We start from the raw sequence: 139,277 nt of genomic DNA, 5'->3' as shown, positions 1-139,277 counted from the left end.
AGGTTCCCAAATTTTGTACTTCCCCTTTTTTTTAGGCTCATTGATACCGACCCCTACCCATATTTCCACGTTTCTTTCACTCCAACAATTAGCTAACCCATGTAGTAGGTGGAGTCAATAATTAATACTTTCATTTTCCTTTTTGTATAACACTATGGAGTATTCTTTATTGATTATTGCTTCCTAAATTTTTTTAAATTTGGTATGGATGTACCCAAAATCAAAAGCTGTGGAATTGGAAAACGGGGATTTGTGAGTGGAGCCTACATGTGCTCCGCTTTCCCACCCTCCTCAAGTAGGTCAGATAAGTGTGTTGGAAAAGAGGCCATGGGTGGAAAATGGGTTACACTCAAATGGGGTAAGGTCATTCATTTTAGTTAGGTCATGGTCCCATCCAACATCCATTAGGTATAGACACATATGACCCATTTGTCTGTTTCTTCTCTTCCTTTCAAATCTCTGTGGCTAATCAACTTTAAATTTAGTTAACCAGAAAGGGCACTCCTCCTCATTAACATGTATTTCCATGGTTTTACATATTTTTCCTTTAAAGTTTGAATTAAAAACTAAACTTACTTTAAAGAACCAACCATGCTAATAAATACTGTTAATCACATGATCAAGTCATGTGTAAGAAAGTAATTTGGACAGTTGCAAACAAGATTTGAACAAGTTAGGACGAGATATGAAAATATTAGGATAGATATAGATTGAACATCGGGATAATTTGCTAAAATTCAAACCCATATATTATTTATTTATATTTGTATCATATATTATTTAAACATGAGTTAGAAATTCTCAATCTGATTAAGTTGGATTAGGTTAGATACATTGGTACATAGGTTTGCTGGTCTAACAAAACTATAGTGTAGTCATGTGAAACATTTTGTGAAGATATTAAACGCCAAAAAACGAAGAGTCAACAAGAATATGGAAAAAGAATTAGAAAAAAGAATTACCATCATTACATATTCCAAAAGAAAGGAAAAAGAAAAACGGAAGCAACCAAGGAATCCAACCCAACACTCCACTAAATTAGAGTCAAATCAAGAATTAGGAGTTAATACAAAAGTTAAAAGAAAAGAGGGTGGTTGGAAGGGAAGGTAATTGCTTAGTAATTAAGTGCTGTTAGGGAGACGTTTTCTCAAAAGCAAGCTCATAGATAGAAAGTTGAAACCACATCGAAAAGAAGAAAAGGAAGATAGGTAGGAAAAAGCTGAATAGGAAGGAATTTTCGCGATGAAGAAACAGCGCTTGGCCCACCACGTGCCCCCATCACGGGCAGCCTTTTGTTTTTGTTTTGCTCTTTGCCTATAGATATGATTCTCATTTCCTTGAAAGCAAAGCAAATCATGCTATAAATGTGAATATTTGAACCCTTGGACAACTCCTTTCTGGAACCTCATCTTATACATATGTCAATCCACCTTCTAATTACCCAAATTCATTTTTCTCCAAAAGAGAGAACCCCATCCCCTCCAATAAGGAATTAGAATCCTTCAATTTTTTTTTCCTATTCACCAAAGTTAAAAAATAAAAATAAAAAGAGTGGAATCATCTAACCATCACTTCCATTCAAAGCGCGTGCTAAACATGGCTCAGTCCATGTTCAATGGACCACACAAATCTGATAAAAGGAAAATTATTTTTTCCAATTTGTAATATGACATGAAAGAAAAGGTATATATTTTTCGACATTGCGGAAAGATTTTGTATGTTGGAAACATTTGACTTGTGGATGAATTATTATTGGTGTTTTGACAAATTATAGGGGAAAAAAAGGGCGAATAAATGAGGGGTGAGTGGAAATAGTACTTCCATGAGATGTGGGGGAAATGTAGAGGAGGGTGCAGGTGCACTCATGCTTTGCACGCATCAGGAATAGAGACGTTGACAAGCACTTGGTTCAAAGGGAATAAAATAAAGGTAAAAGGAGGTCCAATTTTGTGTCCACTAACCACCCAAGTAAAGGTTTGATTAGTCTCCCGAATCTCTTCTTCGTTTTGGATCAGATTTTCCTCACTTCATACTTGTCGGCCCCTCTTTCTCTTTCTTTCCCTTTCTTCTTTTTCCTTTTATATCTTATTTTTCTAATATTCATGTTTCTTTTTGTGGAATTTTTACTGTGATTCTGTCGTCATGTTACAGAAATTTTTAGCCAAAAAAAAAAAATCAGAAAGTGTGTTTTCATGTGTTATTTGGAAAAAATATATATAAATTATGAATCATTTTTTTTTCAAAGTTTGGAAAAAATTAATTCTTTTTTAATGAATTTTAGCTGGTGCAGAAACATTCTCTTACAAGTTACAAGGAGTGAAATTGTTTTCAGAAAATTTATCCAATTTTTTGTTCATTAAAAAAATATATATATATATATTCCAGGCTCCTTCCCAAGCAACACATGGCAACACATGAGAAATGCTTCCAGACTGTATACCGACCCAAGTACTGCCCCCCGGTCAAATGAAACATCTAAAAGTAATAAAATAATACGGAGGTGTCTGAACCCTTGATATTTAAACAGGACCCACGCTCCTCAAACACGAACTTGACACACAAAAGGGAAAGTGGACCGTACAGCAAGGCGTGCAGGTTGCGCGGATCAAAGCTGAAGGGGGCGTGTGATGGAGCCATCTCAACGCCAGACACGTTCCCACCAGCGCCGCTGCAAAGCATCCAACGTGCATTCAAATAAATCCATTTCCTTTTATTTTTTTTGGCTTTTCCTCGGGATACTGCTCGTCGCGCCTCTACCCCTCGCTGTCACTCCCCTATTTTCCCCATCTGTATTCCGATTCATACGCCCATCACATATTCGAATTATTAAATTCAAGATTTTAATTAAATAGAAAGAGGAAATTGGGAAAAGGAAGTGACCCAGACCATGCAGTTGCCCTTCCTCGTGAAACGTGCAAAGCAGGACATAGGTAGACATACCGAAACCATCTCCTGCATCATGTGACTTGCTTCAATACTTTCCGCTTTACACGTGGCCCCACCTTGGCCAGCGTATCCATGGATGGGCCTTTGGCGCTTAAATAGCATTAAAAAAATAATAAAGACAAAAGAAATGACACGTAGAGACGTGGAGAGAAGGGCAGGAAGGGGAGTTTGGAGATCGAGGACGGGGCATAGTTTGACACGTCATCAGATGTGACCGCGGAAACAGCGGCCGAATGGATATGTCTCGCCATTGATTCAATGCGTCGTTGGGTTGTTGCTTGTGCTTCTCGAAAGTAGATAGGCAGATAGGGAGATAGGGTCGGTTGGCTTTGGTTTGCCGTCGGCTTGGGTTTGGGTTTGGGCTTGGCTTATCATGTGAAACGTGGGTGGAGCGGCGGCATTGGTGGGGCCGGCTATCGAGGAATGGTTGTTATGCGAGGAGGCGGATCAGGTTGTCGCCCACTCAGCGGATCTTGTTTTGAGGTAGTCGAGGATTAGACAAGGCTTTTATCGTAATAGTGGAGCACCTCCCATGTGACCAAAGCTGGATGGTGTAGATCATCCGCAGTTAACAAATAATTAAAAAAAGCATCTTCGACAAGTTTCATTGTTTTAGGCCAGTCTCTGTTAATTATTGAACACTTCACAAAATATTCTCATGCCTCGTTCATCTGCTCCCTTTGGAACAATTTTATTAAATTTGTAAAATAATAATTTCGGTCGCACGAACAATTATAAAAGAGTAATAGTATGCCTTCATACTAAATTTAAATAAATTAATAAATTTCGGATTTTTGCTCAGAAGGATCGAGGAAATTTTATCAGACAAAACGATTCCGTGAGGGATGAGATAAGAGGAGTTGAATTGCAGAGAAAAAAGAGCCAACTTTTCCTCGTATTCCAGCAACGGATATGTAACTCTAGTGGAAATGCAACGGCCAAATCTACAAGTCTTACAGGGGCTAAAAAATGCAAAACCTCTTCCCTTCTTACTTTCTACGCCTTCTTCTAGAAATCATTTGACATAGGCAACATGAAAAAGAAGATGGAATACTTGCGCCGCACTTTTCTGAAAAACGGAGTGTAATTGATCAGGTCGGATTGAATGGGTGGGCTGCTGCCTTGGTGGAATACTGGAATCCTTGTCAATTGGGCAAAGGTTTTGGAATTTAGATTTCCAGTCAATAGAAATTTGGTTAAAGAGAAAAACCTCCCTACATTGCGTATGGTGGTCAACTTTAGCACAATGTTATTTCCCACACAAGATTTTCAAATAGAGGCCACCGTGTTGCCATGTTTATTTGGCATAAGCCAGAAAAATACATGTTTAATGAGTAGCAGGAGAGCATAGCTGTACAAATTATTCCCTTAATTTTTATATCAGTGGATTAATAAAAGAATTGCTAATTCTTTAGGTAAAGAGGAAGTAAGAATAATTCCCATAAAAGAAAATTGTATATTGGATCAAATAATGATGAAAGACTCCAAGGCATAAACTTGATAGGGAGGAATAGCATAAAAAATAGGATATTTTGGGGATTGAAAAGTCCAGATGGCCAATCCGTGGAATCCAGATGATACAGTGGAATCCATTCAAAGGAAACAAACCAAGTTGACCAAAACATCCCGCACTTACCGTCCATTAAACAAATGAAAAGCCTAGCCGAGCCAACAAAAAGGCGCCAAAAGCAGGAGGAGGGATTTAACAGGCAAAACCGTGATTGACTAGGTCGGTGGGCCCGCACTGACCGGACTTCAAATTGCTATTCAACCCACTTTTATTTCGGAATACAAAACATACACCACTCAAAAATATATTTTAAAATTAGGAAAAGAAAAGATGATAAAGGCAAGACGTCCGTGATGGCCTAAGTATTCGCTCCCACGCGCCTGCACAACGTCCCATCATTACTCTCCCTCTCCTCGCTTTCTCTCTCTCCTTTGTCTCCCTTATATAAACTTCTTATCCTTCCAACCCTCTCATCGCCACACACCCAATACGTGTTATCTCTGTTTCAACCCCTAGCTCGATTCTTTTTTCTTCTGTACTCATGGAAGATTACGTTTCCAGAAAGCGAGTTCGTGATGACTCGGACGAGTTCGAGTTGGACTCGCCTGAGGTTAAGAGGCTCCGCGACGACCTCCTCTGTATTCTCGATGACTCTGATCCTCTTGCCGACAAGGATCCCGCTACTCATGACCTGGCCTCCGTTATGAAAATATTTGAAGAACAGATATCGGCGTCTCCTCCCCGGCCGGTGCCTGTCGTCGATTTGACGTCGGATTCGGGCGAGTCCCAGCCGGATATAAGTTTCCTTCTAGAAGCTTCAGATGACGAGCTCGGCCTCCCGCCTTCTTGGTCGTCTTCGAGTGAGGAGTTGAAGAGCGAAGATGCTAAGTTTGTGCAAATTTCGACCGAGTCGAGTGGACTCAGTGAGTTTTGGGGTTTCGGTGACGAGATCCCGAGTTATGACTCATTCGAGTTTGGGTTTGGGGAAACTCACACCGTTGCTAATAACTACGGCGAGTACGTTGCGTTGGAAGGACTGTTTGATCATTCGGATATAAGTTTCGGGTCAACCGATTTTTCGGAATTTTCGTGGCGGCACGAAACCCTCCCGGCGCTGTAGTCCGAAACGATGCGTTGCCTTCAAAACAATGGCCAACATGTAAATTTTTTATTTTTTTCAAAAGACTAAAAAATCATAGTTGGTAGGAATAGGATCAGAATGAAATGAAAGAGGCTTTAAGTCAGTGGGAAATTGATTGTTTTTTTTTTCCAGCTCTATCGGGGCATATGCATCTTGATAATACGATGTATTCGCCTGCGACCTGCGAATCCAGAAATGATATTGAAAGTTGAAACGGACAAGAATAAGATCCATATGCTTTGGGGGACGTAAATTAATATTCCCCTCTTAATCTAATAGTTTCTATAAAATTGTGATTATCCCAAATTAATATGTCAGCGTTACGTGTTTGCATTTTCGAGGAAATGAGGGGAAAATGGCTTTTTGGGATGTGTAGGCGCACCCTTCCTTGAGGCTTCTTGTACACTTCCCCTTGGAGAAAAGGGGAAAGGGACTCCATTTGGGTGCATTGGGTGTATGGGATGTATAGGACAAAAAGGTGATTAATAATAATGCAAACGGGCTGCATTTGGAAAGAGAGATAGCGATGTAGAAGGATGGAAATAAATTATAGAACAAGTTACATATTTTGTCTTTATTGGGGAAAATTACACTCACCTCTATGGAAAAAAAATATCGAGATTGCCTTCTTGATTCATAAGGCCTTAATTCAAAGCAATTTTCTCATGATATCTTGGCTTTAAACTTGCAATATACTTGTTCTTATGATTCTAGGCAATGTTTGCTTTTTCAAAAGGAAATAAAGAAAAATTATAATTTTTTTCTTAACACCTGAAATACCAAATTTTCACACATTTACAAATTAGTTTGGTGAAATTATTGAAACCATTTTTCATAAGCAAAGTATGAACTTGTACTAAGTTGTTGGGATTTTATGGTCTTATCTGGCATCCTAAAACGCTAACATTCCAACTAATTGCTTATGGTTTAGTAGATGATGGTAAATCAAGAAAATATCTTGCTACGATGCATGACTACACTCCTAACAATATAACGTATTAAGATAAGACCCAAAATTTAAGTGATGATGTGTAAGTGAACTCCTTCACAAGATAATTAAAAGACTACGACCGTATTAATTGACCCTCTATAGTATGTTCGAATCTTTGGCTCATCCATATACGAGTCAATAAAAAGACATAAAAATCCTTTATATCAAATTTTCACAAATCATTTTTTTTTCTATGAAATTATTGAACTCAAATTTTTGTGATTATATCTTATCGATCAAAATCATATTTTTCTGAACCTATAAAGTGAATAAACTATATCTAAAGTTGTACTATGGTATATCTTAGGATCATAGACATGAAAAATCAAAATATATAGTACTTTCAAAATTAAGAGCACTCTAACAAATTGATCAAATTTAACATTTTAGGATAGCTATTTAGGGGGTATTTGTTTTTTTTTTAATAGAAAAAACCAAAATATTTAGTTTTTTCTAATCAACTAAAAATAATTCATTAACATCAACCAATATAATTGAACCAAATATAATGATTATAAGTTCACTTTAATTATGTCGGTTAATATCAATAAGGTAATTTTAATTGAATAGAAAAAACTAAATATTTTGATTTTTCTATTCAACCAAAAAACAAACATCACTGTAGTCAATAATCCTTATCCAACATAAGTATTAATGCATAAGTTTCGAGTTCGATCACACCTATAATTGAATCAAGTTGTACTATATAGTATAATAACTATTGATTGTGAAAAGAGTTTACATCCTTTTGCAATTGTAGGCTAATTTTTAGTTTGATAGGAAATGGCAATCATGAAATCCTACAAATGCCTAATGTTATGCACCATGGACATTCGCAACTTAAGCTTTAGATACTTTAATACTTTGTTTATGTATTAAAATAAATACAAGCTATGTCAAAGATATGCAATTAAATTTATAATAATATTTTATTAATAAAATAAAATATGAAAAAGTGGCTTTTGGGGCATATAATTTTCACACTATCATTGGAAATGTAATGGTCGCCCATAGGCATTGTCTTAAGAACAATCGATCGTTTTTACAAGACATTGACCTTGACAATGCTTAATATGATATGTCTCTAGGCCGACATGGGTGGCCTAAGTTGAATATCCTTGTGACCATGGAAATCGACCTTGACCGTTCTTAATATGACGTGTCTCTAGTCTGATATGGGTGGCCTGAGTTGAACATCCTTGAAACCATGGAACAACAACCAATGCTTTGGGTGATGTGGGTTTCTTTTATATATGTTGAAGTTTAGGAATTTTGATGTAATGACTTTGTTTGATTGTTTAACTTATGATAAAAAGAAAAGAAGAAAAATTAAATTTTTTTGGAGCTAATAACCTTAAACATAAATATATAATACTTGCATAGAGAATTTTGACATTAAAGTGGCGTAACAACCTTCTTCCACAAAAAATAAAAAATAAAATAATAATAATAGTAATATTAAATAAAAATTATGTAATTAATTGGGGTGAGTAGATATTGATTTATTTTTCATTTAAATTTTTAAATTTTAAATTTCTCTTTAATAGAGAAGGAGAAGAAAAATCAATTTACTAAAAAAACCACCCCCCAAACTTTTTAGAGATCCATGGTTATAGACCATAGAGTACAAATCCACTTTTTGAAGATCCATGGTTTACACCATAGAACAATCCACTATCAAAGTAAAATATACAAATTCACTTTCTACAAATATGTTGTTATAAATTATAGAGTAATTCATTATCAAAATAAAAATTACGCATATTTATCTCGTCATCCAACTGAATATCTCAATACTTAAGGGGATGCAAATCTCTCTTATAATGCGGAAAGACGACTTGAATATAAAACCTTTTGTCAAGCCAAATTTTGATATTATGTTGAATTATTAATTTTCTTAAAAACTTCAATTTATAAGATTTGGGATTAATATCCATGCTTTTCAAAAATAAATAAATAAATAAAATCAATAATTGACATTTAGAAGACATTTGTTTTAAATGCTTGACTATTTTTTTTAATAATTTAATTAAAAACGTAAATCCATTTATGCCATAATTTAAACAAATTAGTATATTTTGGTTAGTTGTATTATTCTTGATTGATCTTACTATAACGATAAGTCTCCAATGGAGGCTAAGTTACAATAATCTAGAAAAGTCTTAATATGGATTAAATGATGCAACTTAAATTAAACATTCTAATGCACCGACATAGATATTTCAAATGTGAATTTGGAAGTATTTGAATGGTTTGGTAGCTATTTGTCCCATGGAATTTTCCTTTTAACTTATTGACAGGGAATGCATGGGTATTTGTGGGTGTGAATGGCTGTTATGCTAAAATCATTGATTTTGATATTTTAAATCCTAAGGCCTGTTTGGTTTCCGACCAACACTTGAAGTTTGATGGTGATTGATAGAATTGTATTTTTATTTTTATTTTTACTTATTAAGAAATGTATGATGATTTGAAGGGGATTAGGTATTAATATGATGAAGCCACAACAGTGGCAATGGCTATGAACCCATTTTGTTATGAGTTTTGAATATAGTAATATATTCTTATAGATAAAATTATAAAAATTAATATTAGATAAACTTAATTAAAATAAAAAATTTAAATTGAAGTTTGATACCCTTGATGTTTTTAAAATAAATAAAAAAGTTAATGATCTTTATAGAAGATTGAAAACTCCTATAAAATATAAAAGTGATTTTGAAAATAGGGGATGATACAAATAGTCCACATTTAGTATATCTTGAGTTTCACCTATCATGTTTTTTTTTTTATTTTAAATAGTATCTATACATTCGTTTGTTAGATCGAGGGCTTGGGCCCTAGTGGACACAGGAACATATATCAAATATAAAACAATCCCGTCCTAGTTGAGTTTGGCCCAACAACACCTCTACAAGCCAGAGCCCAATCTTTGGCCCAACAGTATTTTGTATCCTTCTTACTTCTCTTAACACCAGTGATTCAAGGAGCGGATACAATATTTATGGGCAGATGATGATCAATAAATAAAATAAAATAAAATAAAAAGTTGAAATAAGTTTCAAATAGTATTAAAAAAAAAATCTATTAATTTTAAATCTATTTTTTTAATATATATTTTTTCTCTTTTCTTTCTTTCCCTCCCATTTTCACTCAAATTTCTCCATAACCAAACATGGCCATAGACAAATCAATGAACGAAATCTGCTGCTGAAGACATGCTGGAAAAAGGAGTAAGACATGGTTGAAATGAACTGGCTGCCAAAAAGCTGCATGAAGACTTGGCCAAAGACACCTCCAAAATGCCTTAAAATCAGCTTTTAAGATGTTTTTGGGAACCATGAAAAGATTAGCATCTGGCACTAGCACTGGAGGCCACTTTCCATCAAATAGCTGCCCAGGATGTTCTTTTTCTCTTTATAATTGTCTTTCCTCTACCTAATTGCTTTAATTGCGAAAATGACAAGAAGTATTTTTTTGCCTTCAATCATTAATCTTAATTAGTCGCTATTTAAGATTGATATTAAACATGTTTATTTCTTGAAAATTTGGAAGGAAAAAAAATTTATATAAGGCTTTGTTTGGTAACTGTATTAAAAAACAGTTTTTTTTAATAGTTTTTAAAAATGGTTTTCTTTTTAACATTTTTAAATATGTTTTAAAATTTATTTTTATATCTAATACTTTATTTTTTAAAATCTCACAAAATAAGTGAAAACAATTAAAATGTGTTATCTAAAAACACTTTGATCTGTTTGATAATTGTTTTCAAAAACAATTCTGAAAAATAATTATTGAGAAAAGTTTTTAAAAATTGTTATTCGATTTTTGTAGAACAAAAGTCTATTTCAAAACTTATAATGTTTTTAACTTGTTTTTAATATTTTAAAAATAATTTTTATAGCTTACATTTTATTTTTAATCATTCTACATATTTGTAAAATTATTTATTAAAACAGTCATAAAAAAACAAGTAAAAACAATATAAAACAATTAAAACATGTTATCTGAAAATTGTTGGGATTGAGCCATGTTTGTATAATTATTTATTAAAATAGTCATAAAAAAAAAACAAATAAAAACAATTAAAACATGTTATCTCAAAATTGTTGGAATTGAGCCATATGGGTCCAACATGGCTGACGTCCCTTTTATATAACATAGGGGGCATCCCTAGGAAGATTCGATACTAGGACTAAACCTTATGTCCAACCAACTCCTAGTACCATGAGCTAGGGAGACCCCCTATGTTGTATAAAAGGGACAAATAAACAATTAGTGGATTGAGGGGCCACGGCTCTGAGCCTCTAGCCTTCCCTTCGAATGTATAAAAGCGTTATCCATGTTGGGCCCATATGGCTCAATCCCAACAAAAATACTTTATTTTTTATTCTTATGATCATAAAACATAAACACAACAGTTGGTCGTCAAATGTATTTTTTATATTTTGTGTTCTAGGTAATATAAAATTATTTAAAAAACAGTTATAATCAGATCTCATATTTCTTGTTTTTAAAAACAAAAAACATAAAATGGTCTTTTGGTTGCTAAACATGTTTTTTTTTCTTAACAAACAAAAACTATTATCGTAAACAGTTGACAAACGAGTCACGATGCTTTGATCAAAACATGTTTAAGCATGTGATTTATCCTACAAATTAAATAATACAAACTAGTTTTTGACTTAAAGCAACTTAGCTTAGTTAACCCGAATGTTGCATTTTAAATGTATGCAACCATTCATTTTTATTTCTTAAAAAACATCTAATATTAGTGTATAAAATTATGGCTAAAAAACTTTCTTTCTAAATTTATTAGAAACCTACCTCAACATTTTGTAATTCTTGGAATATCGAGTTTTATCAACTTAGCTAAATAGAGGTTGGCTGAAAGATTTCTAAGTAGATGAAAACCGATTAAATTGTTACTTGACTTAGGTAGTGTTTGTTTTTTGGTTGAATAGAAAAAACCAAAATATTTAGTTTTTTCTATTAAGTTAAAAGTGATCTATTGATATCATCCAATATAACTAAACTGAACCTATTGATAACAAATTCACTTTAGTTATATTGAATGACGTCAACGGATTATTTTTAGCTGAATAAAAAAAAACTAAATATTTTAAATTTTTTTATTCAATAAAAAAATAAACATCGTCTTAGTTAATTACTTAATTTGGTTAATTGTAAGGTGCAGATATTATAACTTTTTTTAAGGAGTGTAACTAAGTTCACATGGGTAACATGGTTGAATTAGTATGATCCGCCATAAAAAAGAATCCATTGTTGAAAAGCTTTGAGAAAGCAAAACCCCATCTTCCTCTTACTTATATTATCAAATTATTTTGCTATTTTTTTTATTATTATATATTGTAATTTTGGTTTATATTCGCCATGTTATTATTATATACAATAATAATAAAAAGTGACTTAATTAGCTTCTCAATAATTACTTTATTAAATTTTTGGATATCTTAAAAATAATTTTGAAAGATTGGGATAACCCATTCTAATGGGGGATTATGTCTAAATGCAGACAAGAGTTTTGAATTTTCTAAAGAAAACTGTAAAATTTGTTATGAAGAGGATTGGACATTGAAAGTTCTAAATTCGATGTTGATGGTGAGCCATGGGGGGATATTGACCAGCTTCAAAGGCTGATTACTAAATTCATTTATTTAGCCGTTGGTTGTCCAGAGTAGTGCTTAAAAAATAAGCCTAGTCAATCAATTCATGCATGATAGCAAAAGCTATTCATATAAATATCATTAATAAAATCCTTTATACTATGTTTGGTTTCCAAAAATAGTAGAAAAAAAAAAGTTAGGAAAAATAATTTTTTCATATTTGATTTTACTATAAAAAAATATAAAATAAAAGCAAATATAATTAAAATTAATTTAAAATTTATATATTTTTAAATTATTTATTTTTGTTATAATAGAGAGAAATAAGTAAAATTAGTTTAAAGAACATATAAAAATAATTTATTAAATTTAAATTTATTTTATATTTTTCTTTACTTTTTATTTCTTTCTGTTTTTCACCTATGTTTTATTCTATTCGTATTTTCCATCAAAATTTTCAAAAGCCAGACATAGTCTTAATGTTTGAGGGTTTTATCTGATTTAGGTATTTTGATGTTGAAAAGTTGCCATATTGGTACCATGGGGCATATAAATTCTACTTTTACCTTTTAAAATGACTTCAATATTTAACAATAATCCCGTCATTTTGAAAAGTAAAAGTATAATTTATTCTTAAATCAAAGAAAGAGTAATATTTCATTTATGAGTATTGTTTGGTAAATCGATTTAATAACTTGAAGTAATTTAATAACTTAATTTAAACCATTAAATAAATTAAGTATGTTTGACAAAATAATTTAATCGTATGATTTAAAATAAAAAGCAATTTTTAGTAATGATAAAAAAACCTATTCTTAAATTTACATATTCATTCTACTTTATATTATTATTTGTTTTAATTACTTTCACAATCTTTTGTTACTTCATGACCTTAGTATTTAAAGTAACAATTAATAAATAAATTTCAAGCTAACAACTTAAATATAATTTAATTTAAAATTAATTTAAACCGTTAAGTAATAAATATTAAGTATTACCAAACACCGCTTATATGCATGTCTATATTAAATTTGAGAAAATATATTTTCATTTCACTAGTGTGAACTACCCATTTACTTTCGGAGATTAATTTTTGAGATATTTATCTTATTTTGATTAATTTTCGAGATGTTAAGTTCATTTTAATTAAACTTCTTCCCACACTATGTAAAAGGATTAATCTTTTAAAATTTCAACTTTATCTTATCTTGATCACTCTTGTTTATGAGTGAAGGTCCATTGAAATTGCACCCTAATCAACCAAATTATAAAAGCTCCAATGGGGACCCTGCCTGGATAAACACAGCCCGGAGTCCTTGTCAGATACAAAAATCTAGCCCCTCTTATTTTTCCCTTTTTCTGCCAGTCCAAATCCACACTCTCATCCTCTCTTCCGTGTCCCGTGAAACACGCGCCTCCCTCAGCAACCGCACCCATTGGTAAAACACTTGGCGCGTTTCCTAAAATCTCCACGTAAAGCGCGTGGAACAGATCTCACCGATCTTTCCTTCGGAAGGAGGGTACTCGGGTGCCCATATATAAAAAGACCCGAATTCGGAACTTCTTTTATGTTTTCTCACTTAGATTGCTTTCTTCTGCGCTGAGGGTTTGCTGCCCAATAAATCGAGATTGCACGGACGGAGATCGTGGAAAGATGAAGATTTTCGTCAAGACTTTGAAAGGAACTCACTTCGAAATCCAAGTGAAACCTGAAGATACAGTCTGTTTTTCTCATCGCCCTTCTTTATTTTTCTCTCTGCTAGGGTTTTTGCGATTTTCATTCCCCAATTTTTTATTTTTGATTAGGGGTTATTCATATTTTTGTAGTTCAATTAGGTTTCAGATTGTTTAACTGTCCTTTGATTTACAATTACTCTTTGTGATTTTTTTTTTCTTTTATGGTTGCGATGACGGTACTTGAATTGAATTGCAATGTTTTGTTTTGTGAATTCAACGTAATTGGATGCTATGATTGGGGTTTTGAAGTTTCACTTTTCGCATTTTGTATTGTGATGAAGTGATTTGCCTGTAGTTTGAATGAATTGTCGAAATTGCGATTAGTTAATGTCTCTCATTGCGGACTAGTTTGGATAGAGCAAGTCCTTGGTATTAAAAATTTTGCTTTCAAGGTGAATTATGTGAATTGGAGATTCATTTGTGTTGGTGTTTGATTTAGTAGCAGGAGTACATGAGTTGAACTCCTCAGTTTGATGGGTATTCCCAAATTCCCGCTGATGAAGTTTGAAATACCACATTACTCTGTATTATATCCACTTGTGGTGTTCCGACAGCTGCACTGGATTGCCTCAGATAACATGAGTAATAAGTTTAATATCATATAATTGCTGCGCACAGCAGATTTGTTGGATTACATGATACACGTGACAATGCTTTACAGGTTTCTGGGTAGTGTGCTTTTTAAATAACTGTTTGTCGACAGCTATGTCCAATTACATTGACAATGCACGTAGCTACAACTTTTAAACATCAATATCGGGGTGTTTTCCTTACACTTACAACATATTATCATGATTGGATAAATATTAACTGCTACACATTAATTTTCATGGAATGATTTGTATAGTTTCCATTATATCTATGCATCTTATATGATAATTGTTTTATACTAAGGTTAAGTAATGTGATTTTGTGATTTCTCTAGGAAATGTTCAGCTTTCTAGAACAATAACTTGTCTGTCTTCTAATTTGGACCCGTAAATGGAGTATTAATGTGATAATCTAACTAACAGTGGATAACACCCGGTTTGCATACTTCTTCCACTTTCATCTTGAATGCCTGATTATTCCATCGTGCCCTATAGTTATACTCCTAACGCATCTGCCAGATTTTGTTGCTCATGTGTTTGGTGTTGCTAAATCGGTTAAGTTTCTCTTTCCATATTATTAAATTCAAAATTTATAGCATATGATACTCATTTCTTGCTTGAGGCATGACAGTGACAAATGATCTCTCTCCCATTCTCTGTGATTAAAACTGTGTATTTAAGTTAATTTAGTGGTTATCCTCTTTTAACAAAATGCATTTGCATTTTTTGTCAAACTTGTCGAATACTGTTGCTGAAGTATATGTGTTGATACCAATCATACTGTTACATATGTATTGAAATCTCATGGAGCAAGCAGCCACATTAATCCTTTTCTGTTCCCTTTCTGGTTAGCATAAACATGCATGTTATTCTCAAGGTCATTTCATGCATCCAACAATTTTTTGCCATTCACATTCACAAATATGTAACTGTAGTTTATTTCATGGTGTACCTGGGTTTTGCACATCTTTTATTTATTGAAATTAGTGATTGTTTTATTCAGGTTGCTGATGTGAAGGCAAATATAGAGGCAGTTCAAGGATCAGATGTTTATCCTGCTTCACAACAGATGCTTATCCATCAAGGAAAGGTTCTTAAGGATGGCACAACATTGGATGAAAACAAAGTTGCTGAAAATAGTTTTGTAGTTGTCATGTTATCAAAGGTATACATTGGGTGTGTTGCTTGTATCTTCTTAAGAACCCTTTTTTTCCACCATATTTCTTTAAGTTTTCTTTATTTATTTTGTAAGCACTTCTATATCATTTATTATGAGCATCAGGAGGACTTGAGGGACACGCATGCTTTTAGATAGGGTGTTTTGTTGAACTTGATTCTTGATAGAGACAATAAGCCGTTTCCAGAAAGTTCTTCTATATATCATGAGTAATTTTTTTATGCTTTTATCCATGCTAATTCATATAATTGGTAATATATTTTTTGGGTGATGGTTTTTTAGTTCTGGTGTATTCTTACAGTGCCACATTATTCCCATGTTAAGCTATAATAGTTATAGATGTACACATATTGCTAATGAACTGCACCTTGTGACTTGGTGGTCTGTCTGTTTTTTTTTTTTCCTTAAATTGTTCTAAACAATGAGAAGCTAGTCCTTCTCAAGAAGCCTGACCAAAAGGGGAATGATAAAGACAGCTTTTGACCCCATCCTCCACCCTGAGAACTTTACCCCTTCTGTAATTCTATAGTATGTCTTTCATCTCCAACTTCACATTAGATGGCAAGTGAAGCTAGCTTTATAGCATATTCCCTTTGCTACTACTGAATGAGAGCACATGAATAGTCTCCCTGAACTAAAAGTCAATGATGTCTAAGGCATCAATGTTCAAATGTCCAATACTTAAGTGGTATACTGCTTTGAATACTGCCGTTTTTGTACATTTTGAATACCTTTATGGACAGCTTTCTTGCTTACATCTTAATGGAATCTTTGGAACCAGTGCATTAGCCAGAGGAACAAGAACCATTCTGTTGTATCCCTGTCTGTTATTTGAGCATTATGTTCTCCTCTCTCTGCTTGTCTCTATTCATCATTGTTTTTTCCCTCCCTGTGATGGAAGGAAAAAAAAAAAAATTTGGATTCAGTTTTGTGTAGTAGTGTTTGTGTTAGCCTGTTAAGGTATGTGATTTGAACCAAGTCCATGAGCAGTAGAATTTATCAATTTTCTAAATCAAATTTCAAACAGGTTGGGCACATGGTTTGATCTTTGATCTTTGCATAACTTGATAGTTATTTTGTGTTTTTGGAGGAACAGTGAGTGCTTATTCAATGGGAATGGTTTATTGTGACGACTTATATAGGACATGGTCATACAAAAGGACAGGAGGTGAGGTAAAGCAACCAAATCACATTATATATCATGACACTAAAAGGTTAGCTCTATTTAATTTGGACTGTTGAAAAAATGACTACTAAAACTTATGGGCTGTGCACTGAGAGAGAACTCTTCAATACAAAATTCAATCTCCTGCTCATTTCCTCAGATATCATTATTGTTGCAAATGTCAGTTAAGCCTTGGGAGGTAGATTGAACGAGAAAACTGTAACCTTGATTTCCTTAGGATGATAGATGGTAAATCTAACTAATCAAGCCCGAAGAATTTTTTAATGTAACAACTCATCCTAGTTCTCTTTAATTTTATTTTTCTCCATAAGATTGTTTCCAGATATGGCTTTGGGCCTAAAGGAGTTGAGATTTTTTTTTTAAAATGTGGATGGTCAATAAATGCCTGAACAATTGGTTCCATGCTCTTTTGTGGTTAATTGTAGTCTAGTTGGAATATGTTTGTCAATGCAAAATTGTAAAGAGGAAAGTTGTTTGTTGTCTAAACAGCATTACATTGAATTTGTTTGGCGTGTTAAGGGGGGAAAATAATCCCATTTGCTTCTGAAATTTTTTAATCACACTACAACTTTTGCTAGTGGGCGGTTTGTATACTTTGTGTGTACTTTGCTACGCCTCCTTTTAGGTGCTTCTAATATATGTTTTCTCTTTTGCCTATCAAAAAAGAAATGACACTATGATTGATCTATAGGATTCCAAGTTGTAGTAGCTAGGCTTGAATGACTGGGTGATAAATCATCTCCACATCTTATTGGCACCAAATTAGAAGTATATCACCTTGTAACTTTATGGTAGATACTCTGTATCCTATTCAGTGTAAGTAATCAACGGGGAAAGATTTATTTCTGTTAAATGAAAAAATCAGCTTGTATGATTGCCTTTAAATCTTGCTCTTGGATTATAGTAGATAATAATATATCAGTATAGAATGATGTGTTAAGGTGTTGACAAAAGGTCTAGGCTCCATTCACTTTTATTAGTTTGTGTTTTTATAGTTCTAGTTTGTTGTAGCCGTTCTCATCTGGTTGCTACTCAGCTTCAATTGCAGTTTTTCCAAAATGTTCCAACCATGTTCCCATGTCACCCAGGATGAATCATCCTTGTAACTGTTCTTTTGGTACTAATTATTTATTTTTTATGCTTAAACTATTTTCAGAATAAGAACTCATCTGAAGGTTCAACCGCATCAACTGCACCTGCACCTGCACCTGCACCTGCACCTACACCTATAGTTAAGGTAAGAACTAAGTTATATTTATGTAATATCTGCCATTGTTGTTGTTGTTGCTTGTTTTTCCATATTGTTGTTACTATTTGTATGAAAATGAAGATAATAAAGCAAATTTTTACTGAACAGTCTCTAGTTCTGTACTTAGAACTAAATTTATCATGCTTTGCTGTTTAATGTTTCAAGCTTGCAATATCCACTTTCAACTAGGCATGAATATTTTTCAAGAAAATTTTGTTATAAGAAAGGAAAATATATTACATGCACCAAAACAGATGGGCTTTTTAAATAAACTGTTAGAACATATTTAATCCAACTTAGACCATTTTTCTTTCTACAAGTTCCTGTGTTTTCTTAATTTGTTTATTTGAGTAAAATTCCATTAAGAACTCAAAAGGGTGCTGAACTAGGTATCTGCATTATGGAAGACAACAGCCACCGAAAACAAAAGAGAGACCAAAATAAAAATTACTAGCTAGCCATTTGAAGAATCTGAGCAATAATGAGCTGTAATGCTTTAGTGGCAAAATTGATTCCATGCATCGAAGACTGTCAATTAATTTGGATGAAACAAACTTCATTCATTTTTATTGCAAATTTTGATTGATCAATTCGAAGCCTAATCTCTAGCTAGATGTTAATTGTTAAATTTTTTTTGTTTCTTACGCTCATAGCATAGTTAATTGAAGAATCATGATTTTTTTTATTTTTTTTTTAATTGTTTACTGGCCTACACCATGGGTGTTCTCTGTTTCAAACCTCAGTGATCCAATATACACATCTTTGATTTTTGCTTGGGGGTTGTGTATATTTTCAAGATATCTTATTGATGCATTTGAAAAACCTGTCTCCCCTGTAGGCTCCATCTGCAAGTGCCCCTCCTCCAACTACAACTTCAACATTAACAGCACCTCAAGCTCCTGTAGTAGCCTTGCCACCGTGAGTTTGGCTGTCCATTGCTTATTTTTTTAGCATATGTATTTATTTATGGTTTTTATTGTGTGATATTTCATTTTTGCATAATGAGTAATCTATGTTCCGTTTGCAATTTCCTCCATTTTATAGGCCTGCAACCGTACCTGCCCCTGCTCCAGCTGCAACTCCAGCATCTACAGTCACTGTTGTGTGAGTATTTCTTTTTCCACCTGACATGCAAGCTGCATGTTTGGAGAGCATGCCTGTCACTCTTGGATTGTCTGCTATTTTCCGACTTTGGGGTGCCCACACTGGCTTTATATCCTAAATGTTCAGTAATGTTGTTGAAGCAGATCTGAGACTGATGCCTATGGCCAAGCAGCTTCAAATCTAGTTGCAGGAAACAATTTTGAGGAAGCTATCCAACAAATTCTTGATATGGGGGGAGGGACTTGGGACAGGGACACTGTTGTCCGTGCTCTTCGTGCTGCATATAATAACCCAGAGCGTGCAGTTGAATATCTATATTCTGTAAGTGTGTTTGCTCCAATCTCCACAGTTGATATAAATCAGATATAAGGCATACAATGGTTTTAATTGTAAACTAGGTGGAGAGGGTGGAGAGAAATTTGTATAAAGAAATTCCTAGGAAAAGGTAAACAAAGATACAGGACATTGATTACATTAAGATAATTGAAGGTTGGGATAAGAATATTCTAGTCCAATCAAAGGAGGGAGGGATAAGTTATTTTCCAATCACAATTAAGGGCTGGCATTGAGTTTCAATCCATTGGTATTGTTTATGGTTGAGCTTCTTAGGCCTATCTTGGAATAGGTATCTTGTGCACTGAAAAAATGAGGGTTTGCAGTGTCGAATAGGTATCTGTTTGAGGTTCTTTGCACTGTCAAATAGTTGGCATCATCTTATCTTGGTATGGTGGTTAAGAGACTCCAGTTCTGGGTTGACTGGCCAAGCTTTTGTTAAGAGGGTTGACATATAATTGTGTGATTTTCACTGATACATTCTGCAAGTTTCATGTTCTTGTGTAACTACTTACACAGTATTAACTGATTATTGATGGATGATTAGTTGGTTATGAATTTGAAGATTGTTCTAATGGGTTACAAATGTTTTGCTTATTTTTTTCTTTAATTTCTTGTTTTTTACTCCCATTGCATGAAAGGTTATAAATTTTTGGAATAATATGCTGAAATGGATTATATTGAATTTCTTATTTTGTGGAACTAGTGAGAAATAAATGAATATCTTTTGTAGTTTTGCTGATTGTCATTTGGGTGTTGTCCATATTTTTGTTCTTCATTCCCCATGAATAAGTGCAAAATAATGAACTCATTTATAGGTTAATTGTTCTTACAAAATGAAATACAGTCACTATGTGTGGCAAACATTCACACATACAGAGAGGGGTGAGGACAACTAATTGTTTACTGTGGTGCATGTAACTTCTTTTACCTCCTACAAAGATAAATTGGGGTTGGCTACCAATTTTTCTGTTGGTATCATTTACAACATAAATTTCCATTATATTAAAGGGTATCCCTGAGCAAGCTGAAGTTCCACCTGTGGCTCGTGCCCCTGCCAGTGGGCAAGCTGCAAATCCTCCAGCCCAATCTCAGCAACCAGTACCTGCTCCTTCAAGTGGGCCCAATGCAAATCCATTAGATCTTTTCCCCCAGGTAGTTAACCTATAGTCATTGTTATTTAACTTCATCTGAGATTCTTTTGAGTTTACTTAAATTTTTTGGAAACAGGGCATTCCCAATGTGGGTTCAAATCCTGCTGGTGCAGGGACCTTGGATTTTCTTCGCAACAGCCAACAAGTACACTCTCTCTTCCCCCTCCTCTCTCTCTCTCTCTCTCTCTCTCACACACACACACACACACACACACATATGTATAACATATGCTTGTTGACTGAAAAGAAAAGCCTCTCTTTCTCACACTCACCCATGCATGGACGTACATCTTATGAGACTCGTGTTATTTTTTTTTTTTTTCAGTTCCAAGCTTTGCGAGCTATGGTGCAAGCTAATCCACAAATCTTGCAGGTTGCTTTTTTAATTTTTTTTTTTTTTTGTAAGGTTATTCTCTTTTTCATAAGGGGCCTCTAACATTCTTATGTTTACAGCCTATGCTTCAAGAGCTTGGAAAACAAAATCCTCAGCTAATGAGGCTTATTCAAGAACATCAGGCTGATTTCCTTCGCCTTATCAATGAACCTGTAGAAGGGGGAGAGGGGTGAGTTATGGGTTCTTATTGGTTGAATACTTGAAATAATGGTTGTCTATCATGCTAATTCTTAACAAATTTTTTCAGGAACATACTAGGGCAGCTTGCTGCAGCAATGCCACAGGCAGTGACAGTGACGCCGGAGGAACGGGAAGCCATAGCTCGTGTAAGTTGTCTCTTCCTTCAATTTCACTTCGAATAGGTATAATAGTCATTTTGTTGTGTAGCTCTTTGAGGTGAATCTGCTAGTTTCCTATCTAATAATTGACATCAGAATTGGGTTATCCTGACAACTAGTTACATCTCAGTTGTGTGGATGATAGTCTCGTGACCTGTGGTGATATATTGAGTTTTTCTTCTATCATATGAAGTATGAGCTTGGATCAGACATGTGATAGATTTGGGTTGTTTTAACAGTTGTGACACTGGTCTTATGGTGAAGATTTTATTGGATCGTTGCAATCATAAATTTGTTACTATTCTTATTTTTGTTTTTTGATACAATTGAAAATTTTGTTCCACAGTATATTTTTGAACATTTTTGTTTGGGTTTTAATAATTTTATTTATTTTCCAGCTTGAAGCAATGGGTTTTGACCGTGCCCTGGTGTTGGAGGTGTTCTTTGCCTGCAACAAGAATGAGGAGCTGGCTGCCAACTATCTTTTAGACCACATGCATGAGTTCGAGGATTGAGAGATTAAAGATGGTCCCCTTTTAGTTAACCAGAAGAAATCCTCCATCCCCCTAGAACCACCACCTGAAAAGAAAGCTCTTTTTCCTTATCAAATATTTTCTTTGCTTCTCTTTGTTATTTTCTCCCTTCTCAATTTCATCACCGATCCTCAGTTTGGAGTTTAAAAATGTGGACTGTCTGGAGTAGGGAAGGCACAGCAAGTTCATACTTTCTTCCTGCTTCAAGACCTGTGCTCAGTTTCACCCCTTTAGGATCTATTACAATATTCTATACATAGTTTTCTTAAACTATTTTAATTTGTGTATACTCTTCTACACCTTCGTCGATTTGCAGGGACATACCTTTGGTGGTCTGTGACTTTGTTCACATATAAGATGTATTGAAATTATCATCTAATCATGAAGAGAAATGGACGTTTGAAGGGGCTATTTCGATGTTAATATTTAGGTATGCTGAGAATCGGTTGGTAATTGGTAGATGAATCTGATTTGAAATTTTACAGTGCTCGTTGGAACAGGTACAGCATGAAAAATCAAAATAAAAAATTGGTACCGTGCATCTATTCTCCTATTACAATTAGAATTAACACCCAATTTCTTCTTTTTACAAGCAAAAGGGGAAAAATACCCCTAATATAAAGCTCAGTCATCTTTCAATCTACTAAATTTGGCGTCATGAAATGACTAGCTCTGTGGGAGCGACCGTCCAGATTTCCATTTAACATAAAAAGCTCATCCAACCTCCACGCCTCAAGATCACAAATCTGGAAAGATCGTGCATTTTTGGCACCGATGAAGTGATCCGACTGTAGTAGTACGACGCCTACCATTAGTTGGCATATCCATTCAAGCTGTTCCACGAATTCACAACGGTTGTTTTCATCGTCAATCATCTAATTGACACACCATGGAATTATCGAGGGCATGACGTGCAGAAAGACAAATTCCCAACTGCAGTTTTTTCAAAGGCGTGCGCGACTCAGAATGAAAATAACTTTGGGGCCCTCCACCCCCTCCATAGTAAGTAGCAGGTACTAAGCCTAGAGTCATTAAACCTCAATAATTGAAGAGATGGTCATAGTCCTTGGGCTGATGCTCATCATCACATCACAATCCCACTGGGTTTCTCTTGGGCCCCACCTTACCGCCCCACCCCACTCCACTTGCATTCTCCATCCCAACACCAGCAGAAAGCATACGTCAGGGGTCTCTTTGGCTGACCAGAAAGTGGACTCGATTCACCCCTCGCTATAGGTAGAGAAACGGAAACAAAAAGTAAAAAAATAGAAAAATAAATAAATAAACAGAAAAAAAAATGGATTACACATATAAATATGAGAATGGAAAGTGGATTGGAAAAAAAAAAGGGGATCTTTGACCTAGATTACGGTAGTTGAAAAAAATAATTTTAAATTTTTCGTAGTTTTGGATGGGTAGAAAAAAGAAAAATACATATACTTTTAAAATTATCTTTTCAGAATGATGATTTATTTTCTTTAAAAAAGAAAATATCAAAAAAATCTTCTGGCTAAAATCCCTTTTTGAAAGGACGACTTCCTAAATAAAATAAGAGGGAAAATTTATCTTAAAAAAAAGTAAAAAATCGTCTTTGAAGATATGATTTTGTTATAATATAAAATAATTGTAAAAAGTAAAAAATCTTCTTTTGAAGATTTATTTAAAAAAAAAAATCAGAAAAAGGTGGGAAATCGATTTAAAAACCAAAATTAAAAAGTAAGAATCTAAAAAAAGGTGAGAATTTAAAAAAAAAAATGTAAAAAGTGAGAAAACCTCTCTTGATGAAAGATTTCTCAAAAAAAAGAAAAACTCAAAACCAAAAAGTGAGAATCTAAAAAAAGTGAGAAATTTTCTCCAAATAGAAAAGAAAAGAAAAAAAAAAAAGTGGGAAATCAATTTTCACTTCAAAAATCATATGATTATTTAATAAATTAATAATAAATTTGTTTTTTGTAAACATTTTAACATAAATTTGATAATAGTTTTTTCTTTTTAATTCCAAAATGAAAAAAAAACAAAAAATAATAGATAAATATTATTTATCTTATAAATAAAAAAATATCAAATTAAATAAATTTTACTAATTATAATTAATTGAATTAATTAAAGAAAAATTTGAAGGTTAAGAAAAAAATATTTTTAATTCAATATCTAATTTAATATAAAAATTTTAAATATGAAATGTTCAACATAATTTATATTTTACAAATATTATTGTTGATAAATATTTTAATAATTATAATTAAGACGATTTTTCATATTTTGATTTTATTTATTTATTTTTTATAAAATTATATTTTTAAAAGATGATTTCTCACTTTTTTTAAAAGGCGATTTTTTTTATATATATAACAAAAAAATATATTTCTCTTTTTTATTTGATCACTATGATAGATTTGAAATTATTAATTTAGGAATTATTTTTTTAAATTACCATAAACTTGTAATAAGAAATCCTGGAAAAAAAGAAAAAAGAAAAAAAGGAGGGGACGTGGAATGGCCATCCACCGCCTACCCCAAATTGGGAAACATGGATAACCATAAAGAGTAGAAAGCTGACGAACAGATTTCCTTATGCCCCTTAAAAACTGCGTCATCTCTGGCGTCAGTAGCATCGGCATTCAGGTTCACGGGGTGCGCATTGCACTTCCCTCTTCCATGCTTATGCACTTTTATTGGCTGTCATTTTCAATTGTTTTAATCCTCTTTCCTTTAACATAAACTGAAAGTAACGTTGATTTTTCTTGTAACAGTAGATCAATTAGCAATTTAGCATCAAGTTATACCAACATTTGGCAAGTCCAAACCTGTTGTCTCATTTATTACCTACTCTACCTGTATGGTAGTTGCTTAAGTAAGATTTTGGTCTACCTTTTCAAATTCGGTCTCCCCTTAGTTGTTTCCCCTTAAAGATTTTGGATTTTGATCGACATAATACATGGTCAAAAATTCAAATGCATTGGAGGAAGGAAAAAAAAAAAAAAAAAAACTCCCTCCGTTATTGATCAGCTGACCCACTGGTAGCTTTAATAATCAGGTTCATATATATGGTTTCAAGTAAGTTGTTGTGAATGATTCAGCTGAAGTAACACGGAATAGAAACACAACCACTTGATGGTATCTTTGATTTAATCGCCAGAATCAGGCCAAGCAAATGACTGTACATACCATCATTGCGAGCACTGAATGACTCTATCAAATATAATCTTTAATCCTTATCAACGACCCACAAGTGAATATCTGACAAACTTCAATTTCATCACGCTAGCTGTCTCTTTGCAGACATTTTACAGCGGGGGAACTCTTGTCACACTGAAATGTAGTATTATTATTTGATGGAATGATGTAAGTTCTTTTCCCCAGCATGTGGGTATTCAAAGGGGTATTCAATGCCGCGTGAGTTGCAACTTGGAACTTGGAAGAATCCCATAGCCCAGATGATTGAAGGCCAAGTGCTCTCTGACTCATGGCGCTGGGAGTAATCAAGAAGCAAAAGGGAAAATTCTATGGTACTGAATTGAAAGCTTATAGTGGGAAACCTTTTCGTTTTGATTTGCTTTTGAGGTCCGCTTTCCAGAAGATTTAGTAGTTGTAAATTTGTAATGTGAATGGAATGTGACGTAAATGGCGTCTAAGAAAGAGCAAACGTACAAGCTGGACCATTTTGCAAGGGTGGTCCATTTATATAACATCACAGTAATTACTAGTCCCCATAGAAGGCTAATTTATGCGTTATGTAACCTTTTTGTCACCTTAGACGGGCCTCTCGCATCGCATCCTCCGATATTGCTTTTGTTTTATATGATATTTTCGAAGAATTTATGTGGAAGAGTCCAATCCACCTCCCTTGGCTTTCAATAAAACTGGATCACATAGCAGCAACACAATTATACAAGCCAGGATAAAGTGAAAACAACAAAACGTCGCTGTCCTTACTTCTTACCTGTCGCCTTGCTTTTACTTATTTCGATATTTTTTTCCCTCAAAACAAAATCTTCTCTACTTTATCAAACACTGAAAACCCCGTACGGCTATATCTGTGGCCATGGATTTAGCGGTGAAGGTTTCCATAAAATTTACAGGCATTGGTAACCATGTAAAAACCTTGATGCAACTGGTCTATAAATTGCGGGTTTGGGGGCTCCCAGCCATTTCAAGAGTCAGAACAAGATGGGAGGTATGGAGAAGAAAGGCAGTCATGGGGGAAGGACTAAGGGTGGATTGATAACAATGCCCTTCATCTTTGGTAAGCTTTCATGCTGTAGCCTGATCAAAGTAATCAAACTTTTCCTTTTCATTTTTGTTTTATTACGATGGTTTTTCTTGCATGTAGCAAATGAGGCCTGTGAGAAGTTGGCCGTGGTGGGTTTCAGTGCAAATATGATCACCTACTTGACACAGCAGCTGCATCTGCCGTTAACTAAAGCTGCAAACACCATCACCAACTTTAGCGGGACTGCAAGCTTGACGCCGTTGCTCGGAGCTTTCATCTCCGATGCATACGCCGGCCGGTTCTGGACTATTACAGTGGCTTCCATCTTATGGCAAATGGTCAAGAAATTCTTCTCTCTTTCTCCCATGAAATATTGAGTTGCTAGCTACATACAATTGCTTACCTCACGGGACAACCTTAACTAGTTTCCTTCAAGATTACCAGAAATCTATGAACTCTTTTTTTCACAACCTGACAAATAAATATAATAGTATGATGCAATACTGGTGGTTCACATTCAACTATTTATAGATAACGTTAAGAACAAGAGATTCTCTTTGGAGGTAATGTCAAAATCAACAGCTCAGAATTTGTTATTAAACTGCAAATTGATCTATGTTCCATTTAAATATATATACATGAATATTTGTTGATACTGTATATTTAATGGTGCATGTGATCAGGGGATGACAAGCTTAACACTCTCAGCAGTGCTTCCACAACTGAGGCCACCTCCATGTAAGGGTGAACATCAAGTCTGCCAAGAGGCTGATGGTGGGCAATTGGCAATCCTCTACGGTTCTCTGCTGCTGACAGCTTTAGGGGCTGGAGGGATTCGACCCTGCGTGGTGGCATTCGGTGCCGACCAGTTTGATGAGACCGATCCAAAGGAGAAGACAAAGACATGGAACTTTTTTAATTGGTACTATTTTGTGATGGGGGCATCCATACTTGTGGCTGTGACTGTGCTTGTTTACATTCAAGATAATGTTGGATGGGGGTGGGGACTTGGAATCCCAACCACGGCCATGTTTCTTTCAATTATTACCTTTGTTGTGGGGTATCCGCTTTACAGGAATCTGGATCCTGTTGGGAGTCCATTTACTCGCTTGTTACAAGTGTGTGTGGCTGCTTCCAAGAAGAGAAATCTACGTATGGTTTCTGATCCAAATTTACTCTATGAGAACGACGAACTTGATGCCTCCATTTCTGCAGCTGGGAAGCTTCTTCATACTAATGAATTGAAGTAAGTCTCTATCTCTCATGCACATCTTTTATGTAGTGTGTAGCTAGAGAATTGAAGTTATTCTATAATAAAAATCATGATAAACTTTGGCAGTATGAGAAAAAAGTATTCAATAATTCCAAGCTTTAATAAATTATTGTAGATAGAGATGGCCAGCCCATATAAAATTATTTTGACAATATGTTAGGCTATCCACGAGGAGTGTTCCTAGCCAAGATTCTACCTAACAGAACTGTTCTTCAAGAACAATATAATACTGCAATCCTGCAATTATTAGGAATCAAATCGACCGGCCAACCTTGAAATGTAAATCCTCATTAGAAACTTTTCCTTATTTTCCTCCAAAAAGGCTTAGCCAAAGGAAGAGTCAACCTACTTCTCAATAATGTTTTGATCACAATATTATCGTATTCAACATTGGAAGACCATTGATGAGTTAATCATGTGCCCATAAAAATGTGTTGGGGCACGAGGACCACCAACTTGATGATGTTGCGACCCGGCCACCACATACTTTGTCTATGATCGTGTATATATATATAAAGCTTTTGAGTAAACAACAAAAGCTTGCGCGTCAGTATAGTCCTCTTACCCTGTCATTTCCGCATCATTCCATCAGGGCCCGGTCAGGCTTTTGAGTTTCCAACAGCTTTTGGCAGTGAACCTCCTCCTTTATGTATATGATATTTATTTTACTTAGTTATTTGTTTTGTTTATATTTTTCTTGAGTTTTTCTTTCAACAGTTACCAGATTGAAAAAGAAGCCGCCACATGATGGAATGGGCAAAATTCATGGGTTTTTTTTGGCACTATATTGACCTTTCCCTCCTGTGAATAATACTAACAACCGTTACGAAAAGAAACGTGCAGATCATACCTGATGTTTAATTTGTTTGTTTGATGTGAAAAAGTAAGAAAAATATATGATAGTGAGTGCTTAAGGCAAAATAATGATGTCCAAAAATACATGTTACTTAACTAGAAGATCCCCACTAATGTATCTATTGTGAAATTAATGCAGATTTCTTGACAAGGCGGCCATTGTGACCGAAGAAGATGACATCAAATCTTCGCAAGCACCAAATCTGTGGAGATTGAATACCGTTCACAGAGTTGAAGAACTAAAATCTGTGATCCGAATGGGGCCTATATGGGCATCCGGAATCCTCCTCATCACAGCCTATGCTCAACAGGGCACTTTCTCCCTCCAACAAGCCCGTACCATGGACAGACGCCTCATAAATTCCTTCCAAATTCCTCCTGGCTCCATGACTGTCTTCTCCATGTCCTCCATGCTCATAACAATTGCACTCTACGACCGGTTACTCATTCGTGTAGCCCGCCGGTTCACCGGCCTTGACCGGGGCATCACCTTCCTGCAGAGGATGTGGATTGGGTTCGTAATCTCTATCGTAGCCACTCTAGTCGCCGGGTTCGTGGAAGTGAAGCGGAAACAGGCAGCCTCGGCTTATGGGCTCGTCAATAGCCCTAAGTCCACCATCCCCATTTCGGTTCTCTGGCTGGTGCCGCAGTATAGCCTTCATGGGATTGCGGAAGCTTTCATGTCCATAGGACACCTTGAGTTTTTCTATGACCAAGCACCAGAAAGCATGAAGAGCACAGGCAGTGCATTGTTTTGGACGGCGATCGCGTTTGGGAATTTTGTCAGCACATTTCTTGTTTCTCTGGTGCACAAGTACAGTGCTGGCCCGGACGGATCAAATTGGCTTCCGGATGATAATTTGAATAAGGGGAAGTTGGAGAAGTTTTACTGGCTGCTCACATTGCTGCAAGTTGTGAATCTCATCTATTACTCATTCTGCGCCAAATTCTACACGTTCAAGCCCATCCAAATCCGTATGAAAGAAGTTGACACATCTGAAGAAGATGGAATACAGCTCACGAGTAGGGTTTAGTTGCATTTTAACCATACTGCTCCTCTTTCTCTAGGGATGTTGTAGCTGACTTCTTCACTAGTAGTAGTCAAACTAGTCGCCACTGAACGGAACAGTGCGAAGGTTGTGTACAGTAGGCATGTGAAATAATTAATAAAATGAAGCCTTTTTAGTATCACCCTGCAGTACAACCCATCTCTCACATATTTACTTCAGGCCACATGTTTTTTGTTTTGTTTTGTTTTCTCATCTCTGTAGCATATTCCAAAAATATTGACAAGGAGGGATAGCAGCCTTTTGTCTTATAGTATTTGGCCGAACGAGAGGTGCTAGAAGTTGAGAATTGCAGCCTCCTTGCATGTGAACTTAGTTCTACGGTTCTACCACATGGGGCTTTTTAACTTTTACACTAGTTTAAAAAAATTCGTAATTACAAAACTATTGATAAATTTATGACTATTTTTGTCATGTTGAAAGGTATCTTTTGAGAATACACCTTCTATATTTTTTTATATATAAATTATAAATATTAAATAAAAATTAAATTTACACTAAAAATATCTCTTAAAAAAATATTTTTTTTATAATTTCATAAAATTGAATTTATATTAAAATTATTTCTTTAAAAGATACTTTTCCACATATTTTTTAGTAGTCTCTACATTAAAAAAATTAAATTTATATTAAATGTATCTTTTTGAGAGACTTTTTCACAATACCACAAAATTGAATTTACAATAAAGATGCCTCTTGAAATACATTTTTCAAAATTTTCATATCAACTATACAATGAAAAAAATAAATTGAATTTACATTGAAAATGTTTCCATAATTTTATAAAATTGAATTTATATTAAATATGTTTTTTGAAGAAATATCTTCCACAATTTTTATATTAGGCACTAAAAAAAAATTGAATTTATACTAAAGGTGTATTTTGAAGAGACATCTTTAGTATAAATTCATTTTTTTTAATGGATAATTGATATAAAAATTGTAGAAGGTATCTCTTGAATAGACATTTTTAGTATAAATTTAATTTTATGGAATTATGGAAGATATTTCTTGATTTGAAAAGACATTTTTAGTATAAGTTCAATTTTTACTGTATGACTTATATGGAAATTATGAAAAGTATTTTTTGAGGAGACGCCTTTCAATGTGACAAAAAGTATCGTAAATTTATAAATATTTTTCAATGTATTGCATTTTAAAAAATTATTTTTAAATTCACCGTGCTTTTATAAAAAAGAAGAAGAAAAAACTCTTACCATAAGCAAAAGGTATTTGTGTTTTTCTTGCTTCTTGTCAAATAAAATATAAGTTTTAGGTTTTTTTTTTTTTTTAAATTTAACTTGAAATTATATTTTGAAAATACTTGTTATATAAAAATGAAAAAAAAATGTAATTTTAAAATGTGGTCTATTGAGTTTGTACTAAGTGATTTTTTTGAATTTGTATTAAAAATGTAGTTTTTAAATTTGGTTTCAAGTTAATTTTCCATTAAACAATTCAAAAGATAATTATGTGACCAAACTAGATATTAAATTTATGTTGGTAATTAAACTCTTGAATTTTAGTGGTACATTTTGGAGTGATGAAAGGAAAACGGGTCATCTCAAAATATTATTCTTATGAATAAAACTTTTCAATGGAAAAACATTTAAAAAAAAAAACAAAACAAAAAAAGAAGCTAATAATCACGAAATAATATTTTTGTGTACAAAAAAGGAGACCATCCAATAATGAACTTAAAATGTTGTTAGTTATGATTTGTTTTAGAAATATTGTAGATTGTTGTTGAAAAATTCACGACAACAAAATAATTTAATGTTTTTTTTTGTCAAATTTAATTAGTGAGTGTTATGTTTTTGTTACGGCTCAAACGTAGGAAATGAAGACGAAAGATGAATGGGATGACGTGAAACTAGTGTGACGAGAGCTTTGACTCAAAATTGTATATTGAAAAAAAAAATCCATAAAATAAATTTATTTTTAAAATAATATTCAATCTAGTGTTTCTATACCACATAAGTTATCATATCATAAAATCGTAGTAGATATTTACAATTTTATTTTTCTAAAATTATTAGAAACCATAGTCACCAACTACGATATGTTTTGAATTCTTTTAAAAACCGTAGTTACCAATTGCAACTTTAACTTTAATTAATTAATTATATATATATATATATATATATATATATATATATAATTTAACTTTAATTTTTTTTAAATAAAATATTATATTATTTTGATTTTAAATAAATTTATCTCATTATTTAAAAAATAATAATATATGAATATAAAAATATTTTTAAAATTTTATTAAAACAATTGACATTATATTTAATATAAATATAATTAGTTAATTAAAATTAAATATAAATAATATATAATAAATTATATTTATTTAAAACAAATAATATAAATTATTATATTAATTATCCAGGACAAACAACAGTTCATGCACACAATAATTAATTATGTCTAATGAATTCCAAGAATAAAAACTGAAATAATTACCGTCTAATTCTTTCTAATCTGTTACAGAAATTTAAAATAAAAACAGAGATATTTGAATCTGAAGATATTGTTTATTGAAAATATACCTTGATTATAGAGAGTTGTTGAATACAAGTTTGTTTGACAGTAGAGGAATGACTCAAAGTGATGAATACAAATGACTAGATTTTTTAAAGAGGAAATTACAAAAGAGAGAAATTTTTAGAACATTCTTGAACTCTTTTTCACTTTCCCAAGCTCTCCAACTCTGCCTGATGAAGAAAGTTGAAGCTCTATTTATAGGCGAAAATTCGGACTTGAAACGAAGTTTTGAGTCTTCAATTTTGAGAAATTTTGAATCCACTTCCACGTGTATGAAGCATGAATGAAGTCTACATAAGGTAAATTTTATTTTCCTTGTCTTCTTCCTTTCTTTTTCCATCACGTTCCTTTTGAGTCATGGTGAAAGACAAAAAAAAACACTATTCATCATTTTTTTAAACATGGCTCTGATACCATTTGCACGTATGACATACCATAGTTCATGCACATAATAATTAATTTTGTCTAATGAACTCCAGACACAAATAATTACTGTCTAATTCTTTCTAATTTATTACAGAAATTTAAACATAAAAACACAAATATTTGAATCTGAAAATATTATTTATTGAAAATATACCTTGATTACAGAGAGTTATTGAATACAAGCTTGTTGACAGTAGAAGGATGACTCAAAAAGAGAGAAATTTTTAGAACACTCTTGAACTATTTTTCCCTTTCCCAAGCTCTCCAACTCTACCCTATGAAGAAAATTGAAGCTCTATTTATAGGTGAGAATTTGGACTTGTAACGAAGTTTTGAGTCTTCAATTTTGAGAATTTTTGAATCCACTTCCATGTGTATGGAGCATGAATGAAGTCTGCATATAAATAATATGTAATAAATTATATTTATTTAAAACAAATAATATAAATTATTATATTAATTAATAATTTTGTATATATTGTATATAAGTGGTATATAATTACATATATATATATATATGTGATATTATATACCACTTATATATAGTTGTGGACCCCGTATTTCGACTCATGCATTTTCCACTCGAAGGCGAGCTCGATTTTGATTTTGAAAAATGATTTTATTGATTAAGAAAAATTGATTTGGAGTCGTTACTTATTTTTGTTTTATTTTTAAAAGGTAACAAAATAAGAAAGAAAACCCTAAGTGCGACTCCTTATTTTTGAAAATGTGATCTACGAAAAACCGGATCAGGCTCAAGGATCAGGTTGCTTATCGGGAAGGTACGATAAAGACCGTAGCACCCCTCTAAGTTCTTAAAGTCGGGTCTCTACTAATAAAATGAAGCTGATATGGCAATCAATAAAAAAATCAATGGATACTCAAATCAATTAGGCGCATATGGGAATCAAAGCATGCAATAGAGAGTGACCAGAATAGGTGCGGATGCGTACCTGGGCCACGAACGAACAATGCGCTATCATAGAAATGGAGTCAGTGCACAATATAGAGTACGAAACATATCACATGCATCACTAAGTAGGGATTAAAATTGTTCAAAGGAAAACTGGATTTTTGAAATTCATTCGAGAGTCGGAATCTTAGCGATTATTTGAAAATTGGAGTTTTGGAGATTATTTGAAAATTGGATTCTTAGGAATTAAATGTAAGAATGAGAATTTTAGAAATTAAATTTGAAAGAAAATTGGGATTTTTAAGAAAAATTGAGTTCACAAAAATTGGGACTTTGGGAGTTGAATTTTGAAAGGGATCAGAGTGGTAAGTTATTTGAGAAGTAGAAATTATAAAAGTTGATTTATAAAAATTGGAAATCTTGAAAATCATTTGAAGGCGGACGTTTTAGAAACGAATGAATAAAATGATAATAATAAGTGATAACAATAAGTGAGTAACCGGATAAATACGATAATTGGAATATTGAGAAGTGAAAATTAAAAATTAAGTTCGAAAATAGGACGAAATTTTAGATAGCTAAATTTAGAAATTGGAATTTTTAAAGAATTAAACTTTAATGGTTGAGATCTTTAAGGGGAATAAATAGGTAAGTATGGAATAATGTTGCTAATTAACGGGAGCAACATTTTTAAACGAATAGAAAATGAATAGTGGAATTTTTAAAATTGAAAATCAAATTAGGACGTTGGATTTTTTAAGAACTGGACTTTAAATAAATAGATAAGTGGGGGGATAATAATTCTAATTGATGAAAATAAGATATAGATGAATAGTGTAATTTTGAGGATTGAGAAATTAAACTAAGACATAGGATTTTTGAAGGATTAGACTTTGGAATACTAGATAAATATGGGATAATGATTCTAATTGATGAAAATAAGATTTAAACGGATTATTAAAAGATTAAATTGAGGCATGAGATTTTTGATAGATTATACTAGATAAATATGGGATGATGATTCTATTTAAGGAAAATAAGATTTATACGAATATTTGAAAGATTGAATTAAGGCAGGGGATTTTTGGAGGATTAGACTTTAAATAACTAAGTAAGTATGGGATTACAATTCCAATTGATGAAAGTAAGATCTAAACGTGTCGTTGAAAAATTAATTTAAGATATTGGATTTTTGAAGGATTTAGACTTTAAATAACTAGATATATATGGGATAATGATTCTATTTGATGAAAATAAGATTTAAACGAACTATTGAAAAATTAAATCTGAGACACGGGATTTTTGAAGGATTTAGACTTTAAATAACTAGGTAAGTATGAGATTATAATTATAATTAATGAAAATAAGATATAGATGAATTGTAGAATTAAATAAGATATAGATGAATTGTAGAATTTTTAGGATTGAGAAATTAAATTAAAACATGGAATTTTTGAATGATTAGACTTTAAATAACTAAATGAATATGAGATACTAATTCTAATTAAAGAAAATAACATTTAGACAAATAGTAGAATTTTAGGATTGAAAATTAAATTATGACATTGGATCTTTTTAAAGGATTGGATTTTGGATAAATAAACTAATATAGGATGATAATACTAATTAATGAAAATAATCATTTAAACCGAATAAAAAGAATAGTGGAATTTTTAGGGGTTTGAAAATTAAGTTAGGACATCGGGCTTCTGAAGGATTGGGTTTTAAATTAGTAAACTTGTATAGGATGATAATACTAATCAACGAAAATAACATTTAAACGGAATAAAAATAATAGTGGAATTTTTAGGGGTTTGAAAATTAAGTTAGGACATCGGATTTTAAATTAGTAAACTCGTATAGGATGAAAAAATTGAAGAATTAAATCAAAACACATGATTTCTTTGAAAGCTTTAGACTTTAGATAGCTGGATAACATATGATAATAATTCTTAATTGATGAAAATGAGATTTAAACGGATTATTGAAAGATTAGATTAGGATATGGGATTTTTCAAAGATTATAATTTAACTTTGATGAATGAGATTTTTAAAAGATGACAAATAGATACATGCGAAATGATAATAATAATAATTGACAAACATAATATTTAAACGGACGAATTTGAATAGTATAAATTTCGAGATTGAAAATTAAATTTGGGATGTTGGATTTTTGAAGAATTAGAATTAGGCTTTAACGAATGAAATTTTAAAAGACGATAAATAGATACATACGAAATAATAATTAACAATCATAATGTTTAAGCTAGTGAAATTGAATAGTATAAATTTCAAGATAAAAATATAATTAACAATAATAATTTGTCTTTTAATTGCCTTTAAGTTTGAGCTAACCAATTTAAAAAAAAAAGAAAAAAAAGTAAAATGAAAATGCATGAATAAGTTAATAGTTTACTAAGATTAAAGATTTAAAACTTGTTAGGACATGAAGTAGCTAAATGGGCTCACTCATCATGGACTTGGGCCATGAGAGTGGCTAGCATAAGGAGCAATGGGGCCTTCCATCAGCAAACTTGGGCCTGGGCTCCAACTTAAGCCCAAAACCAAAGCCATGGGCAAGCCCAAGGCATCCATCCTCAGCATCAACTTGGGCCGGGGCTCCAACTTAAGCCCAAGGCACCATCACCATCACAGCTTGGGCCTGGGCTCCAACTTAAGCCCAAGTTCAAGGCCAACATGGGCAAACCCAAGAGCTCCAAACTTCCTCACAGTCCACCTCTCCAGCCGAGCACCATCAGCCCCACCAGCAGCCTCCTTGGCAGCTACCTTCAAGCTCTTTTTCTTCACTCTCCCAGGGCGACCGCCTCCAAGAGGGCTCGTGAGGGAGGAGTCGTCACGCTTCCGGGAGTCCATCCTCACCAAGAATGAGAGCTTTGGCTGATGGCAGGAATGGGAAGATGGTAAGTGAGAGATGCCCACGGGTATGGGAAAGACGGGCATGAAAGTTGGTGTAGAGGATGGGTATTGTAATGGGTATGATTTTTGAGGGGAATGGGCAGCCAGCAGTGGGTGCAATGAGCATGAAAGAAGACGTGATGGGTATAGATGAGGACCATGCGTGCATGAGGATTGATGGATGGGTATGGAGGTTGGAATGGATGTGGCTAACAGATTCGGTTGGGTATGAGGCATGAGAAAATGGACGTGATGATGGAAATGAGGAGTAGTTATGGAAATGGAGATTCAAAGGTATCACTCAAGCACACAAAGGAGAGCAAAAGAAGAATTAGTTCATTCTATATCAAATTTCACATGAAGAACAAGCAGCGGATATATTATAGCATAATAACCTCAACCCAAAAGATTTCAATGGCAATAAAAAAAATATGGCTTAGCAGACGTACCTTAGAACGCTCCCCTTCTTTTTTCTGTTTTTTTGCTTCCCCTGGCCTTTCCTCTCAAGCCAACTTCCATCACCCCGGGTTGCTGTTCATGCATCAGCAAGTATGGTGCCTTCAACCACCAGCATGGTTTGGCCATCTCCCTGCCATGCCCATCAGCTGGTCCCATGCGTAGGGAAAAGGGGGCCCCCATATCTCAGGTGTTGCCTAGCTCCTCCAATGCTATGAAAAATCCCTAAAAAAAAACTAATAGCGTTTGGCTCTTCAAAGGGTATATACAAATTTATTAATTAATATATTAATTTATATTATTTGTTTTTTTAAATAGACTTTTATAATTTATTTGTTTTAAATAAATATAAATTATTATATTTTATTTATATTTAAATATAATTAACTAATTATGTTTATATTAAATATGATGTTGATTGTTTTAATAAAATTTAAAAAAATATTTTTATATCAAATAAAAAATATCAATTATTTAATTTTATATATTATTATTATTTAAATAATGAGATAAATTTATTTAAAATCAAAATAATATTATATTTTTATTTTAAAAAATTAAAATTAAATATTTTAAATGAAATAACATAATATATATATATAATTAAAGTTAAAGTAGAAGTGGGTAACTATGATCTTGATCATTTAAAAAAAAAATAGAATTGTAATTACCAACTACGTAGTTTAACTTAAAGTTAAAGACAAACGCATCAACTATAATTTCATGACAGCAGTACAAACGCATTAGATTGAACGTGGAAAAAAAAAAATTCAATGTACTATTTTGGGTCAAAAATGGTGGGATGAAGGCGAGGGAATGAGTGCGGTGCGGGCGTGAGGAAGGGCGCATGAATAGCCAACCCAGAAATCCACAACCACAACACACGCTTTGGCCTTTCCGCAACACCTGGCATCTCCTTGTAATTAAAAGAAAATCTAGGACCGACTTATGAGCGGCCTCTATTATTCCAACCCACCTTTGTTTTATTCCGTTTCCCCATTCAAATTCCAACCTTTTTGGGGAAACAATTATAATTTTAATAAAAGTCTTAGACCAATTTTAAATAAATAAAAAACAAATCAAAACACAAGGGATGACCAAGGAGGGGAAGTAAAGCGATGGGGAACATGGCTCAGGAAGAAGAGAGCGTTAAAGCAACGCCTCTGGCAGCCATGGCGGAGGCTTTCGAGGAGCTATCGAAGTTGGTGAAGACATGCCCCTCATACCACCTTCGCTTGATAACCTTCTGTGACGCCTGCTCTCTCGTCTCGGTTCTCTTTGGCTGCCTTGGCATCGCTTTCAAATTCGCTGAGTTGGAGTACGTCTCCAAGGTTTTGTTTTTTCATCTCAATCGTTCTCTCTCTCTCTCTCTCTCTCTCTCTCTATGGGTGTTTTAGGAGTCTATTATCTTTAACCAACAAAAACTTGTTCGTTTCAATTTTGCATATTGCTATTTTCACTATACTGTTTCTGGATTGAAATGGACCCATTTTCTCCTTTTAATAGGAAGCCCGTTTTGTTCCTCAAGGTTCAATAATCAAAATAAAACTGTGGGTCCGTTGGGGTTTGAATGGAGACGCAAGGAGTGAAGAGGGGTCCCTCTGTAAATGGGGCATGTTGATGGAGTTTATCTTTTTAAAAAATGTACAATCATATAAATACACATGGCTCTTTCATGTTCACTATCTCTTTGTCCATGAAGAATCGGAGGGCATCAATAGAGGCTTGGCAAACAAGTTCAGTTGTGCATTTGATGCCATATTTGAAACTTTCCAGCATTGAAACGTTTGAAATCAACTTGGTATATTTTGGGAAGAAAAGATGGAAAGAAATTAAGGGTATCTTTGAGGATTGATTGTCACTGAAGATAACAGACATTTCTGCTACAACTGTATGTGCACAAATTTAATGATGGAATAAGGCAGTTCTGCTATAGTGTTTTAGTAAATAATAGAAATAGTTTTGATGAATCGCCTCCAATACGAGCCCCAAATATCAATTGGTGAAGCATGATACACCAGGGGTCTTTATAATGCTGTGTGATTGTGCAACATGATCATCTTACCTAAAGGGGAGGAGGCAGGAAAAGCAAATGATAGAATTGCTTCGTCAGGGAAGGAGGCAGAGATGTTAAGACTTAGATTGACCACACTAGCCAACAGTGGAAGATACAAACCAAGATTAAGCGAACAAGGATACTAGATTTTGAAGTTCAATATCTTTCCAATTTCAATAAAAGAGAAAAAAAATCATTATTTTTAAGTTAGACAAGAGTGACAATGAGAGTTATATGAAGTCTCAGGGGAAAATGATCAGAGAGATTTCCTGCTGTTGCTCTGGATGTTATCTGAGTTGTCATGCTGACAAATTTTGAAGGCAACATAAGTTGATGTATCATGATATATTTCAATTTCTTATTTCCTATAGTTTCTTTAAACCAGGGGGTTGAGACTCCTTAATGATACTTGGATGATGAACAATGTGGTATTGTTACCACTTCACCAGCTAGAAAGGAGTTTCAACAGTGAGGTAATATGGGTTATTGATCTTCAGTCCCTTTTCCACTTTGGTGTCAATTTCTTGGCGGTGGAATATATGGGTTTTTATATTTTTATGGACGGCCTTTTTCCTCCTTCCATTGATACTCACTGGGGTTTTTGCATCAAACCTGCCTTCTGAAGTTAAACTGTGCTTCTATGTAGGGTCCTAAGAATAGTAGTACTCAATATATTGTGCACTTCTGTGACTTATCCATGTGTTATTTAACTTATTTCTGGTCTCTCCCGGATCTAATGCTTTGAATGAAACATTCAGATACGTGATCTTTTGGAAGCATCAAAAACATATGACACTTTAGAAGATATAATCGACCGTGATATAGAAAATAACACTGTGAGATCAGCAGGAAGCCATTCCCGAAATTTACGCCGAGTTAGGCAGGGTCTTGACCTCATCAGAGCTTTATTTGAACAATTTTTGTTATCCGAGTATGTTTCTCCTTTACAATAGCATCTTTCTTTCTTTATACTTTTGGTCACATCTGATATATTTTATTGGCACTGGCATGGCTGCAATATGGATGCGATGCTGATTGGATCGTTTGGCCAATGTTTATGTTGTGTTGCTTTCAGTGATTTCTCTTTAAGGGAAGCAGCTTCCGCAGCTTATTCACAAGTTTGTGCACCATATCATACATGGGCTGTCAGGACGGCTGTTTCTGCTGGGATGTATGCTCTTCCAGTTAGGGAACAACTTCTGGTGAGGCTAAATGAAAATGGTGAGTTCATGATCCCTTTTTACACAAAATAAGTAGGTTTTCATGGGTTTATTGATGTATCATCCCTTAGACCTCACCTGTGATCATTTCATATATATATATATATGGTTGCAGGTCAATCAGCAGAGAAGCAGATGAGAAGGTACATTAATGCCTCACTTCCAGTTATAGCGTACATTGATGAACTGTACATGGCGAGGAATATCAGCTTGGATTGGTGATTTTAACCTGTTGTGGGAGGTGTCAGAGACTCCGATACTACAAAAAGACCTCTTATTTGGGCGGTATACTTGTTCTGCTGCTCCAGAATGCTATAAGAGGGAAGACAACCATGACGCATCTCAACAGCATTTTGTAGTGCTTCTCTGTTCCTTTTTGTTTCTAATTTCGGATTTGTTTTGCATTCATTGGTTCTATACTAGTTCTAAATTCATTGAACTTGGGTATTTTCCGCTGGTTGTGGCCGGGCATACTCAAGATAGGTAGCATACAAGTAGATGTATATGCATAGAACATGGATTTGGCTCCCACAGTGTTTATCCAACCATATGATTACATCAATCCTTTAAAGAATTGTTTGTCTATTGTCTGATTTTTTATTTTTGTCAATCCGAAAATTTGTTGCCTCGACATCTTAATCGTGGTTGACGGCCACTCCCAGACATTACCTCAAGGTCCAAAAGATATGAAGGCCCACTCCTAGGCCTTACCTTAGCAATAGAATGAAACAGACTTCAGGTCGTCTTGTTTTAGTGACTTAAAACAAGAAAACCCAACCAACCTCCAATGAGTCCAACCCCACTATAAGCATGCACGTGGCTATATGACATCTGTTCTGTTAAACATGGAAATGAGAACAAACTCCATGGATGAGTGAATGCCCATGGCAAATCCCAAGAAATCTCTAAATAAGGGAGCCAGCCGTTCAACCCACAAGGGTGAGGGCTGTGAGTGCAATCTATAGTTCGGAAGAGTCACTCGAGACTGCAGTTTCATGTCGTTATTTCTGTGCCAGTTAAGCAAATGTTTAGTACCATATATGCGAGTTGGATCAAACTCAGTGCCTAATCCGAGAACACAGAGGAAATGAATTTATCAAAATGCCTTACAAGGTCCACTACCTAACAGGTCAATCACTTTCAATCAACAACTTTCAGGTGGTTATTCCGTGTTTCAAAAAACGCTCAGCAGTGTGTGAAGCACTGAAACACTTAAACAAAACTAAAGAGAAATACAACATAAGAATAGCATCTCAAGGGATTACTAAGGTTGCAGATGCAAAACCATGTTCCTTGGCCTCACTCCGTTCTCCTACAGTCTCGTCATCCCCAAAAGAATAGAAGCTCAATATCAACTAATTTCCGCCCAAACCTGAATCATCATCTACAATGTCAAGCTTTCTGGGTTCTCAACGATCTTTGCAAAGGTCTGAAGGAAGGCTGCCAAGTCAGCACCATAGATAATTCGGTGATCAGCTGTAACATTTACCTGAAAAAGGATTCATAATTCAGTTCAGTGTTTTGCTACAAAAAAAAAATTCCTAGGAAGAATTTGGTGTCTCCTCCCCAGAAAAGAAGACAAGTTAGACAAAATCATTTGCATTGGCGCGACAAAAGGCTGGAGTTAGAAAACATGAATTATCAAGGGTTTTAATTCTTCTTCTCAGGGCACCTCTGGAATAGGATTTAGTTTATTTAACATTTAAAAATAGGGCTTTCCAATACTATAAGCAGAATTTGACAGATAAACAAATTCACAAGTCAAGGACTTCAACTAATAAACAACCATCTCATAAATGCACATCATCAACCAAGAACAGGTAGAATCATGTACTCCAACAAGATCTGTTGTCCCTAACGAGATCTGAATGCTAAGAGACATGCAAGCCAATGATGCATGATGTTATAAGTTATACTAGCCAAGATATTTTCTGCAGAATGAGGGATTCCCAGTTACTTCCATCTTTTACTTGATTAATTTAATCAGGATGTTAGCATATTAGATTCTATGTTGTATTTCAGAATAGCACAACCACTGACACTGCCCTCATCAGTTTCAGAAACCAAGGTAGTGTTTTTTTGCAGGTTTATACATGCAACAAAAATGTGGGTTTAACAGTAGACCAAGTTGCTATTCCATATTCCATGAGAGGACTAAAAAACAAAGAAGGCATTCCACCTTCAAATTGGGTTTACTGCACTCCTCCTCTCACCATTGCCTAACACAATCAAAACTCATGTCAAGCATGTTACAAATCCCAAGTAATGTTATTGAGACCTAGCTAATCAAGTGATAAGATTTCCTTAACTATGACTGGGAAAAACTTAAGACCATGACCACAGCACAACCCACTTGCCAAGCAGAACTCAAAAGATCAGTTGGCCATAACTTAGTTTCCTATTGGGGGGGGGGGGCGCAGAGAGAGAGAGAGAGAGAGAGAGAGAGAGAGAGAGAATCAGTTGGCCAGAACTGTTGTACCAATTGGTGCAAATACCCACAGCAGTAATGAGATCTTAAAGGAGTACACAATCCTCTTAACAAAGGTATTAGATGAAATAGAGAGCAGTATAACAAAGGGTGCATTCACATTCAACTTAACCAAGAGAGTGGTATAACAGATTGAAAAACATTCATGCTCAGTCAAGAAAAGTTTTTCTTTAAGACATTCTCATAGGTCTTTACACTATTCTAAAAGAACAAAATGGATGACATTTAAATGGATCAGGGCAGATACATGCTCCTTTTCTGATGTTGGCAATAAGCAGAGCAAACTGGCAGCTATTTCGCCACACGCAATGAATCAAGTCCTCCTTTGTGAAATTTATAAACTTAAGTTAAAGGTATAGAACTTTAATTAATACTGTATGAAAATGTGGCTCTCTATGATGAAGGCACCTTGTTCAGTGTCATGCAACATAGCTCAATGAAATAGTCAAATTTAATTCATTCCAATGCGAAAGGGAAACAGTTCCATTGAAAGAGAATAAACACATGAAATGGTTATTGATAGGATTTGGATCTTCAATGTCACATCTAACAGCTAGTCAACATTGAAAGCATCATTTGAGCATCAAAATACAGAAATAAACTCACCAGCATTTTACTTTTAACACTGAAGAATCCATCTTTATCAGTGACAACAGTAGGCTTTGAAGCTCCAACGGCCATGATAGCCCCCTGACATCATTCCAAATTTTGAGAAAAAGCTCACACATGCCCAAAAGGGCAGAAGAATCTTATGAACTAATAGAGGTGAAAGTCCTGGCTTTGCAACTCACCTGACCAGGAGGCAGAATAGCATCAAACCTGTCTACACCAAACATGCCCAAATTGGACAGAGTGAAGGTCCCTGGATGAATGAGAAGTACAACTTAATTTTGTTTGCTCCAAAAGAAGAAAGAACAACCCACATTTTAAGTGCCCCAAAACCGTATAGAGAGGAGAAGACACAGAAAAATTAAACAATGAAAACCTGAATTGTACTCATGGGGCTGAAGTTGTTTTGCCCTAGCTTTCTCTACAAGCTCTTTCCACTTTTGAGATAACAGATAGAGATCCAACTACACCATCAAAAACAAATTATTAACTAAACTAATTTCGAAATTAAAAATCAAAACATCATTCATAACTTGACAGGATACAAGAATTTTTTCACGAATTTCCACAGAAAATGCATGTCATTTACCTTATCAGCATCCTGAAGAACAGGGGTTATCAACCCACCATTGATTGCCACTGCTACCGCAATGTTTATACTGCTGTTATATGTAAAAGTCTTCCCATCTTTACAACTTGCATTAACAACTGGGTGCTGAGCAAGTGCCATAGCTGCTGCCTTTGCTAACAAAGCAGTCATGGTTACACCCTTTGGTTTCACCTGAAATGTAGGAAGCAATTGAGTTCAATAAGCCTAGTTTCTCCACAGAAATCAGACCCAATAGACTTACATTCCTCACAAACTAATTCAATAAAAGAGTGCAGTAAATGTACCTTCTCATATAGAGCATCCAGCTTATCAGTTAACACTGGATACCCAACGCGAAAAGTGGGAACAGAAAGGCTTTCCACCATATTTTTTGACACTGCAGCTTGCATAGTAGTGAAAGGAACAACCGTCGACCCCGGAATGGGAGGAGGAGCCGGAGAAGCAGCAGCTTTTGGTGCGGCAGCAGCCACCGGAGCAGGAGCAGGAGCAGCAGCAACGGATGAAACCACATTGACGCCAGTGCTCTTGGAAGGTGAAATTCCGGCGGCTGCCTCCACATCCGCCGGCGTTATCCGCCCGAATGGTCCCGTCCCAACCACCGAACCAATATCCACCTTATGCTGCTTCGCAAGCTTCTTCGCAAAAGGCGTCGCAACAATCTTCTTCGGTCCATCAGGTACCGCCGCCGAAGCAGCCGACTTAGGCGGGGCAACAGCTGGAGCAGCCGGTGAAGCCGAAGCGGCAGCCGGAGCTGGAGGAGGCGGAGGCGCGGAAGAACCAGATTTTGAAGCTTTAGCTTTGGCTTCCGCGATTTCCTCTTCGGTTTCCGCCAAAAGCCCGATCGGAGCACCGACCGGAGCAACTTCTCCATCGCCAACAACAATTGCCGCGAGAATTCCATCGTAGAAGGTCTCGACATCCATGTCGGCCTTATCGGACTCAACAACGACGACGCTCTCACCTTTGGAGAGGACGTCGCCTTCGGATTTGATCCAGGACACGATCTTGCCCTCGGTCATGGTGGAGCTAAGAGCGGGCATGAAAATTTCCCTGATCTTGGCTTGAACAGTAGAGACCTTCCGGCTAGATTTATCGGGAAATGCAATGGATCGCCGCCACAAAAGGCCATTGGAGACTGAAGATGAGAAGGAAATGGTGTTACCAGCGGTGGCGTTGGAGATGGAAACCCTAGAGAGAAGAGGTGAAGCCATGGCTGCTTTGGGATTGTTTGTGTGTGTGTATTGGTGCGTATGGTGCAGAGACAGAGAAATAAGGTGGAAGAAAGGGCGGAGAAGACGAGGTGAAGTTGGTTGGAGGCGTTAAGCTCCCCCACTGTTAACATCGCCCCTACCATGCTCTAGATTTTGTTAATACCCCATTCTATTTTATTAAAAAAAGAAAAAATGAAAAAATTGTTCTGCTAATGGGCTGGGCTCAGATGGCCAAGAGGAAGCGAAGTCTCAGATTACTCCAGTGTTCGTGGGCTAAGCTAAATCCAAGCCCAAAGACTGGTACTGAGAAGTGAAGTTTGGGTTGGGCTGGGTACCCAACCGAAGACTTAAAACGACTAGGTTGGAACAGATGACCAAATGATTTTTCCCAGCCTGGGATGGGCTAAGCTCTTTTTTGAAGGCTTAAAAAGACTTATTTTTGTGGGTACAAGGCTTTTTTTTTAATTAATATTTAAATGCCGAAAAATATTAAGTAGTTTGTTTTTATTAATGTTTTAATAATTTTAAATATTAAATTTATTTATTTTTGCATGTTATGAATATCTATAAAATTAATTATTATATTTTTAAAAATGGTAACATAAAACATTTTCAACTTTTCCAAAAATATTATAATTTATTATAATAATAGAATTTGTTAATGATCAATTATATTATTAATTAGTAAATTGGTAATTGGATACAATGAGGCTTTTAATTATGCTTGATTGCTAAAATAAATGTTAAAAAAAATTAAGTTAACATTTGTTTTTATATTGTTTATCATCGAGCTTGTGTGTTATGATTTAAATACGTATGTGTTGTGTTATTTATATCAATTTATTAATTTTTAAATTTTAAATTTAGGAAAAAGTATCAAATTCTAACTTTTTTATTTTAAAAATTAATTAGAATTTTTAATTTTAATGGATAATTAGATTAGTATAAATTATATTTTCAAGTTCTAATTACAAAAAGGGGATTAATGATGGATTATTTTGGTTGTTGTTGGTCACTTTTGAAAATTTGTAATAAAATTATTTTTAAAATTAATTTTATGATTTTATTGTTATTATTTTTATTTTTGAATGAGGAATTTACAAAATATATAAAATTTAAAGTTTGTTTGACAATGAATCTAAGAAGCGTTTTTAACATTTCTAATACTTGAAAGATAAAAATTTTCGATGTATTAAAAATACTAAAAACATTTCTTAAAATCACTACTAAATGTACTCAAAATTTTTTATCATTCAAGTATTAAAAATGCTAAAAATATTTCCAATAATCACTACCAAATACACTCTTAAAAATATTAAAAGTGTTCCTTGAAATTATTACCAAATGGACTTTTAATTGGGTTGATAATTACATGAATTACAAGACACAATAGTAGTGCATATAGTAGAATTTTAGTTTTGTTTTTAAAATGTTGTGAATTTATTTTAAATTAATTTTCTTATTAAAATTAAGTGATTTTTCCATTAAAATAAAATCTTCATTTTCTATTAAGACAAAATTGTCTTTAAAAAGGGTGATGAGTTAAAAAATAAATAATTCTATTTTTTTTTTTTTGCTTTGAAAGTTGAAACAACTTATTTTAAGATTAATATCTAATATAATAAACAACATCTTAATATTGTTAAATATTGAGGTGGTGTTTGTATTTTGTTCGAAAGTTTAATAGGTTTAAATTTAAATTAAATCTAAATAAGGTTGAATATCATTAAATGTCTAGATGATATTTTTTTATTAATGTATAAATGTTGTTAAGTGTTAAGTTATTTGTTAGGATTGAATTAGGTTAAGATTATATTTTATTAGTTTTTAAGCACCATATTACTTTGAATCATTTATAAATTTATCAAAGATTGGATAAAAAATCATTTTAAAGAAAACCTAACCTAAAAACAATAAAATTCATCTTGAAAAGGTTTTCTAAGTTTGGTAGGAGTTGTATAGTTAGTCGCTTTCCAATACATTTGAGCTAAGTGACAAATTTTTTAAAAATTAAATATCATAGGGTAATCAACTAGTAATCAAGTTGCAATTGTCGGTAGTTAAGGTGAAAACCTCAACCAATTGATTAGTAGTTCAAGTGGTTATGGTTGTTGCTCTCCCAAAGATTATTTGTTGTATTTTGTACCTCCAACAATGAGTTGAGTGGTCAATTGTTTGGTTGACCAATACAATACAAAAAGTATCTAACGACTATTTCCTTATCGAATCTCTTACAAAAATACTCCTATGGCTCATTTATTGCTAAAAGAGTTGTTGAAAATCACCATTAATCAATACTTAAGCCTTTGAAAAGCAGTTTTTGAGTACCTTTGTTTAAAAACTTACATATTTCTCTTAATGCATCACATTAATCCTAGTTTTCTTGGTATTTCTTAAGCATAACTTGCAACTACAATCTTATTGTTAAAATTCTCTTATCATAAACCTTGTGAGGATGAGTTCAAGTGTGAGATATCACTTAACAAATGATGTTAAAGGTCCATTAGAATCAATAATCCAAGTGTACTCATTTTTTTGGTGATAGTGAAACCCTCAATTTGGGATTGATGATTGAGAAAAGTAGACATGGGTCAAGTTATATTAAACAACTATAAATCGTTTGCATTATATTTTCTTTATTTACTTCTATTTGTATTTATCATCGTTTGCATTCATTTTAGTAAAAACTATATAAATTTAACCAACACTCAATTCACTACCCTCTCTGGTTAAACCTAGGTTAGACTAATATAAACTTCATAAAGGTTCAATACGACAATGGTGATGTGGAAAAGATAAGAAGAATAATTTCACCTTACTTAGAAAGTAGGAGGAAAGACAATGATGGCACAAGCATAGGGTGGTGGCATTAAGTGTGTTTATAGTCTCCCTTGATCACTATAAGCATGGTTAGTACGGGGTAACAAATGGAGATGGTGCAAAAACGAGCCAACTTTGAGACTTATAGTGAGTTAAACACCATATCATAGAAAAGTAGTTGAAAACTCTTCAAACTCCATTTGAGAAATAGTAAGAAGAATACCAAAAGTAACACAAAGCATTCACTTGAGCATTAGACCGACTTCAAAATGAGAATGACATTTTGAAGACATGGGTAGAAAAATATCTCACGGGGACCCCCCTCTATGCCATGAGTACTAAAACATATCGACCATCACTATCAAAACCGTTCCCATAGGAAACCTTTATTGAGCTCATATTGATCAGGGGCATTATTTGACACATGAACCATAGACCACATCTATCATCGAATATATTGACTCATCAATCAACTAGCAACAAATAGTTTTTCTCGAGGATAAAGGCTTCTATCCACCTAGTATCCATCATGCTTTAAATAATAATTTATACCATGTTTACTCAATAGACATTGTCTAAAGCACCCATAGAGGATTTACTATTCCTTGGTTCAATCTTTATAATGGAAACTTGAACCCACCCTTATGACCACTTTACGCATTATCAAAGTAGAAAACAATGCACTCCTATGCAAAGTATTCTCTTTTATCCTCTAAAGCATGACTTCTTGGTTTTACTACTTGCCTTTTAACTCAATTAGAACATTTAGAACCCTTTCATAACACGTGTGGGATAAGATAAATAATCGACTCAACATAAAGCATGAGGAGCCTCATTTAACATACATATTAAAGTAGGCAAGACTATCCAACAATTTGTGAAAAGATTCAATTAATACCAACTAAAGATTGCAATAAGTAATGAGATGGATGCCATCACAACATTTCAACAAGCTTTAGTGCCTAAGTAAGATCTTCAAAAGGTAGTTTCCAAAAAAAAATTTGAAATCCTTGAAGATCATTTTAGGAAAATGGGCAAATATGCACTACTCAAAGGAAACAAGATATCCCACAATTTAGATCACATCACATATATCAAGTAGCATGAAAAAAAAAAGGAGACCCAGAAGAAACAATGTAGGGACAACAAGAGAGTGCAATAGAAACAATAACCTAAATAACTATGAAATCTATGCTAGAGTAGTGTGATTTATGGTCTCTTATCTCACTCAATACAATATTTCAAAGATTCTTCAAGAAAATCAATAAGTAAACAAGTTTAAATGGTTGATACCCAACTTAAAGATACATCTAAGAAAATCAAAGCTCATATTGTTGTTTTCATCATGAAAGAGGAATAATACTTTAAAAAAATTAAAATTAAAATAAAAAAATCTAGTAGAAAAATAAGCCAAATGGGAACCAATCCCATAATTTTTTTACAACTAGCCAATACCTAGAAATAAGCACTTAGGATCCTCAATTTCCAAGTCACAAAGAAAATATACCACCAAAACCTTTCATTCACATGATCAACAAGGAATCGATAGATATAGAGTGGTTCACCAAGAACAATACAAGGAATAAACTTCGTAAACAAATTTCCAATTTATCATCATTGATAAGCTTACACCTAATTAACAAAACAATTACACTCTTTGGATAGAATCACTCACCCTCATCATAATGCACTAGTTCTAACATTGCCAATCAATGGATTAAATGTGTGCAATACATGTTGAATCAAGAAGCTCTATAGATATCTTTCACATCTCAACGTTTCATAAAATGAGATTCTCTATCCATTTGCTTCTTATCCCAAGGCATCCACTTATCACTTTCAATGACATTAACACATCTTTCCTCTAAGAAATTGAATTGTTTGTTGTGGTAAGCTTGATAACACTGATGATTATTTTTATCATTATTGATAATCCCACACCATATAATATTTTTTTTGAGCATGACATGGACACATACTCTCAAACTGAGCCATATACTTATCATTAGATGTTTTGCTATCTTACCAATAATGGGTAAGTCAAAATGTATGGAGATCAATTAGCATCTCAAATTTCTTATCATGTCACACTATCTAAACAAGTCAACCATGAAGTATAGGGCCTTAAAACTGAAATGGTAATTGCAAAAAGGGCTTTATTTAAAACTTATCCCAAATTGTTAAACCATTAAAAGATATCTACCTAAACCAAATGACAACAATTGAGTTGTTTAACTAGGAAGCCTGCTTAGCACATCCAAGAAGCAACAAAAATGTGTTTTTTTGGGAACACCCTAACATAAAAAGGCAAAATCCTTCCATCACTTACCATATTTGTTATAAAGTCATCAACTTGAAATAATAAGATAGTAAAAATTTCATAATTAAATGAAAAAAAATTAAAAACATCATTTTTATGTGTTTGCCTTTTGATTCCAAGTATGCCCTTTGTACTAGGGAGTGGGAAAACCATCATCAGTGGATAAATAAGAAATATGTGTCTAACTGATAAGTAATCACTATAGGCCAACTATCGAAGAGCATGATAAGAGGATTGCACTTCTCATTCACTAAGCAAATGCAATGCATGGATCATCTTCAAAGACAAGATATATGAGTACTTCGATGGTTCAACACAATTCATCAAATAGGCATCAGCCATGGCTAGTGATGCTTGGGTGAACTATGGGCTCTCCCTTTAATTTTCGCTTGTTCTTTCACTAACTCTTTAGTTAAAAGGAAGCTTATTTTTTTCATTTTCTTCTACCTCATTAACATCATTATTTTTTACAAAGTTCATCAAGATGGCTATTGCTTGACTTTTGGTTTTCATCTCAGAGCAAAACCATATCAAACCCTTGTACATGTCTTTCTCGAGATCCAAGTTTTTTTTTAGAGATTCTTCTCCTAGCTCAACATGAAGCTCTAAAACACATTTTTCTCAGTCAAATTCCAAATAGGAAACTTTAATGATAAGTATAGAAGGCATTAAAGGGACAAAACATCCCAAGTGAAAAGACAAAGCATCCTAAATAACCAAGGGCCACTATGTTGAGGAATGAGAGATCTCAATTCAACATCTTTCTACCATCATAATAACTACTATAAATTAGTGTTTTAGTAAATCTTAGCATACTTTTTATCATATGTTTGTGAATAGAAATATTGTGCTATGACTTCTTTATCATCTAACATTATTTCATATAGTTCAATTAATTCTATTTCTCAAGTTAGTTAATCCTATACAAAGTGTTTCTTAGCAAGTATGAAATATTGATTAGATAAAAATACACTTCACTAAAATAAGTTTTACCTTAAAAGATATCATCCCTATAATGTGTACAGTAAATAATATAAGATAAATAAAATTTATTATTTTAAATAAAAAATACTTATATATTTTATTATTTTTTATATCATTCAATATATTCAAACTGATTCTTTTTAAATTAGGCATATATATTTATACTTTAATAAAACAATTTCAATATATATTGTTACTTATTTTATCATTTATGCAGTTTTTTAATATTTTTATTTGTTTTAATTCATTTTATTTTTATCGATATTTTGTTACAAAATATTCCTCCATATTTTTTTTTATATATCTTTAAAATCAACTTATCGAATATATTCATCAAAACTAATATTTTCTTAGTTATTTCTATGAATATATTTTATTAGCTCTTTTCATATAAAATAAAATTTATTTTATGCCTTTAATTGTAACGGAATATATTTATTCATTATTTATTTTTTATTTAGATCTACATGTTTCCCAAAAATAAATCTAAAAAATAGTGCCTACATTCAAAACTTTCCTTTCTCTTTTTGGTAGACACGTTTTTAAAGTTTGGAATTAGCCTTTTTTTTTCCTAAAATAAACAACTCGTATAATTTTGGTCGAATTGGAGTAGTCGCCAGGCACTAAAGCTAGACATGTGGTGAATTTAAGGAAGACGAGGCTTGTTTACATTTGCACGGTTCAATGTATCCATCCACAAGAAAAAAACTAATATAAAATACAATAAATCGGCATTTAAAAATTTTAAACATATTAAAATACACGTGCAGAGGCCCAAGTCACACATAAAGTTGTTGAATTGGGTCACATCTGCCACGTCACCTTGTTATTCAAAAGGACAGACCCGGCTCTTCAATGCTTTAAAGATCTTGAATTTCAAACACAACGTCCACGTATTATAAACAAAATGTTAATGTACAGATTTTCAATAAATACTTAACATAATTCATAAAATTTATTGAAATAGTGTTTAATAAAACTAAACATTTAAGTAGAAAAAAATACTTATAATTTTAAACAAAGTGTCAAAGGCCTCTAGTATGGAATTATAATTTGTTGTATTTATATAAGTAGAAAAAAATACTGGATTCTCCTATAAGTAAAAAAAAAAAAAAAAAAAAGCGTATGATGTCATTTCAAAATTTAAGTAATTAAAATTAATTAATTATTTAAATATTTCTTTATTTGATAATATTAAATAAAATTATCAAAAAATTAATTTATTATTTTAATTTGATAAAAATATATTACAAATAAATATATTATAAAATTTTTATTATATCATATAAGATGAAATCATTTTGAAAAGTCTTTTTAAATTATAAATAAAATATTTTAATAATTATTTGTATTATCTAAACCCATTCATCTTCTTAACTTTTTTTTTTTTTATAAAATTAAATAAAATTTTGTTAATTGACGTCAACAATAAAATAATAAATTTAAAAATTAAAAATACAATAAAAATTAAATATGAATAAAATAAAAAAAACTTAAAAATTAAATAAACAAAATATTGACATGTATTTTCACTCATTTTTAATATCTATATTTTCTATTAATATGTGTTTAATGAAGTGAAAGTTTATATTTTATTTTTATATTTTTCAGTTTTAAAGTTTTCTTAGTTTTGATTATATTTTTACTTTTTATATATATTAAATTAGTTTGCACATTAAAAAAATTATCGATTCGATGTTGTTAATGTGATAAATAAAAGCATTATTTTATAACAAAAATAAAACTGATTTATACAAATTAAGATTATTTTTTAAGTCAATTACTCTAAATCCACTTTTCCTAAAAAAATATAATATTAAGAAGTAAATTAATAAAAATAAATTTCAAAAGAAAAATGACAATAAGAAGACCCCAAAAGATCCCATGGACAGAGTAGATTCAAAATCTCCGTCACCCACAAATATATTAAATAAAGTTTATATCAAGAAATTAACAATAAATTTTTTTGTCTAAAATAAACAAAATAAATGAATTAAAATTAACTTAATTTTATAAATTTTATTTAAAAAAAAAAAAAGACTGATGGGATAAAAATATAACAGATAGTTTAAAATTTATTAAACGTATTTTGTTATAAGTGCTTAATGAAGTTTTCTCTTTTATTAATCAAATATACGTTAGCAAAGTTCCAATCACCATTTTTTTTTTTTTTTTTCAATTTTCTAGTACGATTGGTTTTAATAATTTTTTATTTAAATCCGTTTCAATAAAATAGGCGTTTTAATAACGGATCGTTTCCCTTGCAATGGTGGGGCTGATAAATTTAAAAGTGAGGAAAAGGAAAAGACGATTATAGGTAATAGCTGTAACCGGTGAAAACCGGGGGAAGTTGAGGTTAGATTTGAACGAGCCAACCGGAGAGATTTGGGCAGAGGAGAAATAATAATAATAAAAAAAAAAGATTCCGTGGAGCACTCTCCCGCCCTCAGAAAAGAGGCCCCATTTGGGGCCGGCTTAGCTGTCTTTTGGATCCGTTTCCTATGGATTACGTCACCCTCTCTCACCTTTATTCTCGATGCTTCCGTTTCCTTTTTCTGTTTTTTGTTTTTTTTTTAATTCGATTTAATAAATATTTTATTATTTTTTTACGGAGAGGCTACCCTGCTTTGACGCTGTCAAATTTGTGATGCAGGTGCAGCTCAGTTTCACACGTGGCATCTTTGTCTGACCCTATGAACCTTTTTCCCTTCATTATTGCGTTGCGGATCCAAAAATGCCAACACTGGACCAGCCACTGTCCCGTTCTATCATGGATCAACTCCAATGGGAATTTTTTTCAAATAAAGAAATAAAAATATTTGACGTTATGAAATATTTTAAATATGTTAAAATATTAAGAATAATATATTAAAAATAGAAATATCTGGACGAAAGGATTCGGAGATCAAAGGCAAGAAAATTGAAATATGAGATGTAAACTAAGGTGCCCAGTTATGGGAAGATTTATCAAATCATTTAAAGAATTTTTTTCGATTAAATTATCTTTATGATATGATCAAATTTAATTAAAAGATAAGCTATAATCATGTGATAAGTACTAATGGGCTAGCCGTTAAAATTTGACTAGGGCTGAAAAATCCTTCGTTTCTCCACACTTTGGAAAATATGTCGATAGATGCCCAATTCAACTAAACTTATTGTTTAAAGTCAAAGTTTGGCCAACTAGGGAGCAGTCAAAAATACATATAAGAAATACTGAATCTTGGCTCGATGACTCTTTAATAATTTTTAATCAAGGTTAATTAAAATCTTAGTAAAGTTTGGATTCTACCAAATTTTCGTGAAATACATGTTCTATAGACCAAACCATCACGGAATGAAAATCCTTTCATATGACTTAAATTACAGGATTTTGGAATTAATCTGTACTCATTGTGATTAATTCCAAAATTTTCAAAAAGCAAAACGGGAAAACAAACAGAGCGGGGAGAGGAGTAGCATAAATGCGGTCGTAGTCAAAAGAAGAAAAGGAGAAGATTGGGAAAAAATTTTAACGATGACAGCTGGCGAGGAGAGGAAGCGAGTGTTCTGCATTTTGAACACCGGAAATTACGGGGTCCACTTGTCGCGCAACTTGTTGATCGTCGTTTACAAAAACGTTATACGACATGTGATGGATAAGCGATCAGTAATTCACGCAAATTGCAGGGGTATTTCCGGTAAAACAAAACCGCCTTAGTAATTCCCGCAATTTCCTACGACTTTCCTTCGTGTTATCTCCACCAACGTAATCACGGCCGTTGATCTGTATCTCGCCATCTCGAAACCCTAGCTTTCCTGAATTTCAAAAAGCCATTCAAAACTCCCTTTCCCTCATTCTCATTGTGGAGAGAGAAAGAGAGAGGAGACAGGGAGGTAAGGCGTCTGGAGAGAAAGAGGAGGGAGATTCTAGGGCTTGTGATTTCTCTGCGATTGAGGTTGAATTAGCGGTTCCTCAGAGGAGATGGAGAGGCCGGCGGCGACATCGCCGTCGTCGACGAATTCTTCTGCGTTCGTGAGGTGGGAGGAGGTATTCGTGTCCAGCGACAGAGGAAGAAGAGAAGTTCATTATTATTTGAAGAGAAAGGACGGCTCTTCGGATCTGGCTGTGATAGGCAAAGAAAAGAGTTTGAGGCACATGTCCTATCATTACGCGATTCGAAATCGATCTCTTATTTCGATTGCGCCATCTTCCTCTTTGGTGAAGCTGCGGTCTCGAAGAGAGGTGATTGATTGGTTGAACTCCCTAGTTCAAGGTGTGTGCACCGTTTTGCTTGAAGAAATTTTGCTCTTTAAATTTTTTTTTTTTTTTAAAAAAAAAAATTCTGACGCGAAGGGGAATTTTTGTTATTTGTTCTACAACATTTTGGGATTGTATTTTGAGGAAGGCGTTTCTCTGAATAAGAGTTTTTGGTAGATCTGAGTGGTCTTAATGAAGTTTATCTACAGAGGCTGGTGTTATCTCCTAAATTTTAATGAGTTGTTGCAAATTTTTTTCATTTCCCTTTGGAACTTCCGTTGGTATTTACAAGATCTACGCTTCTCAATTAAACAAACCGGAGGTTTGATAAATCCTGCGTTTCTTTCATGCTCTTCAATCGAGCTATTCAGCGATCCTAATCCTTGTTTACGGAGTAAATCTCGTTTATGATAATTAGGGTTTACAGATCCGGACAGGCTATTGGGCATTGTTAATACCATCTTTGAAGGGCAGGGCAGTGGTTCTTTATGGTTCGCCGTGTAGACGTACAGTTTTCGTGGTTCATCCTTTTGTAGATTTTACTCCTAGGAAGATGGATTTGTTTTCCCATTGGGCCAGAAGCAATACTTTCTGTCTGTTTTTTCTTCTCCTTTGCGGCTCCCCTGGCCCTCCTGTTTGATATTGAGGAAAACAGATTAACATGTTTCATTTTATAAATTTTCAATCTTCTGTTCTTTTTCTGGTTTCAAAGGATACAACTCTCAATTTTTTATATTTGCGGCATTTATTCGTTATGTTTTTCTTATGATACAAAATTCTATGCTTTTGTTTGAATTTTGATTTAATTGCTTGAAATCCCTAAAAATAAGATTGCTTCAGATTTTTTGGTCATCTAATGATAAAAACGAGTTTCCTCTGGTCTCTGTCTTTTGGGCCAGCCCCTTTTTCCCTAATAAGCTGGAAGGAAGGATTTGAGTCTCTTTCCTTCACTTTTGCAATTCTTAGCCTTCCAACCTTCTTCCAACATTATGAGTTATTCTTCATTGTATATCTGGTGTTCATGTTATTGAGAACTGACAATGGTCTGGGCTGCAGGAATATTAATTCAATTTTAAAGAGCTGGTTGAGAGCATCGGAATCCATATGCCCTCAATTCTAGGTTAAGATCTATATGTCCTATATTCCATGGCCAATTTTCGTTTTCATTCCTTGAATATATCTTCTTTTGATTCTTTTTTCTTAAAAGTGTTTTCCAACCTGCATCTTAAACTCCCTGTTTGTCTTTGTGCATTCCTCATCTATGTATGTATGTATTTATTTATTTATTTTTAAAAATTCTTTGGTGTTGTTGGATTTCTTTTGGTGAAGTATTTACATATTTCTCTCCTGGTTTTATGTATATGTAGATCTACTATTTTTTTTTTTTTATTATATTCTGATGCTGCACTGTTTATTTTGTTTCTATTCTGTGATAACTCAATCCATTTGTTAAAATTTCAGATTTATCTCTTCCCAAGACACCCCAACCAACTGGTCCATCACAAAATAATAAAGATGCATATATTGACAGCCTTAAGGTGTGAATAATAGAACTTACTGCTTCTTACCTTTACTGTCTTATTCAAGTTTTGGCAAAAACTGTTTATTGATATAATTGAGATTTATATCTTTATTCATGTTTTTATCTATTCCTTTCAGGACATTCAGTTACAAAGGTTGGGTCATTTTACCAAAGAATTTTTGTGGTTGGGATCTCCATGGACGTGCAGGAAAAGACGGAACCATTATCAGTCCTTTCGCCGTAATGGAATTAAAATCTCAGTGAGTTCCTTTTCTGATTATTTTTCTGATATAATCTCTTTAGTGCTTCTAATCTAATACAACTTTAGTAGCATATGTATGTTCTGTTTTTGCCCCTTATGTTCCTATCGTGACTGAACTCTTTTCTTGATGTGTGCCACCATTTGTTTATATCCTTTCAGGTTCATGACTTTGTGTATGTACTGGCTGAAGAGGATAAGCGTCTTGTTGCTTACTTGGAAGATATGTATGAGGACTCTAGAGGCAACAGGATGGTTGTGGTACGATGGTTTCATAAAATTGATGAGGTTGGTATTGTTTTGCCTCTCAATTTTAATGACAGAGAGATTTTCTTTTCTCTTTGTCATCAAGATCTCAGCATTGAATGCATAGATGGATTGGCAACTGTCCTTGGTCCCCAGCATTTTGAGAAATTTCTGAATGAGGCTACACATACTCAGTTGGAACCATTTGTTTGCCACAAACAGTTTGATAATGATGAGGTCAAGCCCTTTGACATAACACAGGTGAAAGGTTACTGGAAACAGGAGATACTCAGATATATGTACACTTCTACTCTAATGCCTGATGTAAGATCTCAGTCATCAGATGATGTTGGCGTTGAAGGAAACCTCAATGACGCTTCAGGGAGCAGACCCAACAAGAGGCATTGCCGGTCAGAAGATGCTGATGCATGCTTGCAATTGACTAACAAAGAAGAGTCAGTTGATACATCTCGTGCAAATTTTCAAAATATCAGTAACAGTTTGATTGATTACAGAAATGAACCTGAAACATGCGCTCTAAAAGATGGCTCCGCTGTCCCTTTTATACATAGAAAAGAGGCTATTATACAAAAGCTTCCGCAGTTTTTGGCAATAGGCTCACAAGTTGAAGTGCTCTCTCAGGACAGTGGCATTAGAGGCTGTTGGCTTAGAGCTTTGATCATCAAGAAGCACAGATGTAAAGTGAAGGTTCGGTATCAAGATATTATGGATGCGGCTGATGAAACTAGCAATCTAGAGGTAATCATCAAGTGTTATTATAATCTTCTATTTATAAAATAAATGAAACTGTCTCTTTTCTAATATTGTTGTTATATCAGCATAGTCCACTTCCTTTCTATATCTTATTAAATATTTTATTCTGTTTTTAGGAATGGATTTTAGCATCTAGGGTCGCAGTTCCTGATGAATCGGGTCTTCGGATTTGTGGGAGGACAACTATTCGCCCACCACCCCCTGGTTCTAACAAAGGCAGAGTGTCATGGGCTTTTGATGTTGGCTCTGTTGTGGATGCATGGTGGCATGATGGTTGGTGGGAAGGAATTGTAGTTCAGAAAGAATCTGAAGACAGGATCCATGTTTATTTCCCAGGTTTGAAAAGATATCCCTTTCAAATATTAAATGCCATGTTAATGCAGAATGGAAATCAACGAGTTGTGCATATCTTGAAACTTCTATATTTTTTTGCAGGAGAAAAGCAAGAATTAGTCTTTGGTCGCAGTGACTTGAGACATTCTGAGGAATGGTATGAAAACAGTTGGAAGCATATGAAGGAGAGGCCAGATCTTGTGACCTCAATATTATCTGGGAGAGAATCAAAGCATGTTGTTAGTAAGTCTTCCGATGGCAAACTAGCACAAACTGCAATATGTGATATTGGATGGTCAAAGAAGGATGAAGGTGGATGTGTAAACTCTCAGTTGGACTCAGGAAATGATAAATTAAAAGGCTTGGGATTCGTTCCAGATCTTTTGAAGGATGATACGCTATCCCAGTTGAAGTGGAAGACATCAAGGAAGAGAAGACGGGTGAGTGGAGGCTCTGTTCAGAAGCTACACGTCAATGTTAATACCAGTAAAAGCGCCTCAGAAATTATGGGATCTCATGCTTGTGATAGATTTTTTATTCCCAAATCCTTGAAAGTTGATTGTGAGAACTGCAAGTATGTGGGGGATTCCCTGTTTAGTTCTTCCGTTGTGCCGCCTCTAACAAACTTGGTTATGTCTAGGTGACAAGTTGCAGATATGGAGTAATTGCCCTCAATTAGTTATGGAAAATTAATGTTCATTCTTATATAGTGGCATTTTCCCTTTTTTTAAGTGCATCAACTTGATGCGGCTTTGTTCATGGTTCAGCACCTGACTAATCTTGTCCACGAGGGGAACGATCATTTGAGGAGTAATGGCATCAGCATCCCAGTGCTTTTCCCCCTTGTATCAATATATAACACTAGCCTGAGCGTCCGATGGTGCCATTTCAATCATTGGCGGCAGTTTTGAGTGCAGTAGAATAACCTTCTAGAGCTCTAATTTTCTTTTCCCTGTTATAGGAGTCACAGGCCAGTTTCTCTCACATTGAGTGCTTGCAGGAATATTGCTGCTCTATGTAATCTGTATATCTTTCTCTTATGTTAATAAGGAATTTGACTTGGGCCAAATTTTTTTATGTTGTGGATTAATTTTTAATTGTTTGTCTTCGCACTTCATGTTTAGGATATTCGTTTGTCTCTTCTACGGGGGGAGGATTGGACCAGCCAGAAAGAGTTGGTGGGGATGCACGCTACAATTTTAATTAATTAATTTATTTTTAATTTTCATTTCAAATATGTATAATAAGCAATACTAAGGAATACAAGTTCGGTTTCCTTGTCATTATACATCTCCAATGTTTACAATATGTAACACTTAGACCATAAAGACAAATATTATAATCACTCGATTCCTACGATAAGCATGACCCAGAAAACTTTATTGATTCGTGGGTAAATCTTATGCTATGCTATACAGGTGGTTTGCCGTGTTGATCTCAATCTCCAATTGCAATTTGACTCGGTGGTTTCTCTGGATAAGACGTATAGACTAACAGTGTGGATCTATATTATAATATTATACACCAAGTCTATACAAATGGCAACTGTAAAGCAGTGAAGCATTAGATAATTAATTAATTGAAAGTCGTTGAGGTAAGAGATAGGCCTAGGCTTCTTAGCCGTCACATAGGACTTAGAGCTTGGGTACACCTAACCAGAGCCGGAGTGTTGAATTTTCAATTTTCTATCCCCATCTTCCACCAAGTAGAAGTGAACCTACTTGAGAGCTTTCATACTAGCTAGCAGCCACTTGCAAAGACCACAAAATTTGAGAAGTGCTTTTTTACATGAGCTAAGCTTGGGTTGGCTGTTTGGGCAGCTGCTGCCCAAGCTCTCAGGGTAAAATGATTGATTATTGGAACTAGTAAGCAGTAAGAAGAGTTTGGTCTTCTACGGAACCCATAAGCAATAATTTTGTATAATGAAAAAATGGAACAGAAATTATGTGGGGCTGCCCGGGTGAATAAAGCATCTCTGTCAACTCAGCCCGCGGCCTTTTTCACTATGCTATGCTGTTTTATTGTTTTAACATGTTCCATGTATCTTGCATCTTGTTGTTTTCCAACAACTCCAGACATCTCTAAAAGAGATGGGATTGCTCTGTCAGTTCAGTAGGAGCTGCTCTTAGATCCTTTTCTTCCTCCATCCTTCTCTCTCAAACACGGATCCACCTTGTATCCTTTATAAAGCCCCCCTGTTGCTTATGTCTGAATGATCACAAAGCAAAGCCATGGCGGTTGTGAATGGGGTCAAGAAGGAGCTTCCTATAATTGGGTTCAAAAGGTCAAGGAGCTCACAGATTCATCGAACTACCCTTGCCTCTGTTGAATCCTTAACTATGCCTCTTGTTAGTATACTCTTTCTCTCTCTCTCATGTCTGATGTTGGTGTTGTTCTGGTTTATGCTTCTTTATCATGACATTTTATATGAATGATTTGGTACAGATCCAGGAAGTTGTCATCTCTGCAGATTTTCAGTGTGTTGAATGCCAAAAGAGAATAGCTGCTATAATTTCAAGAATGAATGGTGAGTTTTGCTTGTGTCCTTTTAAGGAAGTGTTCTGCCTCAATTCTCCTGGGTATCTCTGGAAGCACTTGAGCTTTCAGAGGAGGTAGAGCAGTAGTGGAAGTACTAGTGAGAAAAGTGGTCACACAAATTGGATAAGTTCTGTAAGGAATCATTCTCTCCCAACCAAAAAGTAGTCCATTTGCTTTCTTCCTGATAGTGGGTCATTGTGATTTACTAGTTAGCCCGCCCAGCACTCAGGTACTCACTTCAATTGAGAATTGCTTCAAGTTGGAGCATAATTTTTATTTTCCCCTAAAAAAGCTCCATAATAGTCTCCTTGGAAGTAGTTCTTCAATGAAGTTTATTCTACCCAGACCTTACACCAACATTTTTGTAGTTCTCATATCATGATTCATGAAGGGTCCACACATGCCTTGTCATAAGATCCCATCTACCATGATGGCCCGCATTCATTTGGATCCACATATAAGTTGATCCCCATTACTTGGACACAAAATCACGGCTTTCCAGTCAAGCTTTCCATTTACCTTTTTCATCTTTGATGAGCAAGAAGTGGTGAATATGTCTATTAATTTCTCATTTTACAGCGGAGATGGAGTCGGTGGAAGTGAACGTGTTGGAGAAGAAGGTAACACTCACTTGTAGACCCACAAGTCAAGTTGCTGCCATATACAGGAACCCATTTCGCAAAGTTGCTCTGATCAAGCAGATATTTTGCAATTCATGGTGATGATTTCCAGTCAGAAACAACAGGATCCAACAAGCTATATATGACCGATGTGCTTGTTTTGAATACTCGTGTAAATATACATCACTATGTATATGATAAAAGAAAATATTCGATCAACTACTTTTTCATCACAAAAATCAACTATATTGAATGCTATATATTAAGTAGAAAGCATGAGATCACAACTTGTTAGGTTTTTTTTGTCCTCCTCTTTGGGGAAAAACAACCTTTTGGAACAAGAAAGGAAGCTTCATTCCAAATCTAAGCAAAAATGAAGGCAAAAATGCTTTCCCTTAGTTGGTAAAGCAAGGAAGGTTTGTAACAGAGCTATTGTTACGATTCTCGTGAAATTTCTTTTTCATTGTTTTTTGAATCAGATTCCAAAATTAAGGTGGTGGTTGTTTTTTTACTTTAATTCCAAATGAAACTTTAATGCTTAATAGTGTTAAGTATTAAATCATTTTTTTTTGTAATATTTGATTTTTATTAAGTATTAAAAAGTTAAGAAGAATTCACATGTTTTTTTTATTGGACAAAAAGTTTATAATAAATAATAAAAAAAGTAGAAAAACAAATAACTTAAAATTTAAAATTACTTTCAACAAAAAGATAAAAAAATAAACACCCTCTAATTTTTATCAAATAATTTTGAATATGTCCTCACTCCTTTGTCATTAGTATGTGGAACTTCTTCTAAGTTTTTGAATTAATCAAATATTTTATGGCGAATCAGTTCAATTTCCAACTTGACACCATTAACAAGCTTCTTTATTGGCCTTGTGGTACCATATAACTCAATACATTTTTTCTTTAATTTCTAAATTTGTGAGATGATTTTGGTCCAAAGGACGAGTGATAATCAATGTTAGTAAGTCATATTTGTGTCGTGTCAAAATATAAGTGTTGTATTATATAGGTTAAGCCAAACTCAGTATGAATAATAATCACGTCAAAAATATAAACCGAAATGTTACCTAATTATTAATCATACAACACCTCGTGTAATCCATTTAACTCATTGAATAATTAGATTGGGTTAGGTATTAAATCAAATTCTCGATAATCAATAGCAAAAAGGATACCGTAAATCTTATTTATGCGAAACTTCTCTATGGGATTTTCTCTGGAAGTTTCATTTATGATTGAAGGTGAAAACATTTTTTTTATTGTTCCACAATGTGGTCCGTTCAAGAAAGGATCATAAATTTTAGGCAAGTATTCTTTTTTAGTTGCATCATTACACAATCTAGTTCTTTTTTCCAGTACATCTAGAGTAAGCGATCCATTGTCTAGAGCCTCGATTCTCGTTATAAATGTATGTAATTAATATGTTAATAAAATATATTTATGATTCAATGGATCCATTTATTTAAAAATAAATTTAAAATAATTCAAACGTATGTTAAATAGTTTAAAATTATAATTAGGTTAATGAACAAGATTCTTATATAGGTCAATTTGACTCAAATTTTTGTGACTCAATTTTTTTGTTATATAAGTTGAGCAAAAAACTATTTATTTATTAAATAAATTACGTAAATTGATACGAAATTTGACTAAAGTCCAATTACATTGAACATAAATCTATAAAACCGCATGTTGAGTTTGAATAGTATTAGCAAATTATATCAAATTTTGTGGCCATCAATCTAAGTCATGAACCCATGGCTGCTGGGGCATGGGTTTTTTTGTCCCGGAAGATGCAAGGTATTGCTTTTGATGAACACTTGATGATGTGCACAATTGTGAAAGCCCAACAAATGGGTGGTTGATGAGAGGGTTCCTTGAAGGACCTGTCCTCTCCCTAAAGCGTGAGGAATGATATTTTAACAGTTTGATGCCTACTAAGATGGAAGTGGAGTTAGAAGGAATCACATGATCTCAACACATCTTAACAGTGGATTCAACATCAACATTCAATCATATCTAAACCATTAATTTAAAGCGGTTAGAGTTAAAAGGCTGATCATTAGGATCCACATAACTGCAACCTCAATTCAAATGATTAGGATGCTTTATAGAAATGTGTTAGAATTACAAATTGAGTAAGAGGGGATTTTTTATTTTTATTTTTACTTTTATTAAAAGTAATTTGTTTTTAGATTTTAAGTTGTTTGTTATTTTATTTTATTTATGATTTATTATAATTTTTTTTGAATGAAAAAAAAATTGACATTTTTTAAATGAAAAAGAAAACATATTGATTTTTCTTTACTTTTTAATATTTAATAAAAATATGATATTTAAAAAATAAACAATTTAATACTTAATATTATTAAATATTAAAGTTTTATTTAAAATTAAATAAAAAAACAAATACCACCTAAGTATTTTGTTTTATTTATAAGAGAAAATAATGAATTTAGATAAAACAATCTACTATATCATAAATTTAATTTTTATCAAATTTTTATTTTTTATAAAAAATTATAAAAGATTGATTGAAAATTGAATTTGTGATTAAAAAGAAAAACTAAAAAATATTTATAAAATATATCATATATATATATATATATATATATATATATAAATATTATTGAATAACGTAATAAAAATCTTATATTTTTTAATAGCAGATATTGAAATATAATATAATTTTTATTTTAAACAAACGTGTGACATTGAAAAATAATATCTATTCTATATTTATTTTGTAAAATTAATATATATCATCTTATGATTTCATATCGATTGGAAATGATATTTACAAATATCATTTCCCATTTAAAATGATATCTTAATATTTGTATTTCTTATTCAATAAGATATAATATACAAATTTTATTCTATCTTATCATATCTAACTAATCAAACATGGTCATAATTATAATGAAATATTAACTAAAATATCAACATTTACTTATTTTTAAATGTGTATCTTATAAGATAACATCGGGTGATTGGTAAAAGAATAAATAAGTTATGAATATAAGTATTAAGGAGAAATTCTAAATAATTATTAATATTATTGGATGACTATTAATAATATAAATAAATTGAATTATAATAAAACTCTACAATTAATAATAATTCTAAAATAAATAATATAATAAAAATATTATCACTTCTTATATTTTAGCATCTTATTTCTTGGTCATATAAGAAATTTTAATTAATAGTTTTAACTTTTTTTTATTTATTTAATCATTTCTTTTAACTTCATATTTATTAATATTTTTAGCTTCAAAATGCCAACCATTTATTGGGATTGAAGTTTGCAACTATCTAAAAAAATTTTAGCAACACCTTTGAATAGAATCACTAGAGTTTAATTTGTACAAAGTTTCGATATTCGATAAAATCAAAGTAATTTATTATTTTTTAAAGTTTTTTTTAAAAATATTTTTATGAAATTTCATCAATTTCTCACTTAGTTAATTTTTTTTTTTTTTTGGAAATCCAATATTTCTAATATTTTCATAAAATTGAATGATTCGATGTTTGATCAATTTTCGATATCTTCATCATTGGATATGACCAATATTTTGCAAATATTGACACTATAGCCTTTGCCATTATCATGCAATGGAGTAACTTAGGAATGTCGTCATTTGCTACTTCGCATTCTTGGGCCGTTAGTGGTAATTGTTTGCCCGCTCGCCCTCTTGGGCTCCTAATTGGGCCTCGTTTGGTTCAGTGCAGGGATGTTGTCAATGGACATGTAGCCCACTTGATATTTTTGTTTTGCCATTTGAAGGATTTTTCCATGATATTGTTTGCAGCAAATACGCCTCCTCGGTAAAATCGGTGACTGCACTAAGGGTTTGTTTGTTACAACTTTGTTAATTATTTTAAGAAACAAAATTTTGTTTTTTAAAAATTTATTTCTCAAAAATATTTTTTTAAATAAAAATTTTACTTTTAAAAAATATTTCTAAGCAGGAGTTCAATTCTTAAATTCTTATTCTGGTTTTATTTTATTTAACACGGGAAGTCGCACCCCGTTCGGGTACGAAGCATTGCCCATTTGGGATTTGGGAATTTAGGAGGAGAGGCGGCCATACGCAAAAGTCCCCAGTCTGCTGCTTCACATATAAAACCAACCATTAGCCATATTGGCGACACGCGGGCCACAAAACCGTGTTTAGCCCAACCAGACCCACGAGACTCAATTCAGAATCTCCTCGCTTTCGCAAACCCTAACCCTAAACTCTAGATTTGCTGCGATAACGATGGCCAGCGATACCCCGGATTCCAAACGCAAGCACCGAAGATCCTCTGATGATGATGCCGATGACTCCTCCAAGCGCCGTAAGCACCGTCATCACCACCACCATCGCCGCCACCGCCATAGCAGCCGGAAACACGAAGCTGAGGGGGAAGGAAAACATGAAGCCGAAGGCGACGGAAAACACGCGGCCGAAGATTTTGTGGCTCTTCCATCACCACAGCCCGCTGCTACTGTCGTTGCTGTTGTATCGGGTTCCAATTGGAGACCCGATTATGATATGGAAGAAGGTGAGATTGTCGAAGAAGAGGGGTTTGGGGCTGGTGGTGATGCAATTGAGAAGAGGAAATCTGATTCTGATGTTGAGTCTGGCGAGATTAAAGCACTGGAAGTTCGTGATGTATCTGATGTTCAAAATCTGGTGGGTTCTGATTCCCCTTCCGTTGTTTTTCTCCCCTTGCTTTCTGTTTGGTTGTTGAGAAAATTGAGGAAAATTAAAATCAAATTAGCATTTAACAATTAATGTTAACTAAGCTAAGTAATGTTTGAATAAAATATAGTTTACTGGAAATTTTGTTTTATTTTGCCAACTGTTTTTTTTGGAGCCACCAAATTGAAGTATTATGTTGTTCTTTGTTTCTCTTATGAAACATCGTAAGTGTAACAGAGTGAATTTACCATGAATATGTAAGAGGCTGATTGTACTACGAGAACATGAACCTGAGTGTATTTCTCCTGACTTTGTAAGAGCCTGATTATGCCACACGAACATGTATTGCAAACAAGAGCTGGGTGTTCTGTCATTATAATTTTTTTTTTCAGGCACAGTTTCTGTAGGCGTTACCTGGAGAGTTGATGGCTTACAATTGATTTTGTAAGAATTTAAGAACTGGTTACATGTTTTTGCTTTAGTAGTTTTTTTAGTCCACATTTTCTATTTATTTTGGGGTGTTTATATGTTTTTCCTTTGCATTGTTTTTCAGGATGGTCATATGGCAAATGGTGATCAACAAGAATTTTGCGCAATGGCTAATAGTAGAGGGAAAGTTGCTAGAAATTTGAATACATTGCAAGAGTATAGGAGTGATGATGATTTGGTGACTGATTCAGATTTAGTAAATGAGACAGGCAAATCAGACTATGAAGCTAAAATTGGTAATAAGATCCATGGTGAGGATGGTTTGTCAAGGCATCCAAGTGCCAAGCATTACGAAGAATTGTTTTCGATTGGTAGTCCAGATGGTGATATGAATAGGGATGCTCGCCATGAATCTCATCGGAAGAACAATTCGGGATGTGAATCTCCTGTAAAAGGATATGGCAAGACAGAGAGTTATTATGAGGTTGATAAAAGTGAATTACAAAACCAGAGAAAATCATTGTCATCTGAAAGTGCAGGGGACAAATACAAAAAGTTGGCACACTCACCAACTCATGATCGATATCGAGATAAGGTCCATATGAGGGGCAGATCAAGGTCACATGATCATGCTAGGGAGCGGTCTCGTTCCCAAAGCATTTTGCAAGATGTGGCCCTATCTAAAGCAACCCACCATCAAGAATGGAATGCCTCAAGTTATGCTGGTAACAGAAGGACTGACAATGATACAGATGAAGAAATGGCTCTAAGAAGAAGGGATTATCGACATCCTAGCCGAGATTTGGTGAGGGATGAGGAAAGAGAGCGTAGTAGTAGTCATAGCAGACAAACTCAGAGAGGGGACAAACATCAAAGTCGGGAGACATGGGACATGGCTAAGGCAGGAAGGGAGATGGACTGGGAAAGGCAAAGGGAGAGAGAGCAAGACAGAAGTAGGGAGAGGGAGAGGGAGAGGAACCGGGAAAGGGATAGAAAAAGGGAGAAGGAACGGGATAGGAGCATGGACAGGGAGATGGATAGGAATAGGAAAAGGGAGAAGGATAGGGGCACAGACAGGGAGATGGACAGGGGTAGGAAACAGGAGAGAGAAAGAGATAGGAGCTGGGACAGGGACAGGGCAAGGGAGAGAGATAGAAATAGAAATAGGGACATAGATTGGGAGAACGACAGGGATAGGGCCAGGGACAGGAAATCAGAGAGGGGGAGTGGAAGGGACAGAAGTAGGGATAAAGTTAGGGATTCCGAGAGTGATAGAGTTAGCAGGCACCATAAATACGAAACTCTTAATGATGGTTATGGAAATCGAGATAGGTATGGTGATTCCTGGTATCTAAGACATGATGAGACAGAACATCAGAGGCATAGAACAAGGAAGAATGATGAAGAAAAAGGTCTCAGTTCTAAGAATGATTCGCTTGAAGGGAATGGTGACAAACTGAATAGGTACTTCTTTTCTTCATAAGGGTCCATGTGATTTATTGATCAATTATGGTCTCTTTTTTGTTTTTGGTTTCTCTATTACTAATTCTAGTGTTACAGAGATGAAGATGAGCATGAAGACTACCAGGAAAGGGTTACATTGCAACTAGCAGAAAAGGAAGAGGAAGAGTTTAACCGAATTAAGGAGGAGAGTAGAAGGCGAAGACAAGCCATCCTAGAAAAATATAAAAGTCAACACTCACAGCAACAACTTGCATCTCATACAGAGGATACAGGGAAAGGTACCTAATAGTTAATATATTTTTTTTTATAGGCAAAAAGAGAATATATTAGAAACGCCTAAAAGAAGGTGCAACAATTGACACTCAAAGCAAACAAAATACGCCTAGTCTAGATGAGGAGCGGATGAACAAAAAAACCCTTCCCCTTACTTTAAGCTCAGCCAATCTACAAAATCTATCATTGTCAACCCAATAGTTAATAGTTACTTTGGATTTCTTTATTTTTTTGCTCTTTTCTCTTTTTTTCTTTCTCCTTTCTCCTTTCTCCTTTCTCCTTCTATAATTATTTTTAAAGCTTTGAATGTTAGAACTTAGGGATGCCTATAAATTTAGCTGGTTTAACTTGCTTGTGAGCTTGCTTTGGGGAGCTCAAGTATAAGCTTGATATTCAAGCCCTTGATCAGTCTGAGATGGGCTGGGTTATACCTTTTTCAAATGAAATACTGTATACATGGTATCTTCTTCTTTTTGAGGGTCTAACCTTTTATACTCTATCTACTTGGCTGTAGCCTCTTGGATGGATATCAAATTGTCTTTTCGAGTTTCTATATTATTCTTTATGTTAATTAATTCGTATTTGCATTTACTTGGCCCAGATAAGGAATCTGTGGAGCAGCCCAGTGAGACAATAGTTGCTGAAACTATGGTCCCAGAGGTTCCCGATGGGAAGAATGATGGTACAGATACCTATGATGCTGATCCATCATTTTCTGTGGGGAAGTCACCTCCACAAAATGGACTTTCTGCCTCTGAGAGGACATCTGGTGCCGGGGGTCTGGGTGAGGGCACTCCAAAGGTGTGTCTGTTGTCCCTGAAAGTATTGTACATGTTCTAACTTTGTGCATCCTTCTGTGCTCCATCTGTTGCTGTGCTTCTAATGTTTGATAAACATACCTTTAAAAACATCTTCTAAACATTGTTTGCTTTTTTAGTTGTTTTATTGCTATATTTCATAAGCTTGATGAAACATAACCTTGGGTTCACATGTAGATTCTAATGAGGTGTATGGTTTTTATTTTATCAATTTGTGCAGAGTGAAAGACCAGATGATATGTTCTGTGATGATATTTTTGGAGAGTCACCAGCAGGAGTTCGTAAATCGGTACGTGTCCCAATTTTGAGCTCTTTATTTATCTAATATTCTCTACATTTCTACCCCATATTTTTGTGTAAGTGCATAATTATGGTATTTGAAAGGAATGGATGTTTCTTTTTCTCTACCCTTTTTTTGTTCTCTGTTTCCTTTTTCTTTTAAGGTTGTGGTCTTAGTTTGTCATTACCTCTTAAATATCACCCTCTCAACCCACCATGTGATGGTTTGATCTTTAGATTTTCTCTTCTAGGTCTCATGTTGATAATTGGAAAAAAATGGTCCCACCTATTTTGATAATGTAGATCAGCTGCCACTCAAACATTAAATTTCCTTTTGAAACAAAAAATGTTTAAGTCTTGGAGATGTGGCTAAATACTTAGATCATGCACTTTGGTTCCTAGATTTTATGACTTCCGAATTCTACTTTTTTTCTAAATTTTAAATTCTACTTTTTTCTTCAATTAACGTGCAATCATTCTTCCAATGAATTTTACTAGTAAAGAATATCTCTCTATCAAGCAATCAAACCATCCTTAATATAACTTTTTGGGATGGGTTAGAGTGTATATAGGTGATTACTCTTTGTCCATGGTGCACTTCATTTTCTGGATGAGCTCTATGTAGGGGCAGAATACTGTTTTTTGTGTCTCTCTTTGCTTTGTATGGCCTTTTGGCGTCTGTGTATACACTGCGTATACTTTTGTGCTTTCTTTTCTCATGCTCTTTTGATAGATTTGATATTTGCCTATCAAAAATATCTCCCTTTTCAACTCTCTTTCTGCTTTGTATTTTGTTCAACAAAAGGTCTTTAGCGTGAAACATGGTTTTCTTGTTGTAAGAGCCAAAGACAAAAAGGTGTTACATGACAGTTTAAGTCCTAGTATGACTGTTCAATTATGTTAGCATGAAAAGAAGAATATTAGTCCACCATCTTGTTTTATGAAATTCATTGTTGATCTTCATAAGAGAGGTTTCCGTTCACTCCTGACGTATATGTTGTGTCCTATTTATTAATGCCTTGAGTGACCTTTGTTTGTGATTTTGGAACTAATATCTTATTTCAATCATGCTTGACCTGATTGGTATTTTTTCTTTTCAGGGAAGAGGAGATGGCTTACTAATTGAAAGGAGTGGTCTTCATGACAATTGGGATGATGCAGAGGGATACTATAGTCAGTATTTGACGAATCATCATCTGTGTTTTATTTTTATTTTCATTTTTCTATCAGTATTTGACCAGCCATCATCTTTTTATTTTTTTAATTGCCTGAATGATTTGTTGTTAGTTTTGTTAATAATTAGCCCCAACTGGAAAATGTCTGCAGAACTTATTCTTTTTTTGAAAGCATTACAAATTTGTCTCCTATTAAAACCCAGTTCAACTCAGTTGTTTCTTTTTTCTTACCTTAAATATTACAGCTGTCTGGACTTTCTTTATCTTGCTTATGTGATGTTGAACACAATGAACTTTCATTTTCCAAACCTAATACCCAACAGGTACTTTGTTCTTTGATTAGTTCTACAGTTAAGAGCAAAATTCAAATCTATCCAAACAGGACCCTTGGAAGTCCACACCAATAATTATTAAATCTTATAGGCAAATTTCCTTTCCCTTCCACAGGGCTCAATATGATGGCAGCTCTTATTTGGTGTTTGGATGGAGCATTATATGTAGGAGAACTTTCTACTTCTTATCTAGGCTCACCTCTTCAGGCCCCTAACAAGCATTGTGGTGTGTGGGATTCAAACGAGGAGAAGTTTAAGAGGAAATTGGTTGCTTGGAAAAAATTATACCCATCCAAAGGAAGAAATCTTGTCCTTATTAAGAACACTCTATCATCAAACCTCCCTATCTATTTTATGTCCCTCTTTGCAATTCTCAAAAAAGTGTGGATCAAATTAGAGAGAATTCAAAGAGACTTTTTATGGGGAGATATGAGAAAGAGAAGAAAGATCCATTTGGTAAATTGGCCAAATGTGTGTACAGATAAGAAGCATGGAGGGCTGGGATTAAGAGGGTTGGTGGCTCTCAAAGAGGCCTTGCTAGGCAAATGGTAATGGAGATTTTCTTTTGAGTGAGAGCTTGTGGAGGAAGATTATTTTGAGAAAATTCAGGGAGATAGAAGAGAAGGGAAATGGTGCACATACAAGATTTTGGTGGGATAGTTGGGCGTGAGAGTTTAATTTGAAAGATGCATACCTTACTCTTTTCAAAATAGCATCCCACAAAAATGCTACAGTTACAGATTTATAGGAAAGAGGAGGCAGAGGTGGGCAATTGGAGGTTCAATTTAGAAGGCCCTTTCAAGCTTGGGAGATGAAGGATGTGGGAGCTTATTTACCCGTTAAAAGTGCAAGAAGGAGAGGACACTTTAATTTGGAAAGATGATAGGAGGGAAAATTTCAGTGTCAAGTTATTTTACAATTCCTTAAGGGTGGAGAATAATTTAGTATTTCTAGGCAAAGAGATCTGGGAATCTTGTGCTTATCTTAGAACTTTTTTTTTTGCTGGGGAAGCTGTTGGGGGAAGATCTTAACTGTAGATATGAAGAGGGGATGGTGAAGAATGAGTTGATCACATTATGACTCATTGTGATAAGGCTTGAGAGCTATGGACTTTTTTGTTAGCAATCTTTGGCTTGATTTGAGTGTTTTCAGCCTTAGTGAGATATCTCCTTCTAGAAAGGAAATTAAGGGGCTAAATAAGAAGAAAAGAGTAGTTTGGTGCTTGGCTCGAATTTGCTTATTTTAGTGTATTTGGAAATAGTGCAACCAAAGGACTTTTGAAGATCAAGAGCTTTCACATCAAAGGTTAAAGAACTTCTTCATATGGTTGCTTTTAGAGTGCTCATGGGATTCTTTGGAGTTGGAGAACCCCTCTATTTTGAATTTCTTAGATGCTCTTTATTGTGGTTAGCTTTACCTTGTTTTTGTGGGCTAACTTTGTTTGATGCATACTTTGGGTTGTTCTGTGTATGCTGTCTGTATATGTGGGGTCCACCCTCTCTTTTTTGGCATTTCTTTATATATGATTTTGTTGCCTTAAAAAAAAAAAAACTATCACAAATGAATTTTACATGCTAAAAGCAAAATGTGCATTGATGCTGTTTGGTTTGACTTTTTATTCATATAAAGCACATTATTTTTTTTTGATAGGAAACCACGCGTGAATATATTGATAGAAAAAGAAGTACAAAAGGAGGATGAGGAATCCTCCCGCCAAAAGTAAAACTAAACAATACGAAAAAATAACAATACACTAGGCCGTCCCATTGGAACTATTGGATCTACACACTGCTAGCCAATCAAGTTGTAATACATTAAGGGGGATGCCCTTAAAACCCGTTGAACAAAAAGCCCAAAAGGACGCAAGGAAATGAATGGAATCCCAAGATTCTCTGAATTCCTAGCTTTGTCCTCAAATATCCTAGCATTTATTTCCGGCCACACAACCCAAATTAACGCTATACACGCGTTTTGCCACAGAATTACCCCTCTCTTGGACTTGCCAAATCCTTTATAATTGATGAACATCATGTTTGAAATGCTTTTCGGAGGTACCCAATCCATCTTGGCTAGCTGAAAAAGTTTGTGCCACAACCCCAACGTCACTGAACAATGGAGGAAGAGATGATCTGCTGATTCTCCTTGCTCCATACACAACTTACAAAGCACATTATTTTGCACAAAGTAGGATACAACTAATTAGAATTGTTATTATAATTTCTTTTGATCACAAAGTGTCGTGAAATAGAAGATATTGTTTTTGGGTGCATGTGTGATGGTGATAAATACAACTCCCCAAACATGTCTAGCATCAAGTTAGTCTGTTTTGAACATACCATATTCTGAAAGGGCAAACAATTAAGAGAACAATTTATGTGTATTATTCATCTAGGCTAAGAAGTCATTCAAGTACCCCTGAGTTGAACTCTGTATTTTTAGGTTGTATCAGTTTTTGTCTTCTAATGATTACCTTAATTCTCTCTCAACGATTACTTTTCTGATTCAGGTCATCGGTTTGGAGAGATACTTGATGGTCGATATGAAATTACTGCTGCCCATGGAAAAGGTGTCTTTTCAACAGTAGTTCGCGCAAAGGATCTTAAGGCTGGGAATGGTGAGCCAGAAGAAGTGGCTATAAAAATCATACGAAATAATGACACAATGTGAGTGGCCATAATCTCCCTTGCCCACCCTTGTATGTTAATTTGTTTTCTCCATGGATACTGCATTTTTTTAACTTACTATCACCTGGATTGATCTGATTTGCATAATGCATACCAGTAATGGACTCAATCATTTTTAAATTCAATCACTAGGTCATTGGAATAGTTTTTTTGCTGCACTTTGTTGTTACTTGTTACTTTGCAATGTTGTTATAGACAGATTATTTCTCATGAATATTTGCCATTGGCCTGCTGAAGAGTTCTGTTCTGTTATCTGCTCTAAACTTTCTCCACTATTTGCAGGTATAAAGCTGGTCTGGAAGAGTTGGTCATATTAAAGAAATTAGTAGGTGCAGATCCAGATGACAAGCGTCATTGTGTTCGTTTTCTCTCTAGTTTCAAATACAGGAATCATCTTTGTTTAGTTTTTGAATCTCTTCATATGAATCTCCGTGAGGTTCTAAAGAAGTTCGGTCGTAATATTGGCCTTAAATTAACTGCTGTAAGGGCATATGCTAAACAGCTTTTCATTGCTCTCAAGCATCTTAGGAACTGTGGCGTTCTGCATTGTGATATAAAGCCAGATAATATGCTGGTAGGTTTTAAGTATACTTTTATGTCCAGTTGCCTGCCTTAGTTTTTTATTTGTTATAATAAATTTTGCATTGAATTTTACTATATATTCATTGCCTCTTTCAGGTAAATGAGGCCAAAAATGTCCTGAAACTCTGTGATTTTGGTAATGCCATGTTTTCTGGTAAAAATGAAATTACACCATATCTTGTGAGCCGCTTTTATCGTGCCCCTGAGATAAGTAAGTCCCATTCTCGAACCATCCCGTTGATTTGTTTGAAATGATTAATATAATCTTCTTTAGTTAGGTAGTTTGCCAAATAATTATTTTTGGAGAATGCTGTCTCTTAAATCATTTAGTCTCTAATTCTTTCCTTCTGCAGTTCTAGGCTTGCCTTATGACCATCCCATGGATATTTGGTCTGTTGGTTGTTGTTTGTATGAGCTTTATACGGGAAAAGTTCTTTTTCCGGGTCCTTCAAACAATGACATGCTTCGGCTTCACATGGAGTTGAAGGGTCCTTTTCCAAAAAAGATGCTTCGAAAGGTTAGAGTTTAAATTGTTTATTTAGAGATGCAGGCAAAGATTCCTTTTCTTCTTTGAAGCTTGCGCTGGTTTTTTGGTAGCGGTTTAACTTGACATGCTATGCAATTTACATTTGTATATATGTTCTGTATGGCTGCATTACATTGTGGATATAATTCTTCTCTAATTGCTTTGAATATTTTTTGCTCTTTTCTTTCTTCTTACAGGGAGCATTTACTGATCAGCACTTTGATCAGGACCTTAATTTCCATGCCACTGAGGAGGATCCTGTCACAAAGAAGGTAGGATTTGGACTCCTAACATTCTTGGCCAATTTACTTATTATATTTGTATATATAGTCGACTATCCAAAAAAAAATATATTTGTATCTATAGTTGTCATGGATGAGAGGCTTTATGGTGCCTCTGTAATGGTAATTGAACTTTTACTTTTGCAGACAATAAAAAGGCTGATTATGAACATAAGGCCAAAAGATATTGGTACAATAATTTCAAGCTCTCCTGGTGAGGACCCAAAGATGGCAGTGAATTTCAAAGATCTTTTAGAAAAAATATTTGTGTTGGATCCGGAGAAGAGGATGACAGTCTCACAAGCATTGTGTCATCCATTCATCACGGGCAAGTGAACAATGACGCTGATTTTCTGACTCCAGAATAGATGTTGCGCTTGATATTTGTACATTATGACCTAAATTTATATTCAGATCTCTAATCATTGGGCATTTATCTGTCTTTATCTTCTCTGTGCTGGGTTAAGAGCTTTCAACACAGTTTTTGGCATTGGTTGAAGTCAAATGGAAGATGTTTGGTCCGGAGACCTCCTTACTTGGCGGTTCTTTCACTGGAATGTGTTCTGTTTCTATTGTAAGACAACTCGCCAAAGGCGTTTTTTTCTCTTGTAATCATTCTTGATGATGGTTATCATGAAGATTTTATCACATTTCATCCTTGTTTACTCCATCATAGTTATATTTGTACTCTGAACATATGTTTTTGCATCTAAATTGGTGGGAAATTACTAATGGCCTTATATTCTAATTCCATACGAGTTTGTAAATTGTTTTCATAGTTAAGAACCTTTGTTGAATGTAGCTAGGGAATTTCCTGTTTCTTCCCACTTTTCTGCCTTTCTTTTTCCTGGTTTACCTGGATAATTTGTTGCAGTGCTCTTGGATATTAAATTTCTATCCATTTTAAGGCATTTGTGGCACTATCTTTCCGTTTCTCATTCTCTTCAATCTTTCCCCACACCCTTTTTATTTTTACTTTTAATTTTCAGTGTTCATTTTATTCAATTGATTAAGTCCTGGAGAGTCTAATTGAATTTTTCATTCAGGATATCTACCAGTGCTATGAGGCAATCCTTCCGTGCTTAGATGCTTAAAAGGCACCCAGGAGAAGGTACCTTGGTTTGTTTATTGGGAGCTTACTGTGACACCCTTGAAAGTTCATGATATGGCTTGATTAAAATTTCATCTTCCTGTTGCCTTCAAAATTAGTTACTGGGTTTGAATGTAAATTCATAATGGTTGAATTGAAATTGGGCTACTTCTATAGCCAGAATTCATACCTTTGGCATTTGCTTATCAGGCACATGTGGAAATAGGGACTGAATTGCTTGCTTATGCATTTTGAAACATGTTTTTTAAGTGGCAGTACTACTGTCTATAACAGTGACTTGTTTTTTCTCCCTTTTTCCTTTTTTTTTTTGCTCTTCATCCTCCTGTCTTGACATCTTTGTCAGGCATAAGTCAGACTTATAGTTGTGTGATGGTCAATTTTTTTTTTTTATAAATAACTTTTCCAGTGAAGTAGTGGTTTCTGTGTGATATCTGCTTTGGGTGCTTAGTATATTGTTTGTATTCTTTCTGATTTTACATATATGCATATTCTAATAATATTGCATTACATCTGATCCATGGTTTGGTCATTCTGGAGGCATTCGCACTGGGGATGTACACTGCAGTGGTCATGAAGTGAAAATAAATCTCAGTAAGTTACCCATCTTTTAAAATCTCATGTTTTACTCTTAAAGAATAGGTTAGGGACAGTATACATGTAGTATACTCCTTGAAAGATCAATATGTTGATGTGAGATTTTGTCTTTTTAGGGTACATCCTCTCAAAATTCTTCAAAACCTGTAAGTATTCTCAAATTCTATTTATTTGTCTTAACCTATTCTGTTTTTGGATATTATTCATGGTTTCTAGCAAGAATGAAAATATCTGTTTTTATGGATATATCGGGAAATATCGGTGGAACAAAAATCGATCAAAACTCATTAAGACGTTGAGAAAAATTATAAAAAAAATGATATAAGAAGTAATAATAAATATTTTGAAGTTGTTTTGTTAGAGAAATTAATATATGTATGATATACTTTGTCGTATGCGATAATAATATTGTGTACATCGATAAAAAATATAATTTTATAAGTATATATTCATTATTAAGTTACATTAAATATTATTAGATAATAATATTGTGACATTTTATTATAGTATGTGTAACTTTAAAATATAATTAATATTAAAATTATGATCCATTTAATTCATTTATATTCATTGATATAAAATAAATGATAACATATGTATAAATTTTTTAAATATTTATATTTTTTATATTTAATATATAAATATGATAAAAAAACTGTTAAGAAAATTATCACGATAATTTTTATATTTTTAGTGATCAATTAAACAAAATTTAAAAATAAATTAATTAGAATTAATTTGTTTGTTAAAATATTCTTTTAATATTTCGTTTTTATGATGGTTTTAGTATATATCTATTACGGTGCACTTAGTCTAATGAAAGGGCAAGTTAGCCTAGTGGTGAGCCAAGGCTGATTTTGCTTGTTTTGGCTTGGGTTTGAGTCCCAATGCTTGCAACAAGCCAAAATTTAAGATTTTTGAGGGTTTGACCGCACTTTGACTGAGCCTGCCTGCATTGACCAGACCGCAAAATTAGTAGAATCGCCGATAAATGGGTAAAAATTGGATAAATCGCTGAAAAATCACCGAAAGTTGTGGAAATATCGATATGTTTGCCCAATATATCTATCGGTGGCTGCCAATAACCGATATTTCAGGAATATATCGGTGATATATCCTGAAATTTTCAACCATGGTTTCTGGTAACAATTTCTATGTGGTCTTTGAATTGCCTTTTAGTATGTGGCAAAATTTTTTGTTACTTTTCCATGTAACTGCCACATGTTGACCTGTTTCTTTTAGTGGTGTTGCAATTTTTATTTTATTTTTCTTTTTCCACCTGACTGGGAACAAAACTGATGCCAAACCTAAAATGTTTCAGTATACCACTAACATGTTGCGAGTGTCTTTCTTTTTCTTTTCCATTCTTTTTTGTAAAAGATTAAGAGGTTGAGTAAGAAGGGGGGCTTGCTTGCTGGCTCTCAAGCCTTATGGGTGGGGCATTTCTAAGGTATTCCCTTTCATTACATGCACACATTTAGGCCATGTTTGGAACTTTAGAATAGAGAATAGGATTGAGAAATAAATTTCATTTCCCATTCATTCATATGTTTGGATTGTTTTTCAGAATGAGATGGATAAAATTTTTATTGTTATAGAAACCTAATCCCACTCTTACTATGACTTTAATTTACTATATGGAATTATGATTCACCTCCTTTCCCATCTTATTTTCCATTCCTTTACCAAAGACACCCTTAAGGAACTCAAGACGTTATAAATAGTTGTGTATAAAGTAGGTATGAGCAATTTTTTTGCCTGACTGGGATCAAAATTGATGTCAAACCTAAAATGTTTCAGTGTGCTACAAACAAGTTGCTGGGCTTTGATGCATACCTTATTATCATTGAGGGGAAAGGGAGGTTTTTCTCCTCTTCTTTCTTTCTTTCTTTATTATAATTATTATTATTATTATATCTGAGGTCGAGTAAGAAGGGGGGTTGGCTAGCTGACTTCCAAGGTTATGGGTGGGGCAGTTCTAATACCCTTTCAGTACTTACATGTACTTAAAGAACTCAACATTACGGTTATGTGTATAGTAGAGCTATTAGAAGTTCAGCCAGCCAAAAGTTGCAGGGAAGGGGATCCTTCCAAAATTTTGAAAATGTTACAACATGATTATTGCAGAAAGTATCGTGTAAAATATGGCCACAGAAAAGGAACCTACCATTGCAGTCATGAATGATGATTTCTTGATATTCAGTTTGAAATAGCATTTGCGTTATGTCCTCACATTGAAAACAATGTTGATAAAGCTAGACCATGATAATATGATAGCATTAATTCATTTTGTCATGGAAATATTGGTTGTATCTTTCCTTTCTCAAAATTAAGTTGTATTTAATGGATATTTTTAATTTTTAGCTTACATTGCGGTACCAGGGTATATGCCCAAAAAATGAATACAGGCATAAATGAGGTTTTATATTTTGTTCTCTTTTAATAGTAGGATCAGTAACTAACTCATTCTGTAACTGATTGATTCTCTTATATTCCAATGAATCTACTCTGAATCTTTGAGATATGGATCAGGTAAACAGATTAGGTGTAATGAGAATAAAACTTTTATATATATATAAAGGAGCTCTTTTGTCCTATGAACTTTAATCTCTCTTGAAATTTCAGTGTCCACTGTCCATTTCAGGGGACTGTCCATCATCTTTCTTTGGTGAGTGACACATATTTTCACAGTGCTCGTTTTTTCCATTTAGGAAGCATAGTTAAACCATCCTACTGAATTGAACCTAGTGTTCCAGCTGCTTTGGGCAATAATGGGCCAAGAAATGTTGAAAGGTGTGGGTGGGAGTTTCCAGGAAACACAAATAATCCTGGTTTTTTCAGATGTGGCGAGCTTCTGGAATAACTAATGAATAGCAGCTTAAGTGCACTGCTATTGTTGATTGGTCTTTAGCAGAAGGCTTCCCAACACTCTGGTACTAGAATAACCTTAATAGCCATAGTCATTGTAATAGAAACTGGTGGTTTCGTCCAACAATGTGGTAATAGGATAGCCTTAATTGGTGTAAGTATAACCTTTGCTCATGAGTGGGTTGCTCTTGCCCACTTGCCAAACATACCCATAGTGATTTTTGTGATTCTACTTGATTGCCATGATATCTATTCGATTCTTAGTTCCATCTCCTAGGGAATATGTTGGAAAAGCAGAAATGTATTTGGTTAATGCTTTTCAAAACTGTTCTACTCCTGTTAAAGAATCAGCTTTTGTGATAAATTTGAAGGGGTAGAAAATAGAATGTGTGTGCATCTATGCCTAAGAAAAGATGAGGAAGTCACAGAGAATCTCATGAGTTGTTGGAGAGTTTCAGGGACATGTTATGTTTTTTTGTGAGTACTGAGAGTTGTAGGGATACTTGATCTGAGTGGGGAGAAGCTGTCCTATATTTAAAATTATTAAGATTATTTTAGGTATTTTAAAGTATTATATAAGGGTAAGAGATCGAACCTCCTGTTTGTTTTATGATAGTGTACATTATAATTAACAATGTAGGGTTAATTTATTTTTAAAAATATTTTGTGACAATAATGATCTGAAATAGATGACACTTTACTACTTAGGATTTGTCAGTGTCCTGAATATGTTGGAGGTAGGCAAGTGTCTCTCTGTTGGTGCAGACAAGTCATTTAAACTGGTTGTGCTGCTTCATGATGGATATAAAGGACCAATGTAAGGTAGTCAGGATCAAGAACACTTGAAACTTAGTTCAGGTGCTGCCCCTTTTCTTTTGTCTGAAGAGTAGGAACAAACTTAATAAAAAAGTTACCATTGCATCAAGAAATCTCGCAGAAAATCTTGTCTAATTAACCAGTCAGTCCTCTTGTGCCTTCCTATTTTATGGTTTTTGGTATGTGGTGTAAAAGCCAGTTGAAGTTTTAGTGTCCTTTGCATAGATGAAGGGTGGAGTTGAGGGAATATCATATAACTTACCATCATCAGGTCCTCAAAAGCACGATGAATGAGAGATTGGGCCTCAAATTATGGATCAAATTGGATCAGGCTATGGTATCCTATTGTGAGGTGTATTACTTACAGTTTAAAAATTAGAAAATGTGTGTCATGATGATTGTGTTCTAAATGCAGCTCCACCGTTTATGGCACATTATTTTTATGAATTATTTTGGTTTTATTGTGTTATTCTTTTGATCTCCATATGGATTGTAAGGTTGTAACATAATATTCTGGGGATCCCTCTATATCTTTTATGATTGTGAATTGAGGGGAGAAGCTTCTAAGGTAAGGGGTTAAATGTGTTTATCCCCTTCTAACATGCTTTAACATGGAATATATGTGCATGTGCTTCCCGTCATTTTGTAATGGGTAGTGTATTTGTTGCCATATTAGGAAAATAAAGTATTCTAGTTTTGGATGACATTGGTCTATTAAAATCCTTAGCATGTTCATTATCATTGTGCTAACTCTACAGTGTAATTTACCTAATCACATTCTGGACTCATGGGTATTAGCAGTCACTTATTTGTTCATGAAGTGATTATACATCCTATACTAGCCTTGTTGAACTTTGATTTTCTATTACTCCATTGCTTAATGTGCTGTAGTTTTTATTGAATCTCTGCCTAAGGATCACAAATTGTGAGCTTTTCAGCCTTTTGACCTCAAGGTGTTGTTTGAATTGTTCCTTTCCTCCCAGGTATCCTCATTCTACTAAAATTACACATATGTTTGGCCTTAGCTGTGCCTGACCTGACCTTAAAATTTGAAATCTTCCCATTGTTCTAACTTAGGATTAATGCATTTTCTAGTTTTTTGAACTGAAACTACATTGCCTGCAAACATCATAGATCATTGCCATGGTTGATAGTGAATGGAAAATAGGTGAAACGAAAGAGGATGACTAAAGTGGCATCAATTAAGTAAAACGTACAGAGAGCCCATCAAAACAATCTAGAATCTACTAAGCTAAATCACTTTTACATTGTATCTCATGGACCACTTGTTAACATGTAAATATAAAATTCTGTGCCTTTGTTTTGTTATTATTTTCTTAAAGCATTATGAACATAAAAAAATGAAAAGAAGTGTACCAAAAGGGCAAACAAAGTTATATGGTTCCCTAGCTGGCAATGGTCACCAGTTCGAGTCCCCTCAGGGCCACTGGAGGTTTACTCGGTCGTTAACTTCAGGGTCCTGTGGGATTAGTCGAGGTGCGCGTAAGTTGGCCCGAACATCCACGGTTATCAAAAAAAAGAAAATGGTTCCTAGCTGGCAGAGGCCTGATCAATTCTTGGAACTGGTCCTGGTTTCAGGCCACTGGATATGTTGCAGCTGTAGGTTTCAGCAAGATGTTGTTGCTAAAACATTGAACAGGCATGGCTTTGTGTAGGAGTGAATAGCAGTTCACTTGCCTGTGGTTGGATTTTATAGGTAAGATATCCAAAACAAAATGAAAAGCAAAATTAGTCCACCTATATGAAATAGTCAGTTAGCGGTTGATTCAAACCTGGCTCCGGTGACATGAGGTTGGCTTGGGGTTCATAGAGGTTCCAATCTAAATACATGTAACAGTAAAAAAGGAAAAAGAAGCATTCAAATTAAATACAATTAGTCAAATTCCTGTACAGGAGAGATTGTTCAGTTCACTGTTTTTGATATCTGTGCTTCTCTTGAGGAATTTTTTAAGTGACTTGTTTCACTGTGTTGCCCTTGAATTTTAAAAATTGTTATCTGCACTATTAAGTATTCCCTTTGGAGTGGTTTGGTTTACTATTTTGCCCTTCATTATTTAAAAATCTTTCCAAAAAATTTTGTTAGCATTGTGAATGAAGCTTAAATTGGTAAATAGATGACAATGTAGTGATAGTTGCAAACCTACCCCTCAATGATTTGCTTTGTTGTTCCTCCTGAACATACTGTCTCTCACAGATCCCTTGAGATACCCATTTATCATATTTTAAGAATTTAAAGAACAGCATACTTCGATCTTCAGGATTCTGAAAATTTAAATGAAAAGGGGTAAAATATTTCTAAATTATGTTAGGGAATTTCACATGCATCGCATATACTTGGATATGCTTTATCTGCCTAAAGCAATTCAAGACTTGAGTATGGTTTTGTTGGGTGTGGTAAGTTGTTTTTCCAGAAATGCTCATATAGGTTTAGGTGCATTACTGTATGGCTCCTTAAACATTCTTCAAGGATATCTTGTGTGGACTATTCATTTTAGGGGACAACTGATTCTCTGAGGTTGCTTATCCCTAGGAATTGAGATTTTGGGCCCTGGAAGCCCTTGGGAGTAAATTTCTTTTGTTACTGTGGCTTCTATGTGTATCATTTTGTGTAAAGTAGAACTTTTGACTTGAGTATGACAGCTTGGAGACAATTTTAGATAAGAGTCAACTGCAGTTTACTCCAAAGCTTTATTCAGTGAAGGGTTTGAGGTATCTAAGGGTTCAAGGGTCCCAAGATGTGCTGTGCAGGGATTGCAGATCTTAGCTTCCCAGGTTGAAGTGTGCAGGCGTAGTTGGGGTGTGATGAAGGCTTGACTCTATATGTATTATTCATTAGGCTATGGTTTTGGGTATTGGTTTTGTCAAATCCTTTTTCATGCTTCTCTATCCCTCTCTGCCCATAACAAATGAAAAAATTTTCTCCCCTCCCTCCCTCTCGTGTGTGAAGAGTGTTCATGTGTGCAAGGGTGTGTTGATGATGACTGAGGAGGCCCATTTATAATTTGTTGTATCTAGGTCCAATTCTTTAGAATTAATAACAATTTTGTTTTCAAGATTATTAGTGGTAAGAAGTAAGCCTGATCAGATACCACTTTAGAATTCACTATGTGCAAAATATGCTGCATTTCTACATTTACAGAGCAAAGCTGTATATTCCTCATTGTATTTTTATTTATTTTTATTTTTTTCTGTTTTTATTTTTTTATTTTAAATTTATAGCCAAAAAATAATGCAGTTTAGCTAATGGTTTCTTGATTGAAAGGGTCAGGGTTCATTAATTGCATCAGAACTAGAACCAGTATGATTCAGAAGCAGAGAAATAATTGGAACCGGGGGTTGGATAGCTTAGCTAATGCTTGATCCATTGATAGTTCTATTTGTGTGAGATCCTTTATAACAATAACCTGTAGTTTCATGATTGAGCGACATCCCGTTATAGGTAAAGCTAAATTGGTCTTTGAATAAAGTGTTCATTCTATGTTTTGGATTGTTTCTACATTATGTTCAAATTTTCTGATTCCTTGATTCAATTTGCATAAATGTAGTTAATTTTCTGCTTGAGACATGGCAAATATTATGATGTGGTTTTTATGCTTGGGTGCAGTAGTAGAATATTTGCATCAACTCATTTTCCTGCTAGTGTGACTTAAGGAAAAAGAGCTGAGTGAGGCTCTGTAATGTTAGCCGTATTCAGTTTTGTATAATGCAAACTTAATGTGGTAATTTAGGGCTGGCTTTCATATTTGGCAGCAGTTTGGTTTTCTCTAGCTGGCATGTAATTTGAAGTCTTGTACGTCTTGTGTGTTGGGGGGTGTTGTGGCGTAAGGTATCACCTGGGTAAGTGCTTTCATGCATACAAAATGACATATATGGGCTTATGGTGGTTTTGATGGTAGCGCCATGGTGGTGCTACAGTTGGTAATTTGGAGGAGTAAAGCATGGGGTAGTTGTAGTAAGGTGTTTTGGAAAATAGTAAGGTAGGCAAAAATGGAGCTGCTGTGGTGTTGAGGGCTCTGCACTGACATGATTGTGGTGCTTCTGGTGTTTGTTGAGGACACTCTACTTCCCATGTTGCGTTTTCTTGATGCCTGTGAGATCAAATGGCTGATTTTTAGGGCCGCTAATTGTCACTTAATGAGAAGTAGCACCCTTGGCCAATGTGTTAAGTCTGCATAGCACTATCAAGTTTGAATGTATTTGTATCTGCCCAAGTTCAACTTGATATGAAGTTCCAAGTGTTCAACTGACATGATTTTATTTATATAAAGTTGGGTTTGTACGTGTTCTGGATGTTGCTAGTTGAATTAATTTGGCATTCCGAAAGTGCCATCTTCTAAAGGGTGATATATATATTTAAATCATCAACTCCTATCCAGCACCAAATCCCTGCCTTGCCGCTGCCATTCGTTTGTGCATAAATTTTGATGTATTCACATTCGACCATGGATTCAGCTGATCTATTTCCATTTTCGGTTAATGAAATATGGTAAATGTGGGCCTGGGTTTGTGGAACGCCGAAAGTGCATGGGGACAATCCATCTACTCATATGTTGATCCTAAAGCAAATGGTCTAATTCCATATTGGCTCAGGCATTAGCGTCATACACAGGCATTAACCTGTTTGTTTTATCTTCTTTAAACAGTTATCTGAAGAAAATAGGTAATCAATTTTATTTATTTATTTGTTCAAAAATATGTTTGGTAAGTTAAAATGCAAATCTATTTTCGAAAAAAAAAATTATAAATCAAACAAAATTTGTAAAACTTGAAACTAGATAGGAAAGAATCAAAATTAAATATTGTTGTGCAAGAATTTTATTTTTCATAATTTTATTTTTTTGGTCGTACTTTTGACGTTCTTAAAGTTAAATTTAAATTCTTCTGTAATTATTTCATAAATAAATAATATACAAATTAAATGAGTAATATATAAAGAGAAAATTATTATTGTTTTTTCTTCAAATCTGTGATTTTTCACGATTTTGCCACGGGTGAGATAAATTTAGGTTTTTGTAAAGGATAAAAATGCACGGCATTTGTGAAAAAGTAAAAAAAAATGTACGCTTTTTTAAAATCATGTTATTTAAAAAAATGATAAAATAATATTCAATTGAAAATAATCCTCACATTTTAGAAATTTTAAATATGTCCCTCGATTAAAAAACGTCTCTTATTCATATTTGTCGATCTCATAAAGATGACAGTAATGATAAGACCTGAAGGAGAGAAGGAAGACTGCACATTGTCACACCTACTTTGACGGGTAGCAAGGAAAATGGATATAGGCTGTTTTTTGTCAAAATGGAAAAATACAAGAAGGGTGGTACTGATGGCCGTATTTAAAATCCGAGAAGTATTGTCTTCTTTTTCAATTAAATATTGTATTTTGAAATTTGAATTTTCAAAACAAAAATTGCAAACGGGAAAACTCCAAAAAAATATGTATATATATTGTGCTTTTCTTTGTCACTTCATCATCATGAAATGATATCTTATTTCTACAAGATTCTTCCGTCGACAAATCATTGTTTTTCATATTATCTCACTTATCAATCTCAGTTTTTGTAAGATTCAATTTTTTCTATGGTCTTATCGTATCTTCATTTTTGACAAGGATATTCCACTTTCAATAAAATTCTCCATCATTAATCATTTGTCGTTTTCCCCATCGATCTCCATTTTTTTTTAGCAAGATCTTGCTTTTTTTCTAATAACTTAACTTCATTTTGTGGAAACATCTTTCTATTTCCAATGAGTTTCTTCTCATTTTGTAAGTCTTTTTGGAAGAAAATGAAGATTGAAATGCTAAATGCCCATTCTGTTGTGATTTTTTGTGTGGGTTTGATGTTGGTTTTCATGAAAGATAACCAATACAACCTAGTTAATCACCCAATAGAAGAATGAGTTAAGTGATGGTTTATTTTTCAAAATTTTAAGCTAAATTAAGACAATTAATAATTTCACAAGATAAATTAAAACATGAGAATAAGTAAGGAAAGGGAAGAAGAGATGAAAACAATAATTATAATAGTTCAAACCAAACTCTGACCTATGTCTACTCTATTCCAATTTCAATGCAAGTAAGAGTTTCAATAACTCTAAAGTTTTCAACTTAAGCCTTTAATGTCTATAATTGGATTTCAAGATTCCAATAAACTTTCATAAAATTTCATCTCGATATCAACCTCACTTGAACAATAAACTTCACAAGTGTAAAAGTAATAATGAATGAAGAACACTCAATTCCAATGAAGCAATTTAGGCTCACAATACAATGAATACTAGAATCGACTTTGATGGTGCACAAAAGGATTTACATGTGAAAGAAAAATTGCATTTAGGAGCTTTGAAAGATATTGTAGTTAGGTAAACAATTGAAAATTGAAAGTTTCTTGTGCATAAATGCTCTTAAAACCATCAAAATATCAATGGACAACTCAAGAACCCTAAAACCCACAACTTGTGTTCAACCCATTGATTAGTTGTTAGACATTTAATACCTTGATGTTGATTGTTTGGGACTTGAAACTCAATTGATTGAGTAATTGGTGGTTTGACTGATCAAGGCTCTTGCCTCAACTAAATAAAACAAGTTTTTAGACCTTTAGCACATTAAAAGTGCATGTCTACCTGTTGAGCCAAACTCAACTAGTTCTCCACCATCTAGATCATTTGATATAATTTAGCATAAATGAGGTCAAATTGAGGTAGGGAACCACTAGAAAGGCTTCCATATCAACACAAACTCTTTACATAAGTTTTTAAAATAATTTTGTAAAATAAAAATAAAACTACATTCTACAATAAATATCTGCGAAATATCTTTATAACTTAGTAACTTCTTTTATTGAAGAAACTACTAAAGTTTCTTATTATCCCATCCCCCAAATTTTAAGTCTAGATAGATATTAGGAGGAGATATAGACAAATTCAAACCTTCGGAAAAAAAAAAATGTTGGACCTATAAGAAATCTTACTATTCATAATAAACAACCTTATTAGTGAATGATACAATTTTCAAATTGATTAGATAATTATCTTCCATGTAGACAATGAATTCAAGAAAACATTAAAATTCTAACAAATTTAAACGAGGATTCATTGAAAAATATGAAACCATCTAAATTTATGAAAATACATATAATTTAAAATGCATAAGAAGATGATTTTGAAATCTTTAAGTATATAAATAATTTTAATTGACTCAAATGTGCATCAACAAGAATAGTTTTATATTGGTTCCCATGTCTTCAAAGGTATTCAACAACGTGAAGTTTTCATCAACCATGATCATCCATTGAATTACATTAATTTCTTAAAAACCTAAAAAAATTAACTTGATTAAACTATTAGTATCGTTAACCTTTTTTTGTTATCACAAAAAAGTTGATTACAAAAAACCTTAAAGATCTCTATATTTGTTCAATACATGTAATTAACTAACATGAATATCAATGTTCAACCAACCTTCAAATTTCACTTTTAATAGAACCAACACAACGGGTCAATCTCTTTAAGATCGGGTGACCCATTTTCTTCCATTTAAGATATTTAGAAAAAAATGAAAATAAAGAGACATGCGAATGGAAAGTCTCTTTTTTGGAATTATATAATGAAAAGTCTTATAAATGAATTTTTACATTTCAACTATCATTTTTGAAAAATAATCTGCCAGCACTCTCCCCTTCTTAGAAATTCCCACCCCCCACCACTCTCCACCACGAAAAAAAAAGTACAGCTAAGTGAACATCTTCCACTACTTCTCTTTGGGGTCACCAGGCCTTCTAGAACATTGGAATACCAATGGTTACGGACAGTCCTCTTTCGCCCATTTTTCGTGGGCGATGATCAGAGGCACTGTGGTCGCAGACAACAACGTATGGAAAATGAAAGTAAAATTCTGGTAAATATTTGATCGCCATTGTCAAAGTTGTGGGGCATCCATGATCCAACTTCCAATGAGAGCGATGAATTGAAAGCAGTAGACACATAATCTTTCTTATCAACTATTCTAATCCAATCATGGGTGTCCGCAGTAGATCAATTCATTGGTCAGTTTTTCAACGTTTCTTGCGCTACTTGCCAAAGGAAACCAACCAGAAAGTCCCCAAAATCATAACCTTATGTTTTTTATACTATCATTCACTTTCAATTTTCCCAACAACCAAATGGCTTTTCCATTGCCAATTCCAAGGGCAAAGACTTTCAATCAATCAACTCTAATGATATAATGCTATTAATTGAATAGAAAAAACAAAAAAAACAAAACCCAAATTTATCTTCATATTTATCTTTTAATAATGATATGAAGGTAATTAAAATAATCTCTGTTGCCGTATGACCAATAATGTGATTAGCTTCTTTTGAGTGAAAGATAAGCACACTTATAATAAGGTATACTTGAATAGTCTTTTTGAGCATGCTATTTCGAAACTTAAATTAGGTTTTAAAATAGACGTACAATAATTTTAAATGCCAATAATTGGTCTTATGAGCAAAGTCAAAACATTTTCACCCATAATGTTTTAACGGTTCGAATTTGCTCGGATAGTACTTTGGCCTTATGAGACCAGGATGGAAAGGAATTCATACCAGATGGATACGGGTGCCACCGTCTTGGGAGATTCAAAGAATTTTATTTTATTTATTTTTATATGATCGTAGGCCTTAACCGACATGCGTGGGAAGGAGGAAAAGATTTGGGCTGCCGTTGTCTTGTTTCATGGACTCTTCTCTACATTATGTAATGTGTAATCTGTGGGAGCACATCCTTATAAGTCAAACTTTCCTTCGACTTTTTGGTAGAATTTGCATAGGATGATCGTAATTTCATTTGGGGAACCATTCTTGATATCTAATTCTTTGACGTTTCGCACGTTGCCCCGACTGTAGCATCACGATAATAACTTGTAGCCTATAATTTAGGTTTAAAATTCTGGCTTCACCTTTCTCTAATTGTAGGGTAGTGACACCTGACCTATCGCTACAATCAGATTTTAAAGTTATCCTTACAAATAATTTCTATAAATTTTTTTTTAATGAAAAAACCTAAAGAGTCTTTAACAGTCCAAATGATGACTTTCAATATTTTAAAAAAAATTTAAATATTATTTTAATTTGATTTTATTTTTATTTTTACTAAAAAGAGGAAAAACCAACTATGTCGGTCTAGTCTAGAAACCTGTCAATATTATTTCGCCCGAATTTGATGTAGGGATTGGACCCAATTTACACCCGATAACCCACTTACTGAACCCAATTTCCTTCCAGTGGTAAGGGAGATACTACACGCGCCTAAGAAGTGCGTCGTGTATTCCAGTGGGGGCCACACATCATTTCCAGGATCTCCACCCGCGCCCACCGCGTAGTAACCTGTGCCCTACTCGGACCGATCTTAATAAAGAGAAGACTTCCTTCGTAAGAAAACCCCACACGTAATATGAATCCAATTTTCCTTCTAAAACGCCCACAACCAACACTATAACACCTACCTTCTTTTTTCTCTCTCGTCATCTCATAAAGGTCGAAAGAGGCCAGGCTTGTTTGTGCTCTTCCGCCTACTGTACTGCTTCCGCCACCTTTCAGTCCTCATCTGACATCACATAAGCTTGGTGGTAGAGCAGGACATGGGGAAGAAGATTGATGCTCTCCTCGGAAGAAATTTCAAGACTTCCAAATTCAGAGCTCTTGTCAACCTCGCCATCTCCCGGGCCGCCATCTTGAAGAAGCAGCGTCAGGTTCGCTGCTCACAGGCGCGCTCCGACGTGGTTCAGCTCCTCAACCTTGGTCACCATGAAAGGGCGCTTATTCGGGTAATTTTCCTGTCGTGTTTGGATTTGCTACTTCAATTGTGACTTGGGTTTTTTTGTTTAATTGGTCGGTTTGAACAGGTTGAGCAAGTGATCAAGGAGCAGAACATGCTGGACGTGTATGCTATGATCGAAGGATATTGCCTTCTGTTGGTGGAGAGAGTCAGCATTATAGAAGAAGAAAAGTAGGTTTTCGTCTCCCTTTTATTTAATTATTTATTTATTTTTTGTCGTGATGTTTTGAAAATCAGATATTTCATTTCATTCAATATTTGGTTTTGATGATGTTTGTGTAGAGTGTGTCCTGATGAACTGAAGGAGGCAGCGTCAGGTTTGCTTTATTCTACTTCAAGATGCGGGGAGTTCCAAGAGCTGCGAGAGATCCGCGCAGTTTTAACATCTCGTTATGGGAAGGAATTTGTGGCTCGTGCTGTTGAACTGCGCAACAATTGCGGTGTGAATCCTAGGGTAAAGTCGGATTAATTTCAGCTTTCTGATATTGTGTTTTTCTCGAAGAAGTAATTGTCTTATGGAAAAATAAAAAAATTCTGTCAAATTTTCTGTAGTTGATACAAAAGCTGTCAGTTAGGCCGCCGGATGTGGAGGTCAGATTGAATGAGCTGAAAGAAATTGCTTCAGAGAATGGCATCACTCTGCAATTAGAGGGGGCTTCTTCTGCTACCTTGGAGGTATGCAAGTAGTTTATTTGAATATTTATACTTATTAACTTCTCAACAGATTGATATCCATGGCGTGTGGCTTACCTTGTGATGATTGCAGGATAAATTGGACAAAAACCAGATGGAAAACCAGCCCAAGCCAGACCAATCAGCTAATTCAGGCGGGGCGAAGCCTGAGGAGAGTTTGTTGCCAGAAGATCAGATAGAAAAGGGCGAAGGGTTCTCTGGTTCAATGAAAACAAGGAAGAAGTATAAGGATGTGGCTGATGCAGCTCAAGCAGCTTTTGAGTCAGCAGCTTATGCAGCAGCAGCTGCGAGAGCTGCTGTGGAGCTATCTCGAACTGAATCCCATGATCCTGATGATCAAAACAGTCCCCATCCTCGGCGAAGGTTAGTATCTGATGGTGATGAGTCTAAACATGAAGCTGCAGGCAAAAAGGATTCGGGTGAGATTGAGAAATCAGATGATGGATTGGCATTAGAGAAGATCCATCCGGTTGAGAACCAGGATTCTGAATCGGAAGATGAGGAAATCCACAATGAAAGTCAAGCTCAACAGTCCAAATGGAAAAAGAAAGCAGCAGAATTGATGAGACCGATGTCCTCTTCAAGTTCAGATTCAGCTGGGGGCAGTTTAAATGTGAATTCAATGTCTTCAGATGTAATGAAGCTATTGGAGAAGGATATTGTGTTGGATGACAGCGATGATGAAAGTGGGAACAAACACAGTGGTAACTTGAGCTCTGATATGAAACCTGCCCTGCAGATCCCTTCAAGTTCTCAAGTGGATATAAAGGCAAGAGCAGGACCAAAGAACCACATAGCACAGCCTGCTGAGGGTTTGGGAATGCCAAGTGTGCAGCATTTGAACACAGGGAAGAGGCCTTTTTCTGTGAGAACCAGAGGAGTGCGAGGTTACTGAGAGGCATAGGAGTGTGTCAAAAATTTGTTGATTTTAAGTTGCACCATGTTTGAACATGCATATACTTGTTTTGTTCCTTCATTTTTCTGCTATATAATTTTGAGAATGTGAAATATGTAATGACTTTGGATTGCCGGACTTTTAAATTTTTTATGATGTTGATAATTATGATACTCATTGCTAAGACTTCAGTGTTCAAGGGGTAATTTAACAAGTGGGGGAGACTGTAATATGACCAATCTGATGCCCATTAGCCTAAGATTCCTTCAAGATTATATGAACATTCCATAAAAGTATCACTTTAGAGTTTTGACAACAACATCCACATTCATTCAAGATTATTTGCAAATTAAGGATCACACAAGATGAACGGGTTCTCATTGATGAGATGCCTTCTCAAACAGGTGTTACTTCATGCCACAAAAATGAAAAAAGGGACTCGATGAAGAAATGCCAAGGTTAAGGAAAGGGTAGCCGAATAACATACCCTTTGTTTTTCGTCAGAAACATAACAGGAGTATGGGGCCCTATGTCTGATATTCTGTTGTACGGCAAGGGTGTTTTGAAGTGGCTGTCATGGCTGTCATATCATCCATCATTTATAAAACATATGTTTCAACATATAACATCCATACAGTTATAAACCTCAAAAGCATGCAGAATCTACGACTATTTGTGACAGACTTATCTTTTAGGACAATACAAAGGGACATATATGCCTGAATCCTGAACAAGTATGAGACACTTCTCAAGGGTCATTGGCATCTAGCTCGCTTCTTTCTGTGCTGCATGAGATCACAAAGTGACTGAAAACTTACACCAACATCTTCATCATATTCAATTGCAAGTTCCTCCTGTAAAATATTAACAGTTGTTAGAAGCAATTTCCCTCAAGGACAAGTACAGGTTCAGATAAGACATTAACAAGATAAGGAACCTTAAATTCTTTGAGATCCTTAGGCAAGTTCTCTGTTATAGCATCCCATAGATCTTTGAAGATCCTTTTACGCCTTCTCCATTGATTTATTCTATCAGAATACATTTCCTCAACCACCTTTCTGTCTTCAAATTTCACAAGAGTAACTCCTCCACGCAAGTTATTCAATTTGTCCTCCATTTCCTCAACCTGGCATAGAAATCAAAAGAGACAGCCTTCTTTAGTTTAAGCAGCCTTCGGTATTAGTTTTAAGGAAAGGGAAAGAGATGCCTATGATTCTCTCTGACCCACCTCCATTTTTAGTTTTGCTTCTTTGGCACGTATCTGTTCCAGAGTTAAATTTGACTGCAGAGTTTTAATTTCTGCAGAGTGAAAGAATATGATATGAAGTTCATGAGAATTTGGATTCAGAAAGCAGAATTTAAAGCCTGACACTCAAAAGATTTTGAATGGTTAAGAATTTAGATAATCCATCCAACCACATCCTAAACATTGTCGCTTGTATGGAAGAAACAAAAAGGTATAATAAAGGAGAATACCTCCCTCAACCTCACTAATTGCTCTCTTTTGTTCTTCCAGCTGTTGTTGTAGTTTGGCATTTTCTTCCTTCATCCGGCTAAGTTCCTCACTGTTGGGGATGTCGAATTGATCCTGCCGAGCAAGGTATATCTTCTGCTTACCATACTCCTTGGATGAAATCCGTCCACTATCAGCAAGAGCATCCAGTGCCTTCTGAACAGAAGACTTTTTGAGGTTGAACTTTTGCAGTGAATCAGCCACATTTTGAGAATTCAGTGGTCTGTTTTGCTGGATAAGGAAAAAAAATTGAAATATAGCTGAAATCACTACATAAACAACAATAGAAGGATAGTATCTAATTTCCTTTACTATTATAAAAGTATGTGCATTAAGGAACAGTCTTGGGTTTTTCAGTGATTATCCAGTACTGCACGGCAAAACAACGCAAAATATTGAGAGTACTGTTTCCCCATGGCTAGGGGAACCAAGCATACTGTACCTATAAATCAAGGAACCAAATGCTGATTTTCATAGTAATAGGATTAACTCTTAGAATTCTCTAAATCTGTATTCTGATCAGAAGGAAATTATGAAAAGAGAGGGAGAAAAACCATCACCTAATTTTTTCCACTATCAGTACTAATTGAATTTTGTTCAATTGCTTGGCTGAGTTCACTATAAGTTTTGCGAAGAAGAAGAAGCATTTTTTACCTTTTCCTCAGTTTTCTCAGTAACCAAACAGAGACTACTGGAATGTTTGGACACCCTGCATAATGCATGGTGTTCATAAAATTCAACCATCTATATAAAGCGATCTGGCGTGAACCAACCTTGAATTTTTTCTTTCTCCCGAGATTGGGATTTGATTTTCTTACAGGTGAAAACACAAAATAATTGAATGGACTAACTTACACAGCAGATTTGAAAATTAAGAAAAGATGAATTGATCAGAATTCCGAAGAATGCATACCTCATTTACGAAGTTGAGCACAATTCCTGCAAATTTTACACTAAAAAGAATTAACGAAAGGAAAGAAGATTAGAACAAATTATTTAATAAACGGCATATCTGTAAACGAACTCCTTTTGACACATTTTGTCAAGCAATTTGGAAACAGTTTTCAGAGCCACAAAAATCAATGAAACATTTTATTTTGCTTTCACCGCAAGCAATGATTGTGCTTCCAAATTGCTCATCATAGCCTCAGCTATCCAAGAAGACAAGAAGAAAAAAAGAAGCTGTGTTGAAGCTCGAGATCTGGTGGCGAAGGCTTCACCTTCGACACTATCGGATTTGGGAGCCATTGATTGAAAAGCGCGGGAAAATCCTGAACCCTTTCCCTTTGACCGAAATCAACTGGTTGATGCCTTACGAGGGCGAGGGAGGAATTAGTGCAAAACGACGTCGTTTGAGAATTTAAAGGGCGCAAACAACTGCAACGTTACTGAATTGCCCCTGAATCAAATTTGAAATCACGAACCTAACCTTGCCACTTTGGCACCACACAGAACCGACCGCCCTATTGCTGATCTATCCACTTCCACCATAGTAGCTGAACACCAGCACCGGCAGTGGCCTAGGGGACTTCAAAACGACGACGTATTGATAATGACAATGGCATCTCCAGCTTTGCTCTGCAACAACATTTGTACTCGCTTCTGGGTCTCATCACTGTGTCAGACTCGGTATCAAATGCAATTGCATCAACGAAGAAGACCATCCGTCAACTTCCACACACAACACAACGCCTCCTTACGTTTTGCTCCTCTAGTCTGCCGTGCCTCTCCGCGGGAGGAGAAGGAGGTGGTGGTGGAGGGTGATGACGGTATGCGGCGGCTCCTTCAGATTCTTCTGTGGGGTGCTGAGGGGATCTATATCTTCTGGCTCTTTCTCCTGCCATATGCGCCTGTAGGTGTCTCATGATTCCACTGTTCGTTCCTCGTAACTAAGCCACTGTCGTTATTGCTAGTTCGAAGTTTAATTTTATGAATGAGTTGAATTAGGGTTCACCGCCCCCACCAATATTGTGCATGCCTTATTTTGAATGTTTGAGACTGTTACATGCTAAGGAATGATTTTGTATGATATAAGTTACAGTTGAGAAGTGGGTATGAGTTATTGTTCGCTCAAGTCCTTTGGAGAATGCCAGCTCTTAACTTAGGTCACCGACAATGATCAAACACAAAATAATATGCTAATCAATACAGGTCATTGTTTGCTCAATTACTTGGAGAATACCTACTTTCTACTTGCTGAAAACTTGTTTATAAGATGCCGGTTACATGTCATTTCGATTGACTAGACTCGTGTTGGAATATAAACGTAATTCCTGTACAAGCAACTCAAAGCTTGCTATTTTTTAGGAATGCATGTTTTTGGTTTGTCTTTAGATTTTTCTCTACTTGGCATCCTTATTAGATTCTCAAGATGACCATGGAAGATTTCTGAAGCAAGATTTTGCCTAGAACCATGAAAGAGTTCTTTTGTGGTTGGTGAATCATGGCTGGTGACCAACTAGTAACTTCTCTGGACGATAGGACCTTTTTGAATCCTGGGAGGAGAGGGATAGAAGATCTTTGAGAATAGGGACTTGGCAATTTTCAGACTCAAAGATAGCTTTGCTTAGGTTCTTTTTCTTTGATGCTCTTCTTCTCTCCTCTAGTAATCAGGGCTGTCTCTTTTGGAGTTCCTAGATTTTGTGTGGTTTGAGGTTGGGCTTTGAACGGCTGTTGTGCATCTTGCATGTTCTAGGCCTTGTTTGATTTTGGTTTGCCCTGCTTCTTTTGAAGAAAATAACACAAAAGGACAATGATCAATTAGTTAATTTGACTTACATTTTTTCTTTCATATTCAACAGGGTGATCCTGTATGGGCCATCAGTTCGTACACAGTCAATTCTCTTATTGGTCTTTCTCTCAATTTCTTTTTCATCTTGCCTTTGATGAACTCTGGTAAGTTCAATTATTATTGGTTGTGCCATAAATGTGATGCTCATAACATTATCCTGTGAACTACCATGGAAAGTTTTGATGATCTCTGATTGTATTGTCATACTGCATGATCAGGGCCTAAGTGCTACCCTAAAAATTCATTCACTTTATTACATGTTACTTTCACCCATTCGTCTCATTTCTAAGAGGAAACCCCAAAATAGTCATCCTATTGTCACCAGTCCCTATTCTTATGTTTCAATCCTTGATCATTTGTGCAATGTATTTTTTGGCAGAGTAGTTGGCATTCATCTGATTGAGTCCCCAGTGCTTCACCCGGTGAGAACTGTTATAAACAGTTAAAGCATTCAAATATATTTTTCCATGTTTATTATCTAAAGCATATTTGTGACACTGCATTTTTTTTTTTTTGCATCAGATGTCTGAAGGACTTTTCAACTTTGTTATTGGATGGACATTCATGTTTGCTCCTTTGCTATTTACAGACTATAAGCGAGACAGATACAAGGGGTCTCTGGATGTCTTATGGGGCTTCCAGATGTTCCTTACAAACAGTATGCTTCCTCTCTAAACTCCTGCTTGATGGGTAGCAAGAAGGCAAAAGACCATAAGCTTGATTGTGTGGGCTGAGAGTAAGATCAATGGCATTTAATATGTTTAGACCATTTGTACCCATACTTGGTATAGGACCACCCTTAGGACAACATTTCATTTGATTGCTTGCTATTACCCTGCTTTTGGGTGTCCAGAATTAGAGTGATGAGAAAAATAGATGTCTAGATTAGATGGGAATGGGTAAGGATATTGACTTTTCTTTTTTCCCTTTTCGTACGTTAGGTGTGCTCTCAAATGCAAGACCTTTCTTTTCATACTCTTGTCCAACCATATATATTAGTTTACATCCAAACTCCAAATTATTTGTCATACTAAAAGGGAACTTCTCCTAGTACCAAAATTTTGATAGTAATTCATTGGGACTTGGTTTGAGCACTAGGCCTTTTCTATTCCTAGGTGTTGGTGTACTGTCTGTTCTAATTTGTTTCTTGCAAGGGGGCCATGGCCCCCATGGGAGTTGTATGTTGTGTGGGTTTGGGTCTTGCTCTTCAAAATAATATCCGAATCTTAAAAACAAGATAATCAAAGTAGAAGTTCATGAAAGAAATCAACTTTGCAAGCAGCTTTGTAGATTCCTTCATCTCTCAAAGGCCCTATATGATTACCTTTTGGGGATTGTACCTTGTATCAATTTTTCACATGTTACCATATTGTGAACATTCTTAAAACTTAATGAAAATGTGTGTTAACATGTGATGACATTGTATTAGTTCTTTGCTTGCCTATTTTGATTTTCCTCTTCATTAAAAAAATTTTGTGAAGTCCACCTGCACTTTTCAATGACTGAAGTACACCATTGTTCATGTGATGCCAGCATTCTTAATACCATACATGGCTATTCGGCTGAATGATGAAGATGCAGAGTACATTCCAAGAAAGCCCTCTCGATTGGGCTCTGTGATGATCCACGGTGCTCCCATTGTTGGACTGATTGGTGGGGCTGTGTGTTTGATATCTGCATTGTGGGCATTCTTTGGTCGACAGGACAGTAATTTTGGGAGTATAGCTGACAGATTGGAGTTCTTGGTAAGCTATCTGGGATCGGAGAGGCTGGCTTATGCTTTCATTTGGGACATATGCCTTTACATAATCTTCCAGCCTTGGTTGATAGGTGACAACCTACAAAATGTTCAGAAAAGCAAGGTAAGCTTTGTACGTTATCTCAGATTTGTCCCTGTGATTGGCCTGATTGCCTACCTTCTGTTTTTAAATCTTGATGAGGAGCCATAGCTAGCCGCAGCATTACTGGTTTTGTATATCAAATAATTATCTTAACAGGAATTAAACTCAATTTGAATGGAGAACTCCATTTAGGACTGTTCTTTGTATAAGGAACAAAAAATGGACACATTCTGTTTATTTGGCTTCTGAATCCTTTTATAGAATATCAGCAGAGACCCTTTTGTATCTGGCATTTGTCCTCATCATTGATTGAGCTTGCAGCACTAGAAATATCTCTCTCACAATGATGCCAAACTTCAAAATTCTGGGAACTGGTGCCTTCAATTCCTACTACTGGGATGAATTCTGGAATTAGGCTTAGTGTATCTCATTCGTCCAAATCAGAATACTTCTGTTTATATCAATTGTTGATATTATATTATGAATTTGCTTCAACCAGTAATAACATGTTGGAGCTTAATCCAACAGAATGAACTGCAATCTTTTCTCTCAATTGCAGCCCTTTATGGGATCCATGCACCACAAATACTAGGTTTTTTGAGTGCTCAGATTTAATCAATGTTTGCGATTATTTCAGAACTTTTCTTCAAATTCTAGGATGTTGCACCATGGTGAGAGTTTTCCTCATTTTACATGGCATTCTGTAGTGTTATGAACACTCTCAATGGCAATACAAACCAAAACTACTAAAGATCTGGTAAAATTCAGATTTCAGATATGGAGGGTGAAAGAAGCATCAGCAACCCCAATGACGAAATTACAAGGCTTGTTTCTGTAATGACTCATAAACAAGATTAGTGTTTCTAAGATTGATTGCCACCACTCTGCTGCCACAAATTGATGATATCAGTAGCCTCATTGAGAAGAATAATCATCTTCTTCTGAGATATCCATGGCTTACTCTCTAGAGTGGACTTGAGCTCCTCCCATGCATCTTTCCCTGGCCAGAAGTAGTACGGGCTCAGTGGATTGGTGCCATAGCCTGGTATCACTTGATCCAACGCCACCCCAATGTTCTTCTCCATCCATACGAACTTCAGTACCAGCCTTGGTGTCTCCATCACCTTCACAATCACCTCAACTTTCTGTATAAATTGAAATAGAACACTTAAAGAACATGAACCCAAAAAAATATGCGTAAAGAGTGGGATCAATTTGGACCTCATTTTCTTCAGAAGATATTGGGTTTGCAGTAGATGCTTCTGGTGAAACAGCGAGTCCTTAAAGTTTCATACTGAGTTTTGTTCTGATGCCAGGAGTATCGGTGGATGACCACAGAAAAAGGGGTTTGGGGTTCAAGGGAATGGGAAAGGGGGTTTTGGGGATTTTGAAACTAGGGTTTTGTGAAGGAAATGAGTAGCATATGAAAGTACTGTTAATACTGGATTGAGCTGCCATGGATGGTGTCTTATCTTCTATAGACCGGTAGAGAATGTATAATGTATGGGGATCTCTTCAACAAGGTTCAGAACCTGAAAGGTGAAAAAAGCGAGTTTGGATAAGAGATTTCGGGCTTTAGATTCTGAGGGAAGAAGGTTTGGGTAGTGGCCAATTGAGCCCAAGATTTGGCGGAACCCTCTCTATAGTGGCCCATATATATATATATATATATGTATCTATTATCTATAACCAAAATGAGCAATGTGAACATCTAGCTTATTTGCTTCTTTGAAAATTTGCTTATAAATAACCATGTCAAATTCGAATCCCTCATACAATAATTCTAATTAAAAAATTAGTTCACTTGTTAATAAAATCAATAATAATGTTTATATTACCTTCAATATAAAAAAAATATTAAATCTAATTGCTTAATAAAATTTATTCCACAAAATTTCATATTTGCTACTATTCTAATAGTAATGATTCACTCCCTTCCATGTAAATCTTACTTTATTTACTTTGGGTATAATAGGTCCATTTTTTATCTTAAGAAACTTATTTTCTTTAACTGATTTGGATTTTTACATTCATTTCTTCATCCCATAGGATTGTGAGGTTACTCAAAACATACTTACAATCACATGTATCAACCTAGGATTGAGGATTAATTTTGATATAATCAATTTTACTCCATTTTGTGACGAAGAATACTATTATTACTAATTTCAAAATCACACTCAAATTAATAAATAGTATTTTTAGTAATTTCAATAAAATAATTAATAGAACATTATTAATAAACAAATGGTTGAGAGTAGTATGTAATACTATGGTTTTTAATGGTCCATAACATAACAATAATCTTTTTCATAAATTAGGTAACCGATTTTCAAAGAGAATAGTAATATTTATAAAGAATATAGCATCATCAATGACCAAAAAGGGATCGAGAGGAGTATGGGCTACTATGGTTCTAAATTGTTAATAATGTAAAAATAAGTTTTATTCGTAAATAATGTAAACCACTTACAAATAGTATAATAATATTCATAAATAGAATAAATTCAATCTCTAAAGTCGGATATTAACCATCTCATTTAAAAATTAATTGATATATAATAAAATAGGTTAAATCTTTTATAATATTTGATATCACACTCTATAAGCCGTCAGTTTAAGATATGTGCTGATACTCCAAGTTCAAAGTACAGGTTTAAACAAAAAAATAAAAAAAATAAAAAATAAAACCGTGATTCATGGGAGATACCAGAGATTAACCCAAACTCTTTGGGTTTTGTGGTCTTCCTTGGACCTAAAACGACAAAATGTACCATAAAGTGTAATGGGCGAAGCTTCCAGTCAGCATCACCAAAGTTAGAAAAAGGTTAAATTCCCCGAAATTCCCATGCTTGTCAGTTATGCTCTTGATTTGGTATCTTTATGTCCTGCAAACCCACCATCTTGTTGATGCTTGCTTTCCAGATAGCCCTGAGAAGCCTGTTTCCAGATAGCACGCTGGGAAGTTGGATGATCAAAGAATGCAGAGAATAATTTAGATTAGAAAATTGACGACCCAAGATTGGACAGAAAGTTGAAAAGATGGAAAAAGCCAAGCGAGTTTCCCCTTCCACAGGAAAGCCAGTTGGAGGATTTTGAATTGGAAGTACAATCATGAACTGCTGCGTTACCCATGTTTTAAAAATAAGGGTTTTGGATAAATTATTTTTAAAAATACTTTTCACACCAACTGTTATACCACTCACACAAATAGCTTTTTTCTTTTTGACCTTGATTTTTGTTACACCACTCACGCCTACTCTTTCAAACAAAATAAAACTAAATTTATTTTTAAAAAATTTAGATATTTTTTGTCTTGAAAAAATCAAATTATTCCAATTTTATACAATTTATATAAGAAATAAATTTATTATAAAATTAGTAAAAATATCATAAAAACGAAAATGACTAAAATGGTTTTGTTTTTCTTTTTTTTTTCTCAAGAAAATTTAAATCTAAAATTTTCTCATGAATTACTTCAAGAGAAATCATAAACATAAAAAAGAATTTGAAATTTATAAAACATGAGGGCATTTACTTCATCCTGATTAAAATCAAATCATAGTTACCTGCAGAACCACGCTAAGGAAGGTAAATCCAAGCAGGTGCAGCACACTAGTACACCTTGAGGTATGAGACGAAGCTTCTTCTACTTCCATTGGTCCAGATTCCACTCTCCGCTTTGCAAAACAGGAGTCGAATTTAGTATAAAAGCATTAATTTGTTCTGCTCTTCTGCTTCTTTTTCCATTTGTGAAGAGATGGTTCATTGGCTTGTCACGTTCACAAGCAGCCTAATTGTTAGCTTTGAAAACGAAAATTAAAATCGTTCTTTCTTTAACTTTTCGTGTCTTGTTGAACATGTTCCTGCATGTGTCCAGAGCATTTTGGCTTCTATTTTCACAGAAGGTTCTCTCTGCTTAAGTAGTTTCTTTTGTTTGATTACTCGGAAAATTATGGCTTCCCATGGACTGTTTTTCAGTGAAGAACAGTAGAAGGAAGAAATGGTGATGAAAATGGTGATGTTCAATAATGGTTTTTCTGACAATAGTAAGGAAAGGCTGCCTCTGATAGGCAGCTTGGAAGGAGTTGATGGTGAGGAAGGAAGTGGACGCATTTCTTTCAGTTGGCTGCTGAAAAAGCCAAGCGAGTTTCCCCTTCCACAGGAAAGCCAGTTGGAGGATTTTGAATTGGAAGTACAATCATGAACTCCTGCGGTACCCATGTTTTAAAGGGGAGAATTGTGTTTTCACCCTGGATAATTAAGCTAACGTACTTCTATCATTCATAATTGATTATAAGGATATGAGATGATAATGGACACAAATACCCCTTTACTCATTTTTATCTTTATTTTACCGCTCTTTACATGCCATTATTAACACATTCTCTTTTCTTTAACCATTTTTTTTAATTTTTTTATTGGTTTTTTTTAACTTTTTATAAATAATTGAAAAATCAACATTATTTTATATTTTTAAATTATAAATAAACAAAAATTATATTGATGATTTAAAAACTATTTTGAAAAATATTTTCTAAAAAATGTTAATTTAAATAAATAAAAATTATCTTTTATATTTTAGAAATAAATAATTTAATGATTAAAACACTATCTAAAATAAATATATTCACTATTTTATTTTCTTTTATACTAAAAAATATTTTAAAATTTTCTTTTTCCTATTATAAAATAAAAGGTTCAATTTTTTATTTTTTTATTTTTTAAAAAATTATTTCTTTCTTGTTTTAATAACTTTTTGAACATGACTTTTAGTAATAAGTTATATGAAATGTTGTAAATTTGTTTAATAAAGATTTTTTTTTAATGATTTGAATTAATTGAAAATTTATCAAAAAAAAAAAAGTATAAAAGAGAAATAGGATGGATGAAGAGTTTTTATTTTAAATATACAATTAAAATGTTTTCATATGACTTAATTTTAGAAGTGAATTATAACTATATATAGTAGATATTGATTTTTTCTTAAATAAAATGGTTAAAAGGTATATTTACTCATTTCAGATAAAAAAAAATTAAAAATTCTATAGATTGTGTTTGAGTTTGAGTTTGGTTTAAAAATATTTTTCTAATTTTTATTTTTTATTTATTATTATTTTTTAAATAATTTTTATTTTCTATATGGTCTCTTTTAGAAAATATGTTTAATTAAAAAAATGAAAACTATTTTTAAAAATGAAAATTCAAAACCTTGTATAATACTATTTTTTCATATGAAAATTGTTAGAAATTTGAGGCTAATCCAAACTATGGTAATCACCCTAGAAGGGGGGTAAATAAGGTGATGGTATCTTTTTCACAAATTTAAACTATATAAAAATAAGAGACAATTATATGCAAATATATAATAAACAAAATAAACACAATTGCATATAATTTAAAAGAGTTAGGGAAAAGAGAGTGCAAACACGAGAGTTTATAGTGGGTCGGCACTTCCTTGCCTACGTCCACTCTCCTCAACCTCCTAACCGAGTGAGGGTTCCACTATCTTGAAGCTTCAACCAAGCTTCCAATCTCTTTACAATTGGATTATGGTTCCAATTCACCCTCTTGGACTTTTGGCTCAAAGCACCCTTTACACTTCTCAAGAGTTATCCCACTCTTGAACAACCTCTCAAGTGATACCCCTCACTTGAGAAAATTCCTCACAAAGATATACAAATAATGATCTCACAAAAATCCTAGTAATAGAACTTTAGGCTCAAAGATACAACAAGAAAAATTAGGATTAAATGGTGCACTAAAGATATGCAAGTTATGAAACAATGGTGCACTCAAAAATACTCTTCCAAGGCTCAAATATAATCAAGAATGATTTTGGAAGGTTAAGCTTATGAAACAATGAAGATTGGAGCCTTTTTATAGAAGAAAAAAAGTCAAACTAGACGTTGGAGGTTCGACCGGTCGAGCTAGGGGTTGACCGGTGGACTAGCAGTTAGGAAAAGTAACCGTTGGGCCTCAACCAGACCTCGACCGGACCTTGACCAGTTGAGGTTCAACCTTGACCGGGAAGAGAAGGCCACTGGGGGAGAGAGAAACTTTTTGGCCTTCCTTAACCGGTCCTCGACCGAACGAGCACAACCAGTCGACCGGTTGAGCCATTTTTTTGGCTTAACACTCAACCTTTTTCAACTTAAAACCTTTTAACACAAGTTTGAAAATCATTTAACACAAGTGTGGACCCCGCATTTCGGCTCAATGCGTTTCCCACTCGAATGGCGAGCTCGATTATTTATTTTGAAAAATGATTTAATTGGTTAAAAAATGACTTGGAGTCGCCACTTATTTTTGTTTTATTTTTAAAGGGTAAAACAAAATAAGAAAGAAAAACCCTAAGTGTGACTCCTTACTTTGGAAAATGTGGTTTGCGAAAAACCGGATCGGGTTTGGGGGTCAGGTTACTTATCGGGAAGGTACGGTAAAGACCGTAGCACCCCTCTAAGTCCCTAAAGTCGGGTCTCTACTAATAAAATGAAGCTGATGTGGCAATTGATGAGGGAAACAATGGATGCTCGGAACTATCATACACATATGAGAATCAGAATATACATAGAAAATAACCAAAGTGGAAGTCGATGCGTACCTGATTAGCAAACGGCAACGCGCTATCACAAATTAGGGTTAGTGCATAGTAATGAACATAAAATATATCACTCATATCACCCAACCAGATAAAAGAGCACCAATATCATGCATGGTATTTCATTCAATTCCATTTTTATTTTAAAGGAAATTTATTTGATGTTGGGCCCCCACCATAGCCCGTTTATTTTGCATGAACCAATTCCGATAACTCCATTGTTCGGAATTACAGAATTTGATTCCTTGCTTATTTTAAAACATTTTAAAAACAGAGGAAGTACGAAAATTGCTTGCCAGAAATAAAAGTGGCAGCAAAGCTTTATTAAAAATGTGATTTTGGAACCTAAAGAAACTCTAAGGATGAAGTAAAAGGTGGAACGTCGGCCGGACGGAATTCCGGATGCGAGATATCCGGAGAAGGTTGAACGTTGGCCGGACAGAATTCCGGATGTGAGATATCCGGAGAAGGTTGAACGTCGACGGGCAGAATTCCGGGTGTGAGATATCCGGAGAAAGTGGAACGTCGGTCGGACATAATTTATGATGTGAGATGTCCGGGTGGAATGTCGGCGGGGAAGAGTTTCGGATGTGATGTGTCCTGGTGGAATGTTGGCGGGGAAGGATTCCGGATGTGATATGTCCAGGTGGAATATTGGCGGAGAAGAATTCCGGATGTGAGATATTCGGATGGAATGTCGGTGGAGAAGAATTCCGGATGTGAGGCGTCCGGGTGGAATGTCGACGGAGAAGAATTCCGGATGTGAGACATCCGGATTAGGTAGAACGTGGTTATGAATAGCATGAAGGATATGTATGGGTTGTATGGATATGGGGGCTTGGGTGAGTGGTTTTAATGGGTATGTGAAGAAGCGAAAGACAACATGCACCCGTGAGACTCCATGTAAGCGAGGGAGTGGGAAGGAGAATGAATGAGAGAAAGATGAGTATGGTGGAGGATGCTTGATTCCTACAAGCTTGAGTGAAGAAATGGGTATGACGACCTAAAGAGAGAGGTGGATAGATGAACGATGGGTATGGTGATGTTGATGAGGTGAGCTTTGCTGTCATGACAACTACTCTAGATTTTCTAGGATCTCTTTCAATCAGGGATGGGAAAATGGATGCGTACCATGGACGGATATCAAGAAACAGGGGAAGTAGAGAAACAAAGCGTGAAAGAAGACGAATAAATAAAGAAAAATCTCAGAAAATCCATTTCATGAATCATCCATGAATCTTCTGAGCAGGTGGGTATACCATATCAAATGCAACCACCCTCATGATTCTCAAGCATTTCATAATCACAGTAGGATTAGAGCAAGTTAAAATGGACAATGACAAACACAAATGCAAGGTCATACTTCAACAAGCAGACTGGTGGCCTTCATTATCCACCCCAGACAGATCAATGAGTATTCAAATGTCAATAAAAGAAATAGAATATTGATAAACATACCTGAAAATCCCTTTCTCTGTTGAATATTTGAGGCTTCCAACTCACTGTTTCATATTTCGTGGGTGTTCTGCTCAAAAGTCCTTCTCAAACGACCATGGAAGCACATCTCACTCTCTCCACAGCTTCTCCAATATCTCCTCTCTCCACCTTCTTTTTTTTTTCACCTCCTTTCTCGAATCTCCTCCAGCAGCCCCCCGGCACCTCTACTGCAGCTGTCCTCCCTCTCAAGCCACCAGCCCAGGAAATCCTCTTTTTCCCTAGTCCCCTCAAGCTAAACTCTCCTCTCTTCCCCCACCATGCTCTTTTTCTCCTGTCCCGTCTCTCTTCCTGGATTTGTCTTTTCAATGATCTCTGCCGCAGCCACCTTTTTCTGCTCCACTCCTTCTACAACCACCTTTTCAGCCTACGGGACCCTCCTTCAAAAAGTTCCTCCACGTGTCAAAGTCCTACTGCATCTTCAAAAAGCGAGGTTGATTCCTTATGACCACTAAGGATATGACACGTGGCCCGTTGGGATAGTGACACCTAGCTAAAAATGTGATCTGCAAAAACAAATAGAGAAAAAGTGACCCGTGCCTAAATGGGGGTCTACAACAAGGTTTTAGTTGAAAACATGAAATCATCAAATTCTTAAGATATTTAAAACAATATTACTCTTGGATGATTTTGGTGCATAAATAAAGAATAAAATGCATAAAAGTCCTAGTGCACCAACAACCTTACAAAGAGACCTTAAAAAGCTTTGGTCTTGAAAAACTCTTCTCTTTGAGGTGGTCTTCTTCTTCATGATTTCTCCTTGGTTTGATTTATCTTTAGATTGCCACTTTGGAAGTCGTCTTGCCTAATCACACTTGAAATATGATCATTAGTTCTAAACCTTGTTTTGTTATCATTAAAATCAAGATTAACCAAACCTTGGTTTCACAAAAATAATTAAAAGACTTAAAAGAGTTTAATCCTAAGTCATACGCTTTATTTAACTTCCACATGGAAATTTTAATACTTTCTACGGTAATGATGTTTGGAGAAAAAAATTTGACCCTAAGTCATCCACCATTTTCTCAACCAAACCATTGAAAATATGATTAACACACCTATGTGAACACATAACTTAGAGAGATATGAAATTTGTGTCATTGTACAAGGGTATTACACTAACTATACAATGAAAATGTACTAAATGTATAAGGGTGTATAAGACTACCTTTTGTGAAAGATTTCAATCAATTATGAACCACTCCATTTTACTTTCCTTGTTGCCAACATATTGTACACTCATGTCATACACTTTATTTAACTCTCACATAAAAATTTCAATACTTTCCCTAGTAATAATGTTTAGGGAAAAAAATTTGACCCAAAGTCATCCAATATTTTCTCAACCAAACAATTAGAAACATGGTTAACACACTTGCGTGGATACATAATTTATGAGGAATATGAAATTTGTACCACTGTACAAGGGTGTTACATTAACTGTACAAGAGTATTACACTAATGGTACAAGAGAAATATATTAAGTGTACAAGGATGTACAAGGCTAGTATTTGTGAAAATTTCCAATCAATTGTGAATTACTCCTTTATTTTCCTTGTCACCCAAGAATCGTATACTCATTACACTAATTGTACAAGGGAAATATACTAAGTGTATAAGGATGTACAATACTAGTATTTGTGAAAATTTTCAATCGATTATGAATTACTTCTTTATTTTCCTTGTCGCCCAATAATTTATACTCATGTCATACACTTTATTTAATTTTCATATGAAAATTCTAATATTTTCCCCAATAATGATGTCGGGGGAAAAAAATTTAACCATAAGTCATCCACAATTTTCTCAACCAAATGATTAAAAACATGCTTAATACACCTACATGGACACATAAATTAGGAGGGAAATGAAATTTGCACCACTGTATAATATTACACTAATTGTACGGGGGAAATGTGTCAAGTGTACAAGGGTGTACAAGACTCCTAATAGGTTTTATATGATTTTTAATCAACTTGAGTTTGACATTAGAACGATTATCAATAGTTTTTTTTTCTTCTCTTTTTGTTTTTTTACCAAACTATTCCATTAAGACCAATGAGAAATAATATACAACATATTTATTATTTTTTAAGTAAGAAACAAAAAAAAATTTTGCTAAGGTATTTAAAAAATATTTATTATATATTTTATAAGTTTGAAAAAAAAATTTAATAATGTCTAATTTGCAAGTTAGAACAAATAAAGAATACTAATATTTTATGAGATGTTTAAAAATTGTTTAATATATATAAGAAATAATATAAGTTTGCAATAAATAATAATATTTATTATATATTATGTAAGTTTGAAAAAAAAAATATTTGATAAGGTATTTAAAAATTATTTACTTCAAAATGCATTTGACAATAATAATTTTTAACTATTTATCTTTCATGTTCAATTTGTTGGAGAAAAATAATTGGTAAATCATTTAACTTGATCCCACTAATAAATAAGTGAGAGAAGGGTGAAAAAGTCAAAGAAAGAAAAGAGAAATGTACGAGTGGCTGATAACTTTTTCATTTGATAGTTAAGGGTATTTTAGGGATTTTTTAAAAACAATATCCTTCCTCTCAATTTCTATTCTTTTCTTGGGTTTTGAATTTAATTATGGGTAATAGGATCATAGGAGGACCTTAATTCAATTATCCAACCGAGCTGAGGTGGAAATATAATTCTCCCTTTTAAAAAATCCGAGGTGGGAACATAATTCTCCGTTTTAAAAATAAGGGTTTTGGATAAATTATTTTTAAAAATACTTTTCACACGAACTGTTATACCACACACACAAATAGCTTTTTGCCTTTTGACCTTGATTTTTGTTTCACCACTCACGCCTACTTTTTCAAACAAAATAAAACTAAATTTATTTTTGAAAAATTTAGATATTTTTTGTCTTAAAAAAATCAAAGTATTCCGATTTTATACAATTTGTATGAGAAACAAATTTATTATAAAATTAGTAAAAATATCATTAAAAACAAAAATGACTAAAATGGGTTTTGTTTTTATCTATTTTTTTCTTTTTCTTTTTTTCTTTTTTTCTCAAAAAAATTTAAATCTAAAATTTTCTCATGAATTACTTCAAGAGAGATCATAAACATAAAAAAGAATTTGAAATTTATAAAACATGAGGGCATCTACTTTATCCTGATTAAAATAAAATCATAGTTACCTGCAGAACCACGCTAAGGAAGGTAAATCCGAGAAGGTGCAGCACACTAGTACACCTTGAGGTATGAGACGAAGCTTCTTCTACTTCCATTGGTCCAGATTCCACACTGCTGATTCCACTCTCCGCTTTGCAAAACAGAAGTCGAATTTAGTATAAAAGCATTAATTTGTTCTGCTCTTCTGCTTCTTTTTCCATTTGTGAAGAGATGGTTCATTGGCTTGTCACGTTCACAAGCAGCCTAATTGTTAGCTTTGAAAACGAAAATTAAAATCATTCGTTCTTTAATTTTTTGTGTCTTGTTGAACATGTTCCTGCACGTGTCCAGAGCATTTTGGCTTTTATTTTCACAGAAGGTTCTCTCTGCTTAAGTAGTTTCTTTTGTTTGATTACTCGGAAAATTATGGCTTCCAATGGACTGTTTTTCAGTGAAGAACGGTAGAAGGAAGAAATGGTAATGAAAATGGTGATGTTCAATAATGGTTTTGTTGACAAGAGTAAGGAAAGGCTGCCTCTGATAGGCAGCTTGGATGGAGTTGATGGTGAGGAAGGAAGTGGACGCATTTCTTTCAGTTGGCTGCTGAAAAAACTCAAGAACTTCTGGAATAGTGTTCAAGATGTTTCATGGAAAGCATGGGAAATGGGTCGCTCTGATCCTCGGAAAATCATATTTGCCATGAAAATGGGACTGGCATTGTCTCTTGTATCCCTGCTCATTTTCTGGAAGGAACCAGCTGATGTTGGGCAGTACTCAATCTGGGCAATTCTCACAGTCATTGTGATGTTTGAATTCAGCATAGGTACTAGTCATTCTCCATCTATCCATAACTGGATTTCTCTGTCTCTTGTGATTCAGATATATTAATGAGTTGAGTTTCCTTCAATTTTGTTCCTTTTGATTTCCATTTTCTTCTGCAGGAGCAACCTTTATTAAAGGTTTTAATCGCGGGCTGGGGACACTATGCGCTGGAATACTTGCCTTTGGCTTTGCTGAGTTATCCGTGCTTGCAGGACCATGTGAAGAAGTGGTGATCGTTATAAGCATTTTCATTACAGGTTTGTCAAATCAAACGAAGTTGGTTCTCTTTTTATGCTCTTTTCTCCCAATTTCTAACTGCTTTTCTCTTGTTGTTAGGATTTTTCACAAGCTATTTGAAACTATACCCAACAATGGCGCCTTATGAGTATGGATTTCGAGTGTTCATTATGACATACTGCATCCTAATGATGGCCGGGAACAGAACTAGGGAATATAATCAGGCAGTTGTAATCCGATTAGTGCTAATTGCAGTTGGTGGTGGTGTTTGTTTCATCGTAAACATATGCTTTTACCCCATATGGGCAGGGGAGGATCTACACAGCTTGGTTGTGAAGAATTTCAAGGGAGTCGCTACTTCTCTGGAAGGTTGGTTGAGTTTTACATCTGCAGAGGAAATTCTTTAGTTGAATCACTGTTATTTGCTCCATCATTTTCACTTTCTCGAGTAATTCCTTCAAGTTTCTGTTTAGGATGTGTTAATGGGTACCTTAAATGTGTCCAATATGAGAGAGTTCCCCAAAAAATACATACCCACCAAGCTTCTGATGACCCACTATCCAATGGCTACCGATCAGTTGTGGAATCTACCAGCCGGGAGGCTACTCTGGTATATGATTAATCATATGGGATTTATTTATCCCTTTCGGTCTTTAGGCAAAAATGCAGGAGTTGTGATGGTTTTTTCTCATTCTCATTTGTGCAGTTGGGGTTTGCCATCTGGGAACCGCCTCATGGCCGGTATAGAATGTTTAACTATCCTTGGAAAAACTATGTCAAATTAAGCGGTGCATTGAGGCATTGTGCATTCATGGTTATGGCGCTGCACGGATGCATTCTTTCTGAAATTCAGGTGATTTTTTTTCCCAGTAGAATACTATGATTTATTCTTGTTAATGTAAATCAGTTTGCAAGTTTCATTTTTGTCTTTATTCTTTCAAAAATTAAAAACTTATCTCCTTAAATTTTTGTACTGGCAAACATCTCTGGAAGTTGCAGATGAGTTGCCCTGTTTGGTCATAGCAGCCTGAAAAACCTTTTGTAGTATTCCACGTTAAACTTGACTTTGCTTTTGAAGAAGCAAAATTTTTTCAGTATGATTAGACAATTAGTAAATATGGTGAACTCTTCCCTTCCCCCCTCCTTTGACTTACTAGGGTTATGCATATGATGATCTACATCATTTTCCTAAGCTTGTACTTTCATGGTGATTAAGAGACCTGGTTTCCCCATGGCTCGACTCTTTGGAGAGTAGTTCAGGAATGAGCCCACTTAAATTGATCCTTTTGGCTCTGATTACGGGGCACAGACTGAGCTTAAGTTGAGTCCAGTGGATTGTTGGTTAATGATGTATATTCAATTCTCATTCTTTGGGTCTTCGGGCTGTTTTGAGTAATCTAGCAAGGGTTTTTTGTTGTCTTAATTCAAAACTTGTCTTACCTACTTTGAAACAGTTCATGTGCTAGCAACCAAGCTGAATGATTTGCTAATTTTTTGTATGGCAAGGGCTAGTTATGTCTGAAATTGTTGGAGGTTGTACATGCTTTTATTTGTGTATAAGATGTTTGGGAATAGCAGTGCTCTGCTTGCATGGTAGTACATTCATATTTCTCACTTAATTAAGCATAATTTTGACTTGAGTCTTTCCTAACTTAATAATTAGCTCAAAATCGACTGAAAGCCTTAAAAACCATTTCAAGAGGTAGTCTCTATTTGAGGGTTTAGTTTTGCAGTTTGATTTCGGGTTTAGTTTTACTTCTGCAGTTTTGGTTTGGAATTCTCTTTATTCAGCCTTTGATTGAAGTTGAGATTGTAGGAAAGATCTGGTTTGAACATCTTTTCATGTAGTGAAAGACTTTTAGGTTTTGATGAAAGTTGAATTTATCTGCTCGAAAGCACATTTGAGAGCCTTAGGTCGGAGGTCTATACTACAGCGATGGCCCATGCTTGTACATGAGGAGGTCGGTCTTGTGCAAAGTTGACCCACCTGTAAGTCGTAGTTGACTAAATATATATGAAGGCAGCCCCTTCCTTGAGTACCTTTTCTGGTATGGTTATGATTGTGACCTACTTCTTCTCAATTCTTGGCATTGTTGGGATTTGTGCGAACTTTGATTTATTACTTTCCTTGCTTCAAATGTAAATCTCTCTTTTTTCTAACTTAGAGAATCTTCTTTTCTAGGGCAATGTGTTCTGTCCTTTTGTTGCAGATCATTCCTTGCTTGATCTTGTCTGACCTCTCTCATCCTTGATTACATGTTTGGACACTCTTAGATGAGAGTTAGACGTACCTCTTTTTATGCCCCTACAGCTGTCTTGGTTCTAGTTACTAAAGTGAATTTTCAATTTTCAGTTTCTGAGCTCTAGTAACCTCTCCACTTCCCAGAGAAAATTCAGATTTGGGTGAGACACCAAATCTTCATTGGCCTTAAGACAACTTCATTTTACAGCCACCACTTAATACCCTTCATAGTTTTTGAAGGTACATATCAAACAACTCATCTTTGGGTTGACCCTTCAAAATTTCAAGGTTTTTACAAACATGGCTCCGGTGTCTTAAAAGTGGGTGACTTCAGTCTGATTATTTCCCCTGTTTATAATGGCCCAGGACACTAGTAGACTCTGTGTTTGGAATTATACTTGTAGAAAATGGTTTCCCATAAAAATTTGATCCATGTTTACATACTACATGCTTGTTTGAGGCTAGCCATTGCAAGATCTTTGCTATCATTTGGTTATTTTATTGAATAATGGAAGTTAAAAGGCAATCCATTTATCTCCAGGCCCCTGCAGAGAGGAGACTGGTCTTTCAAAGTGAGCTTCAGAGAGTTGGTACAGAAGGTGCTAAAGTTCTACGCGAGCTCGCAAACAAAGTAGAGAAGATGGAAAAACTAAGCCCTGGAGACATTCTTAAAGAGGTGCATGAGGCAGCAGAGCAGCTGCAAAAGAAGATAGACCAGAGGTCATATCTGCTAGTAAATTCAGAGAGCTGGTTGATTGGACGGACTAGAGAGGTGGAAGATCCTGTGAACCTTGAGGATGTGAAGGATAATGAAAATGTGAAGTTGGGGTCTAAGTCCCTTAGTGAAACTGTGCTTGAGATAAGGTCATTCCTAGCTTGGCCGCCCTCCGGTGACGTGTTTAGGAAACAATCCCCTTGGCCCTCACGTCCTTCATTCATTGCTGATGCAGTCATTAGGGAAGATGAAATTAGAACTTATGAAAGTGCAAGTGCCTTGTCGTTGGCCACATTTGTTTCACTTCTCATTGAATTTGTTGCCAGGCTCCAAAATGTTGTTGACTCCTTCCAAGAACTAAGTGAGAAAGCAGAATTTAGAAAACCCAGGTGAACTAACTGACATCTGGGATTCATCCGGTTCAAAATATTTGGCAAGAAATCATGGAGAAGTCATTCAGAAGGATCATTTGATCAAGGCTTGGAAACTGTGATCTTGTAAAAGGGAATTGAGATGCTGCAATCCACTTGGCCTTTTCTCTGTTTTCAACTGAAAACAAACTCTCTTGAAGGGCTATGTACCACTTTTTTTTGAAGTGTATAAGATTAGGGAACATATATGTATTGAAACTGGACAAAACCTTCCACTTAGCAACTTTGATTCCTCAGTTTACCTAGTTGTGTGACTTGTGTCCCACAATGAGGGTGATACAAGCCCTAATCATCCCTCAATTTCTTAGGCAATTAATAAGCAAACACATGCCAAAAGTGGTTTAAAACAACTGAACTTGGCCAAGGGCAACCCCTTCATAAATTTCTGGATTTATGATGGGTGTAGCTCTGTAATAAATTTTTACATTTTGTTGAATTTTAAACTTTTGATAGTATTCTTAACACATTTTACTTTAAAATATTAATGTTCGATAAAAGAAATTACAGAACCTTTTAATTTTGAATAGTCTTTTAACACTTGGGTTCGGTGTGACTAATTATGTTCTTTTACATGTGTATTTAGGTTTTATTATTCGTACTTGTTATTTTGTTCTTCAATTTCATTCATTTATACCTTAGTTTCATTATTTTTCCTTTTATCTAATGATGTAAATTTTTTATATATTTTCTGCCGTGAAAATTAGGAGTTGAATGCTACAGTTACCTTAGTTTTTTCCCTTAACATTGCTCTTGTAATTAACCCTGTCCAAACACCAAAAAAATTTGCATGCTGTGTGGCCGAGTGGCTTAATTCATCATCCTGTAAAGAAATATTTCTAACAGGATACAAGTGGACCTTCACAACATCTCTCTTGCTTTCTCAAATCAAGACTCTTTCTATTTCTGTGCTTGTACTAGACTACTAGTTACGCTGGTAGAAAAGTATTAAACCATGTGATCCTGGTCCGATGTGGTGGCAAGTAGAGAAGGAGAATGACCCACTCTTCTCCAGACTGGCATTTTTCTGTTTTCAGCAAAGCTTATGAATTATGATGATGGCACTTGTGAGCTTCACGTGGCTTCTACGCATCCAGCCAAATCCAATCCTCGTAAGGATGCCTAGGCGCTTTCAATTGGTTGGATCGCAGTCATGTGGTCACGCTTTTCAGTGCCCAACCATTGTTTCCCATTGGCCCTTCTCCAGGTTCTGTGCTCATTTAAAGTTCAATTTTCAACCCAACTCACCGCGTCGCAGAAGGATTGGAGGGTGAGATGACATCATTTTACGGGTCGTACTGATTTGATTTAGGGTCGCAATTTGTCCAGCGGTGCTCCTTTGATTAGGGGTTGCAATTTGCATGGTGGTGTTTGTATCATGTCAGTATTCAATCACTCAAGATCTCAAGACACTAAAAAATAAAATATTTTAAATGTGATTTTAAAAATAAATCTATATTTTTTTAACATGTTTTTTATTTTTAAAAACAAAAAGCAAAAAGTGAATCCGAATCGAGCATTTATTTTTTGTGTGTGATGGATTTTTAATCTCTCACTTGGATTATGTTTAAAAAATTTATTAATTTAGATTTAATATATCATGAGACTCAAATCCATTTCAAGGATGCAAAAAATTAATTTTTATATTATAAATATTTAATTATATTAAAAATATATTTATTTAATTTGATATAAGCATATATTTGGTTTGTTTTTTAACTTATTATAAAAGTAATTTATTTTCATATTTTAAATCATTTATTTTTAACTTTTTATTTGACTTGTTACTTATTCTTAAATATTTTTTATTATATAAAAAAAAATCAAAACATTTTACCATTTTTTAATGAAAAAAAAAATTATTCTTCGCTTATCCTCAACCCATCCCATTTACTCTGCTTCATGTTTTGTCTTGTTCAACACCATGCCCCTGGTGTGGTTGCCACCACAACTATCGATCAATGTCCCACCTGTCACTACTCTCATCTCACTCACACAATAATAATCTAACCATATTTTATTTTAAAATATTTTAATTTAATTATATGAAATAAAGATAAAAATTATTATTTCAAGAATGATAATGATAAATTTTTATTATAATAATTTCTATCATTTTAATATTTTTAGAAATATTTTAAATTATTTTCTATCAAATAAGGATTAATATAAAAATTATTTATCTTAATACATTTAGATGTTGATTTTAAGCATATAATTTATTGTAATTTTAGGAACAAAATGCACTTAAAAGAAGGTTTATTTAGATTGATAAACAATAAGATATCAATAAGGTTGTTCTATTTTCTTATCTAAATGTAAATCAAATAACTTAAATGAGTTGTTTTTAAGAAAAAAAAATGGAAGTTAAACCACCCATTAGGCACAACTCATCTTTATCGATTAATTTTGATGTTTGATTGTATACACTTTTTATTTTTTATTTTTAAAATTAAAAAATATTATTAATTTTTATATAAGATATAAGGAATACTAAATAATTATATGAAAATGATTTTTAAAATTATTTTAAAAGATTGGGGTATTAAAAAAAATTACTATCTCAAATTTAAATTTTTTAAAAATAATTTTAAAAATAGAAGGTAAAAATCTATATTTTTGTGTGTTCTATTTTCTATATAGATTTTATTATTATTATTTTTATATTTAGAGGAATAAGGGCATCCAAATGAACACGTATCACTCAAACACTTGATAATTCTTTTTAATTATAATATGTTTATAATACAAAAAGTAAATATTTATTTATTATTTTATTTAATATTTTTATTGTAAAATATTTTTAATCTTTATTATCAAATCCATAAAAAAATTTCCTTAATTAGTTATTTAATTTTTTAATTATATAATATTCATAGTTTAAAAATTATTTTAAATTTTTATATTTATAGATATATAAAATTAATGAGTTGGGTCATAAAGAGATTAATTTGAAATGATTTAATAGACTGTTAAACAGGTTAAATACATGGTAGGCAATATCCATGTGAACTTTCTAAAATGCCTTCTTTTTTTTATCTAACTCATTGGTTTAAATTATTATTTTTATTTTTTAATAGTGTTATTTAATTATTTTAGTAAATGTATAATAATTTTAATTAATCCATTAAGATTGCTGAGCGGACAGAACTTAGTATAACGTTGACACCCACTATTTATGAATCATCACGACAGGAAAAAAAACCAGGCACCATCATTGAAAAGTTTCGCAATTTGAGGAAAAGCAGGAGAACACGCGTGACCAAGTGATGTGTCCCGTGGGATTAGATGAGGACGGGTAGATTCAGTCACGTGAAGGGTTCTGGCTTATATTTCTCCCCCAAAGCTCTCCCTGGTAGGCTCGTAATTCAAGGCCAATCTAATTCACAGATGTATGGACGTTAACTCATTAAAAACATGTTTAATTTTCCTTATAATTTATCTTGGAATCGATATGGGAGGGACCACAATTCTTTTTAAAAAATTGAGAAATGCAGAGAAAGTTTCTAAAGTATGATATCTCTTAATTATGTAAATACGTTTTAAAATAGTAAGGGTGTAGACAATTTTTATACGAGTAGGTACGAGTAGTTATAAATGATATTAAAGTTGATCCCTTATTCCGATTTCAAGATTTATTTGATCTCATATTTGTCTATTTAGCCTTACAATCCATATGACATAAAAAAGATGTGTTGTGAATGTTATATAAACATCGTTCTTTTTTTAATTATATAGGTACGTTTTAAATCCGTAAGATCATTTTAGGCTCAAAACATATAATATTTATATGATTGAGTGTAGATAATTATAATTAATTTTTAAAAAATAAATTATAAAAAAAATACTTATAACTCATTTCAAAATCACTTACAAACTAACCTCTACTCTTCTTTCTTTATATATATTTATTCCCATCGTAATTTTTATTTTCATAAAGTTTAATAATAGTTTTTATACTCATCTAATTAATTTTAAATAAGTTACAACTTAAAAAAAAATTAATAATAAAAGACAAAAAAATAATACTTTGTAACTAGTTTCACTTATAAATGAAGTTACTTTATATCTAATAAATTTTTGGGTAAATTACAAAAAGGCCCTTTATATTTTTTATCATATTTTAATTTAGCCAATAAACTTTTTTTAAAACCAACGTGAACCCTCTATATATATATTTTTTTAATAAAAAATCTCAACAAAATAACTTATTAGATGTTTGAGTATAGTATAGAATTTAGATTGTTTAAAAAAAAAGTTAAATTAAGATATGGATGGCGGTGGTTGGTTTTGGAATGAGCGTGGAATGGGAATGTGGATGACATGCCTCTACCTAATCTTTGATGGTTTTTTAAGTTATGTGACATGGCACACAGCTTTCATTAATATAATTTATTATTTTATATTTCAAATGCATGGTTAGATAGAGTCGATTCTTCGCTACACGACAAGTCATATGCATGAAAAAAATATGGAAGTTTCTTAATTAATGAGGGTTAAAGATTGGTAAACCAATTGCAAGGAACTAACTTATGGATAAATTATAAACAAGTGGAGTCACAATGAATGGAGCAAATAAGGGCAAGCCTTTTAGCAAATAAGGGTCAATACTTGTATTCATAGTTTTATTCACGATTTAAAACGAGAAAATCGATAGTGAAATAATCAATCGAGATTTTTAGACATCTTTGAAGCTAATCTAAAAGTCTTATTTTATATCAAAAACAAAAAAATGAATATCTCGCTAATGCAAATTTTGTCTAATAACACTTTTATTTTCTACTTTATTTTTAGACAAAGATATTTTCGTTTTTTACGTATTTCTTTCATGGGTGAAAATAACCATCAATATCTCGGCTAATCGTTTAACTCGTACCAATCATTAAATTATAAAAAGTTATGTATCATGAAGTCTAACCAATGATTTATTTTAATATTTTAAATATATAGTCAATATATTGCAAACATTAAAAGTAATTATAAAAAGTTAAAAAGTATATATATAAATAAGATAAAAAAATATTTATATTTTTATATTTAGCATTAATAGATTAAATCATGATAAAAATAAATATTTTAGTGAATTAAGGGACATAAATATAGAGTAATTATGGTTTACTATTAAAAACATACACCTAAAATGAAATGAAAATTTAATGAAATATATTATAATATTTTATCATCATAAAATCACTAAATTTATTTTATTTATTTCAAAATTTTAAAATAATATATATATATATAAACATTAAAAACAATAACATACAAATATGCATAACGTCACCAGACTAGCCTAGCGTGGGTACATGCCTTGTGTCCCAGTCCCAGTCCCATTGAAAGGTTGTTGATACCTAAAATCACAATTATTGACAAAGAATTTGTTCACATTTGGAGGATATTTTGTTTTTATTTTTTATTTTTTTAAATGACGTAATTAATGTCAATCACCGTCCATATTTTCTTCCAACAAAAAAGGACCTATCAATCGGTTATATGGAAAATGTTTTTCCTTTTTATTTTTTCCTAAAGTTTCTTTTAAAAGGACCGATTATTAATAACAACCTTTTCCTAACTTCCTTAAATGTCTATGAATTCACTCATAAAGAGGGTCTCATGTGGTAGAATAGGAGTCAACTCCAACAGCCTAAAATAAATTAAATTTCGATATACAAAAATATCATTTTTAATAAAAAATTAGGAATGAAAATATGATATGATAATAGAAATGAAAATAAAATAAATCATAATACTATATTAAAAATATAAATTGAAATTTTAATAAAAATAAAAAGTTTGTTTGATTGTGTAATTTTAAAATTGTTTTTATTTTTAAAAACAAAAAATTATTTTTAAATTTTTTTAATACTCTTTGTTCAGAATAATTTTTTGAGAATATGTACAAAATTGTTTTAATTAATTTTTAAAAATAAAAATAAAATATGAATGGTTTAATTATATATTTTTAGAATTATTTTTTATTCTTCAAATATTATTTTTAAGTTAAAGAATAAAAAATAGTTTTTAAAAATAAATTTCAAAAAACTTGATAAAATAATCCTAACAATTTAAACACAACATAAATTAAAATAAAATTAATTTTTTATTGGTATTTTGTAATTGGAAACACAGTCTTAAAAGAATCTTTTAATTGACTCTTAGCATTTATAAGGAGATTGGTAATAAGAAGAGAAAAAAAATAATTCAATTGTTGATAAGTATAGAAAATTGGGATGAAAATTTTGACATTTTCCAACTCTGACGAGAGACAAGAAAGAAAAAGAGAAGCTGTGGGCTGAATTCATCTGCCTTAAAAAAAATATGCATTAAATTTCATCCCAATGGATTTTTGTTCAAACAAGGCGATTATCCAGGCTGGCGTAATGATCAATAGACGTATATCTTCGATTTGCAGTGGGAAGCCAGGGCTGTGGAGCAAATGGCATGTGGTAGTGGATCCAGGCTCTCCTGAAAGCAGACGGGCTGCTACCAGTCCAACTACTGAACCCGCCATGAGAAACCCATTTTCTTAACTCTCCAACTAACTTTCCACCTTTCAGTCCTACAAATCAACCGTGTTATTGCAATCCTCTATTACTGTCACTTTCAGACGCACCCATTTCTCCATCATCTCTTCCTTTCTTTCTTTTATTTTTTTTAGAGTGTTTACTTTTCCCATCCACTGTACCAAGGAGTATTTCTCAGGTTCGATTCTCCTTTTCTTGATTTTTTTTTTTTTTTTTAATTTGCTGTTGACAGGAGAGAGATTATGGTGTTTTGGAGTGTTAATCTTTTTTTCTTTTTTTCTTTTTGTAAATTTAAAATTCTGAGTTGTTGTTCTTGCCTTTCTGATGAAGAAAAATGGCAGCTAAAGTCGGATCGTTTCGGCATAGTTTTGTGGAGAGGAGTAAGGAGAGGCTGCTGTCTAGGAAGGGTTACTCAGAGTTTGGGCTGAATAGCTCAGATGGAGGTGATGAACCAGTTAAATGCCTGTGTTTTCGTTGGAGGACTGATGCAATTATTAATTTTTGGAATGGTTTACAAGACACTGCGAGTAGGCTTTTTGAAATGGCTCGGTCAGATCCTCGAAAGGTCTATTTTGCAGCCAAGATGGGGTTGTCGCTAGCGATTGTTTCACTATTTATATTCCTCAAAGAACCCCTTAAGGATGTTAGCCAGTATTCAATCTGGGCAATTCTTACAGTTGTTGTGGTTTTCGAATTCAGTGTAGGTATTGATTACAACTCATATCACTCTACTCAGGTTGCGGGTTTATTCTTAATTGACAGAATGAATTTTGATTTTGAATTTGGGAATCTTGTTTCTTGGATTTGGGGCCTATGGAACTGAAAATTTGAAGTATCAATGGAACTGTGGACTTCAAATTGAGGCCTCCAGCTCTGATTCAAAGTCCCAATTCAATGCAAACTGCAAACTAATGTATCCTCAGTTTTCTTGATATCGACATAAACTTTCTTTCAATTCTTATTTTTGGATGTGGGTGAGTACCTATTTATTGTATATTTTCAACTGTAGGAGCGACTCTTAGTAAGGGATTTAATCGTGCTTTGGGAACATTCTCTGCTGGTGGACTTGCTCTGGGCATCGCAGAGCTATCTATGTTGACTGGAGCTTTGGAAGAAGTTATAATTATAATCAGTATATTTATTGCAGGTCATGGTTTAATCAGTTAATACTAATGGTACACTAAATAGTAAAGATATTTGTGTATATTTGGGTTCTACTAACCCTGTTTTCTTTTTTCCTTTATGCATATTGATCATTTGATCCGTTCATTCTTTTGTTTAGGATTTTGTGCAAGTTATTGCAAACTGTATCCAGAAATGAAGCCTTATGAATATGGATTTCGGGTATTCTTGTTGACATTTTGTATTGTATTGGTGTCGGGGAGCACTTCATCAAAATTTCTGCAAACAGCTCTCTATAGGTTGTTATTTATTGGGGTCGGTGCCGGCATTTGTTTGGTTGTAAATACATGTATTTGCCCCATTTGGGCAGGCGAGGATCTACACAAATTGGTGGTGAAAAATTTTCAGGGTGTTGCTACTTCTTTGGAAGGTTGGAATAAAGTTTGCCACTTATTAACAAATGTGTGTAATATTGCCACATTTATTCTCCATCTTTTTTCCATTGATTTGGAATGCTTGACTGATTCCTTTGGCCTTTTGTTTAGGTTGTGTTAATGAGTACCTGCAATGTGTGGAATATGAGAGGATTCCTTCAAAAATTCTTACATACCAAGCTTCCGATGATCCAGTCTACAATGGCTATAGATCAGTTGTACAATCTACAAGCCAAGAGGACTCCCTGGTATGCTTATATCATAGTTGTGTAATCTGTTATCTTCTATGGACATATGGAGTAGGAACTAGGAACCGTTTGTCTTGATGTAATTCTCATCCTTGTAGTTGGATTTTGCCATATGGGAGCCACCTCATGGGCATTATAGAATGTTCCACTATCCTTGGAAAAGCTATGTTAAAGTAAGTGGTGCATTAAGGCATTGCGCATTCATGGTTATGGCAATGCATGGATGTATACTTTCTGAAATACAGGTAACCATACCTTTTCATTTCCAAGTCTTTTTTTTTTCATGTTGTTTCATTTTGTTTTTCCTTCTGTGGTTGTTTGTTTTGTTTTGAGATAGATGCTATAATTTCCAAAATCATTGTTCTGTTGAGAAGTTCTTCCCTGTGATCCATATTTCTATTGCAATGACAATTTGGCAGTCTTTTAACTAATTATTTTATGAGGATATATTTTCTGTTAGATTTTTTCAACTATTTTTTTCAATAGGTCTGAAACTTGAGTGCAAACACATTTGTCAATGTTTCATGTACTATCAGACCCCACTATCTTGTACCATCTCTGTCATCCATCCTTTGATATGACCAGCATATGCCATGCTATTCAATTGCAGACCACTTCATTATTGCAGATAAGTTACTTTTATTAAAAAAAAATAATGAAAATAAACTTACCTTAAATAAGTTTCTTGCTCATCTGTTCTGATTTGGATGCCTAATTTACTGAGTTGTGGGATGCAAGATTGCATGACAGCAAGGTGGAGAACCATTAATAAGATCAAAGGCTTGGGTGTGCAAAGATGTTTGCACACACATATATTTGCTCCTAGATTATAAACTTTTTGCATCTTTTATGGTCTTAAACTGTAAAACCACAACTTTTTAGTTCTGACACACCTAGTAATATTGATTTTCCTGCCCTTGCTTTGGTCATAATTCCCAACATCCACATTTACTGGACTTCTTTTGCTGTTTTTCCTAATATATTTCTCTCCATCTCAAGGCTTCATGTTCTGGTTTTACATAACATGCAGTGCAATAATCCATCTCGAATTGATTCAAAGGTTATTACTAGCACTTACTCATCTTGTTTTAATTAGGAAAAAGGGAACTCAATATGAAAAGCTAATCAATTTTATGATTGAAGGATAATCCCATCCATATTTAGATATCTTAATTGAGGACAAAATGCCGAGGCCCGTTTGACAAAAGCTATGGTAAACTAGTAGAAGATATTCATTAGGTCTACATTCGACTAAGACTGCTTTGCTAAGGTCTGTAAAGAGGTTTAGAAATATACAATATGAGTCAGAGTTCCATTGCTTTTCCTAGTTGCACCTGCACATAATTTAGCATTTGGACTAGTCGTAAGGGGGAATGATACACACATAGCTTGACTGAGTTGTACAGGAGGTCATATGTGTAGAACTTAATTTCTCCTGGTGAAAAGTAGAAAGTTCTCTGAATATATTTTCAAAAAGGAATTACCACATAAAAATTTTACTAATCTATAACCATGCCTTCAAAATTCCTCCAACACCCCCAGACTATTTAGCAAAGATTCCAGGGCCATAGATTTTTCCCCGAGTTTGAAAAGATTCTGGTCCATGAGATTCATGTTGTGCAACTTCTAACGGGTTATCAGGAACTTCTAAATTTTGTTACAGCAATTCACGAGTTGCAAGGTGAGTCTTCCTGAAATGTTTCCAAGTTAGTTTTCTTTCATGTGCTATTTATGGGGCTTAAGGCTTCCAAGTTCTCTTCTCTTGTTGTTGGCAACCAAATAGATTAATGGAATATTACGCGACTTAGCCATTGATAATTTATCATTGACTTTCCCTTATGCTATCAATTTACGCTTTCTGGTTTTACAAATTATATTTTAGGCACCACCAGAAAAGAGGCAGGTTTTTAGTAGTGAGCTTCAAAGAGTTGGTGTGGAAGGAGCTAAAGTATTACGTGAACTTGGAAGAAAAGTGGAAAAGATGGAAAAACTGGGTCAACAGGATTTGCTCATAGAAGTGCATGAGGCAGCAGAGGAGTTGCAAATGAAGATAGACAAAAATTCATTCCTTCTGGTCAACTTTGCGAGCTGGGAAGCTGGAAGACTGCCAAAGGAATATGAGGATGCCGAGAACATCCTTCAGGTTAAGGACACTGAACTTAAAACACCAGTGATCACTTCTCTCAGTGAAACAGTCCTTGACCTCGGATCAGCTCCTAGAAGCTGGAATGCTCAGACTCCAAACATGAGCATGGACCCTCCAATGCCGGGTTGGGTTTCATCAGAAAGTATGTTCAAGAAACAAGTATCGTGGCCGTCAGGTCTCTCATTTAATGCTGATTTGGTGCTCAACGAACAGGAATCAAAAACATATGAGAGTGCCAGCTCCTTGTCTTTAGCAACATTTACTTCACTTCTGATTGAGTTTGTTGCTAGGCTTCAATATCTTGTGGATTCCTTTGAAGAGCTTAGTGAGTTAGCCAAATTTAAGGATCCAGCGGACCTTCCAGCTCCAAAAGAGGTGGTTGGGTTTTGGACCAGACTGCGTCAGTGTTTCGGGTTAAACAATTGAGATGTTTCTTGTGATTGCCTCCAGAAGTTTCTTCAATCAAATGATTAGGCAGTTTTCAAAGATTATCAAAGATTATTTTGACAATACTAATGTGGTAGCCTGGTAATCCGCCAGAGGGGACCTGTGAAGAAATCAAAGAGCGCATGACTGAAGTCTCACTAGTAAATAGATATGCTCCAAAATCAAATCCCATGTTGAGTGGATAGGAAAGAACAAGAAAACAAGAAAGAAAAACACAGGCAAAAAGAATCAGGAGGATGTCATGAAGATGCTCACATTCTGTTTCTGAATGACTGGTGAACAAAAATCAAGCTCAGAAAACAAGCTATAGGCCCCGTGCTTCAATATAATTTTCCTTCACTCTTTATCTTTTTTCTCTGTTAATTTGTTTGTTTTCCTTGTTTTGGCTGATACCTTCAGATTGACATGAGTTTATCATATATGAAATTAGTTTGTTTGAGTACATTCTTCAGATCTCATGGAAGACTAACTGCAAAATTTCTGGATAGGGTATTGTATGCTAAAATCCAAGTTTTCATAGCAAAATAAGAGGTGTGATGGCCAATCCAGGGTCCATAAGCAAATGAGCATGTCTAAGGAAGAAATTTATTTTTTTTTATTTTTTTTTCCTTCAATTTTTTGATCGAGTGAGAATAAACCGGATTGGACCACCTGATTCAACTGTTGGTTGAACCTTGGTTCGAACAGAATATGAGTTAAGCTGATATTGAATCAGAGACAAATTATCGGGTTTTGAATGTGCGAGACAAAATATAAAATATGTTGATTAAGGTCATAAAATGTATTTAGCCTTGAATCATAGAAACAAAAGAAGTAATAATTTTTAAGATCATAAAATATGTAGTTATTGAAATTTGAATAAATTTAAATAATAAAATCTTATTTCTTTAAAAATAATATTTTTATTAAAATTAAAAATATTAATAATTTAATAAATTTGTCCTTACCATAATTTTAGCTACCCATATTGATGATAAAATAATAAAACATATTTCAAATTTTGAAGTATGTTTTTTTCATACACTCAATATAGAAATAATCATAAAATAGAAACTTAAATTTATAAAATATAACTTTCAAATATTTATCTAAAAATAATTAACATTTTATAAACTTTTTAGTTAAAAGTATTAGCTTTAATAATTCATGTATTATCTTATAATGATATAAGTATTATATTTGACCAATGAGTGGGTGTATGAAACTTTAATTATTTTAGATTAATTAATTAAAAATGATGAAAAAAATTCAAAATTTGTAAAACTAACCTTGAAGAATAAACAATTTTTTATATAAATATACATTTTCATTATTTATATGGAAGTTTTAAAAATATATATATTTTTGTAAAAAAAAAGTGAGGGTAATTTTGTCCAATTTTGGTATTTTTTGGGTAAAAAAATATGCATGGTTAGATTTGCAATTTTATCTTTCTTTTATCCATTATAATCGGTTATCCCGCGTTATTATTTTATAATTATTACATGGCAACTCATTTTTTCCTTCCACTTTCAAATCCTAGTTGGAACTTGGAAGTAGCATTCTAAACAGGGCTTTAAATAGCTTGCTAAAGTGGGCTTAGCCTTCAGCCCAAAGGAAGCCTACTGACTAATGCTTATTCCGTCCAATTCCATACATAACTGAAACGACGAAAGTCATTACTCTCTGCGGAGCGGACGAGGATAGCAGGCCTTCGAACTGCAGACAGCCGGCGGGAAAGAATTTCAAGCGGTAAGACGTTTTTATCTAACGGTTCCAATTCTAGCTTTGACTTACTCATACTTGCGGGACAATTCTACTAATCTTGAAGTCTTTTAGAATTTTATTCTTCGAACTTTGGCCCAATTTCCTCGGTTCACAAGATTTGGATGCTAGGGTTGATTCCAGATCTCATAATTCCAATTGAACCACTTGGTTTGATTCCAAGGAATTCCAGGAAAAAAGAAAAGGAAAAATCGGAATCTTGTAACAGGTTGGGGTTGATTTATCCCTCGTAATATATTTCTTCTTGTTTTGTTGCTGCAACTCAACAACCAAAGCGGGGATTCCATTTTTTTTTTTTTAATTTTTAATTTTTATATATGCATTTATTTGTGCACATACTTTAATGTTTTCAATAGAACTATAATCATGTGATTTCGTATCGGCCATTATTATTTTTATCAGTCATTTAAATTCTTGCTTGAGATGGAATTTACCTTTCGCATTGATGTTCTTTTTTGTTTGTTGTTTTTGTTTTTGTATCTGGTGCTTATTGACAGTGCATTTTTTTGAATTGTTTAATTCATTGTTCGAAGCAGTGAGAAACGTTTTAGATACAATGGCTATGGTGGACGAGCCACTTTATCCAATCGCTGTTCTGATAGATGAGTTGAAAAATGCTGACATCCAGCTGCGGTTGAACTCAATTCGTCGGCTATCCACAATTGCACGTGCACTGGGGGAGGAGCGAACCCGAAATGAATTGATCCCATTTCTTAGTGAGAACAATGATGATGATGATGAGGTGCTTCTTGCAATGACTGAAGAATTGGGAGTGTTCATTCCTTATGTTGGGGGACTGGAGCATGCCTGTGTTTTGCTACCACCTTTGGAAACTCTTTGCACTGTGGAGGAAACCCGTGTGAGGGATAAAGCCGTGGAGTCTTTGTGTAGAATTGGTTCTCAAATGAAGGAAAATGATTTGATTAACTGGTTTATTCCTTTGGTGAAGGTGACTTAACTGTTACCATTCTACTTTTGTATTTTTTTTTTGGTGGGGGGTGTTGCTTCTTATTATTTTGTGGGGGTTTTGTAATTTCTGGGTAAAAATTGTTCATTGGTCAGGTCCTTCTGTGGGAACTAAATTAAAACAAACAGAAAAAAAAAAAAAAAAAAAAGACAGAAAGAGAAAAAACCTAGTGACTTCAATGCTTTGACCATTAGAATCTTTTTTACTAGTCACATATTTTCTGCCATTGACCACAAATTAACTGTTACCATTCTACTTTTGAATTTTTTTTTTGGTGGGGGGTGTTGCTTCTTATTATTTTGTGGGGGTTTTGTAATTTCTGGGTAAAAATTGTTCATTGGTCAGGTCTTTCCGTGGGGGAACTAAATTAAAACAATCTAAAAAAAAAAAAAAAGACAGAAAGAGGAAAAACCTAGTGACTTCAATGTTTTGACCATTAGAATCTTTTTCACTAGTCACATATTTTCTGCCATTGACCACAATTTGGCCTCTCACAAGGCAACATTGTGATGGTGTTTTCTATTGTTTCTATTACAAATCTTAGAGCCCAGTTGGGAATGATTTTAGGACAGTGAGAAGTGTTTTCTGATGCTTAGAGTCGCATTCATTACAAAAATTAGATGTTTGAAAAAGTTTTCAAAATCACTTTTCAAAATGTAGAAAATCACTTGTAGTGATTATTGGACTAATTCTAATAAGCATTTTTTTTTTCTTCTAAAAATCACATTTTTGCTATGTAACTCGAAATGCCATCATTATTCTTTTAGAGGTCCATGGATTTATCTTATTTTGAAATAGTTGCTGCATATTCATTTACCTATATAATGTGTTAGGGGTTTTTGTGTAGTTAATATTGTCGTTTCGCCTGATCTTTTGACTATCATTTATTATTCTTGTATTCAGAGACTGGCATCTGGTGAATGGTTTACTGCTCGAGTTTCTGCATGTGGACTGTTTCATATTGCTTACCCAAGTGCCCCAGAGATGTTAAAGATGGAGTTGCGGGCAATATACAGTCAATTGTGTCAAGATGACATGCCCATGGTGAGGAGATCTGCCGCATCAAGCCTGTGGAAGTTTTCTGCAACAGTTGAGCCTGTTCATTTGAAGAATGACATCATGACAATATTTGAAAATCTTACACAGGATGGTAATTGAATTTTTTTAATGGGATAAGGGGGGAACCAAATCCATCCTTGCAGTTTATTTTCATTTAATTCGAGTGTATATATAATTTTCTGTTTAATGGATATCTTAACTTTATATGTTGGTTCTTCTGGGCCTTGATATTACTATTTCTGTTTTTTGCATATCTACCATCATGTTATATAATCAAGTTCAGTATTTGTCTTCTCATCTGCTTCTGAAGATTTTGTAATTTATCTTCACCTCAGATCAAGATTCAGTCAGGTTATTGGTTGTTGAGGGTTGTGCCACACTGGGCAAGTTATTAGAGCCCCAGGAATGCATTGCACGTATTCTCCCTGTTATTATCAGCTTTTCTCAGGTATGCTTTTGTAGATAATCCTTGTAGAGAACAACTTTTTTCTGTTGTTTGGCATGAAGATTTATTCCTAATAAATTCTTCCTTTGTTCTATTCATCATATAGTCAGTGGCTCTTTTCCTGATTAGGACTTATCCTCAACTTCCATTTAAAATAGCTTTGTCCATATGGAAGGGGTGTTGCATAGTGTAGAGGAAAAGAGATGGAAGGAATGAAAAGTATTAAATTATTTTCCTTAACTTTTTTCTGTACAGAGACACAAATATATATATATACAAAAAATCCTAACACCTAACCCTTTGATCACGGGATTACCTAATTCTCTCTACAAAATCGCAACCTACCTAATTCCATTCTTCCACACATAAGATCCTTACTGTTAATCAGCTCAATGAAGTAGTTTTGGTTCTTATCAATATATCTTCTCTATTATGTCTTGGAAGGCAGAATGAGGCAGAATGAGGCATCTTTTAAAGTTCATTTGCAGCTCTACTGCTGTTGTTGTTTTGTTTTTTTTTTCCCCCTTTTTTTTCTTTGCTTGGGCTTAGTCTCTCTTGGTCCCTTCTTGCTTGTAGTTTTCCATCTTTTGAGGTCCCAGCATCCTTGGGTGAGCTTGTAATATGTTGGCACTGTAGTTTCATATTCAATGCAACTTTCATAACATCAATATTGCCCCTTAGAATTCATGACATCTGCTTGAGTATCAACCTCTAGCTAAAGCTAAAAGCAAAAAAGCCATCACAAGTGAGGTCATAATGAGTTTTCAAGTTTTGAAATTGCCTTCATTTTTGTAAAGCCTCCCCCTTGATTGGGTAATATTTCCCAATAAGGAATGTCTTTCCTGCATTTATAAGACTTGATTCCATGTTCATTCTTTTAGTAATTTGTTTGTTATTTATTGTTATTGTTATTATTATCACTATTCTTATTCTTTGGAAAGGATGGTATGTGTTTGTGTGTGTTTAGGGGGTGGGAGTGGTTTGGCTTAGACCGATGCATGGAGACCTCTACCAGCAATTATTTGCTAGTTGACCCCTTTCAGGCATGTAAGGTTTGCTTTGAGTCTTAGTTGGACATGACCCTTTCTTTGGCCCTTTTTGGAATCGTGTCAAACTAGCTTAGCTCCAAATCAGCTCCTGTTTTTTGACCATTTAGGCTTTGGCAAGTCTTGTATGGGTCGTTGTCAAGTCTTCTAGGTCTTTGCACAATCACTAGGTTATTTCTCACAATGCTGAAAGTATTAATGATGTCTAGAAGAATTTGTTCATCAAATTTCTTTTATTCTTTTGATTTTGAGGGTCTTCTGTCATAGCTCAAATTCAAAACTATGGTTTAATTATAATACAAAAGGGTTAGCCCATAATTCTAGAATTGAAATGTGAATTAATTGTTAATGATATAATGTTTGTGATATAATATGTTAATCATTTATTTTTCATGTTCAGAAATTCTAGTTCTATTGTGCAACTAACAACCAAAAGATATTTTTTTTTAATATTTATTTATTTATTTATTATTGAATATTAATTTTTTTTTATAATAATAATATTAGACTTTATTTTACAAGTTTCAAATTTAAAATTTCTTTTTGTTTAATAATATAGATAACATGGTCCAATGGAGAGTTTTCGGATATGTCTTGTATGCTGTCTTAGCTATGTAGAAATTTTACTAAGTATGAGAAATAGGCTGCTTTTAAAAGTTTCAAAATTTAAGATAAAAAGTGACGTCTTTTGTTATTTTCATGTTAGTGATACTCGAAAGTTTGTAGATCTTGCTTATGGTACACCTAGAGGGGGATGAATAGGTGTTTACTTAATTGTAGCCCAAAAATATTTTATTTTTAATTCCTCTTTTGATATTAGGAAGTGAAAAAAAAAATAATAATTGCACAAGATACAACAATTTTTGTATGGAAAACCACTCACATGGTCTCCTTGAGACTATGCAGATGTAAACACCATAGGATCAGATACCTTAGTGCACAAATCCACTATTGAAAGAACAATACATGGTTTTACCTAACGGATGCTATCCTTAAACCTTACTCCCTAATATATACTGATCTTTATGTTTGTGTTGCAGTATCACATGTGCCCCCAATGGATTATACTTTAGCGCTTGAGGGGATACAAATCTCTCTCACAACCTTAGGAATGAGAAGACGAACTTCTTGAAAGTGTTCGATGTGGAGAAGGCTAATACGTTTTTTTTTCACAATTTGCATCACACACAAACTTTTTTGGACAGAACCTAGAATTTTCCAAAATAAAAACGATTTAAGAAATGGAAAAATGAAACTACGTAGAATTTTAAATTCTTCCTTAAGCGTTTAAGCACTCACAAGTTTTTAAAATAATTTTCAAAAACTTTATGCTCATTTTAAAATCTATGTGCCTTAATTAAATCCAATTAGCCTTTCCCGGACTTCTCTATACTTATGTCATCCCAATTGATCACGTGGCAGCCTTGAAGCTTCAATAGAGAGTAAGACATAAATCTAGAAAAGTCCTATGTCAGGATAAATGGAACAAAATTGCCAACTTAAACTATGTAGCCTACTACATTAACTATATTCAAAATAATTTTTCAGGATTTTTATCTTTGAGAATTTTACTTGGGTGAACTTCTTTTTAAAGAAAATTTAGAAAAATTGTCAATTTATAACTAAAATTGGAAAATAAGATTTTCATTTACATAGAATTAACTTTTGAAAGTATTTTTTATTGAATTCAAATGAGAGATATTCTGTTATTTATATTGTAAACCTCAAAGTAAATGGAAATATAAATGACCAAGTAATAAATGAGGATGATGTAAATAGAATGGTGAGGCTACAACTGCATTGAGGCGCTAGAGTTAGGGTAGCTAAGTTGAGAGGTGTGTCAATTGCACTAAGAGGTGCACCACTTAAGTTGCATATCACTTAAGTTGCGCACCTTTCGTTTTAAAACAAGTCTTACGCACCTTACTGTTTAAATAGATCTTGTGCACCACCACTTAAATTGCTCACCTTACCCTTTAAACAAATTTTGCGCATCACCACTTAAATTGCGCACCTTGCTCTTTAAACAAATCCTACACACCACCAATGAAGCTACGCACCTCACCCTTTAAACAAATCATGCACACCTCTTTCTTCTTTAAATTATTTCCATGCAACATATAGCAAGCCTTCTATGCACCTTTGGTTTAAAAATTCTTGTGCACCTCAACTTGGCGCGCCTAGCTCCTCCGCCAAACCCTTGTATTTTTCTTTCTTTTTTTAAAAAAATATATTTTTTCCATTTTTCCACACTTGGAACTTTTGAAAATCACTTCTAAATTTTTTATTGAATAATTTTGAACTTTAAAAGCTTATTTACAATTGAAAACTTAGATTTCTATGATCAAAATCAAATTTATATATCTTCAAAAGGATGAACTTTCACAAGGTTCCTACAAAACATTAGTTATTTTTACATAGTCATAAGTACAACTCTCTATACCTTTTATGTACAACAACCAAGTTGCAAAGAACACTCAAAATACATTAGAAATGCATTGTAAACATAGTTACAAAATATCTTCAAGCTTCATAAAATTTTCAAATGTTTTCCTCCCTTCCTATACATCTTCAACTTGGTTTGAAAATCAATTTAAAGAAAAGAATGAACTACAACTTAGTGGAGAAGAGTTTATTGTCATTAAAAGGTTTATAAAACAACCGTTCAATATTCTTTCATAGCAACATAACATAATTCGTTCAAAGATATGCATTTCCACACCAAATCATTTTTAGCTTATTATACCTTCCATGAGGCTTTCATGTACCCTGCCGACTAACATTTCCTTTGTTTTCAACTATGAATACTTGTATTTTAGGACTCTCACCCAAGGACATACATCTATGCCTTCTATTATATCTACTCATAGAACTTCCGGGGATATATTTTAGGTTTTTCATCTTAGGGTACTTTACCCTTCTTCCTTTAGGGACTGTTGCCCCCTATTATTTTTCATAAGGCCACCCATCATGGCACCTTAATTCTAATTTACAATGTCTTCGACACTTTGTATGTTGTTCATGCTGCATATCCAAGTTGGTTTCCAACAAAATAGAGCATATCACATATAACAGAGCATATATCAACCATGAGCAACAAATTCTCAGCATTTCAATCAACATTCTTTGCATTCAATCATTATATATGCTCAAAAGTTCCCTACACATGCATAATCTAACATGTTAATTAATTTCACACTTCAAAATATCCACCGGAATATCAATTAAACAATTGAATTCACAAATCCATAAAAAAAATTAGTGTATTTTTTTTAATAGCAACTTCTCTACCTATTTAATTTCTCTTCAGCTTTTGCTTTGTTTTCTTTGATTTCATTCACTTCAAGAGGTGGCTTTTTTTTTTCGTTCCACTTTTAATACTTCCCATTAAAAATATAACTTCAGGCTAACAACTTACTCATCCCTAGCTGCTGCCACATGCTATTTAACTAGTCATCCTAAGTGTCTCCAAGCTATCCTCTCCTCACACCTGTTCCAGCCCCTTTCCAACTGAATCTTGAGATGACAAATGACTTCTACAGCAGCCAAGTAAAACTAGAGAAAGCTAGATGAATTTACAGCCACAAAAAATTAAACAAGCAGCTGACTAAGCTATTAGCCTAGTGTTGCAGAGAAAGTCCACTATTGTTAATCATCTTTAAACTACTTTTCAGTTAGTTCAATGTTAATTATCCTGTTAATCATACCCCTTCTTTAAGTAACTAAACAATTCACTAATTAAGTCATTAATCTTCATTAATGGATTAAACAAATCAATATCGATGATATTCAGGTCATTCATTACATCTTCCGTCTACTTTTTACTTTTTTTTTATATATATTTTTATTTTATTGTGTGAACAGGACAGATCTTGGCGTGTTCGCTACATGGTTGCAGATCAATTATATGAGCTTTGTCATGCTGTAGGGCCTGAAGCTACCAGGTATTAATAAAGGGAAGCCATTTTTTCTTGCATATGCCACAGCTGCATTCTACCACTTATCTGTAAATTTTCTTGTTACTCTTAGGTTGCATTCGACTAGTCTCACCATGAACCTTATCATATAGGAGAACATTTGAAAAAAATTAGAGCATAAACTGTTCATTCTTTGCATATGAGCTTATGATTGGCTTTTATACAAGGTATAATCTCAAGTTTTCCTGGCTTATCTTGATTTCCTTTCTTTCTTTCTTTCTTTCTTTTTTTTTTTTTTTTTTTTTTTGTGGTGACTGATATCATTTTAAGAACGGACTTGGTTCCCGCTTATATGCGGTTACTTCGAGATAATGAGGCTGAAGTACGAATAGCAGCTGCTGGCAAAGTAACTAAATTCTGTCAGATCTTAAATCCAGAACTTGCAATTCATCATATTCTTCCCTGTGTAAAGGTGCTCACGTTTATTAAAAGAGTGTTTCTCTGTATTATATAATGTCTCCTTTTGTTCACGAACTTACTATTGAGCTAATGTGCACCTGTTGAGCTTTCTCAATATTTGGTGATGTCATTTTGTAGGAATTGTCATTAGATTCGTCCCAGCATGTCCGCTCTGCCTTGGCTTCAGTTTTAATGGGAATGGCTCCCGTCTTAGGAAAGGTAAGACTTCATAATGGTTGTGCAGTTGACACAGTTAAAGGAAAGGATTCATCAATAGTCATTTCATTCATGGAAGGGTTGAAGACAATTGTCATGGTTGTTTTGTCAAACATTCCATAATAAATGTTTTGAAACCATTAATAGTAGCAAATATGAAAACTCTGCATTTGGCGAAAGCCATGCCTTTTGGATAGGCTGGATGTTGCAGATAATCTGTTTCCTTCTCCAAAATTTGAGAAAAGGCTCTATGGGGAAAAATGGACTAACCAATAACATGTCATTTTTTTTTTACTGTTTCCAGCTTTTTCTGGTCATCCTTGGTACGAGTTTGCTGCAATTATTGATGCTGTAATTCAGTATTGATTGTTATTGGAACAGTTCGACATTTTGCTATTCCTAACTTGATTCATCTATTCACAGAAAAATAATAATCAGTTTTTTTTTTTTTTTAATTGACAAAATAAGATAAGAAATTCTAAGCAAAAAGTGAGAATTCTATTTGGAATTCCTACTCAAGTGAAAATCTAAGGTAAGGTGGATTCAAAGCCTTAACCAATAGTTTTGAATGCAGCCTGCACTCCATGTTAGTACCCAAATATTAGATTGGTGGCACACTTCAAAATTGGTTAAATAATTCTTTTTTTTTCTTTTTTTTTTCTAAATTTCTGAGTTTTGACTGAATCTTGAATTAATGGTTCTGCTTGCAAATAGCTGTTGTGGTATGTAGGTTGGCATTATGGGAAATTAGATTGTTATCCAACTTCTTTGATTTGAATTGTGGTTAATTGTAATTGCTCTGTATTGCTATTTATTAGTGATCCCTCTCTCATGGTTCTGCTTGTAGATATAGCTATTGTGGTCTGCAGTTTGGCATTGAGGGAAGTTATACCGTTGCAGTCCATTTTCTTTGATATGAATTGTGGATGATAATAGTTGTTTTATGCTACCATTTATCAGCAGTCCCCTTCTCTAATGGTTCTGCCTGTAGATAGCTATTGAGGTCTGTTTTTTGGCATTGAGGGAATCTATACTGTTGCAATCCATGTTCTTTGGTTTGAATAATTTAGTTTCTTCTCTGTAGTTTTAGGGTTTTAATATATGCCCTTTTGTCTATTCCAGTTTGTGGCTAGTATTAGAATCAGCATTATTAGTAATATTATTACTATTCCTTCAATTGATCTCACAATTCAAATTTATTGGGAGTGCATTTTTCTGTTAAGATCATGTTTCTTGAATTGGATTTCTGAACTTTGTCTTGGTTGCTGATGCAGGATGCAACAATTGATCAACTTCTTCCAATTTTTCTTTCTCTTTTGAAGGATGACTTTCCTGATGTACGACTAAATATCATTAGCAAGCTTGATCAAATAAATCAGGTTTGTCATAATTTAAGGAGTTTCACATCAGCCTTTTTTTAATTTTATGTGCTCTGCCTACTTGTCTAGCCAGCTATTCTACTTTTTTTAAATGCAATTTGTAAAACAAATGACAACAGTGTGCAGATACTGAACAGGGGGAGTGTCATGAAATGAGTGTATAATTTTAGATAGTTGGAAATGTGGCTTAAAATTGTTTTTGGCAAGCTTGTAAGCCCTAAAGTTTCTCTCACATCAAAGTTATTCCATGACAAGCTTCAGGGCTTTAAAGATGTCCATGCATGTGAGAGGAGTCTTATGTGCATGTTCCCCTTTCAGACATTTTAAATAAGCGATTCTTGCAGGTTATTGGAACTGATCTATTGTCCCAATCCCTATTACCGGCCATTGTTGAGCTTGCAGAGGATAGACATTGGAGGGTTCGACTTGCAATAATAGAGTATATTCCTTTGTTGGCAAGTCAGTTGGGTATAAAGTTTTTTGATGATGAGCTTGGTGCTCTTTGCATGCAGTGGCTACAGGATAAGGTTTGTGTTTCTCTGTCTTGTCAAGCATCATTTGGAAATATATAATGCTTTCTTTTTTTTATTCTACTAATTCAATCCTTTACAATTCTATATTTTTTTTCTTTAATTATTGTTTTAATCCACTATGGTATATTTTTATTTGCTCATGTGTTATGTCTGTGTTTGGTTATCAACATTTGAATTTGGACAGAGTGAGAAAGTGTAGAGATAAGGAATTTGCATAATGCTACAAGGTGGGTATAAGAGGAACTGAATTTGGGGTTATTAAGCTTGGTATTATTGATTAACTGGGAATTTGTTAATTTCATCTCCTAAAGATGTTTATTAGGACATTGGTTTGTTCTTATTCTATGCTGATTCTCATGACTATGTAATAATTTCTAGTCAACTTTGTGAGATTTTTTGTAATGTTGAAAACTAGGATCTCTTTTCCTACTACAAGAAGAAATTTATTTGTGTGATAGATTATTTTAAGAGGGCTTTCATCATCTTTGTCATCGTTTTCTTTGTCTGTCATCTATGTATTTATGTAGTTCAAAAGGGACAAATATTATCATGTTGTGCAGGTTTACTCCATTCGTGATGCTGCTGCTAACAACTTAAAGCGCCTTGCAGAAGAATTTGGTCCTGACTGGGCAATGCAGCACTTAATTCCACAGGTTTGTCTAGTGGTTGTGACAATTAATTGCTATTAGTGGCTTGTAAAGGATAGTGGATATGAGTTTCAAATTCTCATCTTATTTCATTTTGGTTTGTCTCAATGAACTAAGGTTGAAACTCGAACTGGTAAGTAACTTTTCTCAAATCCTTAAGCGAAGAAAGAAGAGTTTCAAATTGTTGAGGTTTATAAGTGGTATTTGGTACTGATATCCATATACATGTCCTGGGTTGTATTGATGTGGGCATAAAAGATTTAGATTTTCATAGTATTTAGAGCAGCCTGTCGCTAGGTTCTTTTGCATAAATGTCTTTGAGATTTGAGGTTGAATGGTTCTGTATGAGAACAGTAGTCCTGCTAGCTTCAGACTGCTGTTGTTATGTAATACAATTTGATATTTGAGAAGTGGCACAATAAATTTCTGAAATATAATTCTTTTTCAGATAAAATTTAAAGGAAATTCGATATTCATATATTTCAGATTGTCAACAGGCCTGTCAAGTATCATGGCAACGCCATATATGGATTTTGCCATTCTGTTTGAATATGGACGATCTTTTATCATCTTTTTCTCATCATTTTCTAAAGCAATGCAAGTTCCACCTGGGCAGGTCTTGGAGATGATTAACAATTCACACTATTTGTATCGGATGACTGTTCTACGGGCAATTTCCCTACTTGCCCCTGCCATGGGCGCAGAAATTACTTATTCGAAACTGTTGCCGGTGGTCATCAGTGCATCCAATGACAGGTATTTTGCTTTCTCAAATTTTGTTAACCCAATATGGAAGTATTTGCAATATGGCTCGGTGGTTTCACAGTACTGGTCTGAATTTGGCAAATTGGCAGGGTGCCCAATGTCAAATTCAATGTTGCCAAGGTGCTGCAGTCCCTGATTCCTATAGTTGATCATTCTGTAAGCAACTTCTTTTGCCTTTTGAAAATTTGCACAACTATATTCTGGTTAAAACGATATCGTATCTTACATGAGTCTTGAGTCTGCTAGTATTCCACCTTTTATTTGTTCTTGATGGGAAATCTTCTTGCCATGCAGGTGGTGGAAAAGACGATCCGACCGTGTTTGGTTGAGCTTAGTGAGGACCCAGATGTAGATGTCCGCTTCTCTGCCAACCAAGCAATCCATGTGATTGATCACGTCATGATGTCTAGCTAGAAAGGATTCTTATATAGTTGGAACCAAACCGAACCGAACCTCTGCCGTTACTCCACATCATATTACTTGTATCTTCTCGGGCCATTCCTGGCTACTAAGGACTGCTTTAGTGTTTATGAAACATCTGCAACATCGCATGATTGCCACTTTTTTTGTGTATCTTTTAATCGTTTATTCCTTTTTCATGAGAAATGTGAAGGGTTGTGAGCCACGGAAAGCTAAAGTTGATTTTATAAATCTCCTCCTCTGACTATTTGCAGGCATCCTTCAAAGTCCAACTGTAAGTTCGCTTGTATATGCACTGAGTCATGGCGAGGCTGCTCCACCGATAATATTGAAGCACCTCAGCTGTCTGTATTCACTTTGATAGAAAATATAAATCAATTTGAATAGATGTTTAGATAATTATTTTTCATTTTTTTTTCAGAAGTGGTGTCCTTTGGTTGTAAAGTTTCTCTTAGTCATTTTATCTTTTTATACAAGATTCGTAAACAGGAAGATCCTTAAGAATTAGAGTTTACAATGATTTAGGCTAAATCAGTTTCTAAATCCTATTTAGATTAATATGACCTAAATGTAGATGTTAAAGTTATGTTTGATTAGTGTTGAGTATTTCTTTTTTTTCCTTTTTTGAGTGAGATTTGATCATTTTCAACACTTAATAACATGAATTGAGGAATAATTGACCTTAAATAATTGTTCTATTAAAGACAATCTTTTTGCCATAAGGAAACATTCGCCTTTCATATTACTCTTCCCGTTACCTCCCTAGAGCTTTTCTTATTTGGTGTTGCTTTTCTTGTTGTTCTTCTTAAAGAACCTTCGGCTCTCTTATGAACATCTTTTTGATCTTTGAGAATCCTTTTAATCTTTTGGAGCTTGTTCATCAATTTTGGTAAGTTCATCATCTTATTCATAGAATGATTAAGCTTAAACTACTTGAAGAAATATGGTATGGTTTCTAAGATAATGTTAACCTTTATTTCGCCATCGATCTTGACTCCAAGAAT

The 139,277-nt window shown here is 34.1% G+C and overlaps 15 protein-coding genes and 2 long non-coding RNA genes across 26 annotated transcripts; 12 read left to right on the top strand and 5 right to left on the bottom strand.

Annotated features, from left to right (window-relative positions):
* Positions 1-2,325: 2,325 nt before the first annotated feature.
* LOC104878782 (uncharacterized) lies at positions 2,326-3,504 on the bottom strand. The gene is made up of 2 exons (XR_785427.3): positions 2,887-3,504; positions 2,326-2,787 (listed from the first exon to the last, which is right to left on the bottom strand). It is a non-coding gene; the product is annotated as an uncharacterized LOC104878782 (long non-coding RNA).
* A 1,207-nt stretch (positions 3,505-4,711) lies between these two features.
* Positions 4,712-5,708, top strand: LOC100268142 (uncharacterized). Its single transcript, XM_002282351.5, has one exon. The coding sequence runs from the start codon at positions 4,998-5,000 to the stop codon at positions 5,574-5,576; it is 579 nt and encodes a 192-aa protein (XP_002282387.1). The 5' UTR covers positions 4,712-4,997; the 3' UTR covers positions 5,577-5,708.
* A 7,766-nt stretch (positions 5,709-13,474) lies between these two features.
* On the top strand, positions 13,475-22,421 carry LOC100245820 (ubiquitin receptor RAD23c). Of its 2 annotated transcripts, none has more exons than XM_002282316.4 (12): positions 13,475-13,935; positions 15,546-15,707; positions 18,062-18,142; positions 18,993-19,072; positions 19,199-19,258; positions 19,402-19,579; positions 20,603-20,746; positions 20,822-20,890; positions 21,071-21,118; positions 21,199-21,308; positions 21,387-21,465; positions 21,876-22,421. In XM_002282316.4, the coding sequence occupies exons 1-12, from the start codon at positions 13,870-13,872 to the stop codon at positions 21,990-21,992; spliced, it is 1,194 nt and encodes a 397-aa protein (XP_002282352.1). In that variant the 5' UTR covers positions 13,475-13,869; the 3' UTR covers positions 21,993-22,421. The 2 variants fall into 2 exon arrangements, with proteins under 2 accessions (XP_002282352.1, XP_010647738.1); XM_010649436.3 differs by having other exon boundaries at positions 13,480-13,935; positions 19,399-19,579.
* Positions 22,422-25,904: 3,483 nt separating this feature from the next.
* On the top strand, positions 25,905-29,542 carry LOC100250961 (protein NRT1/ PTR FAMILY 3.1). Its single transcript, XM_010649447.3, has 4 exons — positions 25,905-26,256; positions 26,344-26,561; positions 26,907-27,469; positions 28,491-29,542. Exons 1-4 carry the CDS (start codon positions 26,181-26,183, stop codon positions 29,383-29,385), a joined length of 1,752 nt encoding a protein of 583 aa, XP_010647749.1. The 5' UTR covers positions 25,905-26,180; the 3' UTR covers positions 29,386-29,542.
* Positions 29,543-35,711: 6,169 nt separating this feature from the next.
* LOC109123575 (uncharacterized) lies at positions 35,712-36,598 on the bottom strand. The gene has a single exon (XM_019223817.2). The coding sequence runs from the start codon at positions 36,464-36,466 to the stop codon at positions 35,963-35,965; it is 504 nt and encodes a 167-aa protein (XP_019079362.1). The 5' UTR covers positions 36,467-36,598; the 3' UTR covers positions 35,712-35,962.
* A 1,124-nt stretch (positions 36,599-37,722) lies between these two features.
* LOC100256114 (ACD11 homolog protein) lies at positions 37,723-40,535 on the top strand. The gene is made up of 4 exons (XM_002282264.5): positions 37,723-38,016; positions 39,500-39,672; positions 39,817-39,962; positions 40,077-40,535. Exons 1-4 carry the CDS (start codon positions 37,804-37,806, stop codon positions 40,181-40,183), a joined length of 639 nt encoding a protein of 212 aa, XP_002282300.3. The 5' UTR covers positions 37,723-37,803; the 3' UTR covers positions 40,184-40,535.
* A 473-nt stretch (positions 40,536-41,008) lies between these two features.
* Positions 41,009-45,036, bottom strand: LOC100261197 (dihydrolipoyllysine-residue acetyltransferase component 4 of pyruvate dehydrogenase complex, chloroplastic). Its single transcript, XM_002282251.5, has 6 exons — positions 43,953-45,036; positions 43,648-43,839; positions 43,435-43,522; positions 43,241-43,311; positions 43,056-43,139; positions 41,009-41,450 (listed from the first exon to the last, which is right to left on the bottom strand). The coding sequence occupies exons 1-6, from the start codon at positions 44,877-44,879 to the stop codon at positions 41,346-41,348; spliced, it is 1,467 nt and encodes a 488-aa protein (XP_002282287.1). The 5' UTR covers positions 44,880-45,036; the 3' UTR covers positions 41,009-41,345.
* A 9,714-nt stretch (positions 45,037-54,750) lies between these two features.
* On the top strand, positions 54,751-59,454 carry LOC100242253 (uncharacterized). 4 transcript variants are annotated; one of them, XM_010649468.3, is made up of 6 exons: positions 54,751-55,259; positions 56,705-56,781; positions 56,903-57,025; positions 57,187-58,029; positions 58,161-58,380; positions 58,480-59,454. In XM_010649468.3, exons 1-6 carry the CDS (start codon positions 54,968-54,970, stop codon positions 59,019-59,021), a joined length of 2,097 nt encoding a protein of 698 aa, XP_010647770.1. In that variant the 5' UTR covers positions 54,751-54,967; the 3' UTR covers positions 59,022-59,454. The 4 variants fall into 4 exon arrangements, with proteins under 4 accessions (XP_010647770.1, XP_002279093.2, XP_059594003.1 ...); XM_059738020.1 differs by lacking the exon at positions 54,751-55,259 and adding an exon at positions 56,294-56,363; XM_002279057.5 differs by having other exon boundaries at positions 58,161-59,454.
* A 926-nt stretch (positions 59,455-60,380) lies between these two features.
* LOC100266408 (uncharacterized) lies at positions 60,381-61,808 on the top strand. Its single transcript, XM_002282224.4, has 3 exons — positions 60,381-60,725; positions 60,823-60,904; positions 61,495-61,808. Exons 1-3 carry the CDS (start codon positions 60,609-60,611, stop codon positions 61,635-61,637), a joined length of 342 nt encoding a protein of 113 aa, XP_002282260.1. The 5' UTR covers positions 60,381-60,608; the 3' UTR covers positions 61,638-61,808.
* Positions 61,809-65,560: 3,752 nt separating this feature from the next.
* Positions 65,561-84,767, top strand: LOC100247382 (uncharacterized). 5 transcript variants are annotated; one of them, XR_009466034.1, is made up of 16 exons: positions 65,590-66,226; positions 66,789-68,128; positions 68,225-68,406; positions 69,003-69,202; positions 69,440-69,508; positions 70,599-70,671; positions 73,512-73,668; positions 73,972-74,263; positions 74,368-74,482; positions 74,625-74,788; positions 74,995-75,069; positions 75,226-75,652; positions 76,125-76,189; positions 76,727-76,780; positions 76,900-78,233; positions 78,584-84,767. XR_009466034.1 is itself a non-coding variant. In XM_010649482.3 (12 exons), the coding sequence occupies exons 1-12, from the start codon at positions 65,810-65,812 to the stop codon at positions 75,412-75,414; spliced, it is 3,273 nt and encodes a 1,090-aa protein (XP_010647784.1). In that variant the 5' UTR covers positions 65,590-65,809; the 3' UTR covers positions 75,415-75,831. The 5 variants fall into 5 exon arrangements, 1 of the variants encoding a protein (XP_010647784.1); XR_785437.3 differs by adding an exon at positions 66,628-66,679 and having other exon boundaries at positions 66,113-66,226; positions 76,900-84,767; XR_785434.3 differs by having other exon boundaries at positions 65,561-66,226; positions 76,900-84,767.
* Positions 84,768-89,920: 5,153 nt separating this feature from the next.
* LOC100252495 (uncharacterized) lies at positions 89,921-92,067 on the top strand. Its single transcript, XM_010649492.3, has 5 exons — positions 89,921-90,300; positions 90,379-90,482; positions 90,594-90,765; positions 90,864-90,986; positions 91,078-92,067. The coding sequence occupies exons 1-5, from the start codon at positions 90,115-90,117 to the stop codon at positions 91,897-91,899; spliced, it is 1,407 nt and encodes a 468-aa protein (XP_010647794.1). The 5' UTR covers positions 89,921-90,114; the 3' UTR covers positions 91,900-92,067.
* A 319-nt stretch (positions 92,068-92,386) lies between these two features.
* On the bottom strand, positions 92,387-94,771 carry LOC100257629 (homologous-pairing protein 2 homolog). The gene is made up of 6 exons (XM_002279004.3): positions 94,633-94,771; positions 94,326-94,351; positions 93,376-93,643; positions 93,128-93,198; positions 92,837-93,025; positions 92,387-92,753 (listed from the first exon to the last, which is right to left on the bottom strand). Exons 1-6 carry the CDS (start codon positions 94,658-94,660, stop codon positions 92,655-92,657), a joined length of 681 nt encoding a protein of 226 aa, XP_002279040.1. The 5' UTR covers positions 94,661-94,771; the 3' UTR covers positions 92,387-92,654.
* Positions 94,772-94,843: 72 nt separating this feature from the next.
* On the top strand, positions 94,844-98,329 carry LOC100262750 (uncharacterized). 2 transcript variants are annotated; one of them, XM_002278991.4, is made up of 5 exons: positions 94,844-95,264; positions 96,214-96,307; positions 96,588-96,625; positions 96,726-96,861; positions 97,737-98,329. In XM_002278991.4, the coding sequence occupies exons 1-5, from the start codon at positions 94,965-94,967 to the stop codon at positions 98,150-98,152; spliced, it is 984 nt and encodes a 327-aa protein (XP_002279027.2). In that variant the 5' UTR covers positions 94,844-94,964; the 3' UTR covers positions 98,153-98,329. The 2 variants fall into 2 exon arrangements, with proteins under 2 accessions (XP_002279027.2, XP_019073962.1); XM_019218417.2 differs by lacking the exon at positions 96,588-96,625 and having other exon boundaries at positions 94,858-95,264; positions 96,793-96,861.
* Positions 98,330-98,705: 376 nt separating this feature from the next.
* Positions 98,706-99,682, bottom strand: LOC109122160 (uncharacterized). The gene is made up of 2 exons (XR_002029613.2): positions 99,266-99,682; positions 98,706-99,189 (listed from the first exon to the last, which is right to left on the bottom strand). It is a non-coding gene; the product is annotated as an uncharacterized LOC109122160 (long non-coding RNA).
* Positions 99,683-109,365: 9,683 nt separating this feature from the next.
* Positions 109,366-113,983, top strand: LOC100245583 (aluminum-activated malate transporter 9). The gene is made up of 6 exons (XM_059737992.1): positions 109,366-110,114; positions 110,233-110,370; positions 110,450-110,719; positions 110,824-110,960; positions 111,057-111,203; positions 113,134-113,983. The coding sequence occupies exons 1-6, from the start codon at positions 109,766-109,768 to the stop codon at positions 113,698-113,700; spliced, it is 1,608 nt and encodes a 535-aa protein (XP_059593975.1). The 5' UTR covers positions 109,366-109,765; the 3' UTR covers positions 113,701-113,983.
* A 6,001-nt stretch (positions 113,984-119,984) lies between these two features.
* Positions 119,985-125,100, top strand: LOC100250710 (aluminum-activated malate transporter 4). The gene is made up of 7 exons (XM_002278942.4): positions 119,985-120,437; positions 120,590-120,963; positions 121,269-121,406; positions 121,542-121,811; positions 121,927-122,063; positions 122,162-122,308; positions 123,946-125,100. Exons 2-7 carry the CDS (start codon positions 120,594-120,596, stop codon positions 124,633-124,635), a joined length of 1,752 nt encoding a protein of 583 aa, XP_002278978.1. The 5' UTR covers positions 119,985-120,437; positions 120,590-120,593; the 3' UTR covers positions 124,636-125,100.
* Positions 125,101-126,235: 1,135 nt separating this feature from the next.
* On the top strand, positions 126,236-138,530 carry LOC100244069 (serine/threonine-protein phosphatase 2A 65 kDa regulatory subunit A beta isoform). The gene is made up of 13 exons (XM_002282060.5): positions 126,236-126,387; positions 126,957-127,369; positions 128,291-128,537; positions 128,782-128,894; positions 133,802-133,881; positions 134,185-134,326; positions 134,452-134,532; positions 135,804-135,908; positions 136,253-136,435; positions 137,002-137,094; positions 137,705-137,844; positions 137,943-138,009; positions 138,148-138,530. Exons 2-13 carry the CDS (start codon positions 126,977-126,979, stop codon positions 138,265-138,267), a joined length of 1,764 nt encoding a protein of 587 aa, XP_002282096.2. The 5' UTR covers positions 126,236-126,387; positions 126,957-126,976; the 3' UTR covers positions 138,268-138,530.
* Positions 138,531-139,277: the final 747 nt, after the last annotated feature.

Source organism: Vitis vinifera, chromosome 1 (genome assembly GCF_030704535.1).
Source record: "Vitis vinifera cultivar Pinot Noir 40024 chromosome 1, ASM3070453v1".
NCBI lineage: Eukaryota > Viridiplantae > Streptophyta > Magnoliopsida > Vitales > Vitaceae > Vitis > Vitis vinifera.
The sequence above is the reverse complement of the archived record's forward strand: the minus strand, read 5'-3'. Positions and strand labels throughout refer to the sequence as shown.

What these genes read in the sequence shown, in the direction of transcription:
- LOC100268142 (XM_002282351.5), top strand. Translation starts at nt 4,998, where the DNA reads ATGGAAGATTACGTTTCCAGAAAGCGAGTTCGTGATGACTCGGACGAG.
- LOC100245820 (XM_010649436.3), top strand. Translation starts at nt 13,870, where the DNA reads ATGAAGATTTTCGTCAAGACTTTGAAAGGAACTCACTTCGAAATCCAA. An exon ending in TAGTTGTCATGTTATCAAAG is followed by an intron (nt 15,708 to 18,061) that starts GTATACATTGGG and finishes AACTATTTTCAG; the next exon opens with AATAAGAACTCATCTGAAGG. An exon ending in CATTAGATCTTTTCCCCCAG is followed by an intron (nt 20,747 to 20,821) that starts GTAGTTAACCTA and finishes TTTTGGAAACAG; the next exon opens with GGCATTCCCAATGTGGGTTC.
- LOC100250961 (XM_010649447.3), top strand. Translation starts at nt 26,181, where the DNA reads ATGGGAGGTATGGAGAAGAAAGGCAGTCATGGGGGAAGGACTAAGGGT. An exon ending in AACAATGCCCTTCATCTTTG is followed by an intron (nt 26,257 to 26,343) that starts GTAAGCTTTCAT and finishes TCTTGCATGTAG; the next exon opens with CAAATGAGGCCTGTGAGAAG. An exon ending in CTTCCATCTTATGGCAAATG is followed by an intron (nt 26,562 to 26,906) that starts GTCAAGAAATTC and finishes GCATGTGATCAG; the next exon opens with GGGATGACAAGCTTAACACT.
- LOC109123575 (XM_019223817.2), bottom strand. Translation starts at nt 36,466, where the DNA reads ATGCCTCATACCCAACCGAATCTGTTAGCCACATCCATTCCAACCTCC.
- LOC100256114 (XM_002282264.5), top strand. Translation starts at nt 37,804, where the DNA reads ATGGGGAACATGGCTCAGGAAGAAGAGAGCGTTAAAGCAACGCCTCTG. An exon ending in AGTTGGAGTACGTCTCCAAG is followed by an intron (nt 38,017 to 39,499) that starts GTTTTGTTTTTT and finishes TGAAACATTCAG; the next exon opens with ATACGTGATCTTTTGGAAGC. An exon ending in GAACAATTTTTGTTATCCGA is followed by an intron (nt 39,673 to 39,816) that starts GTATGTTTCTCC and finishes TGTTGCTTTCAG; the next exon opens with TGATTTCTCTTTAAGGGAAG.
- LOC100261197 (XM_002282251.5), bottom strand. Translation starts at nt 44,879, where the DNA reads ATGGCTTCACCTCTTCTCTCTAGGGTTTCCATCTCCAACGCCACCGCT. An exon ending in TGGATGCTCTATATGAGAAG is followed by an intron (nt 43,840 to 43,952) that starts GTACATTTACTG and finishes CCTACATTTCAG; the next exon opens with GTGAAACCAAAGGGTGTAAC. An exon ending in GTGTTAAAAGTAAAATGCTG is followed by an intron (nt 41,451 to 43,055) that starts GTGAGTTTATTT and finishes ATCCTTTTTCAG; the next exon opens with GTAAATGTTACAGCTGATCA.
- LOC100242253 (XM_002279057.5), top strand. Translation starts at nt 54,968, where the DNA reads ATGGAGAGGCCGGCGGCGACATCGCCGTCGTCGACGAATTCTTCTGCG. An exon ending in GTTGAACTCCCTAGTTCAAG is followed by an intron (nt 55,260 to 56,704) that starts GTGTGTGCACCG and finishes TTAAAATTTCAG; the next exon opens with ATTTATCTCTTCCCAAGACA. An exon ending in CATATATTGACAGCCTTAAG is followed by an intron (nt 56,782 to 56,902) that starts GTGTGAATAATA and finishes TATTCCTTTCAG; the next exon opens with GACATTCAGTTACAAAGGTT.
- LOC100266408 (XM_002282224.4), top strand. Translation starts at nt 60,609, where the DNA reads ATGGCGGTTGTGAATGGGGTCAAGAAGGAGCTTCCTATAATTGGGTTC. An exon ending in AATCCTTAACTATGCCTCTT is followed by an intron (nt 60,726 to 60,822) that starts GTTAGTATACTC and finishes GATTTGGTACAG; the next exon opens with ATCCAGGAAGTTGTCATCTC. An exon ending in TATAATTTCAAGAATGAATG is followed by an intron (nt 60,905 to 61,494) that starts GTGAGTTTTGCT and finishes CTCATTTTACAG; the next exon opens with CGGAGATGGAGTCGGTGGAA.
- LOC100247382 (XM_010649482.3), top strand. Translation starts at nt 65,810, where the DNA reads ATGGCCAGCGATACCCCGGATTCCAAACGCAAGCACCGAAGATCCTCT. An exon ending in TGGGTGAGGGCACTCCAAAG is followed by an intron (nt 69,203 to 69,439) that starts GTGTGTCTGTTG and finishes CAATTTGTGCAG; the next exon opens with AGTGAAAGACCAGATGATAT. An exon ending in CAGCAGGAGTTCGTAAATCG is followed by an intron (nt 69,509 to 70,598) that starts GTACGTGTCCCA and finishes TTTTCTTTTCAG; the next exon opens with GGAAGAGGAGATGGCTTACT.
- LOC100252495 (XM_010649492.3), top strand. Translation starts at nt 90,115, where the DNA reads ATGGGGAAGAAGATTGATGCTCTCCTCGGAAGAAATTTCAAGACTTCC. An exon ending in AGCATTATAGAAGAAGAAAA is followed by an intron (nt 90,483 to 90,593) that starts GTAGGTTTTCGT and finishes ATGTTTGTGTAG; the next exon opens with AGTGTGTCCTGATGAACTGA. An exon ending in ATTGCGGTGTGAATCCTAGG is followed by an intron (nt 90,766 to 90,863) that starts GTAAAGTCGGAT and finishes AATTTTCTGTAG; the next exon opens with TTGATACAAAAGCTGTCAGT.
- LOC100257629 (XM_002279004.3), bottom strand. Translation starts at nt 94,660, where the DNA reads ATGGCTCCCAAATCCGATAGTGTCGAAG. An exon ending in TGCTCAACTTCGTAAATGAG is followed by an intron (nt 93,644 to 94,325) that starts GTATGCATTCTT and finishes TTCCTTATCCAG; the next exon opens with CAAAACAGACCACTGAATTC. An exon ending in AATTAGTGAGGTTGAGGGAG is followed by an intron (nt 93,199 to 93,375) that starts GTATTCTCCTTT and finishes TTCACTCTGCAG; the next exon opens with AAATTAAAACTCTGCAGTCA.
- LOC100262750 (XM_002278991.4), top strand. Translation starts at nt 94,965, where the DNA reads ATGACAATGGCATCTCCAGCTTTGCTCTGCAACAACATTTGTACTCGC. An exon ending in TTCTCCTGCCATATGCGCCT is followed by an intron (nt 95,265 to 96,213) that starts GTAGGTGTCTCA and finishes CATATTCAACAG; the next exon opens with GGTGATCCTGTATGGGCCAT. An exon ending in CTTGCCTTTGATGAACTCTG is followed by an intron (nt 96,308 to 96,587) that starts GTAAGTTCAATT and finishes TTGGCAGAGTAG; the next exon opens with TTGGCATTCATCTGATTGAG.
- LOC100245583 (XM_059737992.1), top strand. Translation starts at nt 109,766, where the DNA reads ATGGTAATGAAAATGGTGATGTTCAATAATGGTTTTGTTGACAAGAGT. An exon ending in GATGTTTGAATTCAGCATAG is followed by an intron (nt 110,115 to 110,232) that starts GTACTAGTCATT and finishes TTTCTTCTGCAG; the next exon opens with GAGCAACCTTTATTAAAGGT. An exon ending in GCATTCTTTCTGAAATTCAG is followed by an intron (nt 111,204 to 113,133) that starts GTGATTTTTTTT and finishes ATTTATCTCCAG; the next exon opens with GCCCCTGCAGAGAGGAGACT.
- LOC100250710 (XM_002278942.4), top strand. Translation starts at nt 120,594, where the DNA reads ATGGCAGCTAAAGTCGGATCGTTTCGGCATAGTTTTGTGGAGAGGAGT. An exon ending in AATCAGTATATTTATTGCAG is followed by an intron (nt 121,407 to 121,541) that starts GTCATGGTTTAA and finishes TCTTTTGTTTAG; the next exon opens with GATTTTGTGCAAGTTATTGC. An exon ending in GTATACTTTCTGAAATACAG is followed by an intron (nt 122,309 to 123,945) that starts GTAACCATACCT and finishes ATTATATTTTAG; the next exon opens with GCACCACCAGAAAAGAGGCA.
- LOC100244069 (XM_002282060.5), top strand. Translation starts at nt 126,977, where the DNA reads ATGGCTATGGTGGACGAGCCACTTTATCCAATCGCTGTTCTGATAGAT. An exon ending in TGAAAATCTTACACAGGATG is followed by an intron (nt 128,538 to 128,781) that starts GTAATTGAATTT and finishes TCTTCACCTCAG; the next exon opens with ATCAAGATTCAGTCAGGTTA. An exon ending in TTATTATCAGCTTTTCTCAG is followed by an intron (nt 128,895 to 133,801) that starts GTATGCTTTTGT and finishes TTGTGTGAACAG; the next exon opens with GACAGATCTTGGCGTGTTCG.